Source organism: Watersipora subatra, chromosome 7, assembly GCF_963576615.1.
Source record: "Watersipora subatra chromosome 7, tzWatSuba1.1, whole genome shotgun sequence".
Taxonomy (NCBI): domain Eukaryota; kingdom Metazoa; phylum Bryozoa; class Gymnolaemata; order Cheilostomatida; family Watersiporidae; genus Watersipora; species Watersipora subatra.
In genome coordinates this window covers 2,839,543-2,975,866 of record NC_088714.1, presented here as the reverse complement: position 1 = coordinate 2,975,866, position 136,324 = coordinate 2,839,543, and the positions used below count along the sequence as shown (strand labels likewise).

At 36.9% G+C, this 136,324-nt stretch overlaps 6 protein-coding genes across 6 annotated transcripts; 5 read left to right on the top strand and 1 right to left on the bottom strand.

The window, feature by feature from the left end:
- The first annotated feature begins 5,725 nt into the window (after nt 1–5,725).
- LOC137399885 (tubulin alpha-1C chain-like) lies at nt 5,726–7,313 on the top strand. Its single transcript, XM_068086145.1, has 3 exons — nt 5,726–5,951; nt 6,050–6,247; nt 6,358–7,313. The coding sequence occupies exons 1-3, from the start codon at nt 5,771–5,773 to the stop codon at nt 7,284–7,286; spliced, it is 1,308 nt and encodes a 435-aa protein (XP_067942246.1). The 5' UTR covers nt 5,726–5,770; the 3' UTR covers nt 7,287–7,313.
- Nucleotides 7,314–14,973: 7,660 nt separating this feature from the next.
- On the top strand, nt 14,974–17,027 carry LOC137399884 (tubulin alpha-1C chain). The gene is made up of 4 exons (XM_068086143.1): nt 14,974–15,085; nt 15,395–15,617; nt 15,740–15,937; nt 16,025–17,027. The coding sequence occupies exons 1-4, from the start codon at nt 15,083–15,085 to the stop codon at nt 16,951–16,953; spliced, it is 1,353 nt and encodes a 450-aa protein (XP_067942244.1). The 5' UTR covers nt 14,974–15,082; the 3' UTR covers nt 16,954–17,027.
- Nucleotides 17,028–17,735: 708 nt separating this feature from the next.
- On the bottom strand, nt 17,736–54,541 carry LOC137399883 (T-complex protein 1 subunit delta-like). Its single transcript, XM_068086142.1, has 12 exons — nt 54,298–54,541; nt 39,611–39,753; nt 38,145–38,253; nt 37,787–37,929; nt 37,059–37,180; nt 36,787–36,922; nt 28,630–28,769; nt 26,704–26,908; nt 26,415–26,545; nt 25,338–25,572; nt 21,004–21,117; nt 17,736–17,990 (listed from the first exon to the last, which is right to left on the bottom strand). Exons 1-12 carry the CDS (start codon nt 54,413–54,415, stop codon nt 17,970–17,972), a joined length of 1,617 nt encoding a protein of 538 aa, XP_067942243.1. The 5' UTR covers nt 54,416–54,541; the 3' UTR covers nt 17,736–17,969.
- A 4,158-nt stretch (nt 54,542–58,699) lies between these two features.
- On the top strand, nt 58,700–72,019 carry LOC137399563 (exonuclease mut-7 homolog). The gene is made up of 13 exons (XM_068085741.1): nt 58,700–59,524; nt 59,650–59,862; nt 60,602–60,726; nt 62,741–62,876; nt 63,371–63,592; nt 64,502–64,703; nt 65,598–65,747; nt 67,069–67,303; nt 68,246–68,376; nt 68,631–68,758; nt 69,605–69,748; nt 70,088–70,255; nt 71,301–72,019. The coding sequence occupies exons 1-13, from the start codon at nt 58,709–58,711 to the stop codon at nt 71,454–71,456; spliced, it is 2,826 nt and encodes a 941-aa protein (XP_067941842.1). The 5' UTR covers nt 58,700–58,708; the 3' UTR covers nt 71,457–72,019.
- A 16,223-nt stretch (nt 72,020–88,242) lies between these two features.
- LOC137399773 (NACHT and WD repeat domain-containing protein 2-like) lies at nt 88,243–104,657 on the top strand. Its single transcript, XM_068085993.1, has 23 exons — nt 88,243–88,375; nt 88,486–88,574; nt 90,063–90,179; nt 90,376–90,548; nt 90,881–91,014; nt 91,102–91,272; nt 91,907–92,035; nt 92,399–92,598; nt 93,379–93,579; nt 93,710–93,884; nt 94,213–94,342; nt 94,462–94,645; nt 94,845–95,028; nt 95,130–95,248; nt 95,633–95,781; nt 96,143–96,295; nt 96,953–97,104; nt 99,866–99,948; nt 100,389–100,548; nt 102,635–102,816; nt 103,423–103,632; nt 104,026–104,083; nt 104,653–104,657. Exons 1-23 carry the CDS (start codon nt 88,243–88,245, stop codon nt 104,655–104,657), a joined length of 3,291 nt encoding a protein of 1,096 aa, XP_067942094.1.
- Nucleotides 104,658–121,531: 16,874 nt separating this feature from the next.
- On the top strand, nt 121,532–127,811 carry LOC137399772 (uncharacterized). The gene is made up of 7 exons (XM_068085992.1): nt 121,532–121,686; nt 122,046–122,209; nt 122,357–122,407; nt 122,711–122,851; nt 123,739–123,821; nt 124,169–124,298; nt 127,755–127,811. Exons 1-7 carry the CDS (start codon nt 121,566–121,568, stop codon nt 127,809–127,811), a joined length of 747 nt encoding a protein of 248 aa, XP_067942093.1. The 5' UTR covers nt 121,532–121,565.
- Nucleotides 127,812–136,324: the final 8,513 nt, after the last annotated feature.

Below are 136,324 nucleotides of genomic sequence, written 5' to 3'. Positions count from 1 at the left end.
ATGGGTTATTTTTAGGATATTGTCTACAAATTTCAAAGACTTGGTAACATATTTAAATAGGTTTATATGTGTTTTTATCATTATTATACTTAAACGACTCCATAGAAAAATGGTTAAATTTGTTGATGAGATTTGGACACAAGGGTTTGGGACCGCCACTCATGAATAATTTTCGTGAGTTGTGTGCACCTATGCATTTATCATAAAGCTCCCAAACAATAGCTTCGCTCGTGTTTGGTCATGGGATTAAACAAAAATAAAGATATAGTTATAATATTGATTAAGTTAAACAAAATAAATGAAAGCTTAGTTCCCACTCATTAAGGAATGATGAGGCCCACACGCTGCAGTAGCACTGCAGCTAGTCAAGGTGCTGGGCCCACGGGAGTTGGCAAACTCGAACAGCATGTCTGGATCAATCGAGGCTTAACAAAGGGCTTTTAACATTAATTCTAAAACTAGTAAGTGCAGAATCTTTGCGTAAGTCTATTGAAAGACTGTTCCATTGTGATGGTACTCTGTATTCGATTGTTTTTGACTTGAAGCAGTATAAAATAATGGTAAAGTTAGATTGGTCTCTGAAAATCTGGTGTTATAGTGTGAATCCTTCTTGGTTTCATCATCACTTGAATAAAACTTTGAATGAGCTATCGAGAGAATTTTATACTGATATAGTTTATCAACAGGCAACACAGACAGCTGAACAAACAGGGACCGAGATGAAGTTAGTGGTGGTTTGTTGAATATAATGCGCATTAGACCGTTTTTGTGATGTTAGTATTTTTTTAAATAACAAAATGGAGCATTTTTCTATGACTCCAAACAGTAACTAATTTTTGAGTTAATAAACGCGTTGTATATTAGTTTCATAATACTTCTGGGTAAAAATTTAGACCATCTACTAATCAGGCCTGACATAGATCCTACCTGCGTACATAAATAGATCCTATGTACTTATTTAGCTTATTGTTGTGTGTATCCCATAACAAGTGACTGTCCAAATGAATTCCTAAGAATTTGATCGAAGATGTCTTCTTCAGCTCTGAATCAAACAATTTTATTGATTTTTCAAGGTAAGTCACCCATAGATAGCATCATAGCTGTGACTAAGGTATGTCACCCATAAGTAGTGTCATAGCTGTGACTAGGGTAAGTTACCCATATGTAGTGTCATAGCTGCAACTAAAGTAAGTCACCCATAGGTAGTGGCGTAGCTGTGACTAAGGTAAGTCACCCATAAGTAGTGTCATAGCTGTGACTAAGGTAAGTCACCCATAAGTAGTGTCAAAGCTGTGACTAAGGTAAGTCGCACATAAGTAGTGTCATACTGCAGAGCAAACTAAGAGCCCAGGGGGTTCACTCTCAACATTCCCCTAAGGGCCCGATACAAAAAGCACGTTTTAGGGGTGTTTTTTGGTGGCCTGACACTCCGTATTTGCTCCGATACAGCGACATATATCGCTTAACGAATTCATCTAGTGTGGCTGAATTGGTAAGGCCTCAGACTGGTGAGCCGGAGTCTTCGATAACAAATCTTCAGTGATATGGATTTTTTATTCCAAGATTTTAATAGCTATAGCTGGAACTACACACATACCCACAAACTGAGAAATATATAGAATATAGGTTATTCTCTAGTTCTCAGCAAACCAGTTGGTTTGGTAGTTGATTATTTGACTGTTAATTTTTAAAAACTATACATTGCCTCGACCAATTGACGGGATTGGTTACTCCAGGAAAACCTGCTTGCTATTGTTAAGGGGAATAAATAATTAACAGGGCATATTACCTAAGATTGACATCGTTTGTACACATGAAATTATTTCTACTAGTTACTAGTACACTGACTGCTAGTGCTGCTGTTCTAGAGACAGAGTAAATACTATATGATTGTGAAGGGAGGCACTAATTTGATGCACTATGTAGATTGTTAAATTATTTTGCTTTATTATCATCAATGTTAAATATATTTTTAGATTTACAATAAGTTTAATACTTGAAAGTTTATTATACATATTATTAGATTATTGCCATGCTAGGCTTTTCATCATAACTTGTGGATGTAGAAGCGGCATTAGCATAATAGAATAAGACAGTAAGAAAAACTACAGCGAGTAAGAGATTGTCTTATCTCTAGACCAATATAAAAACCTCCTCAGTTGCATACCCAAGGAAGCCAAATTGGGCAACCAATTAAGCAAAATCTTTAGCGCTATGACCAATACTTTAACAAGGCTTGTAATGAGAGTAATGAAAGCAAATCATCGGAGGACTTGAACTCAATCTTTAGTATGACACACAATGAAACTCAAATTGGCAGAGCTGCCAATATTGAAATTCAAATGAAATGAAAAATTCCAATGAAAAATTCAAAGACTGACAGAATATGGTACATGGAGTAATGTAGCTCTACATTACTCCATGTACCATATTCTGTCAGTCTTTGAATTTTTCATTGATGATCTGTATCAAGATAGTTGATCACTCTTCTTTTTTTGTTGCAAAAATCATAGTTGGCGGTACTAAATTTCTGTTGAAAAACTCGCTACACCACTGATGAATCATTAGGTATTTGTGTTCTACTAGCTAACACTGTACAGCATCCACTGAAAATTATAAAATAAGAATGGCTAAAATAATAAACACCAGGTAAAATAGAACGCAAATTGGTAAGCGATATATTATATCGCGAAAATTATATGAGGAGCAATAAAACTGTAACATAATACTGAGTAAATGTAGTGTTACATCAAATTCTAGCAACCAACTTGTTAAGTTGATAGCAGTATGACTTATTCATCTATATATTTGTTAAAGCATGTCTGTCATCTGTCTGCATTCCGGCTACAGATATTGAATTCGTGATACAAAAGTTCTGCTTTTTGAAGGATTTGAACTCACGATGAAGGCATTGACCAGTTTCATCTGCGAACACTCCACCACTGAGCCATACCAGCCTACATTCTCCTATACACTGTAACGTATGTTATACCACGATAATTATGATGCCCCTGTAAAGAAATATTTTGGGATCTAAGTATACTCAACACGATGCTTTTTCATTTTTTTTTTGTTAGGGCAAGTTTGTTTAGTCCGACGGTAATAATTTATCTCGAACCTAAAATTTGGCGATTTGTGTAGTGATCATATAATGTACATTATTAAAAAATAGACGTCGCTGAACTTGCGATGGTGAGTTATCGGTCTCTGTTATCCGGTATATCCGGTATACGTTATAATAAAAACCATTTGAAAATGGATTAATAAAATTTTTGTTAAAAGTTTGCAGTTTACTAAAATCCATGCTAAAACTTTCTTTAAGTATGTGTTTAGTAAACTAAATTCATTTAAGTTAGATTCAGCGTTTATGTTACACGTCTGTTTCGAAGGTAAGAACTCTTCCCATACTCCATTGTGATGTTATATTATATTACCTTGCGGATGATAACCACAAAATGCACTAAAGTCATTGAAGGTACCTAGTATACTAGTAGTTGCTAAAGTTAACATAGTATTTTGGTACTATTTTTAATGATGATGATTTTTACCAGGAGGTGATTGCATTAGATAACGACTATGGGTTTCTATACCACGCTATGTACGTCTATAGCCTACGATATTTTCACATGCCAACACTGAGGCGAACTGAAATCAAAGTTGTATACCAAATAATCTTTTATTGAAATGGTAGCAAAATAGACTGTATTTGATTATTACTTGCAAATGATTTTACATTTAAACGCCTTTACATTTTTATTTTTCCTTCTAATTTATTTCAACGAAACACTTCTTTTAAGTTATGAAATTTTAAGCTTACAGTTGTTTAAAAACCTTTACAGTTGTTTTATTTATTTTTAATTTAGTCCTGCACAAAACCTTTTTCTCATGATATGAAGTTTTAAAGTTACAGTTGTTTGTCAGAATTTGAAAAATTTTACAGTTTTTTTTATTTTCTCTCTTAATTTATTTCAACTACACTTCTCTCATGATATGTAGTTTGAATGTTAGAATGACAAATTTTGTAATATGTTAAATACAAATCAATTTCTGTCCAAAGACTTTATTACCCGAGCAATGCCGGGTAGCACAGCTAGTTGTAATATATGAGACAGGTGAGAGATCAGGATGTGTTTTCGTTTGAATGTTTGACTGACTAAACAACAACTGAATTCAAGGTAGTAACAGCTATGCAGGATAATGACAGGATAATATCTAGCTATACATGATAATTATACAGGATAATGACTTTACCAGCATTGGTCACATGAATATGTAAAATATAGTTCCAGTATTACAATATGTGATGACTTTATAACACAACCCATTCTCAATTACCAGGTTCAAACCACAAAGAGAGTTGACTTTTTTACACAGTAAAAACTGTAAGTAGTCTTTACTGCTTATTGACATATATAAATATATATATATATAAATATATATATATATATTGTTTCTCTCCCTTATGTTGTTCTTACATCCCAGCATTTTTCAAGCTTTTCTCCAAGAGATTGAAAAATGCTATATAGAGATTGCTGTAAGAGATTAAAAAAAAATATATATACCTACCTATATACCTACCTATACAGAAATGGAAGTTTAAAACTTATGGTTAAAACACTTTTATTACTACTAGTTTCATGCTCTGAGTGAGCAATCATCAGATAAAATATGTTAATCAACTACAGGTGTTTATATAATAGAGGTGAAGTAGCTAACAGATTGAAATGTTTAACTACATAAAGTCCATGGTCTTACTACAGCTTATGTCTTATGGTTGCATAACAAGAATTTGTCTACATGTCTGCATGTAGATGACAGTTCGTTTCACCTGTTCAATGTAGCCAACTACATCATCCAAATGCCTGAGTGCCTTATAATATCGAGCACTCTGTGTGGAAATTTTACTTGAAGTATATATATATATATATATATATATATTGATATATTTTATTGATATATATCAATTGATATATATTGTTATATAGTGATATGATAAACGGTCACAAAATTACGTTAGGTATGGATCAGGTGTTTTGATACAGGAGTTGTTTGCTCATGGCAACAAGACTCCATGACATGTGGGTAGGGTTGAAGGGACACAGCCATATTCAAGGAGAATTATGGAGCAGCTTTGATAAATAGCTGTTACCAGCATTCCTAATATGTACCAATGAATGCTACAGCCAGTTTCAAACCTTTGGAATAGCTTTGTGATTAACAAATAGTAGCGAATAGAAACCATTCATGCCTGATCGATCACCACTCAGGCTGCTCTCTTAGCCAGCGGGTCAAAGATTATCCTCATGGCCTATAAATGCTGATATGATGAGTCAAGTTGGTTCATTGGGATTGCCGTGCCAGCTCCTCGTGAGTAGCTGTGGTAAGCCAGTCAGATTTCAACAGTATCATAATGGTAAGTTCATTTATTGCATAGTGCCTACACACTATCATGATAAGGCATATTACTGCAGACCTCATTTGATTTGGTTTGTATTATGGAAGAAGAAATAGATAGTTCGTTCCTAACAGATGATAGATTGCTAACTAATTAGTTAATTATTGCTTTATCTTCAGACTGTCCGATTTGTGTATTACAATGTGTTACATCTTCAAATACTAGCCATCCAAAAGCCTATCAAGGTTTTAGCTGGACTTTAATAACTACATTTTCCATAAAACTGTAGATATAATCGTAGAAGAGTGTATATCTGGTGTCTGTGTTTTTTAGAGGGAGTGTTTATCCATCCATGTGGGGCAAGCAGGAGTTCAGATGGGAAATGCGTGCTGGGAGCTGTACTGCTTGGAGCATGGCATTCAGCCAGATGGTCAGATGCCATCAGACAAGTCAGTAGGGAAGTGCGACGACTCCTTCAACACTTTCTTTAGTGAAACGGGAGCAGGCAAACATGTGCCCAGAGCTGTGTTTGTAGATCTTGAACCTACGGTTGTCGGTTAGTTGATGTTGGTTAATTATTTTATAATTCTGAATTGATTTTAGATATGTGTAATGAACCGGGTCTCCCTTTCAATTATGGAATCTAATTTATAGATGAAATCAGAACTGGTACCTACCGACAGCTGTTCCACCCAGAACAGATGATAACTGGCAAGGAAGATGCTGCAAACAACTACGCCAGAGGACATTACACTGTTGGCAAGGAGCAGGTCGACAATGTGCTAGATAGGATTAGACGTCTCTCTGACAATTGCAATGGTCTTCAAGGATTTTTGATTTTCCACTCTTTCGGTATGTAGCTGTTTAAAATTGGTGATGTAATTGTTATACTTATTTACGTTCATATATTTATCACATTTTTATTGTGTTTCACACCATTCAATGAAACTTTGGCTCATCAGGTGGTGGTACTGGATCCGGATTCACTTCTCTTCTGATGGAACGACTCAGCGTGGACTACGGCAAGAAAGCCAAGTTGGAATTCTCCGTCTACCCAGCCCCTCAGATTTCCACTGCTGTTGTGGAGCCATATAACTCGATCTTGACCACTCATACCACCTTGGAGCACTCGGATTGCGCCTTCATGGTTGACAACGAAGCAATCTATGACATATGCAAGCGGAATCTAGACATATCCAGACCGAGTTACACGAATCTTAATCGTCTCATTTCGCAAGTAGTGTCTTCTATCACTGCTTCTCTGCGATTCGATGGTGCATTGAACGTGGATTTGAATGAGTTCCAAACCAATTTAGTACCCTACCCTCGCATACACTTCCCCTTGGCCACTTACGCTCCAATAATCTCTGCTGAGAAAGCATTCCATGAGCAGCTCACTGTAGGAGAGATTACCAACTCGTGTTTCGAGCCTGTGAACCAGATGGTGAAATGCGATCCTAGGCATGGCAAGTACATGGCTTGCTGCCTCCTTTTCAGAGGTGATGTGGTACCCAAAGATGTCAATGCGGCCATCGCTACTATCAAGACGAGGAGAACTATCCAATTTGTCGACTGGTGTCCAACTGGCTTCAAGGTGGGCATCAACTACCAGCCTCCAACCGTTGTACCAGGAGGTGACCTTTCAAAGGTGCAGCGCGCTGTTTGTATGCTGAGCAATACAACTGCTATCGCTGAAGCTTGGGCTCGCTTGGACCACAAGTTTGACCTGATGTATGGTAAGCGTGCTTTTGTTCATTGGTATGTTGGTGAAGGCATGGAAGAGGGAGAATTCTCTGAAGCTCGAGAGGACATGGCTGCTCTTGAGAAGGACTACGAGGAAGTAGGTGTAGACTCCGCTGACTATGATGAAGCTGAGGACGAAGAGTATTAAGCTTGTACGTACTAGCTTGTACTAGCTTGTCATGTTGAATATGCTTGTTTTGTTTTTTCTGATTATAAAATAGTGTTTTAACTAATTTCGAAGTACTCAAGTTCAAGTCCTCAATAACATTTTAAGTTGGTTTGCATCATTGTTAATGAAAGAATTGATCATTGACAATGACATCACACAGATGGCAAATATACAGCAAAGAAAAAACATGAATAGGTTATTTGCAATCTACAGCATGTATTACCATGGCTATTGTGCTGGATAAAATAATTGATTATGAAAAGCTTATTCAACACGAAATGGTTAGCTTATGTAGCCATAAATATAATGGCAACACGACATCGCATATTTTAAACTATTTACATACTGAAATAAGAAAAACAATGTGTAAAGAGAGTTCCTGTAGCACTGCTACTCTGTTGAGCTCTTATCTGGCTGGCTTGGAAGAGACACTGGCATATGGTCAGCACCAAGTACTTTAGCAGGTCAGCAACAAATGTAAAAATACAGTCTGCATCAAAGAAGTTCTGGGTGCGTGTAAAGAATACTACCCTGCTACACACCTTTTGCCTTACAGCTATTTTACCAGGTTACTTACTACATACAATTAGCTCTTAGCCATATTCATGTGTAGTGAAGGTGTTTTGAATGAGGTAATGAATTTACAAAGCTCATCTCTAAAAGATACTTGCTATTTTTATTAAAATAAAACAAAAAACCTTTCAGTCAAGTTTCAAGAGTTGTTCTATCTTGTATTCGCTGACAGGCAATTAAGTTGCTAGTTATTCAAATCCTAGCAGTGATCTGTTAAAATTATTCATGAAGTTTTCAAGTCCTGCACTATATGATACGCGTGTTTGAATTGTAAATCCAGTGTATGTTACCACTTTCAGAAAAGGTAACAACTTACAAGCTGCTTTGTACAAGGACTTGTACAAAGCAGCCATTTATAAAATAGATTCAAGGCTACTCCATAGAAAACATAGTTAAACGGAAGACTCACTGATGCTCTCTGAAGCAAGCGTTCTACGTAAAAGCGCTGAGAAACTATTCTAGGCAGCTATCCTTGACAAGAATAGAATAGTGTTTAGATTGCATGTAAATGATAACGATGACCCTAGCAATAGGATATCATCACAGGAAGACTACCAGTTGAATGCTGCAATAACAAAAAAATAATACTTAGTAGCACAATACGTAGTTGTCCTCTATATTACTAAAGATAATACAATTGTTGAGTACGCGTGATGTTAATAATGGTTGGTGATAATGTCCCTGTAGTGTGTATACTTCATGTTAAATACAATCTGCGTATGAATCCAGGGAAAAACAAAAAACTAATATATAATACTGATAAAATATATATAACACCTTAATAAAAAATATATATAGACGTAATACTGATAGAAAAAATATAAAATACTTGAAGATACATATCGATATGTATACAGACAGTCTAAAACTTATCTGAATAGTTGGATTGTTCTTCACTACAAATTTGTTCAAACAAAGACACCTGAGGAGCCACGGCTCATCAGGTGTCTTCATTTGAAATTTACTTTATCTAATTTATGTTTAGTCAAATTATTTAAACAATTTGAAGCATAGCATAGAATAACTAACTACTTATACTGTATTTATACTGTATATCTATATGAATGCCCGGCGTTGCATAATGAGAAAGTTTTTTTGTACCGAAAATCAACATTTATTTCGCATTTAACTTTTAAGTGGTGTATGAACAAACATGAAAAACATCGCCATAGATGTGGACGTGAAATGGTGTATGAACCAACATCAGATACATAGCCATAGGAGTGGATGTGAAGCAGTATATGAACAAACCTTCAAACTAAATTTATACCTCTCACTTCAAGTTTCCATCACTTATCTATTTGTGTTACATAAAGTTCTGAAGCAGACAACGCAAACAAAAGACTACAAGCATCACATTTTCAAGTGAAATAATTATAGTGAAAGCTCACCTGATTGTGCAACTTCTATATCTCTATCTCCCTCTCACAGATCTGCTGTTGATACGCAGCAGTCTCGAGGGTAGCTAACTGCTCCTGTGTATATCGGAGCTCTTCATCTCTCTGTCACAGCTCTGCAAGTAAATTACTACACTACAACTGCTTCGACTAGCAAGCAGCATTGCAATCTCATGAGCAAAGTGGCTAAATATAGAGTAACCACACTATTACTGAATAGTATCATACAGTCAACTATGGACATGCACATGCACACCATGCACATGCACACAACATGCACACCACACTCACACTCTTCTAGTACTAACTTATCACACTCCTCTAGTAACAACTTATCACACTCCTCTAGTAACAACTTATCACACTCCTCTAGTAACAACTTATTACACTCCTCTAGTACCAACTTATCACACTCCTCTAGTAACAACTTATAACACTCCTGTAGTAACAACTTATCACACTCCTGTAGTAACAACTTATTACACTCCTCTAGTACCAACTTATCACACTCCTCTAGTACTAACTTATCACACTCCTCTAGTAACAACTTATAACACTCCTCTAGTACCAACTTATCACACTCCTCTAGTACTAACTTGCCACACTCCTCTAGCACTAACTTATCACACTCCTCTAGTACCAACTTATCACACTCCTCTAGTACTAACTTGCCACACTCCTCTAGTACCAACTTACCACACTCCTCTAGTAACAACTTATCACACTCCTCTAGTACCAACTTATCACATTCCTCTAGTATACTAACTTAAATTGCCACACTCCTCTAGTAACAACTTATCACACTCCTCTAGTAAAAACTTACCACATTCCTCTAGTAACAACTTACCACACTCCTCTAGTACCAACTTATCACACTCCTCTAGTACCAACTTATCACACTCCTCTAGTAACAACTTACCACACTCCTCTAGTAACAACTTATAACACTCCTGTAGTAACAACTTATCACACTCCTCTAGTAAAAATTTATCACACTCCTCTAGTACTAACTTTATAGTATAACTACGTAGTATAATAACTCTTTCATGGTTGCTGTTCGCATAGAAGTCTGTTTTCTAATTATAAAAATGCTTACAGTTTTTCATTACAATTTTGAAAACAACGACATAGAAATAATCAATAACTAATTAATAATAGTTCCTGGTTTAACCGGTCTTGATTTAACGTATGGGAAAAATGGTTTATAATTACGATGGAATCTGTATTAATATTTTTAGACTATAACTAGCGGACATGCGGCTGAAAGTTTATCATTCTTTTCTTGAAGTTTTTCAAATAGCAATGCGTAAGTTTTTTTTGATTGTAAATAAAATTGTAAATTATTAAAGATTGTAAATAAATTTCTTTGACGCTAATATCGAGTAAATCAGCAGTGCAGAAGAAGGGTTGAGGTCAGCATACACGGTGGAATGTATTGAACAGCCAGGCGAAGATGAAATGGTTCCATACAAAAGCAATAATCAGAATGCAACATGCCGAGCAAACGATGTAAATATTTTTGTCTCAAAAATTTTAATTTTTGTTGGTGTGTTGTGTTATAATTATGGTTTGTTTATGTCACTCGTTCTTTTATGCATATTTTTAGCATTTCATAGCTTATTGTTATTATTTAATTTATAAACTTGTAGATTTATAGCATAATGTTTGATAACATAATTGTGGTTATATAAACTCGGCTTACTATGAACCCGACGCTCCTAACTCCTCTTCAATTGCATATAAAAAGCCAATTTTGGAAATTAATAGGATATTATTTTATAGCATCGTTGCAGAAATATGAACTTGGCTTACAATTGATCGGTGCTCATAACTCCTTTTCTATCACACCTAAAAAGCCGGTATTTGCTGCAAACTGTAGCAAACATATCAATGAGTGCAATGAGCAAAGTTTTTCTGTTTGTTTACGCTTTCTCTCGTATTTACGTTTTTTATATCCTTGTCTGACATGTTATGCTTTTGGCGATATCTCTTTGAAGTTGCTGCTTGTGCTGATGATAATACTGTCTTAGTTTTGTTGTCAGCTTTCATTTTAGATTGATAGTCCTAGTTACGCTCATTATGAGTCTTGGTCATGTTGTTGCCGGGTAGACTTTACACCGAATACTGATATAGGTTGTTTCCAATTATAATTTATATTCGCTAACATTAGTGAGTGTAGTTGCTTTTCAACTCTTTGAAGTCTAAAGGCTTGTAGAAACACCTTTAAAGGTCTTTACTAAAAGTCATTGATTGTACTTTACACTTAATAACACTTCTCAAAATTTTATATAAGTCTAGACCAGTGGTTCTTAACCAGAGGGGAGATCCTCCCTGGGGAGAATTCTCCCTGGTTAAGAACCCAAAAGTTTAAGAACCACTAGTCTAGACAAAAGTTATAATCCTTTAACTTGAATTTTAATCTTTTTCTAGAACTAACATTCACATCCACAAATGAGCATTAATCTCAACAACATCCAAGAAATGGATAACAATGGAGTGCAATGCCTATAACTCAAAGTATGGGGTGTCCCATCATTCGAGGTGTCTCATCATTTACAACAGCTATCAACAATGACAACTGGTAGAAAGCTGTATTTTATGGTATATAAAGTGAATACTATTTCTACTTTGCATATAAATTTTTTTTAGCTGTATTCAAAATTGAGCTGAGTATGTAAACTTAAAGGTTGACTTGCAACAAAATTCACATTACAGTTATTTGGTATTAAAAGGTTCACCATGTCTTACTCTGCTGTGTTGTAGGTGCAAAATCTGTGGAAATGCGATTACAAGCCCTTAAAAGCTAAAAAACGAACAGTTAACAGTGATGGCAGTGATTAACTGTTTATTCGTTACGTTCTGTTCGTATCTCCAAAGGATGCTTTTTGAACATCCAAAAGTTTTTAAATCTTATGGGCTTACGACAAGTTGTTTCCTTTATAGGGACAATTTGGTCAAAAGTTTCTTTAGTTGTCTTTCGAAAGTTGTTATAAGCCAAATCTACACTTTCTATCTGGTAAACCAAAGTGCCCCAGTCAACCCAATTCAAAAGATATTTTAATTTGTCAGGATTAAAGTTTTTATAACTCCGTTTAAGAATCATTTCAGACTCGTTCATCAAAGACTTATTATAACAAGCAAATATAAGTTGGTGGTCAGGTGTGTTTTTTTCTACTCGGCCACAAACAATATATAAATGATGAAAACTTATTGATATACGATCTATACAAGTAGCCGAATAGGAAGTTAGAGTAGGAATGTCTATGATAGTTTGGAAATTATACTGGTGAATTAAATCAAGATAATCAGCTGATTTAGTAGACATAGTATTAATATTAAAATCACCAACCATCACATGGTTCCCCTCACACTGAAAGATGCCATGTACCGGTCTAAATCAATTAAGAATTTATTGGTGTCAGCAGATGGAGCACGATATAGAGATGTCACCAAGAGCGGCTTCCCATCGGCCCCGGCTAGCCGTGAGATAAACTCTGCTCCGTATAGTATCACAGTTGAAGAATCTAAAACAGCCAAGCCACTGCGCATATTGATTCCTGTGCCTCCGTAACAAAATGGATGGCTGTTAACTATAAACATGTAATTAGAAATCGGAAATAATGTGTGTTGGTTACAATACAACAAAGTTTCGCTTGAGCAAATAATGTCGAAAAAACTTTGAATGACACAAGCAACTCTGAAAGTTGATTAAAATTCTTTTTTAGACTGAATATTTACATACAAAATACTAAATCCATTACATTAGTGTTTAAAGAATTCAATCTAATTGGGTCATAACTCGGTCAGTCTATGTTACTTTCCAAATCTACGAAAATAAACTCAAGTTTATCAAAAACTTGAATACACTGTGTTATTTATTATATCCTAATTAATCTTTAATGTCCTTTTTAGATTTGACTAGAATTGTTGTTGAATTTTGATCTTTTCGAAGGTACACGTTGTGGTTCCTAGTCTAAATATACTTATAACCATGATTATTTTTAAAAGTTCTGGCTAAGTAAAACAGTTTAGGAGTAGGAAGAGAAAGAGGTCATTTACAAATACATGTATGTTACTATTAGTTCTGATGAGTCCAATATTTTTAGTTTTCATGGGCGAATCATGGCTAGAATTTCTAAAAGCCTGTACAAAGCTATCTCGCCTTTGAGATCAAAGAAAGCGCACTACTACAGACTTTTTAGATTTGTTTCTATATGCTATGTCGATCTGTTGGGAGTAATTGGAATGTTTCTCAACTCTGCCATTTTTATCTCCATATCGCTGAGCGATTCATTCGCGTGATGTGGTATACCTTGAACGTCTAGAGACTTATTTAAAAGAACAAGATCTTGTTCTTCTACTTTATCTTTGATAGCAGGCAGAGATTCCTTAATTAGATTAAATCAGGTTTGTCAACAGATCTAGAATTGTAAGCTGTTTCCTCTTTCATGCTGGTGAACTTTTCTTCAAGCTGAGTAATATGATTGGTTAGATCTTTAAGCTGAGTAGTATGATTGGTTAGATCTTTAAGCTGGGTAATATGATTGGTTAGATCTTTAAGCTGAGTTATATGATTGGTTAGATCTTTAAGCTGAGTAATATGATTGGTTAGATCTTTAAGCTGAGAAAGAACATCCTTCATTATAGTCGCAGTGCTTTCACTCTCAGAGTTACTTATTGTGCTCTTGCTCATTCCTCTCATATTTAAGCAAATGTTAGGGACTTACCCAGTTCGGGTGGGGGGGGGTGACTCATGTAGATATACCCCCCTTATGTTGACAAGACTTGATAAGTTGCTGCATCTCTGAAAGACTGTCATGAGTAAAAGACTTGAAGCTTGTAATAACAGCTAGTTATAAGCTCTTCATGTGATTGTGTAGAGAGCTCAAAAAGCTGAACTGCTCCCTAGGAAATCTCAGCTGCAGCTGAGATTTTGTAGAAACCATTTATCTGTGTTGAGGTAGTTACTCTCTCTTTTTTGCGAAGATTTTGGTTGGCGGTACTAAGTTTCTGTTGAAAAACTCGCTACACCACTGATGAATTATTACATATTTGTGTTCTACTAGCTAAAACTGTACAGCATCTACTGAAAATTACAGAATAACAATGGCTAAAATAATAAACACCAGGTAAAATAGAACTAAAATTTTCAACTATGCTATGAGTTATATGACAGCTTGATTCACTGGAGCAATAAAACTAAGTCAATACTGGGTAAATGTAGTGTTACATGCAGTTCTAGCAACCAATGCATCCTCAATTACCAGATTCAAGCCACAGAGACAGTTGACTTTTTTACATAGTAAAAGCTGTTGGTAGTTTTCACTGCTTGTTTGTAAAGTGATATGCTAAATGGTCACAAAACATTAGTGCGATCAAGGGGTTTGATACAGGAGTTGTTTGCTCTTGGCAACAAGACTCCATGACACGTGTGTAGGTTTGGAGTGAAGCAGCCATTTTTGAGAAGAAATATGACACAGCTTTGATAAACAGCTGCTACCAGCATTCCCAAACGGTGCCAATGAATGCTACAGCCAGCTCTAGACCTTTGGAATAGATTTGCAATTAACAAATAGCAGCGAATAGAAACCATTCATGCCTGATCGATCACCAATTGGGCTGTTCTCTTAGCCAGCGTGTCAAAGGTTATCTTCATGGCCTATAAATGCTGATATGATGAGTCATGTTGGTACTTAGCGATTGTCTTGCTAGCTCGTGGGTAGCTGTGGTAAGCAGACATTTTAGAGCTGACCTCATTTTGCTACTTCCTAAAACGGAGCCAGTCAGATTTCGAACAGTCTCATCATGGTAAGCTCATTTATTGCACAGCACCTGTGTACATGATCATGTAAATGCATATTACTGCAGACCTCTTTTGATTTGGTGTGCATTATTGAAGAGAAAATAGATTCAATTTGTTCCTAACAGATCACTAATTAGATGGCAATTCTTGCTTCATCTTCAGACTGTCCGATTTGCGTATTACAATGTGTTACATCTTCAAATACTAGCCATCCAAAAGCCTATCAAGGTTTTAGCTGGACTTTAATAACTACATTTTCCATAAAACTAGATATAATCGTAGAAGAGTGTATATCTGGTGTCTGTGTTTTTTAGAGGGAGTGTTTATCCATCCATGTGGGGCAAGCAGGAGTTCAGATGGGAAATGCGTGCTGGGAGCTGTACTGCTTGGAGCATGGCATTCAGCCAGATGGTCAGATGCCATCAGACAAGTCAGTAGGGAAGTGCGACGACTCCTTCAACACTTTCTTTAGTGAAACGGGAGCAGGCAAACATGTGCCCAGAGCTGTGTTTGTAGATCTTGAACCTACGGTTGTCGGTTAGTAGTTCTGTTGATTGTATATTCTGGTATTACAAGAATATGCTATAGATACACAACACTGACCCTCTCTCATGGCCTTTATCGCATTAGTAATGCCATATTACATACATTTGATTCAGATGAAATTCGAACTGGTACCTATCGACAGCTGTTTCACCCGGAGCAGATGATAACTGGCAAGGAAGATGCTGCAAACAACTATGCCAGAGGCCATTACACTGTTGGCAAGGAGCAAGTCGACAATGTGCTAGATAAAATAAGGCGTCTCTCTGACAATTGCAGTGGCCTTCAAGGATTTTTGATTTTCCACTCATTTGGTATGTTTCTGCAGCTGTTCAAGTAAATTTATAAGTCTTTGCGTGCTGATTGATCTATTTGCATCTTTTGTGCAATATTCTTATAAGGTGGTGGAACTGGATCTGGATTCACCTCCCTTCTGATGGAACGTCTCAGCGTTGACTATGGCAAAAAGGCTAAACTTGAGTTCTCAGTCTACCCGGCCCCTCAGATTTCCACTGCTGTTGTGGAGCCATATAACTCAATCTTGACCACTCATACCACCTTAGAGCACTCGGATTGCGCTTTCATGGTTGACAACGAAGCAATCTATGACATATGCAAGCGGAATCTAGACATATCAAGACCGAGTTACACGAATCTTAATCGTCTCATTTCGCAAGTAGTGTCTTCTATTACTGCTTCTCTGCGATTCGATGGTGCATTGAATGTGGATTTGAATGAGTTCCAAACCAATTTAGTACCCTACCCTCGCATACACTTCCCTTTGGCCACTTATGCTCCAGTCATCTCTGCTGAAAAGGCCTTCCACGAGCAGCTCACTGTAGGAGAGATTACCAACTCGTGCTTCGAGCCTGTCAACCAGATGGTAAAATGCGATCCTAGGCATGGCAAGTACATGGCTTGCTGCCTCCTTTTCAGAGGTGATGTGGTGCCCAAAGACGTCAATGCAGCCATCGCTACTATCAAGACGAAGCGAACTATCCAATTTGTCGACTGGTGTCCAACTGGCTTCAAGGTGGGCATCAACTACCAGCCTCCAACTGTTGTACCAGGAGGTGACCTTGCAAAGGTGCAGCGCGCTGTTTGTATGCTGAGCAATACAACTGCTATCGCTGAAGCTTGGGCTCGCTTGGACCACAAGTTTGACCTGATGTATGCCAAGCGTGCTTTCGTTCATTGGTATGTTGGTGAAGGCATGGAAGAGGGAGAATTCTCTGAAGCTCGAGAGGACATGGCTGCTCTTGAGAAGGACTACGAGGAAGTCGGTGTGGACTCCGCTGACTATGATGAAGCTGAGGACGAAGAGTATTAAGTTTGTACTAACTTGTCACGTTGAATATGTTCCTTTTGTCCGATCATAAAATAAAGTGTCTTAACTAATTTAAAGTTTGTTAGTGTAAGTTAAGTTGGTGTAGACTCAGCTGACTACGATGACGCTGAAGACGACGAGTACTAATCATGGACACTCTAGACAGCATTAAATTTGATGTCAATTTTTCCATTGAATTGTTTCGCAGCACCTATTATCCTTCATGGTTACTTTTTGTAAAATGATATAAGATAGTCTCTCTGATAAAAAAAATTTAGTTGCAGAATTTTATTAGCGCTTCTATAAGGACTCGAAGCAATTGAAAATTCAATTTGTCCAAGAAATGGAGAGACTACTAGTAGTCTCAAGACTTAGTACTATTAGTCTGAAACAATCGACATACCAATCTTGTTTGTACCAAAATAATCTCCATACAAACTTTTGAGCAAATTGCTGGGCAATAAACAAGTTGTTGTGTATGATAAATGACTCCCAACGTTGCTACATTCCATACACAAGTCATTACAAATGCAGAGAAATGCGCGGTTGAAAAGCTTCTTGTCTTTCCAGACTCTGGACAATGAACTGCTACATAATAAAGGCAATGCAACATGACAGTTATATGATTACTCGCTGCAAAAATTAATTAAATAATCAAATTCATTTAATACCCTAATGACAAAGTACTCTGCAACATATTGTTAAGGGTATGTCAGTTAAAGGATCTAGATATGTATTGCTTTGACTGGATGAAAAAAAAACAACCAGCAACGAGTGATAAGAGCTTACAGATTTCATTACGTTTTTATTTATATAGACGCGCTGTTGTGCCAACAATTGACGTACAAAAAGGTTGATTGTACAAATTTGTAATGCATTTGTTCGTAATGAAAAGGGAAAATAAAAGAACGCAACAGTTGAAGCTATTTTTTGCACTCAACAAACAATACACAAGCAGCCTTCCACGTTGAGAACACTGGCTTGATTGGAAAACGATGCGCTATCTACATCTAGCAGATTCATCTCCCGACCACATTGACCTAAAATATAAAGGTGAGAATGAAGCATGAGTTTCTCATATCTATTAAGAATCCTATAACACTGCTTGTAGAAGGATGATACACTAGAGAAATCATGAATATATATCAACTATTGAATAAAATGGACATGGCTGCTCTTGAGAAGGCCTACGAGGAAGTAGGTGTAGACAGCTGACTATGATGAAGCTGAGGAAGAAGAGTACTAAAGCTGTACTAAATAGTCACGTTAAATTTGATGTTCATTTTTCCAGTTAATTGTTTTGCAACATCCTAATTATTCTTTTCAGCTTTTTAGTTACATCTTGTAGAATAAAATTAATAAGGTGACCTTCCTGATAAATTAATTTAGTTGCAGCATTTTGATAGCACGAACTTGAAGCTAAATTTATCTGATGAAAATCTGTTGAGCAATCAAGCGAGTAAAAGTTGTTACAGAATTCAAACTCTGTTTCACTGTGATTATCGGCAAAGAATACCAGATGCCAAGCTGCTATATTTTTGCTAAAATGCCTTACAGTTCTATGATGACTGTTTGAAACTAATGCCCGAGAACAGTCTAACCAGTTACAACACAGAAAATAAAACATTGAGACAAAGAATCATTTTTTGCATAGGTTGTGGCCCTTGAAGAGTTGGTACTACACAACCCCACTAATATTGAAACTGTAGGTATCATTTTCGATTTCTTTGGTAAGACTTATCAACATGCAGTGAGTTTAGTTCTGTTTCAACTCTCTAAGGGGTTTATTGTTGTAGCCATGTTGTTCTATAGCTTTTAGCAAACAATGTAAAGTGTTAAGCTAGTAGAACCCACATATCTAATAATTCATTGGTGGTGTAGTGAGCTGCCCTACAAAAAATTAATACTGTCAACAAAAATTTTCCACACAAAAAGAATGAGCAACTACCTTGACACAGATCGGCGATGAGAAGTTGACATAATACGATATACGTGACAACCTGCTGGACAAGACTAAAGAAAGTACATAGCCTAAATAACTGATCTGAATGGCCTCTACAGGTGTGTTTAAAGGTTGACTTGCAACAAAATTCACATTACAGTTATTTGACATCATTCACCATGTCTTACTCTGCGGTGTTGTAGGTGCGAAATATGTGATTACAAGCTCTTAAAGCTAAAAAATGAACAGTTAATTGCAGCCATCTCAAAACCGCCGTAGATTAGAATCTCTTTCCAAAACAGCTCAAATGGGACGCAGTTGTACAAGATGGCCTCTGTTTACACTTTCTCGCAACCTCATTTGTCAAAATATTTTCACAAATATACTTCACACATTCAATAAAACCATGTATATTGTTCTTACGCGTCTATTTTATCGTCATTGTAATGCTATCTCTTTCATCACTGATATCTTATAACCTACCGTGGAAATTCATTTAATTTTTTAACCTTAGCTCAAAGGAGTAAATATCATTATCTGATAAACATGATAAACCTGTTGGTCACCTGTGATAATCGAAAAATGCTGCAGAAATTATTCGCGAAGTATGGATCACATGATCAGATTACGACTGGACGATTAGACCAAGCCAAAACAAAACTGTAAAGTAGCGAGCATCTATATTTGATATGGGGTCTTCGGTAAAACCTGAAGTGTTTGTCATAAACTAGTGCTACGAGAAGTTTTATATTGAGCCTTTTATTGGCCTTTCAATTTACGTGAGACCATCACGTGACAAAACAATAACCAAATGTAATGACTACGTCAGAGAAATAAACTGATTCCGATCTACGACGGTTTCATGATGGCTGCGTTCAACTGTTCGTTTTTGAGCTTTTAAGAGCTTGTAATCTCATTTCCACATATTTTGCACCTACAACACAGCAGAGTAAGACATGGTGAACCTTTTGATACCAAATAACTGTAATGTGAATTTTGTTGCAAGTCAACCTTTAAGCTTGCTTATGCCTCCATCTTCCAAAAGAGTAAAGACAATAAAACAGACTATTAATACGACTATTAGTATTGCACATTCTTCATGTTAATGCTGATCAGTAAATACTAAATAGGTAATAGGGTGAAGGGAAACTATTTGGTTGACACACCTGTTGAGACACCTGGGTGAGAGGATGGAGTAAAAATCCTAAAGACTATATTAAAACCACTAATACTGATGAGCTTCTTACCAAAACATCTGCTGGGCCAGACTAACTAGATTGACCATTTACTAACAAATATACTTAATTATAGCGATCTTTCGTTAACAAAAGTTTGTGAACTTTGATATTTATTTCAAACAGCCCAATTAGGGTTTAGTGCTTAGTGGCTTTATGTGGTATGAGGGAAAAGAACTTGCTGTGTGCATAATCAATGTTCTTAAAACTTAACACATTTAACATTCACATAAGCTCAACTTTAGAATGAGATGAAGACAAGAGCACCAGAGAGCCATGAGTCATTTTATGATGGTAGAATTAGCTCAACTAAACATAAGCCAATACAATATGAAACTATTGTACATATTAATACGAATTCCATACAACGAAGATAACACCGCCACCGGATCACAGCCTCAGTGAGCAACAGAGTGAATTAAGGATTAATATATATATACTCACAATATCACAACAGAGTGAATTAAGGATTAATATATATACTCACAATATCACAACAGAGTGAATTAAGGATTAATATATATACTTACAATATCACAACAGAGTGAATTAACGATTAATATATTTACTTACAATATCACAACAGAGTGAATTAAGGATTAATATATATACTTACAATATCACAACAGAGTGAATTAAGGATTAATATATATACTTACAATATCACAACAGAGTGAATTAAGGATTAATATATATACTTACAATATCACAACAGAGTGAATTAAGGATTAATATATATACTTACAATATCACAACAGAGTGAATTAAGGAGTAATATATATACTTACAATATCACAACAGAGTGAATTAAGGATTAACATATATATACTCACAATATCACACCAGAGTGAATTAAAGATTAATATATATACTCACAATATCATCTATTTTCATGATACTCCTCACTGTCTCGCTAGCTAGAGTTATGGCTGAAGTAGAAACCAACAATGGCTGCACAACGTTCTCCTCAAGGATATTTGTTATCATTCCCTGCAATATTACACCAATATTAATAGTTATCATTCCTTACAGTTCCTCTAGTATTGGTAGTTATCATTTCCTACCGACACACCGATATTGGCAGTTTTCATTCTCCACCAGTACACAAGTATTAATAGTGACTCTGGCACCACAAACAGCAGTATTAAATTATTAATACCACAAACCTGCATTAAAAATAAGAATGCAAGTAAAACTAAAACTATCATTCGGTGTTTCACGTTTCAATCACTAGTCTGTGAAATCACAATTCTATGGCAAGCATTAATTTCAGTAGTAGGCAATAAGCTCCAGTAATGTTGGCTATCATAACGTATCATAACGCTTGCTGTTCAATGAAAAGTGTCTGAAAGTCAGAGCTTTTCTCCCTCTCCCTTGAAGTTGGCTAAGTGATACTCTACAGTACCAGTTACCGTACAACCTCTACTTAAATGCTACCATTATTTGAATGCCAGCTTTATGGAAGGGTTGAAACCATCATCAAACTATTTAAATACTAATTCTATTTGACCGCCACTATTTGACGTTCTTAATTTTTACGAACCCATAATAGCAAGTAATCAGTAGAAAAGTGTCCACAATACCGTACTAATAATGACTCGATTACATCAATAATAATTCATTCGTTCGTTGTTTCTGTTTGTACCGAAGTCCGTTTTCCAACTGCAAGTCTTTAGGCTTTTACGTGAAGACTTTGATTGCAACATCAAATAATTAATTGGAAACTGTATCAGGCTAATGGCAGATCCTTTTTAACGCGATCTTGATACTTCAATGTATATTGAAACAGTTTTGCATTGACGATGGAATCTGTGCCACTACATATTTTGAGCCTAACATTTGAAGCTATTTTGACTACATGCAGTTTCTCTCTATTTGCGCTAGAAGTGTCTACTGAAAATGGCATGGCGTAAGTTTCAGTCTGCTAAATAATTGTTTTGGACACTAACATCAACTAGATTAGTTGTGCAGAAAACGGTTTTGAAGTCAGAAGACACTGTGGACGGTATCGAACAGTCATAAGAATATGAAATGGTTCCACACAGAAGCAACAATCAGAACGCAACTGGCCAAGCAAACGGTGTTAATATTTTTGCTTTAAAAATGTAAATATTTGTTTTAAAATGTTAATATTTGTTTCTGCATGCATTATAATTTGTTCACTTGTTTATTTTATTTATTTATATGCCTTATAATTATGCCACTTGTTCTTGAATATATATTTGTAGCAGTTGATAGATTATAACTATTATATAACTTATACATTTGCAGATTTATAGCATATTATTTGATGGCATGATTGTGGTAATTCGAACTCAGCTCAAGGCTCATAACTCTTGTTCTACTGCGCATGAAAAGCCAGTTTTGGCTGCAAACGGTAGCAAACATCAATGAGTGCAATGAAATTTTATGCAACCTTGTTACATCTACAGTAGACGCTCCTTTAACGTAAACTCCAGATAATGTAAAAAATTCATGTGAAGTTTTTGCTTCCTACTACGTAAAAAACTCCATATAACGTAAAGTGTCAAGTTGGGCGAGTTCTCAAATTCAATTTGAATGTTACTCAATCTCGCCGCACTTGCGAGAGAAAATGACGTACGTTTAAAGCTATATCTACACAACTTTCGCGGCATTCTAGTTCGTCGTGATAGATCATCATATGTGTCGACAAAACAAAGAATGTTCATAGATACAAAGGCAATCGATTGGTGTAAGTGTTACAGCGTTGATATACCATTCTGAATGTGACGAGTTGGAGCATCATCAAAAGTTTTCTTTTATCCTAACCTTGCCCCCTGGATACAGATAATCAGCGAACAGATAGTACCACATTTTTATAGTAAAAATATTTTGTTGTTTTGCTTCATTGAAGAAATATAAAATATTTGTTATTAGTTTTACTTTGCAGAATATACTTTGCTGTTTAGAAAAAAATAAGCAAGTTGCTGTAAATAAACATCGAAGATGTGCGCTCCCCATCAACTTATTGTAAAAATTAACACAACCCTGGTTTAAAAAACCTGTACGATTGATCAGAAAAAGGAAAAAAGTTGACGGTGCGAGCCAATAATGCTGCAGTTTCGGTATGGCCCACAAGTTAGAGGTGTTAAATCAAATTTTTTTCATTTTGCATGGCCAAAGGGGTGAGTTTGTACAGATCTTGGAATGGATTAGGCAATTTACATGCACTACTGTTTTTATGACGTAAATTCCCTATAACGTAAACATTCCTGGAACCGATTATTTACGTTGTAGGAGCGTCTACTGTAGTTAGAAAATAAAAATATGCCATCAAATTTAAAATGAAATAAAAGCTTGAAAGCTCTAACAAATTGCACAGCAAACAGGCTTATCAAAAGTTAATTGCAGGCAATAGATATCAACTGGTAAAGACATGTATTAGCTTCCCCGTGCATATTTATTTGAAGATCTACGACCGGTTTAAATTAAGTTAACAAATTTCATGCATCCAAATGGGTGAATGTCGCACCGCCGTAAGGAGAACGCAATATGTAGGCGACATTTGATTCACCCATGAAAGGGTTAAATTTATCTTCTCAACATTCTGATGACACAAGCTAATAGACCTCGTGACGGAAAACCAATGGAAGTTACATCCACTGAATGTGACTACTAAATTATTTACTATTGTCCCGAAAATATTCTTGGGCAAACTTTTTAATGGGCAATTAGATTAGCACTAATTATTCCTGGTAGATATTTCAAAAACATTTGTTTTAGATACTAAGGTATTTGTGAACAGCAGTCAAACATATCACTGCTCTATAAATAACCATGAAAGCAATGCTCAAGGAAACTTGATATTTACATAACATCTGGCTAAAAATGCTCAACTCGTACACCACAACAAGAATAATAGGGCTTATTTTTTTCAGACATTTACTCTAAAAAGGGGTGAATAATAGTTCAATTGAATGAATAACTCCAAAATTTTAATGATATATCACCTTGCCCTTTAACACTGGCAAGCAGTGTTGTCTATAAAATTGTGCAACTCCGATCTCATGATTTCTGACCAATAACTGATCTGATCCTTGAGCGCCTAACTAAGCCTGATAACACATACTTATTCGAAATGGAACTGGTCCAAAACACTTTCAAGCCGAGTAAAGCTTATTGCCTTTGATATATTTGATTGTTATTTGATTTATTATTGTTTTTATATTTGATATCTTGAACACTTTTTAATAATCACGCCTCTTCACTTTTTTCCTTTAGATAGCTATTGGACAGCTTTCGATATTGTCTAAAGGATTTACACGAAGATGTTTGATCACATTGTTTTTATAGTTTTTGCTTGTTTTAAAGAATGCACAGCTTTCTTTTTTATCACCACTACTAACACCAGCACTAGTATTACAGAAATCAATGATTTTAAAAATAGAAAAGGACGATACAAGAAGCTGGTTACTATTATTAGTATACTATCTTATTATCATCATCAATATATTATAGAATCAGACTATGTGAAAAACTGCATAAATGTGTACTAATTCAAATAAATTAAATTACTTTGGATGTCAATATATATACAAATATATACTCAAATTTTATATTGTATGTAAATCACAAAACTTAAATGTTAAGGTGATCCCACTTGTAAAAAGAAGAGAAATAATGAGCAAAAACTATGAACGGTATGTTTGTTTACCTTTGGCCTTCTAGATGAACCTAGGAAAAGACCACAGAATGTTGATAGACGGCAGTAAAAAGAGGTGGATTGTATTGGTCAGAATAAACGTTTTTGAAAACGATTTATTTATATCGGAACAAACTGAAAAAACTGCTATCCTACAGAAAACACTGAGCCTGAATTGCTAGAAACAAAAAGTTTTTCTACTCTGTATGCGATGTATGATAACTCCAAATCAACGAACACGAACAAATATAACGAACACGAACAACACACTTGTCATTAATTGGGTTTCTCTTGCAAAGGAAACTGAGTGAGATGCATTCTAAGTCGTACCCATGGACAGCAAATGAGCCTAGAGACAAAACTAACAAACAAGACAAAGTACGAAAAGCCTTTCGTTCTGTCGTATCATGAAATATCGTTCATAAATCAATGCAAAATTTTCACCAAAATATATTTCGTAACTTTAAAGTTTTGTATGTAGTCTTTCGTAAGTAGAGGTTCCACTGCGTTTGCTAATCATGGGTAATTAGCTGAATGACTGACATACCTTCCTGACGTTGATCCCGGTGTGTATCTCCCCATTGGCATGACGATTCCTAAGCTCCGTGACTGTAGCGATTGGATTCAAACCAGCATTCTCTGATAGTGTGAAAGGCACCACCTCAAGGGCATCTGCATAAGCCCTGAAGCAGTATTGCTGCATGCCCAGCAAAGTGTCAGCATGTTCTCTCAACCTGATTGACAGCTCTGTCTCAGGGGCCCCTCCTCCAGCTATCAGAGCTCTATCAAAACCATATAGACAGGTGAAAATAATTGTTTGAACATAAATACAAATAATATCCAATAATTTATAAGCGTAAGCAAATGTATTGATGGCCATCAACATATAGAATTGCTGTACTTTATACGTGAGAGCAACTTTGGCAAGTGTTTCATCAAAAGAAAAACTCAGACATCTAATTATTTGACACCCCCAAATGTAATTTGGGGGTGTCAGACATCTAATTATTTGACACCCCCTAAATGTAATTTGCCTTTTTATGAGGCTTCGAGCTCAGCTTTTATGTTTAATTTCTTTGTATCTTCTGTTGCTGCGTTTTCTACGATCTCAAATGTGCTCAAACCTCACTGATCTACTGCTTTAAAAGTTCTATTAATAGAAAGCATCATGTTTGTAACGAGTAATAGCTTGAGAATTCTCATGTGTGAATCAATATTTCAGAAGATCCAATGTAAAACAAACAAAATAAGTCAGTTTACTCTTCCTTTTCATCTATCATTAATATTGAGAGGGCTTTCAAACCTCTAATCCAGGCCATTTCTTTAAAAATTGAACATTTACTGCAGTCACTGCAAGTGTATAGGCTGTGTACGTCTTGTATTTGGTGAAGCTCTAGTATACTCTAATAGTTCTAACAACTATTGTTTTGTACACGAACTACAGGAGCAATAAAATATTCCAATTCTTAATGATATCCATAAAAGGTATCTTGTTTGTAATGGCTGACATAGTTATTAAAGGGGTGCATGATCAGTGATCAAACATTTTTTTATGGGTGAACATGTTTGTAGCTGAATGTTTATGAAACGAGGGAGCGCCTGTTATTTTTAATCGTTCACAAACCTCTTTTTCACCAGACATCTGATGACGCAGAGAGCATCATGGATTGACCTATCCGCTTCCTCCAACACCAACTTGTTAGAGCCTCTCACTATGACAGATACGACTTTTCCTGGGTTTTGGACACCAGTAACCTGCACGATGTTACCAAACCATTATTCAATGTAATTCGACCGCATAACTTTAATTTTATATAAATTAATCTCCAAAAAATACAAGAATAATTTAGACCAAATTATGCTTATCACTTATAGTTAGCACCAATCTGTATATATTAGGTCTCAGTACACACCTTTACAATCTTAGTGGAACCGGCATGCATCTCCTCTGCAAGCTCCGCGCTGCCGAGCATGTCAGCAGTGAAGTGGTCAAGAGAAGCGATTGGCTTGCAGCCAAGACCTTTGCAGATGAACTCTATGTCCTCTCTTTCTACGTCCTTCACAACCATAATCTTCATCTTCGCGAGAAAGTGCAATGCCAGATCATTCACAGCATCCCTGCCAGCAGCAGTCGTAAATAACATGAGTAGTATTCAAACAGAAGTACATCTGTTAACACGCATCTTTGACGCAGATATGTGGTGGTCTTCACCACCTCACACAAGTCAGATTAGCTTGTACCAGTGAGGCTGACTTATTAAAAACTCTAACAGAAAACAAATGCAAACTGCGATGCAAAAAAGCAACAAAAATTTCTCACCAAATACCATCACCAGTCTTTATGGTGAGAAACGCAGAATGTTTAGCAACATTTTAATAAAAACTACAAATTATTTCTAAATATCATGTGGTTTATTTAGACTTTTTAACCCACTTGAGAACATAATACTTAATTGGTTCAAGTACAGTGAAACTCGGATAAATCGCCCTCGGATATATCGAACACATGGTTAACTCGAATGGATTTGCTTGGTTCGTTCTCACGCAATGATAAATGGCTTTAGATAACTCGACTGAAACTCCGTTAACTCGAACAGTTTTTTGTCAAACGGCTACCGAGACGGTTGTTACTATGGCTTTAGAATATCACTTTATTCCAAGCCATAGAGACAAACATCGCCTTTTAGTAGTTCTTAGGCCTCGTTATTACCAACATCGGCAAATATTTTCATTAACGACTTTTCTAAAGGTTTGCAAAAATCAAATTTTACCAAACATCCGCTTAGCGATAAGCCCTCCGAATGCAAGAAAAGCGAAGTAAAATTTGGATAACTTTAAAGTAATATCGGCAAAATTGATAATGGGTTTTTAATAGTAAAGCAGTTTTGTAATAACTGACTTACTGCAAAATTGATCTTGGTTAAAACGCTGGGTAGAAAAATATGTATGTATTTTTTCTGAGCGTTTTAACCGTGATCAAGTTTTGCCAATTTTAATCTGAGAATGTCCTGGCAGTCACATCACCTAAAGGAACAAACAAATCTCAAGTGATAGAAAAATATCTTACTTTCTGATTAAAAATATTTAAAACTTCACACGAGAGACCCTCTAACTTGCAACAAGCAATCTATGCTTTTGATTGATATATAGTTTGTATATGTACATGTATCTACTGATAAATACGTGCACTTATGACTGTCCTGATAATTTGAACGCTCTAATAACTCGAACACTTTTGCTCGGTCCCTTGAAGTTTGAGTTATCCGTGTTTCACTGTACTTGCACCTGATATCAGAAACACGTCTTATTGTTCGCAGGTTATACACAGAAATTCACTATGCGATTCATTCATGTAAAATTGTTCCATTTCTCTACAAGTCATTGCTAGCCTATAGGTACACCCAAACTATCAGCAATATATTTTTTACAAATTCTATATGGCTGTCAATCTGATATTTTGTGAAGATGCATCTGCCATTTCTATATTGTTAAACTTCTTTACAGCAAACATCCGAGTTTAAAGTATGTGATGATACTGTAAAAGTACTGCATAAAGTACTGCTTTCATGCATTACAACATGTACAAGATACAATGCTAGCGAGCCTGTAGACCATCCACATCTGGTGATAGCAAAATAAAATCTAATCCAAGGTGGGCACACGTAGAGGTTGTTTGGTTAATATGGATAATATTCAAGTACACCTTGACAACAAAATTATCATCATATTGTCAGTATATGAACAAAAAATATATCACCATATTGTGATTATATGAACAAAACAATTATCAATATATTGTCAGTAACATGAGGTGACTGACAGGAAGAATCAGAGCCTACCTGAGAATCGACTTCTGAATGAGAAGCATGTTGCAACCAGCTTTCTTAATAGTCTTAACAATGTTCAGGATGTACTGCCTTTCCTCTTTCATGATCCTATCCATCTGCGTGTAGTCGGAGATAATGACATTATTCTCCATCTAAAAAGCAAATAGCGGTTAAAAATACAACAGAGACAAACATTCATCAGGTTAAGCATTGGGAAAGGAAAAACATACAACTAATATATCACTGAGGGCAACATAAACACGATAAGTAGAACTAGCATAGTCTACTTTAAGGTACAGTAGACAAGTCAGTGGACACCCAAATGTCACTGTGTACAGTATTGACAGTGTTGATGTCTTCATGATTATTCATGAAGACATCAATATATGTAAATAGTCTTCAATAAAATAGTATAAAGTAAATATTCACCATTACTAGGATTGAGGTTAGCAAGAAAATGACAAAGGTGTAGATGAAAGTTACTATTATTGATAGATATAATATACTGCCAACTAATCTGATTTTAGTTGAACGTGCCGAGTAAGCATTCGTGTAAAAAAATATACTTCTTTTAATGTAGAGACATTTGCATACATATTTGTTTCTCTTGCATACATATAAATATACCTCGATTACATTAGTCAATTGTGATTAGAATGCTTAAAGATGTGATTGCGTCAAATTTAAGTTGATCTTAAAAGAAAGCATTTTTTTTCTCTATCAGTTGATATGTTGTTTGTTGTGTTACGCGATCGCATTGCCAAGATATTTGAAGATTAAAACCGAAAAAATCTGATCGCTGTAAAAACGATCAGGCCACAAAAACGTGCCCAGACTTGCCCAAAATGATCACGCATTAGACAACCTGTCTCTATCTCTCATATTCACATCGGCTATTTGCGATGAAAGTCTAGTCTTACGCGGCTCTATTGGCATATATCTTATTTTGTATTTGCTCATGTTGGCTAGAATAAAATTTTAAATCCTGCTACAGATGCATTATTATGAATGTTTCAAAGGCCTCAAATAACGAAAATTGAAAATTTGTTCTACTCACTTTCTCCAAATGTTGTGTAAACATTTGGGTACCGACTACCAATTCTACCGGTCTACAGTAATTCTGTCCAGTCAACTATGTAGAACGCGGTCTTTGTATCAGCACAGTTCTGCAGCTACCCATACTAACGATATACAGCCTCCCATAAGCCCCGCCCACATTATGTCTGTCGCCTATCCTTGGGACGGGGCTGTATATCATTGCCTACACCGTCTACATACTAGTTTCTTACTAGTAGTATTCTTACCGAATACTACCGAAGTGAAATAAGCAAGCCACGTCTTTGAAAAGAATATAGATAGGGATAGAGTTTTAAAGATGTAGTTGCGTCAAAAATGAAATTAGGACCCATAAAAGGCTAAAACATCAGCTACAATTTGATGCCATTTTTGTCTTTGTAGACCAACCCTGTCCAGATATATATGCGTTTGAATGAGGCCCTCTTTTAAAAAGCTCACGTTCCAGCGTGTGCCAATTTCGTGACGTCACTAGCTTGTTTTCTGAAACGAAACCACGAGCGATAAATATGAGGTCGCTTCGTTAGCCAATCACGATCGCGAAATTTTTATATAGACCGTAATAAATGTTATCACTCGTAAAACGCTTTGTCTGTGATCTCGAAGATTCTCATCGCTAGAGAATTCATGCTCATCGTTACTGATTCAACGCGTTTCAACAATTACTAAGTTATACATAGTTTTAAAATGGCTTCAAGTTCGAGCGACCGCTACTCAGAGTTATCTGAGCAACGTTTAGTAAAAGATTAGAGTAGACAGCCTATGGCCAAAGCTGACAGGCGTCAGCAGCGTTTTGCTGCAGAAGAAGACAGAATGGAGGTAAATTAACTTAAGAGTCTTCTATACTTTAGTAAATGTAATATTTTTTTATAGTCATAAATACATATACTAATTAATAAAATGATAATTCTTTGCTATCTCCAATCATCGTTTCATAGCTTATCTGCCGTTTTACCTAGCTATAATATTTTTTTCGAATTTTCTTTGGTAAATTAGAGTCATGATTACAAATTATTTTCACACGTAGGAAGTGGGTAAAATCGATTGATCATTGCAAATCTTTAATTTCCAGAACCAAAGCTTCGAATCGTTGGCTTGGCGTACTTGTGCCTTTATTAAATGTTTATTCGTTTTTAAAATTACACTCGCAATCTATTTAACTCCCAATTTGGAAGCTGTCAATAGATACTCTTTAGAATGACATATCTATGAATGACATATTTATTGCATCTACTTTGTTTACATTTACTTGTTTTACTGATTACAGAACGTTTATGTCGTCCCACCAGCCGAAGAAGCTTTGTCAGTGTGGAAACTGCTATGAAGGAGAAAGCAAGACTTGAATGCGTGCTGGATGATGTTTTGTTTGAGTTTGTTGCAGTAGATGAATTTGTCTTATTGTATCAGCTAATACTATGTGAGCGGCCACGACTTGATGAATATTTTTAATAGAAGCTTTATGCCGAGATGAAAATATTTTTGCTTGTAAAAATTATATAATAAAATAATATTGTTGAAGATAATGCAAAACATGATTTGCAGAATATTGTAGTGAATCGGATATGGTATATGGGTGTCCGCAGAACTGGAGAATGTGAGTTCAAATCCAGTTTGCAGCAGACTTCTCATCCTTAAAACTCTATCCCTGTCTATATTCTTTTCAAAGAGGTGGCTTGCTAGTAGTAAGAAACTAGTAAGAAACTAGTACGTAGGCAATAGGTAATAGGCGACATAATGTGGGCGGGGCTTATGGGAGGCTGTATATCGTTTATATGGGTAGCTGCAGAACTGTGCTGATACAAAGACCGCGTTTTACATAAAGTGACTAGACAGAATTACCGTACACCGGTAGAATTGGTAGTCGGTACCCAAATGTTTACACAACATTTGGAGAAAGTGAGTAGAACAAACTTTCAATTTTCGTTATTTGAGGCCTTTTAAACATTCATAATAATGCATCTGTAGCAGGATTTAAAATTTTATTCTAGCCAACACGAGCAAATACAAAATAAGATATATGCCAATAGAGCCGCGTAAGACTAGACTTTTATCGCAAATAGCCGATGTGAATACGAGAGATAGAGAGAGGTTGCCAAACGCGTGACATCATTTTTGGCGAGGCTGGGCACGTTTTTGTGGCCTGAGCGTTTTTACGGTGATCAGATTTTTTCGGTTTTAATCTTCAAATATCTTGGCAATGCGATCGCGTAACACAACAAACAACTTATCAACTGATAGAGAAAAAAAAATGCTTTCTTTTAAGATCACCTTAAATTTTGACGCAACTACAGTGGTGTGCATAAACTTGGAATCACACTGTTTTGTTCACTCTATTTCGAATGGATCTTCCATTTGCTTTCTATTTTCCCGCCAATTATGATGCCATGCCAGATATTATATATCAATCTGATCAGCAGAAGATGTGCCTTCAAACAATGCATTGATTGATTTAACACAATCATTTCTGAGTGATTTATATTAATCCGTGGAGATGCTGAGATGCTATTAAAGAGCTCAGAAAGTTGGTAAACAGCATGCCTCGACAGTGTCAGATGGTGATCAAGAACAAGGGCTGGCCAATAAAATACTAATGCTCAGCTCAAGACACCTTACCAGTCCTTCTGAAGACCAACAATAACCCAACGGCCCTTTTCAAGGCCACCAATTTGTATAAAAGAGTTTGTTTGTATCCTATTTTATCAATTTTCACTAACAACATTCATAGCCTGCAATAAGTCTGCCTTTCGGTAGATCCACCCCCAGCGATAAAAATCTGAGAATATTTTCGAATATTTGGCATCATCTTGCTCTTCAGAACTTTCCCTTTCAAATGATATATATATTGATGGGGTTGAGGCACTTAACTCCAAAGAATTTCTTAGACAACAGCATATAAACATACATATTTGAAGATTTAACTGGTGATTCCAAGTTTATGCACACCACTGTACATCTTTAAGGATGAGAAGTCTGCTGCAACTGGATTTGAACTCACATTCTCCAGTTCTGCGGACATCCATATACCATATCCAATTCACTACAATATTCTGCAAATCATGTTTTGCATTATCTTCAACAATATTATTTTATTATATAATTTTTACAAGCAAAAATATTTTCATCTCGGCATAAAGCTTTTATTAAAAATATTCATCAAGTCGTGGCCACTCACATAGTATTAGCTGATACAATAAGACAAATTCATCTACTGCAACAAACTCAAACAAAACATCATGGCTTATGCAGCACACATTCAAGTCTCTCTTTCCCCTTTATGGCAGTTTTCACACTGACAAAGCTTCTTCGGCTGGTGGGACGACATAAACATTCTGTAATCAGTAAAACAAATGCAATAAATATATGTCATTTATAGATATGTCATTCTAAAGCGTATCTATTGACAGCTTCCAAATTGGGAGTTAAATAGATTGCGAGTGTAATTTTAAAAACGAATAAACATTTAATAAAGGCACAAGTACGCCAAGCCAACGATTCGAAGCTTTGGTTCTGGAAATTAAAGATTTGCAATGATCAATCGATTTTACCCACTTCCTACGAGTGAAAATAATTTGTAATTATGACTCTAATTTACCAAAGAAAATTTGAAAAAAATATTAAAGCTAAGTAAAACGGCAGATAAGCTATGAAACGATGATTGGAGATGGCAAAGAATTATCATTTTATTAATTATTATATGTATTTATGACTATAAAAATATTACATTTGCTTAAGTATAGAAGACTCTAAGTTAATTTACCTCCATTCTGTCTTCCTCTGCAGCAAAACGCTGCTGACGCCTGTCAGCTTTGACCATAGGCTGTCTACTCCAATCTTTTACTAAAAGTTGCTCAGATAACTCTGAGTCGCAGTCGCTCGAACTTGAAGCCATTTTAAAACTATGTATAACTTAGTAATTGTTGAAACGCGTTGAATCAGTAACGATGAGAATTCTCTAACGAATGAGAATGAATTCTCTAACGATGAGTATCTTCGAGATCACAGACAACGCGTTTTACGAGTGATAACATTTATTACGGCCTATATAAAAATTTCGCGCTCATGATTGGCTAACAAATAGAGCTCATATTTATCGCTCGCGGTTTCGTTTCAGATATCTTGCTTGTGACGTCACGAAAGAAGCACCCGCTGGAACGTGAGCGTTTAAAAGAGGGCCTCATTCAAACGCATATATCTCTGGACAGGGTTGGTCTACAAAGACAAAAATGGCATCAAATTGTAGCCGATGTTTTAGCCTTTTATGGGTCTTAATTTCGTTAAATTGAATTTTTTGACGCAACCACATCTTTAAACAGGGAAATGCTTATAGTTTTAGACTTCATAAGGCCCAGTTACTGTTTAAACATAAAACCAAAAGTTATCCACAATTTCATATTCTTTGTACAATGAAGGATATTACATAACTTACACTATATTATTAGGCCTACATTATTTACCTTGATTTGCTAAAAAGATTGCATATTTCAACCTTTTATGAATTATTCTGATATAACACATTCGCAACCATCATGAGTTAACTCGTGAATTTATATCGTAGCTAGGCTACCAACATGAGTTATCTCGCCTTGGAAATTTATCCATTCCATTGACAGTCATTTCTAAGTTGTAGAAGAAGATTTCTGATTAGTTAGGAAGAGAAATTTCTGGCCAATCAGAAAAACTTATCAAATGCTTCAATGATATCTCTGGCAAAAGTTATAACCAAAATACTAAACCCATAAAATAGACGTCAACTTAAAAACTGGAAACCATCATGGTGACTTAAAATTTTATCGTTCACGATCAATTTTTTTTTCAATTCCAGAAGTAAATATGCAGATTCAGAAGTGATAAGACAGTGAAAGACTGCATAAATCAAATTGAAACATAATTGATGTTTCAAAGTTTTTATTAACTTTTAATTTTGCCAATTTGAATCGTTATGCTCAAATAAAAATGCACTTTTTAGGCAGTCAGCCGCGTTCAGACTAAAGTTATTATTCACTTTCGATAGGATCATATTGATTCTTAGAGCTGTCTATGAAGCCTGAAAAGTCAAGAACAGAGTTATTGAACATATTTTTTTATTATTTAAAACAAGTTGATGACAGTTTATTTGAGTTATGTTGGCATGAATGTTTTGGTTTGAAGGATGATCCTCGCGAGCAAATGTTCGAAATTAAAGCTTCATGATTTTTACGTTCATGACTAACTGTTATTTATAAAAGATATTAGTTATAACTGTGTATAGTATGTAGCAAAACAATAATTTTAGCTAAACTACTTATATTTTCAACATTTTTATTGTGAAATTTCAACTTTGTTTCAGCGAGCAAAGGTTTTTAAAAATCAGAAACTTTCTAAAACTACCTTCTTTGAAACACATTTCTACATGTAAGTAATATGAAATCTCTATCTGAATTTTATACCATTTGAAAGAGAAGACTAAAGGTCCGGCCACACGTAACGAATTATTCGTTCAATCTGACCGAATCCACGAATTTCACAGAATTCACAGATCTATTCTGCCGAATATGCTAGATTCGTCTGAGCTGTGCATGCACACCGAATTCGTTACCGAAACGCGTTTAATTGGCTAACCAATTTTTTTAGCGAGCACGATTCTATTAGCTTTGACAAGTAATATAGTCCAAGACACGTACGACGACCCACAATAAAAGTTTTACCGCGATATGACTTGATACATACGATGCAACTGCCTATATGCGCTATTGTTGGTTCTCTCTCGTTGGTTCACCATGACAGGAACTTCTCATCGTGTATCTAGAATTTTTTTTAGATATTTTAGAAGTTATGAATTATTTCTTTTTCAATAATAATAATTTCTTTTTATGCAGCAAAAGCTCCGTCGCAAAAACAGTCGCTATCTCTAGCGCATATAGGCAGTTGCATCGTATGTATCAAGTCATATCGCGGTGATACTTTTATTGTGTGTCGTCGTACGTGTCTTGGACTATATCACTTGTCAAAGCTAATAGAATCGTGCTCGCTAAAAAAATTGGTTAGCCAATTAAACGCGTTTCGGTAACGAATTCGGTGTGCATGCACAGCTCAGACGAATCTAGCATATTCGGCAGAATAGATCTGTGAATTCTGTGAAATTCGTGGATTCGGTCAGATTGAACGAATAATTCGTTACGTGTGGCCGGACCTTTAGCTGGTTATTTTAAAAAGTGAATGGGTAACCTACCCTACAGGATTAAATTATTAGCGGAGCTAAATTTCGTGAAAATTGTTTTTTCATGCATATTCGCGGATGAACACATTCGCAAATAAATTAATCCATGCAAGCAGCTAGCAATAGAGTAAAACCTTCTCGTGCATATACCACGTGTTTAGGTTTCGATTTAGCTGATAAATATATGTCGATCATGCTAAGCTATAAATCTTTGGCTGCATCCGGAGGTTTTCATGAATATTCATCGATTTGGAGGCTTTTGGTGAACCAACAGTTTGTGGTAATTTATGAGTTTTTTAACGTAAAGAACTGCAGGAAACATTTTTTCGATGATGGTGCCGTGACGAATAATTTGTGACAACCTTGAATAATTTTGTAAAGAAGTGTGATGCATTGGTAATGGTCTTAACTCAAAGCCCCGGCGGCGATTTTAAGAGTTTGGAACTCAGCTACGTTTACTAACACTGCCTAAAGGCTAGTTTTTAATTTGAGGCAGTAGTTATTCTCCCTTGTGTTAAAAACAAAACTGATTATTCGCGGATTTTAATAATTCGCGGAATAGACTGTACGCGAACTCGCGGATTATTAAATCCATCGAATAATTTCATCCTGTAGGGTATCTCAATTCAGTTTCTTGTAGCAGTAAGTTAAATTATAGCATTTTTCTGAGAAATGACTGGTGTTTGAGGTAGATCGCATGAAAGTTAGTCGGTTGCGAATGAGTTAACTGAATTCCTCATTTGTCCCTTTAAAATCAATTTTTAATCGTTCAATTTAATTATTTTTAAAGAAAAAAGCCTACTACATGTAATTGTCATCAAGCTAGAAAAAGTAAATCGTTTTGAAAAAAACAAACAAAAACCAACTACAATGTATAATTTCAAGTCATATAGGCTTACATCAGTTTTAGGAGGAGAAATGCAGAATTGAATTAATCCAATCTTTGCCCGCTCCACCTTGTTTGGCCCTCCAGCACCAGAGGTCTTCTGATCAAATACAAAGCCATCCACCAGCTCGGTGTCCTCCACGGTGCCCCTAAATTGTATAAATCCATATTAACTTACCCACATCCAACAAACACAAATATCACCGCTAAATAAACATCTACTAGCATACCTTTGACAATCACTGAGCTTGTTCAACAATAGAATACAAGAACTATTATGCTTACCCAAGCTTTTGCATGACACGAATATCTCTGAGATCCACATTGGTAGCGACAGCTGGGTCAATTACTTTCAGTACTGCATCAACAACAATAGGAGATAGCACCGATGAGCATTGTGAGACAACCTACGTGAGATGTGAGAGAAAGTTGATTAGTAAAGACAGTTAGGAGTCACATTTTTCAGTAAGCAAGTGTTACACCTGCTCAGTAGCCATGGATTAACATCATTCGAATATTCAACATCTCTCTGGCAAAGCAGGTTTTTTCAAATATAAATCATTGAGGTAAATTTTACTCCTAATATCTCAACTCGAAGGAATACATCAGGGAAAGGCAATTTTTGATGAAATTAACATTGTATGAATGTTTGATTATGATACAGAATTGGTGGGAAAGAACTGGGCTAAATAGTTGACATTTGATGAATGATTTGGTTGCATAGTAATGTGACATTCACTTAATCTTCGAAAGATGAGTGGAACTATATATTCTTTGGTAACACTAAAGTGTCATGTTGTTAATGTTGTTATCCTGCTTACTAATATTCAACGCTGACTGGACTTATATATTAATGTTGCCGGGAGCACAACTATCACTAATAGTAGTGTTAGTTAGTCTATCAACTATTCACAAATTTAGTGATGAAATTAAATTCATGCTAAGTCAGAAAAATGCAGTTTCGGTTGGCTGGTAATCAGCCAGATGATAATATGTGCGCTGGTGTCACATACTTTACTGTTAAGAGAAGTAGAAGCAGATTTGAGCAAGCTTTCCCTATCATTCAGTTCAACAGGTGTGCTCATGTTCTCCAGTATTTCACAACCTTTGATAGCTGCTTCTTGGAAGGCATCAGAGATGGTGGTTGGATGAATGCCTACATAAAAAGCAGCACATGGTGAATAGGGAATAACCGTGGTCAATTAATCTGTTATACAATGATTTTAGGAGATGTTGTTAGACAATAGACATCTGGACTACTTCATTTACTAAGTTGTTGTGCCAGCTATAGTTTAGTATGCCTACATGTGAAATAATTATATTAATGCTGTAGCGTAATAACCAATAACAGGGCTAACCATGATGACGTACCTCGTGCAAGAAGCTTAGCACTGGCATCTAACAAAGCACCGGCGATGACTACTACAGATGTCGTTCCATCTCCTGCTTCAATATCTTGGGCCTTTGACAGCTCCACCAACTGTGACAGTGGACACATTACTGAGGGTTATTACTATCAGAGTTCAAGAACTGGCTACTTTATTACGATCAAGCATTAGCAAAAGTAAGCTGATAACTAACACACAACCCAATAAAGAATAATAAAAACAGATATTTGACAATTACATGCATGTATATACATGCATTTACATATTATATGCATATAAGTATGTATATACACACACTTTTGTCTAATACAGTCACTAACATTAGTGCTGGTACTCCCTATCAATTATGTCTAATACAGTCACTAACATTAGTGCTGGTCCCTATCAATTATGTCTAATACAGTCACTAACATTAGTGCTGGTCCCTATCAATTATGTCTAATACAGTCACTAACATTAGTGCTGGTACTCCCTATCAATTATGTCTAATACAGTCACTAACATTAGTGCTGGTACTCCCTATCAATTATGTCTAATACAGTCACTAACATTAGTGCTGGTACTCCCTATCAATTATGTCTAATACAGTCACTAACATTAGTGCTGGTACTCCCTATCAATTATGTCTAATACAGTCACTAACATTAGTGCTGGTACTCCCTATCAATTATGTCTAATACAGTCACTAACATTAGTGCTGGTACTCCCTATCAATTATGTCTAATACAGTCACTAACATTAGTGCTGGTACTCCCTATCAATTATGTCTAATACAGTCACTAACATTAGTGCTGGTACTCCCTATCAATTATGTCTAATACAGTCACTAACATTAGTGCTGGTACTCCCTATCAATTATGTCTAATACAGTCACTAACATTAGTGCTGGTACTCCCTATCAATTATGTCTAATACAGTCACTAACATTAGTGCTGGTACTCCCTATCAATTATGTCTAATACAGTCACTAACATTAGTGCTGGTCCCTATCAATTATGTCTAATACAGTCACTAACATTAGTGCTGGTCCCTATCAATTATGTCTAATACAGTCACTAACATTAGTGCTGGTCCCTATCAATTATGTCTAATACAGTCACTAACATTAGTGCGGTACTCCCTATCAATTATGAAGTTTTCTCACAGTAACTAGTGTGAGTTGGCCAACATTTGTCTATCACTATGGAAACCGTTCAACGCATGTAATTCACTATGTGACTGACTAAATGAACGCAACCCGACAACAATTTTTATCAAACCAAAGAGCTTTACGGGTGTTGCTAGCGACAGATCAACAATCTCAACAAATAGAAACAATATTTCTATTGTCACTATACAGACATCACCAATTTTTTCAAAGGTGTTCACTCGCGTGATAAATATTGAAAATATGTGTTGTGATCATGAGATGGAAAATTTTTTCATAGCGCAACAGTGCCTGTAATTTACCATTCTAGCAGCAGGATGAAGAAGTTTCATCTGTTTTAAAATGGTGGCTCCATCATTTGTAATTGTCACATCTCCATTACTAGCTTGAATCATTTTGTCCATCCCTTTAGGACCGAGACTTGTTCTGATAGCGTCAGCAACGGCTGAAATGTCAATTTACGAGCTATAGCAAATCAGCCAGCAACTTTCATAACAGGTACATTAATACTTCGAGTGATGATTCTTTGAAAATGGATCAAGTGACACATTACACCATACATTTGGGAGACCTGTGCATTGTTGCTGTCGGATTTTTCAAAAGCATTCGTACAACCAAACCCTGAAGTTTGCTATTATAAATATTACCAAAACATTGGATTTTTTAAGCAGCCACACTTTTTTCGAAATGAACAATATTTACACCTTGCTGCCACAAACTGACAAAAGCTTTTTCCGATCACTTAGAGCAAAAACTAGAAAAGCTTTAAAGTTAATCCTATAGAAACAGAAACTTTTTAACATGCAAAATAAAATGCTAGTAGAAATTTATTCTACATTGAAAGTAAGTTCCAATATACATGTATAACTCTTATAGTTTCTTGAAACATTGAAGAGTGTTGTAGCCTAAGTAAAAGTGAGAGGCTGATGAAAATTAAATGAACAAAACATTTAGAACAAAGATGTAGACACCAAGTTAGTTGAAAAATTTTCGCCAAACCCACGCAATGCTTAGCTTCCACTTCCGTTTATGTGTCGGTTCAGTGAAGCAAGACTAAAATCCTTTATTTATTGATTGTGACTTTTTCTAGTAAGACAGTTTTTTACACCTAGTTTAGCTTTTATATATAACATGGTTTTTGCACTGATCATTATAATGAACTTTTTTAATAGCATGGATAATTTACACAATAAGGTTTATGCCTATTATGGTGTTTGTGTGATGTAAAACAAACTAAACGATTTACAGTGTATTTATAAATGCATTTTGTCCCAAAATATGTCAGTTTTGACATAACAAAGCAAACCTCACAAAGAATGAACTTTGTAGGAAAAGGTTGGACTGCATAAACGAATAATGATACAACATCTGAATAGTTTCAAACTAATCGATTAACATGTGAAGAATTCATGGGTCATTTTGCTCATAACTAGTGAATAGTTCATTTTATAGTAAAAAGCTACTCTATATTAAAGAAAAAGAATGTTAACAATGTTATTAGACTCACTCTATTGAGTTTGGAACTGTTTTAAAAATAATTTCTTCAGAAAATTAATAATTGTCACAAGTAGTGCGACTTATGATGAACGATCACGCCTTCTTGTGCTAAATAATTTTTAGAATAGCGCTCTAGCAACTTGCAGCTTTTATAAGATAAATTTACGGGAACGAGGTGGAAAAGGTTAAATTTAAGTGTTGAGAGCGCTGTATCAGTGCACCAAACCTGTGTATGCCCGTCGGATCTGAGTCTTCGATAGGTATTTTTTGAATTCATTTATTTATTTTAAAAATGGCACTAAAATTTTTAATTATTAATTTGACGAGTTTTAAAAGATATCATACTACTATTTTGAGGCTATAATTGGTCCCTTATACGCATGTGCAAAAAGAACACGTTGCTAGAAGTTAAACATTCTTTATGGAAAGCTTATCATCATGAACAGACGTGATATTTCAAGCGCTGCTAAAAAGATTCGTTTACAGGAAGATCTTGACTGGTTTGAAAGTGAAGCAGAGGATTTTAGTGCCGAAGAATGTGAAGAAGACAATGAAAGTGAAAAAGATCAACAGAGTGAATCGGAGTGTGAAAGTGAGAGTGAAACGACCGGCGTTGAAAGAGAGAGTCATGACGGATTTCAAAGAGGAGCCGATTTAAAACCCAAAGAATTTCCTTTTGATGACAGCTTGGCAGGCGTGAGAAGCCGAATTCCTAGACAGATAAGTATTTTGGGCAATTTAAAGTTTATTACATCGGCCATAGTGAATGTTATAGTTAATGAAACAAATAGATATGGCCTTCAAAAACATGGCAATGCCTGGCAGCTTGTCGATGAAAAAGATATTTGGCGAGTTTTTGGTTTAATTTTGCTTATGGGTATTGTCAGGAAGCCTACTCTGTCGTCTTACTGGTCTACTGATCATTAGTTATCTACACCAGTGTTTAGTAAAATTATTTCAAGAAACAGATTTTCAATGGTTTTAAACAGTTTACATTTCACTGACAACTTGGAAAACCCTGCTGGCAATAAATTGTTCAAACTAGGAAATGTTTTTGCCATGATATGTGACCGGTTATCTTCTGTTTTGCTGCCTGGTAAATTTATATCTATAAATGAAAGCTTGCTGGCTTGGAAAGGACGACTCCGCTTCAGACAGTATATTCCATCTAAAAGATCTAGATTTGGAATAAAGCTATTTGCTCTCTGCGATGCTGTCTCTGGCTATGTGCACAAGCTGTCTGTGTACATTGGTGATGAGCGAGAGCAAGCCGAAGGAACTGGTAGAGGAATCACTCAAAACATAGTCATGAAATTAATGTGGCTTACTAAATTTAGGTCATTGTTTATTTATGGATAATTTTTATAATTCGCCAGAGTTAACAGCTGAACTTATATCATGTTTGTGGAACTTTGCGTCCAAACAGAAAAAGTGTCCCCAAAGGTTTGAAAATGTGTAATGGAAAAGTAATTAAAAAAGGTGAGACAACAAGCTTTTCTAATGGAGAAAGTATGGTTGGCTGTTGGAGAGATAAAAAATATATTTCTGTAATTTCAACTATGCATAAAAACATGGAAGTCGCAAATACAGGCTAAGTAAATTATGAAGGGGATAAAGTTTGCAAACCAGCTGTTATTTAGGATTACAACAAATACATGGGGGAGTTGACAAATCTGATCAAAATTTGCATTATTATAACGCTGCGCGTAAAACCATGAAATGGTACAAAAAACTATTTTTTCATTTATTAGATGTTTGTGTATACAATGCGGCCATAGTTTATAGAATCCATACCAGCTGTAAAATAACTTACGGTTTCGACAGAAATTAATTCATTAGATATTTGAATATACTGGTTCTTGTCGCAAAAACAGTATTCCCGCGCTTCAACTTCTTCTATTCATCGAATAGTGACAAATAGTCCAGGGAAAGGTAGACCAGCAAAATACAGAATTTGTAGGCACTGCAAAAGGCGCACTGATGACAACACCCCTAAGCGATGCGAAACTAAATTCAAATGTCTAACATGTGGAGTACCTTTGTGCGAGTCATGTTTTGATGCTCACCACGCTAAATAAATTCATTACAAACTTTATTTAGCATCTGCAAATGCTTCATTGCTTTGTATCACTTGCTTTTGTACATACACTTGCTAAGATGTCATTGTCTATGTATTGTATTTGTTGTGCATTTACAGGTTGTATTTGTTGTGCATTTACAGGTTGTATTTGTTGCAAACCACCCTTTTTAGGGCACCCATATTATCAAATAGTTCAGTTCTCATGCATTCTAGCAGTCCATGATTTGCTGTTTGTGCTCGTAATAAATGTTGCCTCCTGTCTTGTGCTGCTTCACCAAATGTGCCAATGCAGGTTCACAACTTAATTCTTTTAATGCACAATAATTTTTGCTGCAGCACACATGAATTTGTGCAATGTGCAAAATTGTTTCATAAATCTAGTTTCAAGAAATGCATAAGATCATAACTAAAATCTGCAAAAAATCATAACTATTAATATATAGATATCAGGTTGTAAAGGCTTCGCAAGCTGTCCGGAGGAAAAAATCAGTCTAGAAACTATCTCAGCTTTCAAATGCATATTCATTTGCAGCTAAATGCCAATTTGCACGAAAGTTATAGCAGAGTTTGAACAGCCATATCAGGTCTTGTCAGCCATCTCGTGCACTGCTTATCGACATGGCGTCATGAGCATTTCTAAGATCTGCACCCGCAATGCACAGGAGCGCCTAACTCTGCTTTTGATGCACTTGGACTACCTCTTTTTTGCTACGTCTTGCAAACAAATATTACACCATGCAGATGCTCATCATAAACCATTTTCTTAGAGCTATTGCTTCTAAACAATGTACAGTCAAACATGGATAACTCGAACTTCAAGGGACCGAGCAAAAGTGTTCGAATTATCAGAGCATTCAAGTTATCAGAGCACTGTCACAAGTCCATATATTTACTTATTTATTAGTAGATACATGTACATATACAAACTATAATATAAATCAAAAGCACAAATGGCTTGTTTCAAATTAAATGCTTCTAATGTAAAGTTTAAAACGTTTTCATGAAAAAGTATAGAGATTTTTCTATCACTTGAGATTGGTTTGTTGTTTGAGGTGATGTTATTGCCAGGACGTTTTTCAGATTGACATTGGCAAAACTTGATCGTTGTTGAAATGCTCAAAGGAAAAGACATTTTTTTCTTTTGGGGTTTTACCCACGATCAATTTTGCCGTTTTTTCTTGAAGTTTATGCAGATTACTTTACTTTACCTGGGATTCGTTAAGAGCAACACTCCGAGGCAGTTCAATTAGAAGTTTTACGAGGTTTTACGGTACATTCTATATCACTCACGCTTTTTCAATAGATACTTATTGAATGTACACACGTATTCTGTGTTTAGGTCAAACGATGAATAGTTTTTTGTAGCTCAGACAACGTATACGTTTAATTACAACATTTTTAAGACGTTTTAAACATTCAACATTCCGACGTTGATTCAACACGGAATCAACGTCGGAAAACTATTCATCACGGGCTAGCCGAGTCACGCACTCAAGGATTTTCGCCACGCACATACAAAACAACATGCGATTTTTGTTTTGTATGTGCGTGGCGAAAATTCTTGCGCGCGTGACCCGGTTAGCCCGTGCTATTCATCGTATCGCAGTATAAATCCAATTTCACCAAACTTTTAGAAAAGTCGTTGACAAAAATATTTTGCCGATGGTGGTAATAACGACGCTTATGAATTACGAAAAGATGAAGTTTACCTCTATGGCTTTGAATAAAGTGATTTTCTAAAGCGAAAACAACCGTTTCGGTAGCTGTTGGGCAAAAAAACAGTTCGAATTAACAGTGTTGAATTCGAGTTATCTATAGCAATTTATCATTACGTGGGAATGGACCAAAGGAAATGTTCGAATTAACCATTTTTTCGAGCTATCCGTGGACGAGTTATCCATGTTTGACTGTATTTATTATCTAAATTTTATGGTAAAAAGCTGACAGCTTCGTCAAATCAGAATGTTGACCAAAATGTTTACAGCCGATTTGCAGGGAATAAATGGCTGCCTGTTGAGAAATTTCTAAGCTTTCTAATACATATTCATTTGTAGCTGTATGCCAGTTTGCATGCAAGTTATAGCCAAGTGTAGGTGACCATGTCAAGCCTCCATTTTCCGCTGGTCATTAGGGCCACGCGCTGAGAATTTTGAGCGGCGCTACTGCATTGCATCGGAGATCATAACTCCACTTTCAATGCTCTTGGACGACCAATTTCTTTTGCAAATTGTTGTGAAAATATGAATCCATGTAAGTATTATTTATACAACATTGTCAATTGATTTTATTAATTATAAAATACAGTTGAAAATGACGTACAAAAATAAAACAAACTGTTAGCTTCAACGAATTGAGACTTTTGCAGGAAAGCAATTGCAAGAAATCTACATAAAAAAGTATCAGCTTGTAGAAAAATTTCTCAGCACTCCTATGCATGTTAATTTATGTATCTACCTCAATTTTGATGAAAGTTGATGCAGTTTTTACGCGGTCGTGTCGAAAGCTCAAATCGCCCTAGTAAATGCTCTGGTGTGCTAGAGATTTTCCAGCCGTAAACGCGCTGTGGCAAAAGGGTTAAAAACTGCTGAATAGCTATAGCGATTAAAATCAAGGAACCAAAAATGCGCTTCATACTGGATTTGAACTCACGTAGATTGCATTTGCAAGTTGGTAGACAAGCGTACCTAACCACAAGGCTACCGCATTCTTAACATTCTCCTTGCTATTACCATATACTGACATGCTGTATAATCTTTTCGCGAATGCACGCGCTAATTTATTAATAATACCGTGCCCCCACTGGTTATGATGCCCCTGTTATAAGATTTTTTGCCTTACTCTATGAAACGCGACGCTTTTCGGCCTGGCCATACTAGGGCGAATTTGTTTTCCGCCATACGATATCAATCAAAATTTTTTCTCGAAATAGAAATTTGTGATCGGTCTACTGATTACGATGAAAACGCTGATATGCTATTTGCCGAAATCCCTCCCACAACGCCTGAAAGAGATACGGCGCTCACTCAATCAATTCAGCGCTATTCGCTATAAGTTATAGTAACAACGAATTTGAAAACAGATAAATCATAAAATTTTAGCCTATGGCAAAGTTCACGTTTAGTAAAATACATACCAAAACTTGGCTTCAAGTATGTGTTTAGCTATTGCAGTTCAGCATTATTCGTTGTAAGTTATAGTAAAAACGAAATCGAAAACAGATGTGATAAAATTTTAGTCTATGATGAAGTTGAATATTAGTTTAGTAAAATACATACTAAAACCTAGCTTCAAGTAGGTGTTTAACGAGCTAAATTCATTTAAATTCAACATTATGATAATCGAAAACAAATATTCATTTTTGGCGTTATACTCACTTTTACTTCAAACATTTATTCAGCATACGTCTATAATTACAAGTATCTATATTTAATTCGTTAGCTATGGAATCTGAGACCGATACAAACTTAACATGAAGGAAAAAATGATTTACATGACAACAAAGTTAGAGATCATAAATAAATAGGAAGAAGGCGCCCGTATTTTTAATATTGCCAAGGAATATGGTTGCAACCCATCAACAATTTCGATTATTATTAAAAACAAGAAATCCATTGAAGCGAGTGCAAGGGGAGCTTACGACTGACAACTTGAAGAAGTTACAGGCCATGCGCAAGATCAGCATTCAAGAGGAGCAACAATTTGGTGGCGAAAAAAGTGACGAGGAAGTAGAAGAGACAGAAAAGCCTACATGGGCAGAAATCAAGGAAGTTATAAGTTGATATGAAAACCTTACAAAGTTCATTGAAAATAAATATCCAAAAAAGGTTTTTACAGACCGTGTTATAGACAATGTTAATGAAAGGTGCATGAGCTATTTTAGAGAAATTTTGAGGAGATTTCAGCAACAGACTTCATTAGCTAGATTTTTATTCAAAAGAAGTGTCGAAAAGCACAGATGATAAATAAATCTGACAAAAAAGCTAGAGATGAAAGCACACCTGAAGAAGTGCTATTAGATTGAGTTTTTTAAAAAGAATTTTTAATTTTAAGTGTTTATTTTACTAATTTGGACTGGAACCTAAAAAAAACTGTACAATACATGTATAACGTATATAATTATTTATCTTCTTTGTGTGGCATGTTTTTTTCATTTTGTTTTATTGTCATGTTTAATCGTGTTTTACTTATTTCATTTTGATTTTATGTTCTATTTTCTTGTTTAATCATGTCTTTGCAGACGAACCTGTTTTCTACTACGTAAATACAAATCATTGTATGTAACTCATATATAAGTTTATGAGTTATATACATACGAGTATGTATAAAACTCATCAAGGTGGCTTGATGGATGCTTGATGCATCCATCAAGCTACCTTGAGTAGCTTGATGGATGCATCAAGCTACTCATGGTAGTTGTAATACCCCTGCCCTCTAGGGTATAAATACGTGCAAATTTCTGTATGTATGGTTACATTGATTCTTGTGCACATTTCATACAAGACTAACTACAACATTCTCTAGATCCTTTTACAAGCATTGGCTAGCTAGCAATTTGCATAAGCATTTACAGCGCACCAGCAAGCAGCATCCTCAATAACTGATCAGGTAGCTATCTTCTACATTGCACCAATTTAGCTTGTTTTCTTAAAGCAATCTTTGCACCAGCAAGAAAGCTGTGTTTTCCTGGCCATTTCTGCTTTTCAGCACCCAAAAGTGGTAAACTATTTCATTAAAAACCAGTAGAAAAACTGGAGTTGCGATCCCTTTGACAGAATTAGACAGCTTCTTTTAGTTTGCAGTTTTGCTTCTTTTCTGTTTAGTTTCCACTTGTACAGTAACATAATTAGCAATGATCCGTCTTTGCCTTACTCGCTACATGTACAAGCTCAAGTCACGTTAATCTAAAGGTATGTACATCCTGTATAGGAAACAAAATTTCTTTTTTCCGATGGCCATTAAATGGTCAAGTGTTCTTTCGATAACCACATCGCTTGGCCTTTCTTGTTGAATTAGGTTGAAAAAGGTTTTAACCAGACAGGCTAAATGTTATAGTGAAAGTGAAGACAGAAACTGATGAGGGATAAAATTTTAGTGATAAAAAGTTGAAATTCAGTAAAGTAGTTAAAAATACATGCTAAAACATGGTTTCAAGTGTGAGTTTAGTAAGCTAAACCTATTTGAAGTGAATTCATAGTTTATGTTACATGTAGGTCTTGAAGGTAAGAACTCCTTACCGTACATACTGCATTTGGTTTATTGCAGATCATAACCATTAAAATACACTAAATACAATACAGTTACTGTAAGTAACTATAGTTACTTAAGTTAACATACTATTTTGTTACTAACTTTCAATATGCATATTTTTATAAAATTTTGAAGATTTTTACCAGGGGATATTTGCATTGTATAATTACAGTGGTCTCTATCTCTCTACATACGATTTTTTCACCATACGATGAAAACCCTGGAACGTATCAACATCAAATCCTGAGAACGCACTGTATTCATGAACAGGTGACATGAGCGAACCATATTTATATCACATGCAGAAACAAAAATTAATGTTTTGAAAACAAAAATATTTGCATCGTTTGCTCGGATAGCCGTGTTCTGATTGCTGCTTTCGATAGAACGAACATCTTCTGGTTGTTCAGTATCTTCCACAATGTTTTCTGTCCTCAACTCGTTTTCTGCACTGCTGAACTAATTGATATTAGCGTCAAACAATTTTTTGGCAGAGCAAAACTTTTACGCGTTGCATTTAGCACAAATGCAATGCATAAAGGTTTTGCTCGCTAAACGTAACCTTTGTACCATCCCATCGTAAATGTACACTGTTTTTTATATACATGTACTCGATTTATTAAGACTGCGTTAAGTAAGGAATTAATATTACCCTGAGGCAGTTATTACTCATTTCTATGGTGTTGCTTTCAAAGGTTTAACAAAAATAAAATGAGAAGCTTTAGAATAGGACAACGAAAGAGTTTATTGTTATTGATGTAAATTTTTATAATTATTAATACGATTTTGTGGACACTTTTCTACTGATCAATTGATATTATGGGTTTGTAAAGATCAAATAATGTCAAAGTGGCGGTCAAATGGAGGTGGCATTCAATTAGACAATGGTGTTCTACTTTTCAAACCTTCTTTCGGGGTGGCGGTCAATTGGAGGTGGCATTCAATTAGAGGCTTTAGGGTATATCACAATTATAACAGGTTTGTACTACCTGTGTTACATATGATTTAGTGAGTTATGAAACAGGAATTCTAATCATTTTCTGATTACTGATGAATATCAAGTGTTATATTTTCGGGGTGGTCAGAATTTTGACTACATTTACATCTGGGGCAAAAGTAATATTAATGGGTCTGAATGTACTTCTAATTTAAGTTTCTTCCCTCGTGCTGTCATTTAACTGTTCTGACATAAAATAATTCTTAAAGCATTTAAAAATAATCCATAAATTCCGGCGTATTAGTCAAGAATTTGACACAAAACTTCAAGTTTAAAAGTCCATCCTTGACTTATGCGACGGTCACATTTTTCATGTCACGATTTCTAGTTAAATTCAACTTCAAAAACCGTAGCAAATTGGCGAATTAGTTATAAAATAGCAAAATACTAGTAATCCTACTCAACATGAGACGGAACAAACACAAAGCCCCATTATTCACCATTAAAATTGTCATTGTTAGGATTCTCTTTTGGAATAGGCTAATGTGTTTTTTTTCTCCAAATTTAATGCTTTTTTTCTTAGCATTTGCTCGCAAGCCCACACTCTGGTAATCCATTTGACACGTCGAATATCATCCATCCATCCTTTTTTGGTACATGAATCATGATTCCTGACAAAAATCTGTCTTGTGGCATGAATTTTCTGTCGAAAATGCACATATCAAAGGTGGCAGTTTTGTTTTATTGGGAAGGCGGGCCAATACGATGATGAAGTATTGTTTTGTGTCTTGTGGTCTTCACTAGAACTTTCACCTCTCGTGATTTTGTTAATTGTTGTACCTAATGCCATCGGCTTAAAAATATGGGCGTTTTTGCTGATGGTGTTTTTAAATGCCATTAACTGAGATACACATTGCCAGTCTCTGATGATGAGTGAACTAATAGTGATCAAATGATTTCAACAAAAGAAGAGGGGTTGACTTATACGGCAGGTACATGTCAAAAACATGATTTTAAATCAAACTTTAGAACTCGACTTCTACATAAACAATCGCAATTGGAGTTTATTACAGAAGTGTTCTGTTATTGTACTAATTACTTATGATGACGCTTAGAGTCTATCGTAACCGCGTATAACTTATTCGCAGCAAGCATAAGTTGTTTAAAGAATTTTCTTATTTTATCACTAGGTCTAGGTCTAGGTCTAGGTAAAACTCGAGCCTTTAGACCCCGCTCGCGGGTAAAAGAAGGCCTTCAAAATGTCTGTCAAAAATTCGATAAAATTTCATGGCTTTCCTCGCAGGTTGCGGGAAGTCCTGGGCATAAAACTATATTGATAAAAACTCGAATTTGACTCAATGGCGGGGGGTTCCCCGTTAGTTGTTGACCTTGTATTATGATCATGAATTGTATCTTGTAAATGCTTAAAACTATCAACAAAAGAACTGTGCTTGCTATTTGTTAAAATTTCTAGCATCAATGTCATGCGAGCATTCTTACGCCTTGCCTCCAACAGCTCTAGATCTAAAAACTGCCTTGCTTCCGTAACACTCTGTTTTCCCCTCAAATCTGAAATAAAACGCACAGCCCTTCGCTGCACATTCTCCAACGATGTTATCTGCCTAACTAAATGAGGGTCCCATACCTCACCTGCATATTCCATTATAGGTCTACACAAGGTGAGGTATGCAACCCTCTTCACCTTTCTGGGGGCCTTAAAAAGCACATGCCTCATCATACCCAACCTCTGAGAAGCCTTTGCCGTCACCGAATCAATCTGCAAGTCCCAACTAAAATCACTAGTAATTTCAACTCCAAGATATTTAAAAGCTGATACATTCTCTAACGCTATTCCTCCTAAAAAATAATCCACAGAACTATCAAGACCGTTCTTACCAAACCTGACTATTTGACACTTACCAGTGTTAAACACCATACCCCAATGCTCAGCCCACCTTTCCAACAAAAACAAATCTTCCTGGAATTTTTGGGAACTATCTAAGCTGTTAACCGGGCAATAAAGAAGGGCATCGTCCGCAAAAAGTCTTATTGTCGATGTCTTTATAATGCTACAAATGTCATTAATGTAAACTAGAAAAAGAGAGGGCCCCAGCACGGAACCCTGAGGAACACCAGAAGTTACTGCAAGAGAACCAGACGCCGCTCCCTCTACAACCACTCTCTGCATTCGGTCTGCCAAAAAATGTGCTATCCATCTAACTACTGCTGAGTCAATACCAATAAATAACAGCTTTTCAATTAAGAGACCGTGAGGTACTCGATCGAAAGCTTTCGAAAAATCCAACACTGCAGCGTGTACCGAGTCATTTCCATCCACCATTCTCATAATGTCATCTACTGTTGTGACAAGTTGGGTAGTGCATGAGAGACCCTGTCTAAATCCATGTTGGTTTGGGTTGAGCGTTACATTAAGATGCTGATTAATATTGCTTAGTACTATATGTTCTAAAAGTTTGCATGCAATACATGTAAGTGAAACTGGTCTAAAATTACTGGGGCTGTCTCTCGAGCCTTTTTTAAAAATTGGTACTACGTTTGCCGCCTTCCAGATATCAGGCAGCTGGCCAGTATTAAGAGAATGTTGAAAGATAAGAGCTAAAATCTGACTAGTGACCACCACATCAAGACTGAGGTCCTCTTTCCTCAGCTGGTCAGGGCCTGGGGCCTTTCCGGTCTTCAGACCAATTAACAATTTCCTCACCCCCTCACTAGTAATTGTAATCGGACAGTTCCCTTCAGCCCAAAGCGGCTCTGAGTATGAACTGCTCCCAGAAAAAACACTCTGAAAATACTTGTTAAAAATCTCTGAAGTCTCAAAAGCTGATTTACCCTTAAAAATAACAGAGCCATGGCAGCTCTTCCCACTTTTCCTTCTATAAAATGAATAGAAAGGCTTGCTATCTCCCAAACTCAGTGGTTTGAATAATATTCTATCATAGTGGTCATATTCCATTTTCCTAAAGAGCTTTTTGTTTTGGCGCCTAGCCTGTTTGTACTGTTGTAGGTCTGTGTCCAGGCCACTTTTCTTGAATTTGTCATACAATTTTCTTTGCGATCTTACACATTTCCTGGCAGAATCATTAAACCATACGGGCTCGTCTTTGTTTCTGATCTTTTTTGTGCATTTAGGTACATAGTTACTGACTGCTTCTTTCAAGTCCGTTTCAAAGATTTGCCATGTTGTGTTTATGTTTTCTTCATTTTGAATAGCGTTTGACACTTTAGAAAGTGTTTTCTCTAGAGCCAGAGTGATAGCTTCAAAATTTGCCTTAGCGTATATTTTAAAAGAATCATTATGCTTACTATTTGGCCTAAATTCCCTGATTTTTATATTTATGCCTACCATGTAATGGTCACTTAGTCCAGGATTGATCACATTCAAATCTGTAAAAAGGCTGTCATTATTAGTAAGGATTAGGTCGAGTGTATTGCCAAGTTGGTGTGTAGGCTCAGTCACGAGTTGGGTCAGGTGATGGGATAGCAGACTGCTCAAAAAAGATTTGTGAAGTGTTTTGTTGTGAGATCCAGAACGAACTTGACCTATAATCCAGTCTATGTCAGGCAAGTTAAAATCACCTGAAACAAATATAGTAGATTTAGGAAATCTTGACACTACTTGTCCCAGTAGATCGTCAAGTGGATCAATTGTTTGTCTGATAAAAGACGGTGGGATGTAAAGGCACAAAATTATCAAATCTAGGCCACTATCAACGCATTCTATTTTTACACAAACTACTTCTATTGGAAAATATGTACCCTCTAGGTGGATCTGGTGGTGATTAATACATGGTGAAAGGGCAATCATAACTCCTCCGCCATGGCAATCTCGATCACATCTATAAATACACTTTTGCGATGAGCTCAAAATCATTTCATTATTGAAAGACGAATCAATATGTGTCTCTGTAATGCATAGTATATCATATTCCGATGCTAAAACTTCTATTTCATTCAGTTTACCCTTCACTGACCTTGCGTTTGCTAAAAGAAGGCTTATTGGTCTACTTTCACTATTTTTTTTTTGATTATTTTGTAACGATTTGTAGAATTTTCTGCTCTGATTTTCTTTAACGTCTGGTATAACTGAAAATCCTCCTCTCTTTCCTCTTTCGACATATCTAGCTTTGCAAAAATACCCCCCTTCTTAAAGCTGTTGATTCTTCTCACTATTTCCCATTTGTCTTCCTTAGACTCTGTGCATATTTTGATAGGTCTTGGTTTCTTATCTTTCAAGTCAGATTCTTCACTTATCCTACCTAGCCTATACATGTTCTTCTTTTCAATTACTTTTGAGAGATGACATTCTGAAAAGAGCTTGTTTATTTCTTCAACAGTTTCCTGTTTGGTGTTGAACTCTTGGAGTCCAAAAAGAATCAGGTTTTTGTCTCTAGCTTCTTTTTGTTCGTTTTCATTTTTCACAAGTGTTTGTTTTGCAGCACTAACAAGAACTTTTGTGTTCCTTTCGATATCTTGTACTGCTGCTGCATATGTTTTTTTTATAGCCTCAACTTGAGGTTCAAGACTACCAATAACCAAGGACTTGATTTCATCCAAACTTTTCTCGATATTATCTAGCTGGGGATTACTTTGAACAAAAACTTCTCCCTTGCTGCATACCTTACAGGCCCACTTGGCACCTTTAGGCTCCAGCCTCGACAGCAGCTCAGCTTCCTCTTTGCTCAAACTAGCACATCTATAGTGAAACCAAAACTGACAAAAATCGCATTGAATTAAATTATCTACTTCATCTTTCAGTTTGTTTTTACATTTACCACACTGACTATCCAACTGAATCAAACCACTGCCTCTGGAAGTCTTAGCCTTAACCATTCTATCACTGAGATTTAATAAAACAAAATTAAAAATCAGGACTTTAAAATAAAACAAAGAGCTGTCCCACTCAGTGTCTACCACTAGTCACAGCAGTGCCTGAAGCGGCCAAGCTGCCTTCCTGCTAACTTCAAAACAATATAAAAGTGATATGGTAGTATAAAATATGTACAAAAAGGGGTAAGAAAGTAATAAAAGGGATAAATATTCATAAAAGTTGAAGAAAAATTTGTAAAATCTGAGAAGCTCTCAATAGCACTAATCTGCATCAAGCCTCGGCAGCGGACATGTAGCTATGCACCACGTTTTGAGCTCTTACGATAGTAGTATATTAGATAATTGATTATTTTGGTAGTAATCAAAATATCATGAATTACCTTTCGCAGCACTAACATTGCTTGATCTGATTGCAGCAGGTTTTTCTTTATCTTGGTATTCCGACCTTTTTCCAGTAGGTTTAGCAGGAGCATGTGTTTTTGCTACTTTTGATGACATCTTCAGCTAATTTTGAAGATTTACGTTGGTCCAGGAGTTATGGATGGCAAAGCTCGGGTTAAAACAATCGTCGATAGATTCGAAGAAGAAAAACTTGAAATAAAGCTTCCAGAACAATCAATGAATTATGCTTTGTTAGTACCAGCGACTCCAATCAACAATCTAATAGACTTTTAGCTTCGATTAACCATGTGCACGTCTCGAACAGTTTGAAAAAACACACATTTCCGTTTCCCTTCGAGTAAAAATTTGTAGCGTCTACAACAAATACTTACAATGGGTTTAACGGGCTCTGAACGCGAAGTAGAATAATTTAATTACTGTACAATAAAAATGAACAGAATTAAAGTTTTAGGCTAAAAATGGGTGTCAGACACGAGATTCTACTCTTAAAAAATCCAAAATCAACTTCTCAGATTTATTTTCAACATCAAAAAGATTGTTAACTGCTCAAAACATATCAGTTACAGGTATTTATTCACTACAGGAAAGGAGAAAATTTATCAGGCATGATCTTTTTTCTCGAGAGTACAGCAATCTGTCTAGATTTTATTTGGTATTGATAAAGTTGATTGTTTTAATACTATATCTGCAATAAAAAGCTCTGAATGTTACAACTCATTATTGCCAAAAACTAAGAGAATTGAGTGAAACCATATCATAAATGCTCTTAGAGAAAAACTGAAGTGTAACGTCTGTTTTTTTCATACTCTAGCATACTCATGTTGGTAAAACCAAGTACAGTATCATATTCCATCACACTCATGTTGGTAAAACCAAGTACTATATCATATTCTAGCATATTCATGATGATAAAACCAAGTACCGTATCATATTCTAACATGCACACGTTGATGAGACCAGGTACTGCATCCCATTCTAGCATACATATGTTAGTAAAACCAAGTACTGTATCATATTCTAGCATACACACGTTGATGAAACCAGGCACTGCATCATATTCTAGCATATTCATGTTGGTGAAACCAGTTACTGTATCATATTATAACATACACATGCAAATGTGTATGTTAGAATATGATACAGAAAAATGTAATGATAAAATTGAAAAGATGAATCGTAAATCAAGGGATTTCGAATATTAAAGCGTTCCCATAATAATAACTGACTTATACTGTTATGCAGAAAGAAGGAAAAAAGGAAGGAGAAATTGTTTTCCTAATAATATAGGAATTCCCTCGCCATTTTATTCTTTCTGGGAGTCTCCGAGGGAAAATCAACAATTAAAATTAGACTAAAACATATTACAGCGAAACTTAAATAATTTAAATGGGAATGATCTGCGTAAGCTAGTTTGAAGGGTTTGTATTCAGAATAACATGAACGCAACCTTTCTGAACTTTCAATTGGATGAATGTACATACGCAACGCATGTGTCTGCATTTAGAAGTTAAAACTGTGTAGTGTACACATAGCCAGATGGCTGGTTATAGTTGCTAAGACAGTCAAGCAGATTTTTGGAATTTGACTGTGCACATATTGTTGTACATTTTATATAGTTTTAAAAGGTGATACGGTAACTTTGATAGTAATAATTTGGAAAGGGTGTTTAGTTGTCATGCATTTTTAATACACTCCTATTATCTCTGCTATAGCTGGTAAAAGATATACAATCATTAGTTTTAGGGAATCATTAAACTTCTTACACTGCTAGTTAAAAGTTAAGCAAAGATTTTACTGCCAACAAAGACTAATTACCAATGAATTCACAGCATGCAAATATTGCAATCATTCCCCACGATTAACTTGGTTTAAGGTTTCACATGAACATACCTTAATCAGTCATAAACTGTTTAGATATTATTTTTTATGCAAACAAAATCTTCAGTTATTGTTTTCACATTCAATGCGCTAGCACATCGATTCAACAAAAGTTGATTTTATTTGTATCCATCTTATTTCGAAACCAAATAACTATACATCATTTAAAACAAAGATATCATGCATTTTTACTATTTCAAAATCTGGAAACATTTTGTGACTCGAGTCTCTCATTTTTTCAGCCATGAAGACGACTAATCTTTGTGGGAATGCTTATTATTTGTGCGGAAGCTTGAAGTTTTGATTTATCTTTTATTGCAAAGCACTGGTCGTATTGAAAAGGATGAACTCTCAGTGCTAGCTTACTACTTTATGATAGAATAATTTGTCAATGATCTACAAACATCACTATTTTTTCCTATCATTCCATCTTCATGTCAATATTACAAACCATATTCAAAAGTGCTGCTCACAATTAGCCTTTGAGTTTTACTCATTGGCTTAAATATTTTTATTCAATAATCTGTGTGGAAAGGTTGTTTATAATTATTGGTTTTATTATAATTGTTTACAATTATAATAAAATATCATCGACGTATAAATTGACACTTGAATAACTCATGCTTTTGAGTTATTTAAATGTACAGTCAAACCTTGACTTACAATCACCTTTGCAAATGAGTTTTTTGGGTCATGAGACTTGAAACAACATGTTGGTTTTATGTGCATAGTACTTTCCAATATATTAATTCTGACAGTTTTTGAAGCGTTACAGTTCTGTAAATTGATACATATGTACGCATTTCTTCTTGACATGGCTTGGTTCTACGCTGCTTGAATAATATTATACAGAGCTTCTTTCCTTTCCTGTTAGTTCAAAAATCGTCGACCTGAAGAATACTGCAAGTGGTAGTAGATATGACAAAAAGAAGGGGATTTCTTTACAACAAGTAATAGAAAGGCATGAGCAAACATCTCAAATCAAGTTTTAAAATAATCTCAAAAACCACCTAGGAGTTATTGGGAGGAGAAAACTGAGAGTGATGCAAATTGTTGAAAGTTTACCGGTAAAAAATATGTTGATTAAGATAAATTGTAAAAATATTGAATATAAAAACAAAAGGAATATAATTAAGGTAAATTATTTGAAAGTTGATACTCTTGAAGTTATAAAAGCTTCATATATTTATTACCACCTTTACCTACACATTGTCCATCTCTGGTATCACCAAGGCTACATCTCTATTAGCCTATTTATGTCAATAAAAATTTTTTATTGAATACTGCTTTATCTAGTTTGTTAATTACAGTTTAGTGTTTTATGTTTAGCCCTTCGGGTAGTTTTACATAATGCACCAGTAGTTTAACTTTAGTTGATGCTCTAAAAAATTTAAAGTTGCAACCTATTTGCAGTATATGATCTATTTGCAATATATCACCTATATGCAGTGTATGACCTATTTGCAGTATATGACCTATTTGCAGTATATGATCTATTTGCAGTATATGACCTGTTTGCAGTATACGACCTATTTGCAGTATACGACCTATTTGCAGTATATGACCTATATGCAGTATGTGACCGATTTGCAGTATGAACTATATGCCTCCTTGATGTGTTATGGCCTAAATTATAAAGATATTTAAGAACAAGATTTTGTTGGCACCTATAGTAGCTGTTTTCCTTTTTTTCGGTTAGCAAATATATTGCTCTCTTCAAATTAAAATCAGTGACAGTAAATTTCCTGAAATCATGTTTTAGTGATACTTGAGTGTTTTGCGAAAAATTGACATGTATAAAGACTTACACACAGCTTGCTTTTAGTTACTGTTTTGTTTTAGGTGTAACTGCTTTTTCTTTCCTTTTTGAAGTTAATGCTGCAATGTCAGCAATCAGAAACAAACAATAATTTGTTCTCTGATTTTATCAATAAATTTAGGTATACTACAACAACAAAATTAGGTATCAATAACAAGCCCTAGAAGGCGAGAAAGGTCGTGGCCGCTGGAATTAAACTGATTGTCATTTGAAAATGGTATGTCAAGAAAGGCCATTCATATGGTAAAGCACTGCTGACTTCATAAACCCGAGTAATACTTCATCCTTGTGCAATGATATGTATGACAATATGGGTAACCACTGCTGCGGGGAGTTGCATTATTTTATTGAGCTGTTTGGAAATTCCCTCCCGACGCTGGAAGGTAGCTGATCAGTTTGCATGATTAATCGTGAAGTTTGTGTAAACTTTGAAAATATATTGCATTTAGTAGTTCGTTTAGGAGGCTCTCGTTAGCCTCTAATAGCAGAATTCATTTTAGTAATGACGATAAGTGCCACTGCATGCCACCTCACAAAAAGTACATTTTATTACACCCACAGCTACTAGTTTGAATGCTGGTATACTAGAGAAACTGTAAAAGCAAAAATATTGTCTGCTCATCCTTCTACTTTAATTTGGATGAAACAATGGTCTGTTGTATTTTGTAGGCATCAATGGAGGTGATAGCAGCATGATCATTGTTGCACACGCGTTATTTCAGTTATTATCATCTTTATATGCCAAAGTATTTAGCGTGGGCACTCAAGAACTGGAGGAAGAAGATACACTGCTTGAGAATATCACTAGAAAACCATCAAGTGACGGGCAACTCTTTAGTGGGTCTAGTGGATCAGACGCTGAGTGTGTATCAATGGCAAGCAGGGATAATGACAATTTTAGCTCAAGGGGAAATAAGAGCTCACGAGCTAGGGGTCGAGGGCGTGGTCGTGGCAGATTCATGCAGCAGTATCAGCAGCACCAACCGCCTCCCCATTTTAACCAATCGAGAGACTACGGCAGAGGTGGTGTAACTGGCTATAGAAGTCATGGACCAGCTGAATATCAGACGATCGGCAGCACGGCAAGGGCTGATTTACAGCCCACAAGTGCTATTGCTAATGAACTTCAGGAAATTGAAAAACTGTGGAAAAGTAGGAATAATCAAGCGGCAGTCACACGGTTTAAGCAGTTTCTTACAAAATCATCCACACCGTTTTCTGATACGCTCTCTATGCTCCAGAGCTGTTCTGATGCGCATGAAGTAAGGTCGACAACTCTGACATGTTCTATGGCAAGAGAGTTTTCTCATTGGATCAAAACCCAAACATCTGTGTGTGAACAACTTACGGAGGACTTGCAGTCGAGAGCTCTTACTCTCGCCACTAGAAATGAGCGAGTTGTGTTTGCGCAGCTCTTGGATTACATAGCAACAGCATTTCAGCTCCGCTCTGCCAGCCATCTCGGTCTCCCCTTTGCCAATAAACTGCTGAGCAATGGGCAACTTAAAGTAAGGTCACATAAGAGTGTTTCAGCATTTTTTCATTTCCTACTCTGGCTAAATTAACTGTCTGAAGTAAATCGTTTTATCTATTTGAAGTTATCTTATCTCTGCAGGCTTGCCTTGTTTTGTAGGAAGCAGCCACTTTTATTAATTGCCTACGGTTGCACCGTGAGTATGATCTGAACAGCCTCCTGGTGGTACCACTCTTGCTTGAGGATAAACTGAATGTTGTTGAGACATTGGTGAGAGACTCAGCAGAAGAGCAAGTTAAGCTAGTTCAGTTCTTCGACCAGATATGCGCTCCTAATTTTGATCTTGCTTCCATTATTCCTTCCCATATCAAGGTACATCTACATAAGCTGCTCATCCATTATGTTTATTGTTACCGAAGGCAGACGAATCTCACTTAGTTTGAGGTTGAAATTATCATCGTTGACTTTCCTCACCTCTCCTCAAAGGAGTAGGCATATTATAAAGTCGACCGTTTAAGCTCCTTTTTTATAAATATATTTTTGATTTGCAGGAATCTTTAAGAATTCAAAGAAAGTTGGTCATTATATTATACATTGTCTAACAGCTAATGAGATGTAGAAATAGTAAATAGGCATTGTGTATTTCACTGAGCTCTTCTTCAAATATCTATTGAATATTTCTAACCGTATTGTGGGATGGGATCATAGGATAAGATCATAGCAGAGCATGTAGGGAGCTTGCTACTCTCAATGAAAAGACTTGCCTTTTCTTGAACTAGGATCAGCTAAATTGTTGGCATTGTAATAACAAGTATATGAATATACAGTCTATTGCTTCTTCAATTTATCGAGTGTTTTTGGTATTATGAATTGAATAAGTCATTGTGAATGTCTAGATTTTTGTCAAATCGTTTTTGAAATACCTCATTTCCTTTTTCTTTGAGAGATTAGCGGAAGTGTTGGTAAAACTTCTGTCATGATCGCTAAAGTTTTACGTACCTGTTGTTATTTAGGGTACTATTCTATTTGTTTGGTCTCATTGAGGAAGGAGGTGTGGTTATGTAACTCCTTTATTGTTTTGCACGGTTGCTAATTGTTGGTATTTTTACAGAATATAGTAATCCGCTTCAACCATAAAACTATGAACAAACATGGTACACGTTTGATGAAGAAATATGGCATTTCTTCGGACGACTGCCCTAATCTCTCTAGATCGCAAGGGATGGCATTCATTGGGTAACTTATTTTTTTAGCTGTTTTAGTTGTAGCGATTGAAGCATGTATTTGCATCTCAAGGGCCTTTTATGCTTGTTGCATTTGCTCCCTGTTCAAGTATTCACTGCAGGTACTCCTAGTTCATGTACCCTCTGCTTGTGCCTCTAGTTCAAGTATTCACTGCAGGTACTCCTAGTTCATGTACCCTCTGCTTGTGCCTCTAGTTCAAGTATTCACTGCAGGTACTCCTAGTTCATGTACCCTCTGCTTGTGCCTCTAGTTCAAGTATTCACTGCAGGTACTCCTAGTCCATGTACCCTCTGCTTGTGCCTCTAGTTCAAGTATTCACTGCAGGTACTCCTAGTTCATGTACTCTCTGCTTGTGCCTCTAGTTCAAGTATTCACTGCAGGTGCTCCTAGTTCATGTACCCTCTGCTTGTGCCTCTAGTTCAAGTATTCACTGCAGGTGCTCCTAGTTCATGTACCCTCTGCTTGTGCCTCTAGTTCAAGCATTCACTGCAGGTGCTCCTAGTTCATGTACCCTCTGCTTGTGCCTCTAGTTCAAGTATTCACTGCAGGTACTCCTAGTTCATGTACCCTCTGCTTGTGCCTCTAGTTCAAGTATTCACTGCAGGTACTCCTAGTTCATGTACCCTCTGCTTGTGCCTCTAGTTCAAGTATTCACTGCAGGTACTCCTAGTTCATGTACCCTCTGCTTGTGCCTCTAGTTCAAGTATTCACTGCAGGTGCTCCTAGTTCATGTACCCTCTGCTTGTGTCTCTAGTTCAAGTATTCACTGCAGGTGCTCCTAGTTCATGTACCCTCTGCTTGTGCCTCTAGTTCAAGTATTCACTGCAGGTGCTCCTAGTTCATGTACCCTCTGCTTGTGCCTCTAGTTCAAGCATTCACTGCAGGTGCTCCTAGTTCATATACCCTCTGCTTGTGCCTCTAGTTCAAGCATTCACTGCAGGTGCTCCTAGTTCATGTACCCTCTGCTTGTGCCTCTAGTTCAAGCATTCACTGCAGGTACTCCTAGTTCATGTACCCTCTGCTTGTGCCTCTAGTTCAAGTATTCACTGCAGGTGCTCCTAGTTCATGTACCCTCTGCTTGTGCCTCTAGTTCAAGTATTCACTGCAGGTGCTCCTAGTTCATGTACCCTCTGCTTGTGCCTCTAGTTCAAGTATTCACTGCAGGTGCTCCTAGTCCATGTACCCTCTGCTTGTGCCTCTAGTTCAAGTATTCACTGCAGGTACTCCTAGTTCATATACCCTCTGCTTGTGCCTCTAGTTCAAGTATTCACTGCAGGTACTCCTAGTTCATGTACCCTCTGCTTGTGTCTCTAGTTCAAGCATTCACTGCAGGTACTCCTAGTCCATGTACCCTCTGCTTGTGCCTCTAGTTCAAGTATTCACTGCAGGTACTCCTAGTTCATGTACCCTCTGCTTGTGCCTCTAGTTCAAGCATTCACTGCAGGTGCTTCTAGTTCATGTACCCTCTGCTTGTGCCTCTAGTTCAAGTATTCACTGCAGGTACTCCTAGTTCATATACCCTCTGCTTGTGCCTCTAGTTCAAGCATTCACTGCAGGTACTCCTAGTTCATGTACCCTCTGCTTGTGCCTCTAGTTCAAGCATTCACTGCAGGTACTCCTAGTCCATGTACCCTCTGCTTGTGCCTCTAGTTCAAGTATTCACTGCAGGTACTCCTAGTTCATGTACCCTCTGCTTGTGCCTCTAGTTCAAGCATTCACTGCAGGTGCTCCTAGTTCATGTACCCTCTGCTTGTGCCTCTAGTTCAAGTATTCACTGCAGGTACTCCTAGTTCATATACCCTCTGCTTGTGCCTCTAGTTCAAGCATTCACTGCAGGTACTCCTAGTTCATGTACCCTCTGCTTGTGCCTCTAGTTCAAGCATTCACTGCAGGTGCTCCTAGTTCATGCGCTTTCTGAATGATTACTTGTAGTTTGTGAGCTTGATGCAGGCTCTAAAATCTATTTGACAATAACTAATTGGCTAGCAAGACTTGAATATTGCAGACATCTACTGTTCAAACACTACCACGATCGCACGATGGCCTATGATAACTGGGCTGAGCTGACCCGAGGAGCCATGCCTGAAGATGTGATCTCACAGGCAGAGTTCTTGAACAAGCTCGCTTCCTATGACCTTGAGGTGAGCAACTAGCAAATTCAACTTTCTACCAAGTACAGTCAAACCTCAACTTTCGCATTTACCTCACTACCTCTGCGTCCTTGACCTAGTCTACAATTTATTGCCTATATCACTAACTTTACACTTTTGCTTGCGTCTCTTAAGGTAACGTAAAGTAACAATAAAAACTCATTCTATACTTGTCTTCATTAACTTGCTTTTAATTTGTTACATAATACATTCGTTTTATTGTTGTGTGTAACTATCTGCATTATAAATCAAGAAATTATTGCGGAATAACGAAATTAAATGCACTCTGTTCTTATGAGAACATCTTTTTTAAGATACTACTAGTTGTAACATACGAAGCCTGCTCCAAAATGGATTATATTTGAGTGCAAAGGTGTGACTGTATATTAGTGCGTTACATGATTTAGCAGTAAATCTTTGCACTTGTCCAACATGACTGATCCGCTAACTGCTGTCATATATTCATTACTTGCGGTACACGGCAGGAGGCCCACAAGTGGTTCAAAGACATGCATGTGCCAGAGAACATGCTGGGACACGATATAGTTCACTATACGCCAATGGCCACATCACCTGTCTCTGAAAACTGGGATAACGAAGTCACTACTCCGGCTGTGGAGTATTACAAGCTGAAGTTATCTTCCCATACCATCCATACTGTGGCTACAAGTGAAGACTTCCACAGCTCTGTCAAATGCCTTGTTAAGGTATGTGTTAGCCTGTTTTAGGTTGGTACACAACTTCTTGTGTTTCTCAATGCTTTTTTATTCGTATTTGTAATGGAGAACCCGTTAGAGGCCCTCGCTTTAATGAAAGTTTATACACATGCATAAACTTTCAATAAAGTTACAATTATACACCTATTAAGATTATACGTTGCTAGCAATAAGCCTGCTGCTGGTGCTGCTCGGGATTTGTTTCATTTGTAATCAAATAGCCTGCAGGTCGGTCTTAAATAGACTGGTTCTCAGGAGCCAAGGAGAGTATTGAAACGAAATATTTTCAGTGATCCGCCGAAGGCACGGAGCATACGCGTGTGTCATTTGCTTGAAATCAGCCAAAAAATGTGAAAATGCATAGCGTTGACACAGACTAATAGATGCACACACAGATGTACATGCAATGAAAAAGTGGTATTTATTATTATGGATTATATAATACTGGGAAGTTATGATCTTCGGTGTAAGATATTTTTTGATAGTAAAGTTTTTGATGGTAGTGCTGAGTACCTGTAGCTTGCTACTGATAGATTCAGCTTCTGTATCAATGCTGGTTCATTGTCAATTTTAGCTCTCGGGTTTGTCGACTATTTCAGGCTAACCAAGATGCCTTGTCTATGCTCTGGGTCATCACTGAGTTTTTACTCAACACTATAATCTTATTAAAATCATTATATTATTAGTGGACAGAGGAATAAGCCATTAAAGTTATTCAAATAATTAGTGAATTATTATTAATTTTATATTTTTCTCTTGACTAGGTCTATCTAGCTGAGTGGAAGGAAGAGTTAGGGGTTTTTGTCTGAGTTTGTCATTAATCTAGAGATCTGTAGAAAATGCTTCTCGTGTTCATTATTGGCAAATTAGATCGCCAGCAATGTGTTTTCTTCTATGCAGGCAGAATCTGGCTGGATAGGGGTAGATGCTGAGTGGAAGCCCGTGTTCGCCGCAGGAGTTAGCTCCCGTCTCTCTATACTTCAGCTGGCCACATGGACGGATGTTTATATTTTTGATGTTCTTTCACTCGCCGCTATTGAGGGACTCGATTGGTCTCCACTCATCGATGAGGTATTCATGAACGGGGACCTCCTAAAGCTAGGTGAGTATATAAGCTGCACTAAGTAATCGTGAAGCTCTAATCCATGAGAGGATAATCCGGAAGCTCTAATCCATGAAAGGATAATTCTCAAGGTCTAAGCCATGAAAGGATAATCCTCAATGTCTAAGCCATGAGAGGATAGTCCTATAGGTCTAAACCATGAGAGGATAATCCTAAAGGTCTAAACCATGGGAGGATAATCCTAAAGGTCTAAGCCATGAGAGGATAATCCTAAAGGTCTAAGCCATGAGAGGATAATCCTAAACGTCTAAACTATTAGAGGATAAAAGAGTTGGAAATTCTTGCTTATTAGTTTTGGCGCACAATTGGATTCCTTTCCATTTCGTTGGAGAGCTCAGTGTGAATCCTAATCGCGTACATCTAACAGTTTTAGATTCATGGTAGTTTTTCATTAGTTTATTTTATGATAATCAAGTCACATAGGGTCTGTTGATAGCGGATAAGTACATAATTGAAACCATCTATATACCTTAGCTGCCTAATAAAAGGAACTATAGTCTGCATCATGCATGTGGATGATGCAGACTATGGTTTTGCGGATTATTGGATTCATTCGTGGGCCATCAATAAAGTAATTACTGTGTTGGTGACTTATCGCTGAAAGTAGTATGGAGAAAGTAGCTTTAAGTTTATCGTCATATTAAGGACTAAACGTATGTTATCTCATATCCCATTCTACAATGAGTGTTTTTTATGTATAGTAATGTGTAGGCCTCTATGGCATCCTTTGGAAATCTTACAGCATCCCTTTATTTAATAGCTAGTTCATTTGGAGTTGTCTCTCCATGTTTTTTCCCGTCTTTTTTCGATCAGCCTACCGGTATGTTATTATTTTTAGCCCTGTTTCTATAGTCACTTATGAACTGTTGGTAGGTTACGGTTTCTCGGCAGACATCAAGATACTACGTAAAGCAATAGATGCTTGGGGTGATCGGAATATAGTTAACATGCTGGATTTATGCAATGTGCAGTCGGCAGTCTGTGATAACAAAGGCATTCTTCCTTGTCAGCAATCAGAGAAAGGTAATCATTAGTTTATTAGTTCGCTCTGTTACTTGGTGTTAATAGTTGTTCTCTCTCTGGCTAGGATAGTATTTAACAATTTCTTGTTACCATTTAGATAAGTGGGAGGCTTCAGAATTTGAGTCAAAAGTGGTATTTTGTCAATAAAAAACACCTGGGCACTCATATAATTCGATATTTTATTATTCGGTATTTTATTAATTTGTTGAAAAGTGAGTATATTTACAGCTCTATAGAATTATTAAGTGCTGGACAAGAGACCGCCGAATGTAAGATGGTTCCTGATCGCTCATTGAACAATGCCATTCACCTATCTTTGAAATATGTTATGAAGGAGGTGGGCTAGACTGTACTGGTTGCCAAGTACATGCATATCTTATAGATTAAAAAACTATGCTTGTCTACTATCATTTCTAATGTATTTAGGGACAATTTACAGAGAGGCAGCTGCATACTTCAAAAACTTAGCTGTTAATTCCTTCACAAAACTCATGCAGATAAATCGTTGTAAATTATGTCAGCAACAGTTACACTTGCAAAAACACAAATTCGAAGACACTAATAATGTAAGTGGGTATTTTATACCAGCAGTTTTAACAAAACTTTGGCTAGCAACAGTTGGCATTTATATTAGCGACTTTATGTGCTTTGACTTTGCTTATGGCTTTGTGGGTATTAGATTAGTAGTGTGTCTATGAGCACTTGTATCACTATCTCTAGACATTTTATTCCTTTACGGTAATGTATAGCAGATGGGAAGAAGGCATTGGCTGTTCCAAAGGATGCATAAAATGTGTCCAAGGCAGGATTTGCAATTGCATTCTAATACAAAGGCGGGCGCGTTTTTATGTTTATTTGCCTGAAAAAATGCTCTTTCACTTTAGCCCGTAGAGCTGCTGATCGATGGTACTGTGCCAATCGACACTAGAGTTCAATGGCCATTATTTTCATTTGATTAAATGTTCCTCGCAGCACAAGAGATAAAACCTGTTCTTTGCTGTTTCCATCCAAGCGTTATATCATCTTGATCGCTCTTACTGAATGAACACTATGCAGACTTTGACAGGCTAATGGCTGGCATCTGGTGATCCTAGAAGTTCATAAATAACCTCATTCTTCAAAGTTTTAACGGGAATTAATAAAATAGATTATACCCTCTAGGTGTTTTAAATATAAGCGCGCTTACTGGGAGTTTTTATTCCTAGAAAGATTAATCGGTACTACAGCCTGAACTAGTAAAGTAGCCTGATCCTGAGAATACGTTGAAGTCCTGAGTGGTATCCGCTTATATCTCGCTATACAATATCATCCTTTACACTAGGGTTAAGTGAAGCCGTGCGCCTATTTCTTGGTGGTCAGATCCTGGATAAGCAGGAGCAAATGTCTGACTGGGAGCGACGACCCCTGCGCGACTCTCAGCTCACCTACGCCGCTCTTGATGCCTTTTGTCTCCTCGAACTTTGGAAAGTCTTCGAGAAGCTTGTTGATGAACTAAACATATATGTTTGCCCTGAGACATACAAGAACAAGAAGGCCCCTAGTTCGTCCAAGAAAAGGTAATCGTTGATATTTAGTTAGTATTGTTGACAGACAATAGCTATCATTGGACTCCCAGCTTTAGATTAGGTTAGACATTTTACTTTTGCATCAATTCTAAAGCTTGTTGGAAAAATTTGGTTTGCTTTTTATAAAGTTTACTTGCACTAAAACAAAATAGGCTTTAAATTGTTAACTAATAGTGTGTAACCATGGCCACGCTGTTCGCTGTTATTTGCATGCATCTAAGACTTCATTAAGCATCAACATCTGAATATGTCTGATCAGAGGCTTCACAGTGTGTGTATCTAAGGGTGGGAGATCTAAGGCTTCTCAAAGGAAAAGTATTAAAAAAGTCAAGTTTAGGATACACTAAGGGTGGATGCCAAGTACATAAGATCTGAGGCTTCACTAAGGGTGGATGTCAAGTACGTAAGATCTAAGGCTTCACTAAAGGTGGATGTCAAGTACGTATGAGCTAAGGCTTCACTAAGGGTGGACGTCAAGTACGTAAGATCTAAGGCTTCACTAAGGATGGATGTCAAGTACATAAGGGCTAAGGGTTCACTAAGGGTGGATGTCAAGTACGTAAGATCTAAGGCTTCACTAAGGGTAGATGTCAAGTACATAAGATCTAAGGCTTCACTAAGGGTGGATGTCAAGTACGTAAGATCTAAGGCTTCACTAAGGGTGTATGTCAAGTATGTAAGATCTAAGGCTTCACTAAGGGTGGATGTCAAGTACGTAAGATCTAAGGCTTCACTAAGAGTGGATGTCAAGTATGTAAGATCTAGGGCTTCACTAAGAGTGGATGTCAAGTACATAAGGTCTAAGAGTGGATGTCAAGTAGGGAATATTTAAGAATTTACTAAAGGCGGGTATCATGTAGGTAAGATCTAAGGCTTCACTAATGGAGGATATCGAGTACTGTTACGTGTGAGGTTGCTATGATGTGTGTTTAGCAAGAGTAAAGGAAAAAAGAAGAGTGAAAAGAAAGTTCCAACTGGAGAGGAAGTATTTGGTGAAGTGTCACAGGTTGCTTTGGAGAACAGCGTAAAATCGATAAAGTTTGTCGTGAGCAACATGCTGCAGGGTGCGTGTTATTCACAGTAGATATATGATATCCCAAGTACATGTATGTGCTCTTCGTGTGCTCTGATTATCATCGTTGTTGTTCTATTCATTTTACATCATTTCATTCTTATACTGACTAGAACTGTTGGCTCATTGCTCACCTAAAGAAAAGTCTGAACAGCCTTGGTCAGTAAACTTTCCGCAGATCTTGGTGTACACTCGAGAATTTATTTTAATCTGTAGTTATCTAGCAGTCATTGCGAACTTTGCCAGGTCTGGGGAAGCAACTACGGCTACTCGGAGTTGATGTACACATCATGAATGATGAAAGGGGAGATGATCATGACGATGCAGCCAGAATATCTCTTACCGAGAATAGGATAATACTGACAGCGGGGAAGGTAAACAGTGATGAACCCATGAACTCTTTTAATCAGGTTGTTTTACTCAGTCAGGGTGGCCTAGTGGTAGCGCCTTTGACTGTCAACCATGGGGTTAGTGGTTCGAGTCCTCTTAGTGGTAGCGCCTTTGACTGTCAACCATGGGTTGGTGGTTTGACTCCTCCTAGTGGTAGCGCCTTTGACTATCAACCATGGGGTTGGTGGTTCGAGTCCTCCTAGTGGTAGCACCTTTCACTGTCAACTATGGGGTTGGTGGTTCGACTCCTAGTGGTAGCGCCTTTGACTGTCAACCATGGGGGTTGGTGGTTCGAGTCCTCCTAGTGGTAGCACCTTTGACTGTCAACCATGGGGTTGGTGGTTCGACTCCTCCTAGTGGTAGCGCCTTTGACTGTCAACCATGGGGTTGGTGGTTCGAGTTCTCCTAGTGGTAGCACCTTTGACTGTCAACTATGGGGTTGGTGGTTCGAGTTCTCCTAGTGGTAGCACCTTTGACTGTCAACTATGGGGTTGGTGGTTCGACTCCTCCTAGTGGTAGCGCCTTTGACTGTCAACCATGGGGTTGGTGGTTCGAGTTCTCCTAGTGGTAGCACCTTTGACTGTCAACTATGGGGTTGGTGGTTCGAGTTCTCCTAGTGGTAGCACCTTTGACTGTCAACTATGGGGTTGGTGGTTCGAGTCCTCCTAGTGGTAGCGCCTTTGACTGTCAACCATATCATTATATTGTTACTCAGCCAAGAGTAAAACAATTTTTGAACTAAATTTCAGACCACTATTTTTTGTTAGTTTAACTTTGCTGCCTTCGCTCACCTGAAGTCAAGGTCAAATATTTTTTTCCTTTCTATGTAGCCATTCGCAAGATTGTCATCCATCACAGATGCTGGCAGGTGTTTTGGTGTAGATACGGAGTTGTCTGCTCGTCAGCAAGCCCTCGCAGTACTTAAACATTTCAAAATAGAGATAGTAGCTGAGAACATATTCAGCCGGTGTCAGGTTAGTGTCACTTATAAGCATGTTAATAAGGTATTACTTTGGTGGCTTGACACATTCAGCAGGTGTCTCTCGCTATAGTCACACAGCTTCACTACACATGAGGTGGTAGCCTTGTTATTCGATTGCTTTGAAGATCTGCTTGCAACCTTTTGATAGTCGGGCATATTTTTATCTTACAACTTGAATAAGAATGAGCCCAGGAAATGCAGCTACTGTTTCAGAACCTGTTCCTAGATAGAATTTCTCTATAATTGTGCTAGTTAATCTGCCTTGTATGCATTACTTACAAGTACACGTATATCTATGAGCACTGTATGTAGTGTAGTATATATGTTGTAGATATGCAACAATGACATCTACATCATAATAGACAAGTTTATCATGGCAGAAATGTATAGGAGGTATGTGTCTAGGCCTCCTCCTTCCCCTGATGCTTGGGCCTTACTAAAGCCATCAGAAGGATACAGCCAGGCAAACATAACACTCACCAATGGCATGCATCTGCAGGTGAGATTATACCTTGATAATTCTGTGTTTACCAGCCAATCGATCAATTAGTTCAGCTATGAACTGTTTAAGAAAATTATATAGTTGAAGCTATGCACAATGGTGATGGAACTGCCATGTTTGTTCACTATTACTTGTTATTATACTGTAGGGATAAAGTCACCTAATTAGCTATCATTGCAACGCAATTATATGGTAGTGTTTGGAGTTGTCGTTGTATGGCAGAGACTAGTAATAACTCTATGACAAACGGTAGTAAGTACTTCCTTACGGCCTAATAGACATAAAAATGCCAGAATTTTTATTTTCGTTATGCCTGGTTCAGACCAATGTCGCATGTATGGCGTGCAAGCTATCCTGCGTGTACTCCGCAATCACACAATCACACAACTATTAAATCCTACAGAAAGAAATGTTGTTACCGGTTCAATCGATTGCTACACAATTTTTGTTCGCTCGCTACTGGTGGGACACATGAGTCTGAGATTATGCTGCCCACTCGATTTACATTATTCCTTGCGTAGCGTACTGAGCCCACGACCATGCAGGACAATACTCTTGTCGAGTGCGTGCAGGAGTTAGTTGGATCATTCTGTGATTTCATAGCTATTTGGTTCACATCAATCGCACACCTGCATAAGTTTGCATAGCAGGGTGCAGCACCTCACACCCCCTGCATACTACATTGGTCTGAACCAGGCATTAATGTGAACATATGGTAACTATTATGGTAACCATTAAGGTTACCATTAACATATGGTTAATTCTGCATATGGTTACAGCAAGTTGAAGTAAAACTACATGTACTACTACTATTACATGAGCTGTTGCTTTATCTCAGCTGTGATTCAGTCTTTCTTTTACTCTTTCTTACTTACTCTCACGACTAAACCTTGTTTCACAAACAGTCTATTCACCTGGAGCTATCTTTCCGTGTATAAATCATGAAAACTCATGCAGTTTCACAGGAGGCCCGCTCTAACCTATAAGTCTAGTATGTAACTACGGTATGTAACCTACAGTATGTAACCTTTGTTTCCTACAGCTGGAACCCATCTCGGAGAAGATTTTATCCAATATTGACGCGTTCTTCTGCTGCGCTCGTTGTGGCAAAGTCTTCTGGGAAGGTTCACACTTTGACAGAGTGCACAAGAACTTTGAGCACATTCTGACATTGAAGCCCGTGGCTCTGCCTGTTTAGAAGTGTATTCTAGAGTTTTTGTATAAAGATATCTGTATAATCTGAGTGTAAAAGTTATTTCTTCTTATTCTCTGTCAAAAGGAGCATATATTTTAGTCTTTACATTGTATGTAATCATCCATATGCTTCCGTTCATATCTGCAAGTTGTGTTATGTATTTTAAAACTAAACACTGTATACTTGTTGGTGGAATGTTTCATATATTCCATAGAATTTGTATGAACTTGCCAAAAAATAAGGATTTGGCAGTTTCAAATTAAACAAAATTGAAATTAATTAAACATTGATATTGCTATGGTATATAGTTTTCAATTGATAATGGTATATCATCTGTCCAGGCTCTGGTTTATTTTTATAACATGAAGACTATACCTACTGCCATCATGTGCCACCTGCCATCACGTGCCACCTGCCATCACGTGCCACCTGCCATCACGTGCCACCTTCTTTTGGCGTTTCCTGACATTTGTTGCTATTTTAAAATGTAGCTCGATTCGAAATATTTTATAAACACAATGTGTTTTGTAATTTATAAATAAGAGAAATACACAGTATATCCAGGCTCTTGCGCATGGCAGCAGTTCAGTCTCATTAACACATAGGTAAGACATGCATTTACATTTTGATATAAAAAACATATATTTCAGATTTGCCCGCTCATGTCTGTGACTACTTGGAGACATGTGCAGCAACCACTCCCCAAAAATGTTGGTTGGCTCGTAGAAATTTTCGATTGTTTTTCTCTCAACTGTTTAAAGTAAGAAAATACATGTACTTATGCTTTGCAGTGCCAATGCACGAGAGTAGACTGCACTAACACCAGTAGAGTCGGGTGTAATAACAACATACCAATAAAGTGCTATGGTATATCTTCTCATATTAGACCAGTTATAGTTTAGTCCTGTGTTTCTTAATATCAGAATCTAAGTTGGAAGAAAATGTGATGAACGTCTCCTGGATTTAAACGAAGGGAAACAGTATTTTATACTTCTGGCTAGTTTAGATTGGTTGCCTTAAGTTAGTCAAAGCATTGTTTGTTGACGTTTAACTCCATAGCAAGGAGGTTATTTCCAAATGTCAACAAAAGCCAGGGAAGACAATTGCAGGTGCGTTCCACTGTTTACATGTGGCTCACTGTAGGAATTTCAACTGAAGTATAAAAAAAAATTTATTGTGACGATGACAAAATTTTTCTTTGCATATCAATGGAACCCATAAAATATATGTAATGTATAACAAACTAACTATGTATATGAATCTAAGTGTTGGGTTGTTGGTCTGTCACATGTACAGTTATAGCGATTAAAATATGCACACTTGAACTGCCAGGAACAAACAAACCATTTCGCACTGGAATTGAACTCAGAAACACTGGTTGTGCAAACAAGTATGCTAATCACTATGCCACACGACCAACTTGTCATACTATGGAATATTTGTTAATATACATATTAAATCCGCCAAGCTTTAATGGCGATTGGTTAAATTAAAAATGTTTCAGCTGGTTCACTTGAACTACTAAAAGCGAAGTGCCTATATGCCCAAGCTTTCCCAAAATGTTATAAATATATGCGTGTATATATGGCATAAACTTATTTTAACTCCTAGCACACACAGAAATAAACAAGTGCTTTCATTTAAATTTTAGAGTAGAAAATGTTGTATTTATTGATTAAAAATGACTTTTCTGTGCAAAAGCTTCAACGGTGACCAAGTCTTCTCCGGTGATTGGAATGTTTGGCCTGGTAACTGGGGTAACCTAGTAATGAGGGCTTCAGGCTCCTTTGTCTCGAGCCCATACCTAGCCAAGTGGTCTCTCAACTTTTGACCACTCCGTACGGACTCGGGAACCACTATGTCATCAATATAGTGATCAGTACCACGATGAACACGTTTGTCCAATGACAGAACTTTTTAAAGGATTGAGGGTATGATTCTTGGTGCACATGACAGGCCAAAACCCAATCGAGTTAAGGCATAGTGCACACCCTTGTACTTCACGACCTGATATTTTCACTGGTCCTTGGAAATGTGGATCTGCAAGCATGCGGACTTAAGGTCGACCACCTTCAGCTCGCCCCGCAGCTGCTGCCATTTCCTAATCTTATCAGCGCACACCGCCATCAAGTCATCACCAGTATGACACTCGACAAATGCATTCAGCTCACGATAATCCATGACTGGACGCACTTTGCCTTTCGTCGACTTAACCACTGCCAGCAGTGAAACAATGCCTTCTACATGCCCGTGCCACTGCTTCAGCTAGCCTTTCAAGATCTAGCTCTCAAGTTTGGCGTAATAGTGCTCTCGCACCTGAGGTGTCTGAGTACATTTATACTCAGAGATCCTGGTCTGGAGCTCCAGAGATCCTGGTCTGGAGCTCCAGAGATCTTGGTCTGGAGGTAGCTCCCCAGATCACCGCCAACTAACAGTCCAGTGGCCTTTGGCAAACTCGCGACAAAATCTGGGTCCTCAACCCACAGAAGGCCCGTACTGCCGCAGGTTGATGGCTCAGAGTCATCCACAGCCTTGCTGGCTGCACTAACAGTGCGCTCTCTTTGAAAAACCTTGCAGCATCCTACTCCATGAGGTTTTTCCCACAGGACACTGTATTTCGAATCTAAACCTTTCAAACAGTGACAATGGTTATATAATATGATGATCATATAATATGATCCAACATATGATCAATGACATTACCGTCAAGAAGGCAGGCGACCTCGAGATTCCTCAACTCACTCATTACTGGCGCAGTAACATGAAAGCAGTGTCCATGCAAACCGATGATGACTCGACATCAGCTTCCCATGCGAGAAACTTTGCCATCGGCTGTTAAAAAAAGCTGGCATGGCCTAATAGGAAACTCCACCACCACCTGCAGACTTACCAATGTTCGCTCACTTTATGTGTCTACATGACACTTGATACAACAACTGTTGAGAATGGCCCGAACAACTCGCATGTGACTACTCTACATAGCCCTACCAGTTGTCCCAGACAGTACCAAACTGTCTGACCGCACGCAAGTACCAGTTCATGCTACTCTGTTTCCATTGGAGAGGACATGCCGCTTCTGTCTGCGCCCTCTTCGTGAAAACTCGATCCACCACTGGTAGACCTGGCAGCCAAGTCATCATGTAGTCGCTGTCTAAGACAGCTAGCAATGAGGTGCTCAGTGCTACAACACCTGAAGCAGCCCCTTCTGGAAGAAGCCTCTGTTGACTTTCTTTCTGTGGAGCTCTTACACCCAAATCTGTTCTGTTGGTGGGAGGTAATGTAGTTGCCTGCCACTTGCTATTAGCCTGGCACATTGCCAATGGATAATTTGAGAAAGCTTACTAATAAGAGCTACCCTTCTCCATGACGTTATGCCATCACGCTGTGTTATAACAGAGAGCGGTAGCGTATTTGCTCCCATATAGTGACATATATCGCCTAATGAATCCATCAAGTTTGTTTGACTGAATTGGTGAAGCGTTGGACTGGTGAAAGGGAGAGCCTGAGATCAAACCTTCTGCGGTATGGATTATTTATTCCAAGATTTTAATAGCTATAGATGAACATACACAACGACGAATACACAGAAACACAGACAAAGTTTGAGATATATATATACATGTATATACATATAGATACACCGTTGGTCTCAACTGTTAAAGTATTTTGATTACTTTTTCCTTCTTACTGAGCAAAATGGAAGAAATTTGTAGAAGCTTATAGTAGCAAAATCTAACAAGTACTACGGGTGTACACATGCAAGGATTGGAGTTCTGCAACCACAGTCCAAACTGCATTTAAGGGAAAGTTCAACAGTGGAGTGATGAAGGGCAGTTAATGGACTGTGTCTAAACAAGGGTTTGGTAAAAGCCCCAAACAAAGTATCTTACTTTAATAAAAATGCAAAACATCCAAAGCTATCTAGTAAATGTCAGCTCAAGCCATGTATGTTCATAGAATACCAAATTTATTGACTTGTCAACAAAAAATTACACGACTCTCGGACGTTTTTTGGAGACTTTTACCCAGTGAAAGGGGTAACTGAATTTCATATGTGTGATGACATATATAATCCCTCATTATGCTTTACTGCCTGAAATCTTTGCAAATGTTTACTAACATGTACTTGCAAATACCCTTACCCAAGTTTACCATACATATGTTACATCCTAACTTGTGCCCTTTTTTGCTAGTTTTGACATACTAAAGTGTCAACTTCTAGATTACCTTTAACATATACCTTTAGCTCTCGATAATCCGTTACTCAGCATACCTTTCATGATTTGTCGGGTTGTTTCATGGCCTTAGGAAGAATAATGCCTGATACTGTTCCATGAATTTGGTACTCACAATCTATTAACCAGCCATCAATCCATTAGCTCAGTTTATTTTCAAAGTTTTCCTCACCGTTAGCAGGTTCAGAATACATCGCACACTTGTTGCTCAAATTTGGCTCACCATTTCGCTACACCTCACAATCCATTTCTTCTCATCAAAATGAGCTTCAAAATCCTTATATTTGATTTCTGTTGTTTTTGCGTTTATGACACCCCTTGTCACACAGAATCTTTTGATTGTCCCAAATTTAACTCCCCATGGTAGGCTCACACAGATTCTACACAAAGGTTTTATCAAATTTTCTTTAACAATAACTTAAACTTAACCAGCTTGTTGTTGGGCAACTAAACGCTTTGTTGCGAGGCTTTTGTAATTAATTTCAATACTTGTAAAAGTTTGTCCATACCAGCTTGTGTGTTTTTCATACTACATTTCAACTAATTTTGTACTATTTCTCCCAGCGAAGTAAAAATCCTTTTTACATACGTTTTCACCACAAGAGCTTTAAAACTATAGTTACTCCGCTTCACTGATACAGTTGAAAGCGCTGGTGTTATTGCTGTAAAGAGGTGGTGTTCAGTGCTGACGGTTTATTCTTTTTGCTCATCTCCCTGCTTGTTTTGACACTGTTGAGATATACATGGCCTTCATCACTACAAAAATGAATTGATCTGGTTTCTTTTGATAAGCAGCATACTTTTGTTTCTGAGCTGTACAGGCTTTTGCATGATGCTCATGATCCTGCAGGAATAACAAATTTGGTTGCTTTATCAACCTGATGCACACAAAGCCTGTCACAGACAAGAAAACATGCTGTTAGCTCTGGCCATTTGTAGTTTCAACAGATGGCATCATTGGTAATAAAACTCGCTCTATTGAAGCTCGCTATATTTTTTTTTGTTTAAAAAACCTTTACAAGAAGCCATTTTCTAATCAATGCGTCTCTAAGAAAATAATTAGCTTACATCAAGCAAAATATATTTTAACATTTGCAAATAAAAACTAGGTATATTTTATAAAACTCGGCTATAGCTTATAAGTATGGTATGCAAACGGTGTAGGCAAAGTTTGCTGTTATCAGGATTTGTCCCATTCCTTATACAGAAAAAAAACGTCAGCATTCCTCTTGTCAGGTTTTTTTTCATCCTCTTATTTTTTGTCCTTTCTCTCAATTCTCAGATTTTGTGATATATTTACGTTGGTGATATCAGCTTTATCCTTGACAAATTCAACAAAATCTTTAAAGGTCGGTCATCTCTGTGAAACTTTTTTAGAAGAAAATTCTCGTCATCATAACTTTACCCAGTCAGAGAGTTTGGCTACTATTGTTTCATTTTTCAGTGGGCTGTCTAGGACTGATTGTCATCCTATAGAGCTCATGGCTCTACGTATGTATCCAAGTAAATCACTGTCTTCTCATAGACCTTATAGCTGACCAGTCACTGGAGCCTTCAAGAAAGTTCCTGGTAATAGTGAATTAGTTTCCATACTGCTCTATGCCTCCAAGTGACATGCCTCATTGTATGATGGTGCTTGTGTGTTTATGCTACAGCGGCTCATTGCGCATTTTTAACTTCACCACCAACATATTTCATAAGGTAATGAAGTTTGTGATGCCTAGTAATTTTTTCTGCTTCCAAGTGTGCATATTTTAGTGCATCTCTGTAGAAAACCTCTAACTCAAGTGATTTTGTGGTTGGCTCTGGGCGCTGATTTTGATAGTTGATGAAAGCACAGCATCTGCATTTTTTAGCCATCGACAAAATTCTCCTCATCAAATTGTCTCGCCCTTTTTTTGACCTTTTGTTTTGCAGGTTTTTTATCAGTTCCTGCTCAGTGATATTTACGCGAATTAATATTTTACATTCTTCTGACTTTGAAACAAGTGTTGTACACATGTGTTTAGTACTTTCACTTACCTGATATTCATCATTGCTATAAAGAGCACACAAGTTATTATACAGCTTGTAACTTGTTTATAACTTGCCTACTTTACTATTTAGATTGCCACATGGTTGCTACAGATAGCCTAGATTCATTTTTTCAGATAATGCCTTTTGCATATGAGCTAGTGACCTAGGTTCAAAACTACCGGTAGCTGCTTTACTAATTTTGAGGGTTAGTTCTGAAATTTTGCTTTTTTTGACATATTTAGACAAATTTTTATTTGTAACAGGCCTTAATCTAGTGAATTTAATTGAGCTGTCACTAGTTTTTTTTTCATCAAGGTTGCTATCATGACCTTAAGAAGTTATCTCCTCAGTTTCCAGTGTCTCTCCCTGTGCTGCTCTGTATCCAGTGATGGCACACCAGTCAAGCGCTGACCGTCAAATACATCAGCCATCATGCCACACGCATGCCCAGTATGTCCAACCAAGAATTGACCAAGACCAGCAGGAATTGCAACAAAATAAAGATATTACTTCAAAACTTATACATCAACAAGTGATATGTAGTATAATTTAATAATACTCTTTTTGTGGTACAATCAGACGAATTGAAATCTATCACAATAAAAGGCATGAATACCAATTAACAAGCGTTTGCAGCAAATAAAATAGAGTTGAAGTGAATCGATTTAATCAGTTTCTCTCAAACAGTACGCTTCTGGTCGAACGTAATAGATATAAAGGATACAGCTAAAGTAAATGGTTGGTATAGCTTCCAGTGATTTCTGATTACTTCAGTTTGGCAACTATCTTGGTAAGTTTCTAGTTTTAGTGCGGCTACTGCCGCTGCTAAGTTCCGATTGTTTCAATGCAGCTACTGCCTATGCTAAGTTCCGATTGTTTCAATGTAGCTACTGCCTATGCTAAGTTCTAGTTGTTTCAATGTAGCTACTGTCTATGCTAAGTTCTAGTTGTTTCAATGTAGCTACTGCCTATGCTAAGTTCTGATTGGTTCAATCTAGCTACTGTCTATGCTAAGTTCCGATTGTTTCAATGTAGCTATTGCCTATGCTAAGTTCCGATTGTTTCAATGTAGCTACTGCCTATGCTAAGTTCCGATTGTTTCAATGTAGCTACTGCCTATGCTAAGTTATGATCGTTTCAATGTAGCTACTGCCTATGCTAAGTTACAATCGTTTCAATGTAGCTACTGCCTATGCTAAGTTCTGATTGTTTCAATGTAGCTACTGCCTATGCTAAGTTCCGATTGTTTCAATGTAGCTATTGCCTATGCTAAGTTATGATCGTTTCAATGTAGCTACTGCCTATGCTAAGTTACAATCGTTTCAATGTAGCTACTGCCTATGCTAAGTTATGATCGTTTCAATGTAGCTACTGTCTATGCTAAGTTCCGATTGTTTCAATGTAGCTATTGCTTATGCTAAGTTATGATCGTTTCAATGTAGCTACTGCATATGCTAAGTTCCGATTGTTTCAATAAAGCTACTGCCTATGCTAAGTTTCGATTGTTTCAATGTAGCTACTGTCTATGCTAAGTTTTGATTGTTTCAATGTAGCTACTGCATATGCTAAGTTCCGATTGTTTCAATGTAGCTACTGTCTATGCTAAATTCCGATTGTTTCAATGTAGCTACTGCCTATGCTAAGTTCCGATTGTTTCAATGTAGCTACTGCATATGCTAAGTTCCGATTGTTTCAATGTAGCTACTGTCTATGCTAAGTTCCGATTGTTTCATTGTAGCTACTGCCTATGCTAAGTTCCGATTGTTTCAACGAAGCTACTGCTTCTATTAAGTTCCAATTGTTTTGATGCGGCTACTGCCTCTGTTAAGTTTCCATAATTTTAATGAACCTACTATCAAAATCTATTTTTATTTGAGTGGGATGATGCCCTCTGCTAGTTTCTGGTTGTTTCAGTGTTTATGACTGCTTTGGTTAGTTTCTGGTTTCAATGCGGCTACTGCCTCTGCTAAGTTCTGATTGCAAGTGTATTATTTGAGTTTAAAATTGTATTTTTGGGTCTGTTGAAAAGCATTGCTCAGCATCTGGATGTCAGTCCAAAAATCGGGTTTGATGGCCATGGCCTCACAAATATATACCAGTATTCCATTTGAGTTCCCTCAACACTTATTCCATGCCACATTTCCTGATGAACAGCTGATAGTTTTTTTGGGCAGCAGAGCTAGCGGACACATGTCAGTATCTACTGTGCTGATATTACTTACTACTTACACTAGAACCGCTGAAGAGTTTCAGTCGCTGTGGACTGGACTGGCGAGCTAAAAATTTTCGCGCCTATTTGCTGACTTCTTTTTTAGGCCTCAATCTTCATGTGAATACCAATTAAACACAGTTTGCTTTTTGAATAGATGCCATGTTCTACCATTTGAGCCAAAGCCAAATCATTCTCCCTCTTCCTTTTATTAAGCGCATACTCATAGTCATTGAGTAGGAAAAGAACTTTCTCTTTCTCTAGTGCTATGCTGTGCTGCATTTCTGCACCATTAACGTAAGAAAAGTTTTTAACGCTTTGTAGTGAAAGTCCATTGGTATACTGCTTTGCATTGGTTTGTTGTGGAGGTCTATAACAACACCATGTCCATAAAATAGTGCTGTTATGGACCTCCCTGTTATGGAGTTGTCGTTCAACTCCATAAAAGGGAGGTCATTTTCAGGTGTCAACACAAGCAAGGGAAAACAATTTCCCGTGTTGTAAAGCAACCATTGCTCACATGTAGCCCACTAGGAATTTCAATCAGAGAATGTAAAAATATTTATTATGATGATGACTGACATTCCTCTTTGTATGTCTATGAGCCCATAGAAATATGTGTAACGGCTAACAACTATGAATACAATATAAGAGAAAAACTTCTTAACTCTCAAGCATCGTCATAACTTGGTAAAAAATAAAATGAAACTGAATCATTATTGAAAAAAGGTGAAAAATATTTGACTATGAATAAGATTTTTAACTAAATCGAACATTATGTGAAATAAAAAGGTGAACAAGATGAAATAAAGCGTTCTGTTGTTGCGGCAGCCCATGGAATAGACTTTATTTGGTTCACTGGATGCTGCATTCAGCTGTGTTTAGCTGACTCAAACCGGCATGAGCAGAATCCAGACGCTTCTCCTTCTCATCCGTCGGGAGATCCACGTAAAGTTTCAAGTTTTTAGGAATCACCTCTTCTGGTGCTTCCTAATGTAAAATGGCTAAATTATCACTAATGTGAAGGGCATACAAAAACTATATGACTCTATAAACATAGTCGAGACTTACATTTTTTAAATGTGAGTTTATGAAACATCAGTAACGCTAATTAGAGGGTCATACACATATCTATGGGCTCCAAGTATTAGATCTATTGATAATACACACGGTAGAATGATGAGTTTAGATTCAAACATTCGATACTCATAACATCAAATAAAAAAATGTATATGATGACCAGTACCTTTTTACTTAGCGATTTTATCTCATCGAGTAGTTCTGCCGGAACACCTTGAGGAGCAGCCTGAGCGTTTGGATTAGTGTCAGGCATTATGGAAAGCTGCAGAATAACTGTGTGGCGTCAATAATTATGAGATGTTAGCATATAACTAGAGAGTTGAGTGGAAATACACTACATGAATGCATCAGAGATAATAATAATTATGAGAAAGTAGGATTGACTCGCCGCCGTTTGGAAAAATCATGAAAACCGACCTTGGGAGATTATGGACTTTACTATTGTGTCCTAGTTAGTGGTGAACACTTGATGTGCAAGCAACAGGTTGAGGTTCAATTCCCAAAAAAAGACCCATGGTGTCGACAGGAATGACATCCAATGACGTCAGGTTTCTTTGTCACTGGACTCAAGACATGTCAATCCAAGATCACAGAACCATTGTTTCTGCAGATATGCTCTTAAAAAGCATGCACAGTCTCTGCTTGCAGTAAGGTAAGCGGATATCATACTCAATCTACGAGGAATTGCACAGACACGTATAGTCTATATACGTATATAACTATATATATATATATTACTTACTACATGAAAAGACTGCCTGATAACAACGTCTTTGAAGAGCAGATAATTAGTTTGCATATAACATAAAAGCCTCAAAAGGTACTGATGGAGTTACATACATAGTTAAAGATGGCACCTGTCATACAGTACTTTGTAAACTACTTAATATTTTAGTTGGTCAAGTATTTCAAATCAATCATCTCATCTTTCTGATTATTGTTGTGTTTCAGTTTCCCATGCAGAGCAGATGTCCATGTTTATTCCCTTTCCATGCTCCCATGGAGAGGAAATAAATATGACACATATATTAATAATTGACTACTGCAATGAGAACCACACAAATATTGAACATAACAATGCAATTGCTGGATGAGAAGCAGTACAGCCAGATTAGATGCTAATGGATCTCACACATATACAGCTCCTGAGAGTGTTTTACTGACAGTAGTAAGGCCATATCATGAGGGTCTAGTATTAGTTTGTTTTGTCTTGTATGAATTGTTCAGCTACTGATATGTTTGCCAGAAATTTTGAACCTTCGGCACCGAGTAAAGCTACTGACCATAAAGATATTTAAGATGCTATTTGTCCTCATTTTCATGTTTGATGGGTATTTTTTGCATCAGCAATAACTTTTCTTTGATGAAATACTTTGTTCACTCAATGATGCCAAATGGAATGTCTTATTGTAAGCATGGTACTTGAGCTGACGGTCTGTGTTCAGGACTTGAGTTATCCTCTCAGCATTCATTTTTATACAAATCATATGAGGGCTTACATTCGGTTTATTGTGAATTATTATTTTAGTAATCATGGGCAGATAATCATCATATTTGAGTAGTAAGCACAATCACCTTCAACTCTCTGGTTTAAAGTGAGCAACAGAAGATAACAAATAAACTTACAGTCCCCACTAATTATTAAATCTATCAAGTTCCATACTTCGTGAACCTAATACAAACAGTCTGGGCTTGATTTGTGGCATTGAGTTAGCTCTTCGATAAATATACATCTAAGATCATGGCAATATGGATACTTTTGCTATAAAAAATACCTGATATTGCCACCAATATCTGGCAAATTATGCTGCAACATTAGCAAAAAATTAAAGATTTTAAAAATTTTCAGTGTTGATATATGATTCGATTAAATAAGGTAGACATATTTACTTGAACACAACGGTTTTAATTGAGATTGTTGTTCTTGTTCAGGCTAGTCATAGTAGTGTTGTGAAAACCTGCACTGACTAGCCACTTGCAAGTGGGTCTGCATACAAGTTGTTTTACAACTTGTATGCAGACTTGTACAAATAAGTAATGGCTCTCATGCGCAACTGTTGCAAGCAATGTGGCTGTTTGATCAGTATGGTGCTTTATTATCCCAGCTTTGTTAGCATAAAAAGGCAGAGAACATTTAAGTACAGTTTGGTGCAATTGCGTAATGCTACAATGAGTTTTATACTAACTACTCAAGCAGATATACTTGTAAATGCAAGAATGTAAATTATGTATATATGCACAGAGCTGTGCAGTGGTTAAAATCAATGTTACCGCCCTGTTGTGGTAACACAGTTACCAAATAACGAAATAACTGTATAACAATAATAACAATAACCGAATAACTGTGTTACCACAACAGTTACAGTTTACAGTTATTTACTTTGTTATTTGCTTGGCTTTTTTCTAAGCTCTCTTTCTAGCATTCCTTCTCTCATTGTATTTCTCCCTCCTTCAGGAATGGTGCAGTACAGCTACTTATGTAGTGAGTTGTGCGATAGTCCAGAGGCTTTCCATAAAAGCTGGCGCTAAGCTAATTCGAGGATGGCTAGGTGCATAAGTTTGTATTAAGTTTATGGAGTATAAAAAGTTGATAGAATTAATAATTAGCAGAACTGTTTATTCCTTAATTTCTGTCGTACACTTTAAGCCAGAGAGTTAAAAGTGATCGTGCTTACTATTCAAATACAACGATTATCTGCGTATGATAACTAAATAATAATTTACAAAACACAGAATGTGAGCTCACATATGATTTGTATAAACACTAATGCTGAAAGGATAACTCAAGTTCTGAACATATATTGCTATTACAAAAGCTGGGCTTAGCAAATCCAGCACAATAGTGAAGTTGAATACACATTCAATAATTTAAAAGACGATTATAGCTCGATTATGGTAGCAGTCCAGCCCGAGATATATGCGCACATCATGTTTGAGTACAATTTATTTATATTATAGAGCAAAAGCATGTTGTAACTAACGCTGTATTTTAAAATAGCCGTTTTGAATGAAAATATTTTGCGTTATTCTCCATCACACGCCGATTTCAAGCCGCTTTCCAAATGAGATTCAAATGACTGCGCAATTATCAATCATGTATACGTTTGCAAAAAAATTACGCTTTGTTACCTGTCACAATCTAACACAGTTCATGAAGACCAATTTTTTTAAATTCCTATGACAGTCGTTCACACCATAGAAACAGCACAACACTGATAATAGCCGCAATACTTACCATCCATTTGCAATTTTTCATAAAATGACTTACTTATTAGTAATTCGACTTCATACATGTACGGAGAGAAAGGCCAATAAATAGCCCGTCGATAAAGACGTGTTACCAGGCATGAGTTACGATATTCACGCATCTATTTATTTTTGGTCTATGGCATCAAGGTAAACCATAGAAGTCTACCTGTATGGTCTATGGTTAAGTAGCGCAATATTTGTTCTTGGTACTAAGGAGATACGGACTGCCGTAGCTACGGACAATCAAAGTTAGCAATCTAGTTTTTCAAAATGTCATTAATCACACTTTTACTTGACACGTTTTCAAAGTGTAAAACTTGCATAGGTTTAAGGCTGGTAAAATGTTTGTAATTTTCTAGTTGCAGCTATTACCTTTGTTAGCAGCAATTTGCATTTCAAAGAATCTTATCTAAGCGTTCTTGATTTAGACTAAAAAACTAGTTTATGTTTTGGCTATTCCATCGTATGGAACCGTGAATCCATGCTAATCCATTGCATGGGCGATGGAATAGCCAAAACATAAACTATGTTGCATATTAGATATGTAATATTAGATCAATATTAACATATTAGATCAATGTTGCAGGCTTACGATCACATGTGATGAAACAATGTTCTTAATAGAACATAGTAATTTTAAATTCAACAGAATAAAAAATTACTATTTACCATAATTTCATACTGTATTTTCTATATTCACAAAACTGAGAGTCTGTAACCTGCAAGCTATCATCAATTTTTTCATTTAAAACGTGTAGATGCATATTAAAGCAACTAAATATATTAAGTTAAGGACAAAAATAGAAGCACAGTCAGTAGCCATGCTTTTAAAAAAGGCAAATGTTAGAATGTTGTAGTGATTTTTCTATGATCTGCAGAAGCTTGATTTAGGCTTTGGTTCATAGGCTCCAAATGGTTTCTTATTGACCGGCATGATAGAAATCCCTTTTTTTATCTTAGATCTCTTTGTTTTCTTTACAGTGTGTTACATGCTGACAACTCAAAATGTCAGGTAGTTATTCTAGTTTATCTCATGCAGCTCTTCTGGGAAGTGATTTCATTTCTTATGCTTAGAAAACTGTCAGGAATGTAAATATGCTTTATGACTAGGAAAAAAGTTTAAGACTGGGTGCGTGTACTCTTAAACGTTAGGAGATTGGTAACACTCTACCACATAATGCTAAGTGCTTTGTTCATGAATCTGTTAACTCAACTTTCTGTATAATATATTGCCTGCATCATTATCCACCCACAATTGCAGGGTACTGGAAGCAATTGAGACTGGTACTCATGTAGTAAATTGTCATGAAAGTTACGAAAATGACTTTCTGCCACTAAAGCGAAGGAACAACTCGTTATCCGATAGTGGTGGCCCTGAAAAGGGCCCAGGGAGTGTGAGCCCAGGCTCTATGTGCACTGGTGAGTCCAGCGGCCCTAGAGGCTCAGTGTCACTGAAACACGGGAAAGCTTCCGGAGGTGGCATTTTCGGGCGAGTCACAACGGACTCCATGAATCGGCGAGGTGTGGGAGCCTGGTCCTATGATGGTCGCCATCTTGGTCTCTTGGACTCCTTGGAGTAAGGTCTGTAGTCTTGTACTGGGCGAGGCTCGGGTCGCCGTTTGTAAAGACGCGGAGCCCAGCTATCCCTCCCTTCGGTCTGAGTGCCAACAGACCTCCGATGGAAGGAGTCTTTGTGTGCGGCCATTTTCTCACGCTAGTCAAAGTAACAGTCACAGAGAGTGCACCTATGTACATGCATGCGTTCATGTCGGCGGAGTGCGCGTTGCTTGTCGGTAAAGAAGTTGCAATGCTTGCAATTGAGTGCCATGTTGGATGTTGCCTAACAGTGATTAACCCGGGCTTATATATACATGTATAATCAAATAATTTAGATTGTGACGTAAGCCAACGATTACCAGCGCCTAAGGCGCTTGCTAGGATGAGAACAGGCTAGAATACGCCCGCTAGATGGATTATAAGGCAACCGCTTTCTTCGATTCCCAAGCAAAAAATTTCTCAAAAGAAGGAAAAGAAAATTTGTTGATTGTTTCTTGTATTACTAACTCTTTTTCTATATTAACTAAGGCATTACAAAAATATTGCCAAATTTTTATACCTTGTATTACTTGTAAATAGCGTTTGTTCTTGTAAAAATTTGCTGCCTTTTTGACCTAAAAATTTCAACTGTCTGTATCCACCAATGATATGTTGTGTTTGGATCTGCTAGCTTATATAAACAGTTGTTTGCGCATTTGAAGGGCGGTGGAGAATTGGCTAGCATGGTGAGGCATACTACAACATTATAATAAAATTATTCAAGCACAACACGTTTTCTTTTGTATCTTAGACAGCTTGGCTTAATAGTTGCGTTGGTATATATACAGTCTGCTATCGGCTGTACTATATAGAGTCTGTATTATCGGCTCTTTTCTGGATGTGCGCTGGTATATACATAGTCTGTTATCGGCTATAGTATATAGAGTCTGCATTATTGGCTCTTATTGGAGTTGCGCTGGTATATACATAGTCTGCTATCGGCTATAGTGTATAGTGTTTGTGTTATCGGCTCTTTTCTGGAGTTGCGCTGATATATATACACAGTCTGCTATCGGCTATAGTGTATAGAGTCTGCATTATCGGCTCTTATTGGAGTTGCGCTGGTATATACATAGTCTGTTATCGGCTATAGCATATAGAGTCTGCATTATTGGCTCTTATTGGAGTTGCGCTGGTATATACATAGTCTGCTATCGGCTATAGTGTATAGTGTTTGTGTTATCGGCTCTTTTCTGGAGTTGCGCTGATATATATACACAGTCTGCTATCGGCTATAGTGTATAGAGTCTGTATTATCGGCTCTTTTCTGGATGTGCGCTGGTATATACATAGTCTGTTATCGGCTATAGTATATAGAGTCTGCATTATTGGCTCTTATTGGAGTTGCGCTGGTATATACACAGTCTGCTATCGGCTATAGTGTATAGAGTCTGCATTATCGGCTCTTATTGGAGTTGCGCTGGTATATACATAGTCTGCTATCGGCTGTAATATATAGAGTCAGACTGACCGGCTCTTGTTAGGGGTTGTGTTGTAATATTTACAGTCTGCTATCGGCTGTGTGATAGCGAGTCGGTATTGACGGCTTTTACGCTGGTAGTGCCGGTAATATAGTTAAACTGACGGGGCCTAAGCTACCATACCCAAGCCTCGGCTTCTGTTAGGCCTGGTTCGGGGGTTGCTCTGACTTTACTTTGCTCATCGTCAGCAAACCCGTTTTTTTTCGTGCTGGTTTTGAGGAAGAATAATATTTTTATGAGCACTATTAGCACATGTGTCAATAAAGACTTACTTGAGCGATAACAAGGTGGCATCTCCGTGCATAAACATGATGTTATTTAGTCCAAAAAATAGCTAGTTTAGATTTTTAAGGTAAAGAGCAGTCTGCCTCACTATTGCTTCATAGTCAGTTTCTTTTTTACCTGCAGTCATACCAGTAGGACTGACTTTGGTAGAAAGCAAGATCTTAAGTATTAGGATAAGGAATTATTGACTTACTTAGCGATGATTTCAGGTTTATTGAACATTTGATTTGTGAGCTTGGAATTTAAAAAAATTCCATGCTCTCATATTTCTAAGCATTTGAATTTATAAATTATATTTACATTTCATCTGTATTTGTGTGTTGCTATATCTGTTTTTTTACTAGATTTCATTGTTCAGTTTGTAAAGACTATCTTTATATTATCTAGGACATCTTTATGGTTATTCAAGCCTTGGATCCTATGTATTGCACTACTTTATGGTTATTCAAGCCTTGGAGCCTATGTATTGCACTACTTTATGGTTATTCAAGCCTTGGATCCTATGTATTGCACTACTTTATGGTTATTCAAGCCTTGGATCCTATGTATTGCACTACTTTCTTCTTGACTCACTCCTGCAAGACCCTGAGTGATATTATTGATTATATCAGATTTGAACATATGTATTAAATGTGATGATGGGCGACTCCTCTAAAAATGCTGCTCCAGAAGAAGGAAGCTTGCAGCTCTCTGTAACAAAAGGCTCCGTGTCCAACTTACCTCAAGAAAGAAAAAATGTGATCAAGATATTTTTGAGTTCAACCTTCACAGGTAGGTTTTTCGGAGCAAATATTTTACGCTAGAGGTTGGATAACGAGCCCATCAGTTTTGTGCTAATTTTGTACTAAAGTTACTTCATCTATATTTTCTATGTCATGCAGACATGAAAGCTGAGAGGAACATGCTGATGAGTGCAATATTTCCCAGACTGAAAAAATATTGTCAGGAAAACTACAAACTAGAATTTCAGGTAAAATACATTTACAATATCCATTGTTTGATAGTCACTACAAAAAGTCAAACTGAACATTTATCAGCTTATATTGATTGAGATAGTCTACTAGTCTAGTCTCTAGTTTATCTTGACTGTAAAGTATTCTACCTCAACATTTGGAAATCCTGTATCTTAACGTGGGAAAAGGTATTTTGTAGGCATTTCATAAGAACAGTTGACTTGTGTATCAGCAGTATCTGAAATAAACAATGAAGCCATAACTAGCTGTTGTGAAATATTATATTCCTTTTGTAATCGTACTGTTATCATAAAAAACTATAATAGGTTAATTTTCTCTTGGCTTTACTCCCGCCTAGCTCTTTTTTCTGCTGTACTATCCTTTCTATATCAAATTTGACAAACCATATATAGTGGCTCAGTTTTGTAAAAAGCTTGCAAAAAGGAAGTCTCCCATGTCACATCAAACTTACACCATTTGGTAATTGTTTTTATATATGAACGATTTCTATATATATGTTATATATTATATATAACATTTCTGTTATATATCACATTCGTAATAACTAAAGATGTGTTTTGAATGATTTCCTATTAGCTGAGAGATTCAAAATTGTTCATTATAACAAAGTTATTTATACTAAATTGACATTTGCCTAGCCAACACATGGTTAATAGAAGACTGACTCTTTCCAACAAGTGGTTACTAAACAACTGACACTTTCCAGTAGGTGGTTAATAGAATACTGACACTTTGAAACAGTTAGTTAATTGAAGACTGACAATTTCCAGTAGGTGGTTAATAGAAGACTGACACTTTGTTTGTTGTCAAGGAGCCAGCATGAGATTAGGGTACTGCTACTTTGAGTCAGTTGGCATTTATTTATGCATAATTATACTGATGGACTTAATTACTGTGGCAACAGACAATTAAAAAGTGATGGAAATGCTACAATGCTAGTACATTGTAATGCTGGCAGGTGACTGGCATGATGGTAATGCTGACAATCAGCTGATTAGAGGTTGACAAGTTTTTGTGCAAGTCGTTGGTTAACATGAAATTCCCAAATGCTTATTACCTTGAAAAGTGAGAGTTTGTCATGAGACGAACACATTGTTGTGCTCGCAGGTAGTTGACATGTGACTGACACATTACTGTACTGGCAGGTAGTTGACACATGACTGACACATTGTTGTGTTTGCGGGTAGCTGACATGTGACTGACACATTGTTGTACTGGCAGGTAATTGAATGTGATTGCCTTATCGTCATGTTGGCAGGGGGTTGACATGTGACTGACACATTGTTGTGCTCGCAGATAGTTGACATGTCACTTACATATTGTTGTGCTTGCAGGTTGTTGACATGTGACTGACACATTGTTGTACTGGCAGGTAGTTGAATGTGATTGTCTTATTGTCATGTTGGCAGGTGGTTGACATGTGGCTGACATTTGTTGTGCTGACAGGTAGTTGACATGAGTTTGGCATATTGTTATATTGACAGGTGGTTGACATGAGATGGGGTGTCCAAGACCAAGCGTCTGATGATCACTCTACATCAGAGTTGTGCATGAGAGAAGTATTGAACTGTCAGAGAGAATCTGCTGGACCCAACTTTGTTGTGAGCTGAAATACTTTGTCTTTTATCATTATTAAGGGTTAATGGTGGGCTCATATCGTAACTTGTATAGGTGAATAGTGTACTATGCCTACTAGCTTATATTTGTACAGTGTTTTCTAGAAGATAGATATCGTACCTAAAAAGGTACATAACAGAACAACACTAGACAGCCCTATTAACTAGTTTATATTTGTAGTGTTTGCTTGGAGATAGATATGGTACCACATATCTGAAGAGGTACATATCAGAAGAACACTGGACAATCTTGTTATCTCGTATTAGATCCACAGAAGTTAAGCAACTGCTGGAGGTTTGGTACAAACTGGACACAAACTCTGCCTCTCCTCAACGAGTCTTGCAGCCTATCAGGTTTTAGATAGCAATACTATGATTAGTCAAAGCCAGATCACAATTTCTGATTATCTACTAACTAAATTACTGTTGGTGCTTCTTCTGTTGAACTAGTCAGATTGCCATTATTTTTATCTTTTGGAGTTATTCACTCTTTCTCTTGTATAACAGTGTTTCAGTAAATTAGTTTCAGTAAAGAAATGTTTTCTCAACTTTGTCAGTCTTTAGGACTATTTTCATAGAATTGCCTAGTATCAGAGAAGCGTGTACTTCCTTACTACTGATTTAGGTCACAGGAAACTAGACAACATTTATTGTTTTCAAGCCTTTAAAATAAGTTTGTTTTGCAGTTCTGTGGAGAATGGGTCTGCGCAATGGGAGAAGTCATCGACCATCATGCACTCCGCGCTCAGAGACGCCGCCGCGCAAGCAAAGAACGATGGCGAATTGTCAAAAGAGATTGCTCAGTCGCTGATATGTTCAGGTAGTTCTTTTTCTAGATTTCACTCGCGCGTCTGCAGACTTGAGAGTCTTGTGAGACAAAGTAATCGCTACCATAAACATGTTACAGTTACGGAAGAAGAAATCACTTGCACCAAAGTCTTATCACACATTGAAGCTGGGGATAAAACAAAATGTCTTGCCTTCTTTCGCCATATCAATGATATCAATCTGCAGCATGAAAGGGCGAGAAAATATCTTGACTTGGATGATTCCAATGAGAGAGACAGTACAAAACAAGGTAAGTTTATTGCATTGCATCACGTTGCTGCACACTCTATTTTATAATCGTTACCATAATATGAGCCATGTTTGCCTATCTAAAGCTACTCTAAGAGTCTTGGGAATAGTGATTGCACCAAACGGTAATTGAACCAAGATATTCAGCTCCCCGTCAAACCCGCTACCATCTGCACCCCACAACCACCTTTCCTTGTTTAGGAGTTATTGTCCACATTATTACGCATGACGATTTCTCACAGCGACGGAACTGCTAACGTACTCGTGATTATAAAAACAGTTTGTCTCTTTTAAAGAGAAAAGTCGTTGGCACAATTGTAATAAATGGCAACCCTATTCGACACTTTTGCCTTAGCAACCTAATGATTATGTAACAGTTGGATTCGGTAGGTTAAGTTAAGGACATCGTGTAAACATTGGGACATGTTTGATACTGCAAATATTTTATGATACGCTGTGTACTTTTTGCACAGTGTTTGCACGCTTTTTTCTGTTTTCCATAATGTATAATGTTATACTGACGTAACAGCCAGCAGTGCAGTCTAAGCTCTCCTGTACTCTAGTCCTCTGGACATGGAACATAATGTTAGCCGTGCTACTCTGTCTCTCTGTCGAGTTTATTGGTCATTATCTAGCTATCAGATTTGGAGAGAAAGCAAAGTATAGTCATGCTCTGCAGCTAGATCCTAGCAAGTATCAGTCAGCGTTCATGTCTCCGGCTTTCCTACATTATAGTAAGCTCTGCAGTTTAGTAGGCAGTGATGGTAGGTGACCCTCTGTGCTAAGATGCATTCTATGGTGTTTTCGATGAGTAGCCTTAAGTACAAGCTATCCCTAGTAAAAGTTGTCTCTCCATATTGTTGTGGTGTATCTTTTAAAAGTCACAATGCTATAGCTCACTGTCATTAAAGATTAGGAGTTACTCCTTCTCCGAGGCAACGCGCAGTTAAATCCAGGCATCTACAGATAGTCCATAGTTTCCATTTAGTAAAAAAGCTACTACTCAACAAACTAAATCATGCAAGCTACTGGTTCGCTCACATAAGTCAAGTATTCATATCACACACACATGAGGATTGTTGAAGACTATTGTTGGGAGGCCTGATACTCTTTCATATTTCTTTCAGAGTTGCTATCAAAGCTAAAGGAAAAAGTTAAAGAAGCTCTACCACCGGACAACATCAGAGAGTATGAAGTGAGCTGGTCAGACGCAGGGATCAATACAGAGGCTCACAAGGAGTACCTCAAAAACTTTGGTGAAGATTTCTATGAACAAGTGAGGAGACTCATAGACTCTGCTGTCAAGAACCAAGACGAGAGTCTAAAGGTTTGTTTTCTCTTATACTAAATAACTAGAATGAAATATTTTTTTTAGGGAAGCTTATTGTTCTAACTTTTATTGTTAAAGAATTGCCTATAATTTTGTATTGATTTCTGCAGCCAGAAGCAAATCACAAACCTTATGAAAGGACATGTGACAGCAGCAAAGTTTAGGTATTTTGAGAAAGTAGTAATAGAGAAGACAACTTTTAATTTAAGCAAAAGTAATTTCTTGCAACAATTAGTAGTTGTTTGGCTGGTATGTGAGCAGCAATAGAGGTCACTAAATAAGGAGTCTCGTTGTAATAGCTATGTCATCGACTACCTTTTCAACTAAATAAAATTACAAGTTTCTACACAGTGTATTATCACCAAGCTATTTTTTTGGTCCAAGTCTATTGAAGAACTTAGTTGAAGTTAGCCTAATATTCATGGTGAAAGCAAATATTATTATTAAAATAATCACGGGGAGGGGGTGTTGTCATTTGCCTAATTCTTTGGATGCTCATTGCTAAGGTAAATAAGTCTTTTTTATGCTGATGTTCATCAGTGTGATCAATAATTTTCTTTTTTGCTATTATACATTTATATGAAGAATTATATTAAAATGCACAGTCATAGTTATTTTAGCAGACTATCAGCCTATCACACGATGGGCAGGCCAAGAGAGGCCAAGACATAGTATACATAAGCCTAACTGTGAAGTTAGAAATTTCACGCTACACCTTTTTTATGTCAGTCTCCAAGTTCCTGAGTTCCTAATTTATACTGATAAACTTTGTGACAGGAGGTCTTTGAAAATGATGTCACCCGTGAAGTCCTTAGTCACTCTAGACAAGCTCTTGATAAACTCTCCAAAGTCGTTCCAAGGTCGGATATCTTAGACCAAGTTAAAACTTATGTTATCGGAGATTCTAATTATCCACTGGTAGTCCACGGACACTCTGGGTGTGGGAAGACAAGCATCATGGCCTCCGTGGCTAAAGAGGTGAGATGCTTGTTTTTAAGAACTTTTCTGGTGAGCAATATGCGCTGAATTATAAGAGTGAAGAAACTAAATGACACATTTGTCATCAGTCACTTGGTAGATAGCAGCTTACTGAAGATGCCTTTTATAGGCGAGAGAGTGGTTGAAGGCTGAGAAGAGAAACGTTGAGGCGGTAGTGCTGAGGTTCCTAGGCACGACTCCATCTAGCTCTGACATAGAGCACTTGCTACAGAGTGTCATAGCTCAGCTACGAATGATCAACTCCAGCAGCTGCAGCGCTGACTTCAGCAAACTCTCATCAGAGCGTGAGTCACCGCATTCCTTCATTAGCTTTTTCACTTCATTTAGTTTGACAAACCTTAGCTCTATTTTCTAATTACATTACAGGGATGTAGCTAAGACTCTTTAGGGCTGACAATGCTGTCTGATTTGATAAAATCAAAGAACCCTCAGTCGTTGGCTGAAATCATTAGTCAACTAATGCTAAAATGTTATGTAACTGTTTGCATTAGTTGTAACTAATGCAAACAGGTTGTCTCATAATTATTAAAAATGTTACATATTTATCTAGAGGTTTTATTGCTCAGTTCACTCTAATGTTGTGCTGACAGCTTGCTATACATGATATTCTAGCTCTGAAGAGTCTGATTGAACAGTTCCGTGGGGAGATAACTGCTTATGCAGAGGATTGGGGTACTTTGATAATAGTCATAGACTCTGTCGACCAATTGAGGGAGAGTGATGCTGCCTTCAGCCTCTCATGGTTAGTAACTCTGAAGACTAGTACAGTCTGTCTGCATCTACTCTCAACTATGCACAGAAACAGTCAAAAGTATCAAAATGGCTGCTAGAAGTTCTCGAGAAAATCCTCTTATCTCTTAGGCTTCCTCTGACGCTGCCAAAAAATGTCAAGTTCATCATCTCTACCCTCCCTGACATCTACGGAATTCTCAAATCTGCCCAGTCATTAGATGTTCCTAAAGATAACTTTGTAGAGGTCAAGGCTTTGGATGAGGAGTCCGCTTGGACTATTATAGACAAGTGGCTTGAGCTCTACAAGAGAAAGGTATTATTAATTATTAATCACTTATTAATCTATTGCCTCTATTTGTTATATTTGGGGAGTGTTCTTTTGTAAAAAAAGTTTCAATTAATAAAATTGATTATATGTGTGGCATCATTGAATAAAATTGAATTTTTAAAAGATATCTTCCACTTTAGTTATGTAACTAACCACAAGAGCTATAGGACATTCTGTTTCATAGATTTCTAATGACCAGCGACAAGCCCTCTCTCTTGCCTTCAAAGGCAAGTCTCTTCCTCCCCTCTACATCAAACTTGTGTTTGATATTCTGATAAAATGGAAGTCTTACAGTCAGGCTGACTCAATTCCTACTGATGTGACGGCCTGCATGGACCAGCTCTTTACTAATTTGGAAAATGCCCATGGTTTGTGCTTAGTATTCAGAGTTGTGTTACCTAAATTACTGCATGAATTGATTTCTGCACCAACAAAATCACAAGAGAGTTTTTATCCCTGATATTTACAGGTAAACGACAAGTTCAACTGGCTCTGGCATATCTCACCTGCTGTCCAGGAGGAATCTCAGAGTCTGAACTAGAGGACACTTTGTCTATTGATGATGAGTTCCTCTCCGCTGTCTATCAAGTAAGCTGTACTGTTGCCGGTATTGCTTTTGTTATTGCTAGTTGCTACCATTGTCATGGGCTTCAGATTCAGACAGTTAGTAGACAAAGCACGGTGGGACTGCTTGCACTGGTCTAGAATCCTTGATTCATCACTTGTTTAGACTCTTTTATTTTCTGTCATTCCATCTTTTTCCTTCTGTTTTTGTTATTCTCTCTGTTATTATCATTGTCTGCAGGTTTTTTGTTTTGCTTTTGCCTATTTTAGCTACACTCTATTGTTTTCTTTTTTTCTATTAAATATTTCCATTATACTTGAAGTATAACAGAATATTTTTAGTTTTTGAGAGCTTCTTTTATAAGTCTCATGTTGATATACTGTTTTATAATTAATAATTTGCTACAGTACCACATACCGCCTGTTCGGAGAATCCCGCCTGATCTTTGGGTGAGAATAAAAAATGATATCAGAGAGTACTTGGTGGAGAAAGAGTCACACGGAGTTGCTGCACTATTTTGGTACCATAGACAATTCATAGAGTACGCTACTAGAAGGTAAGTACATGTACATAGATGTTATGTAACTTGATAAAGCAAGTTACTAATGTGTGAATTCTATAAATTAAACAATTTGAATGACATAAAATGGTAAACGGCATAAAGCACTCATAGATTAGGGCACTGAAATATTTGTATCGTACTATTATTGGGGAGTGTCTGTGGTGCGCTACTAGCGTGTAGAAATAGAACTAGAGTGCTCTGTAATTTTCCACAATTCACCTGTTTGCTTAATGCTGACTAAATGCAAGTTTCTCCATTTGTATTTAGTCAGATGTTCTTATGAAAAGAAGCCTTTGGCAGCCTAAGGAAGTTGCCTGTAGCGATGCATTGCTTAGAGGAGAATGTCTGTATGCAGGTACACCCGAGAGGAAGAGAGCACCCAGCACAGTGTGAAGACTTTGTGTGACTATTTCAACGGTAGATGGAGTGACTCGGCTAAACCTTTCACTTACACAACTCAGCAAATGGAGAAACTTAAGCTTTCAAACTCTTCTGGAGAAGGTTTCAGGTAGGTTTCTGACGTTAACGTTAAGTTTTGTATTGTAAAGCAACCTGTAGAAGCTGTATTTATTGCTCTTACTGACTATAGCACAGCTTGGTGTTTATTTTTCAAACTATAGTACAAAGGTAACTAGATTAATTGAAAGAAGGGAGACAACTTCCTAGATTGTTTGTCTCACTTGCCTGCATCTGCAAGTATTAACTTTACAGTCTCAACCAGCGTAAGTGAGGATGATGTGAAGCTGAATTCTTATCTAAAACAATTTGATTACTGTGCACAATAAGTTGTCTGTACTTCTTTTGATCCCTAAATGGCTTTGTTGAAAAAATGGCTAGGGATTGTCCTCTTGGCTGTTTGATCAGCCAATGATTTAGAGTTGCGCTTTCATTAACATCTGGCTGATGAGGAGATCATGTCAGTCAAATGCTGACAGTTTGATGTCAGCTAAAATTCGGTCTTAAAAAGATTCGCAAGAAGTATTTGACCATAAGTAACACAGGGTCCTTTACACATTTATGCTGAAGCCCTGGGAAGTTTTTTTGAATTTTTTTTATTTAAATTGAACTACTGCCGCCGAAAATGCATCAGGTCGCTGTTGTTTTGTGTTTTAGATAGTTCTTTTTGCCAATCTTCAATATCATTTTATTATAATGTTTTTTGTAGATATGTCGCCTCACAACCTACCAAATATGGTCAACACCAATTTAACAGCCGTAAGATAAGTGTGCTCAGTCAGCTGTGGTCTAGCAGCGCCATGAGGAGTCAAGTTTACCGTAACAGCGCTGCGTATATCATGGACATTGAGTTTCTTACCGGTAAGTCAGCAAGTCAAAACTGCCAACATTATAGACTAGTTGAGTCGACTATGACCTGCATGATGACTAGTTGAGTTGAATGTGACCTGCATGATGACTAGTGTATAAACTAGTTGAGTTGAATGGGACCTGCATGATGACTAGTGTATAAACTAGTTGAGTTGAATGTGACCTGCATGATGACTAGTGTATAAACTAGTTGAGTTGAATATGACCCACATGATGACTAGTTGAGTTGAATGTGACTTGCATGATGACTAGTGTATAAACTAGTTGAGTTGAATGTGACCTGCATGATGACTAGTGTATAAACTAGTTGAGTTGAATGTGACCCACATGATGACTAGTTGAGTTGAATGTGACTTGCATGATGACTAGTGTATAAACTAGTTGAGTTGAATGTGACCTGCGTGACGACTAGTGTATAGACTAGTTGAGTTGAATGTGACTTGCATGATGACTAGTGTATAAACTAGTTGAGTTGAATGTGACCTGCATGATGACTAGTGTATAAACTAGTTGAGTTGAATGTGACCCACATGATGACTAGTTGAGTTGAATGTGACTTGCATGATGACTAGTGTATAAACTAGTTGAGTTGAATGTGACCTGCGTGACGACTAGTGTATAGACTAGTTGAGTTGAATGTGACCTGCATGATGACTAGTGTATAGACTAGTTGAGTTGACTGTGACCTGCATGTAAGGACATTCTTGAAAACCTTTTGCGATTTACAGTTTTCTCTCTCTTGCAGTCGACCATTTTGACTGTCTTATGGTTTAGGACTTTAGGCTTTATACACTGACTTCCATGCAGCTCTGCCTTTTGTCTTCTCTTACCACCTGTTTGAGTTCAGTTTCCTAAACTTGATGGTATGCTCAGTTACTTCTTTGTACCTCAGTCTTGGTCGGCTCTGATTCCTATTTCCTTCATAGAGTTGTATATATAATAGTTGTCTTGGCAATCACTCATCACCCATCCTGTGCATATGTCTCAGCCATGGCCTTTTTCATCAGAATATCCACCATGGATGAGAGATTTATGGTTTATAGTTAAAATCCTATTACCATTGTCTCACTAATCAGTACTATCTGATGTAATGTTTTGCAATTATGTAAATTGTTTAGTTTATGTGATCTCAATCTTGCAGCCTTTTCATCTCGGGATCAGAGAAGTTTTACTTTCAATTCAGACTTAGATTTAGATAGCTGATGTTTCTTACTCAAGAACTCTCAAAGTGCAGATATAGTGGTATTTACAAGTGTTTTTTGTATCTGGTAGTCTTGGCTTCACTTTGTGATGTTTTTCTTTCATGTGTTTATACTGAATAGCTTAACTATCTGTACTTGTACTTGATACACTGATATGCAAAGGCCAGCACATACCATATTTTATATTTAACCGTAGGCAATCTTATCTGCTGGATAATCAATAAACAGTATTGAGTATTTTATTGCTGACATTCTCTGAGTTGATATCAATTCACACTTATTAGGATCTGGTAAGTAAAAAAAGTGGTGACATGATTTATACACTGATACATTACTCATCGGTTCACATCACTCCTTAAAGGCATTGTTAATGAAAAGCCAAAGCACCAGATAGCATTTCATAGCAATGTTGGGCCAATGTTATATGCATATGTCATTTCAATGGAGTGTTTTTAAATTGAAAAGTAAGCATTCTTTAAATATTTCAAGAGGATAATGCATGTATTATACATAATATGTAGCAACAATAGTATCATTTAATTTGTTTTTGTTATTTAGTTTGCTACCATGTTTTAAGGTTGACAGCTTGTACTTTTATGCCTAGCAGGGTTGATCTGAATTATTGAGTTGATCTGAAACTGAGTTTGGATAAAGTTTAGTCACTTAATAAGATATGCTCAATTTTGTTTATGCATTTTAGTATTCATGCGACCAGAAAAGATAATTGTTATAGCTCTTCTAGATTCTAGTTACTTGTAACTTGTTTTTACTAATGCTTTCAGAGATTAGTAAGACAACTCTCATTCTCTATCAAAAGCACTAAGTTTGACTGAAAAATGGAGAATTACCGTTTTTTAAGCCTAGCTTATTTATCTTTAAAAAAAATACTGCTCATACCCCTCCCAATAGTAGGATTGCGGCTAAATCAGCTATGCCAACACCTTGATGAGAAAGTTACCAATGTTTTGGGCAATTACAGGGCAAGATTTCATCTAAAGTTCTTTAAGCTAAGGTTGTTATACTGTTGTGCGATCGGTGGCTTTGCTTAAAGAAGCAATAAAAAATTGCATTTCCTGTGATGGCTGTGTAGATTGTGTATGTATTGTACATGCACTCTGCATGTATGTATTGTACAACTACCCTCTCCATATCATTAACTCGGTTAACAATGACATATTTTGGTAAGTGAAACCATGGACCAGCCTTTCGGTTAGCAAAGAGTTTAGTGACTAGAAAATGTCTAACAAAGCAAAGAAAGTAATATACAAAAAATTTTCCTTTTTTTTCAACAAATTAAACAGACTAGCTATTTGGGCAGCATTCAGTCAATTCTCATTGAATACTGTATTGGCGGGTTTTTATTGGCTAACAACTAATGCCCTGATAGGCCAATCAGCTAATGCTTCCAAGCTTTTAAGCTTGAGAGACAGCCTATCGCTGTGCCTGTGGAGCAGCACTACTGATATGTGATCCTGCACGTACAGCTGCTACAGACCTTCTAGATATTTTTGCTTGCTGTGTTGCATTCCTTACTGCCTTTGTCTTTCTAGGAAAGTTCCTTGTGGATTCTTGGATCAGTATAGACAGAGAGCTGAGCAGCATGCGTGAGTTCATGAAAGAACAGACAGCTTTAGTAAGTGTTCTGTCTCTGTCTTAGCTTATGGTTGTATGTGACAGACTTACAATACACTCTCTAGTTATGTAGTTATGACAGTCAAGAGCAGGTAGGTATTCTTGGGTAGCATATAGAAGCTGTCACAGGTTTGATAAGTTTGCACAGTTGTCTAACCGATGTATTGTTTTCAGTTAGAAATGTGATATGTCAAGAGGATCGCATCATCTAAGTGCATGGCAGAATGCTTTAACTCAAAGTGGATAATTATAGAAACACATTTAAACAATAATATAACTATAATATTATAATATAGCTTATATAATTGGTCTTGATCAGTTAACTTTTAATGATAGGCGAAAGAAGATTCATTATTATTTCCTTTATAGCTTTCTATCAAGCACCTGCTCTTTGTTGCCATCAAGGAAATAACATGATCGGATAATGACACTTTCTGACAGGGTGGTGATCAAGAAAGGTACAGAATAGAGTACAGTTATGTACATGAAGTATTGAAGATGTACAGCGGACTAATAGCCAGGGCACCTTTAGCTCTCTCTGCTCAACTCTTTGCTTGCCTCCAGGATAAATACAACCTTTCTCAGCCAATTCCTCCTTCAGGTTGGTTTTTTCAGACGGCAATGTTATTGCTGGAGTGATAGCTTACTCACCATGTAGTTGAGTTTTCAAGTGTTTTAATCAACTATGAAAGCACTTGTTTTAAGGAGAACAGAATCATATGTAGGCCTACTATACTGTGCACCCTTAGGTTACGTTCTCCCTGCTTTATGGTTTTTCCGTCTTACGATGTCGAACACAATGTTTTTCATCCTCCCGTCACGGAATTTTTTTTGCCATATGACATCAACAAAAATGTTTCTCGAAAATCAAATTTGGCAGTCGGTGTGCTGAATACATCAGAATCATGAAAATGCCGGTATGCTATTCGCCAAAATCCCTCCCACAATGTCTGAATGAGATAAGATGCTTGCGCTCTCTCAGTTCAGCATTCTTCGTGTCTTCAGCATTCTTTAGCATTAGTCGTGTTTCGTAAATGCTTGATATTGCGTGAGCGAGACAAAAATTAGTAAAAAGTGAAGACTAAGTGAACACGAGCGAAAGTAAAAATTTATTGTGTATTTCAGCTTTTAATTTAATATTTACTATAAATGTAATTCATTATACATATATAACTATTTATATAATTTTAATTCGGTAACCATGGGTCCCTTAGCCCAGGGTCATAAGATTGATAACGTCATTAAAGGGAAAAGGAGAAAAAGGATTTTATAGCAATAAAAATTTCATTGCATCAACTAACAAACTAAAGCCACTGAATACACTGAAGTGACTGTAGGCAACTTTAGTTATTGTAGGTAACTACAGTTATTAAGGTCAAAAGACTATGTTGTTACTAAATTTTAATATGTACAGTACGTATATAAAGTTTTGATGTTTATTACCAGGAGGGGTTTGTATTAGATAATTACTATAGGTTTCTAGTAGAGATGCCCCGATTCTAATTTCACCAGCCGATTCAGATACTGATCCGATACACCGATTCTTGTGTTGCATAGATAGTTGTTCATTTTATTATGCAAATATAAATATAATGCAAAGAAAATAGAAATATTCATGTATTTATTTGTATTTATGGAAAAAAGATATATTTTTATTCGCATACTGACATACCGTCCATCCAGTAACAAAACAGTGCATGTTTCTTGTAATTTGTAATTAATAAAAATAATTACTGTTAGTGGTACAGCTCTCTCTGTGATAATGAAGTGTCTCTTCTATTGCTGAACAAACTGCTGTGCCTGTGCCAGTTCAGAGCAAATCAATATTTCTTTTAATTACCATTAGAGATTAAATTCTCTCAGTGAGAAGTCTGTCTTCTATCACTATCAATGTAGCCAGTTGTACTGAAGAGGGACTCACTTGCCACAGGTGCTGGAGGACAGACTAAATACCGATAAGCCACTGAGGTTATTTTATGTGATACAAACGATACATCGTATCGTCAGGATCAAGAGAGAGAGAGAGAGAGAGAGATAGACAACTTTATGCATCGACTGCTCAAATTACTTTTGTAATGCTAGTAAAATATAAATATTACACTACATTCTTGTTTTCCACCTTTGTTATCTTGTTTGTGATTGGCTGCAATAAATCCTATAGCTGTAATTGGGAAATACCGAACTTTTTGTTTATTTCCTGACTAAAGCAGAAAGATTCCTCAGCTGTGTGGATGTTGATCAGGCTATAGACATGAAATAAATTGTGTGGCAGACCCGGAATTCATTAGGTAAAAGTAAGGAACTTGCAGCTGATGATTTCTATTAGTGTAGCAGGCTAAAATACTGTTTTCTGTTATATAGGTGATCTGTAAAAAATAACTGAAGTTTCTGATTTTTAAGAAAAGATCGGGACAACTCTAGTTTTAGACCTCTCTATATGACATTTTTGCCTTACGATACCAACATTGAAATGAATTTAATTTGTGTCCTATGGCGGGAGTCCACTGTAATTGCTTGTGGCAGCTTTACATATATATGTTAAGCATTCGATTGGCTAATAATTCTTAGGTGCGTTTCTATTGGACGAGCTATATGCAACATATTGGGCATGTCATGTGCGACCAACATAGAAATGACTTACAAAGTCTACATAGGATACATCACAAAACTGTTGCCTTTATTTTCAGAAAGTGATCTCCCTAACATAGCTTGGTTTCTTACTCAACTTCTTGGTACAAGAGGTGTAGAACTGAGCCCATTACTACCTGTCTCAAAGATTCTAGCTTCACCTGGAGGAATGCAGCTCGTCTCTCGTTTGCACTCAAGTCCATGCAAGATTCTTCCTCTAAGATACCAAGACAAATCACTCGTAGGTCCAACAGAACTATTGTTTAACTATGTTTGCTGCCAAAGGTAAAACAAATCCAATATCCTATGTTTGAGTATTTTGCTAATGTGTCAGATTCCTTATAGGAATTATTTTATCAGATCAGCAACTGATTATAATGTGTGCATAACTCTAATTATCACATATCATGATTAGCAAGGTATGCGAGACAGTCCCTTCTCTGTCTGCCTCTCTAGTCAAGTGCAACCTAGTTGGACAGCTATCTGTGGCTGACTTCTATTTACCGTAAAACCTTTATTTGAACGCCATCATGCTCTATTTTTTAACTCTTTCTCTATAGTGACGTTTTATTAAAGGTAATGCTCTAATAATTGGCGTTGTTATAATTTTCAAATATCTTGTCAAAACTTTGGAAAGTTAAATTTAACCCTTTCACGGGCGAAGCAAATGTCGCCTATAATTTGCACTCTCCTTCGAGAGGAGCGACATTAACCCTTTTGAATGCAATAAATTTACACTAACTTACTTCCAAATAGACTAAAGTCTAACGTCTTTTAATATTCAAAGTGGTCTGAAGATAGCGTCTTGAAATATATGATTAAATACTTTTATACTTGCGACTTTAAGGTTGCCATACTCTCTGACGAGCTCGTGCTTTATGTGCTCGAGAACAATGGAAGCATTTCAGAGCTCTATTCTATTAGCCTTCCATGTGCTCCAGAGAACGGTACATTTGTCTCATTTGGAAGTGAAGAAAACTATATATTTGTGGGCCACAAAGAGAGGTTCTCTCTTGTCTCTCTTGAGAACAAGAGAATCGAGTTCCACAGTGACAAGGTAAGTCTTCATGGGCTATGTCACATCTGCTAGCATTGAGTCTGTTGTCATCATGTCACACCTCCTAGCGTCAAGTCTCTTGAATTTATTCACCTTCTCTTCAGCGTAAAAAAACTCTAGCAAGTGCTAAAAAGGTCTTAATGTGACTAAACAGTTTCTTAAAATTATTGGGGTTGGAGTTATCTGCCCTCTCTAATATACTACAAGATGCATTCTATAAGTTGTCATCCATACTCTATGTCGATGACTTGAAAGCTCTGATCGTAGGTAAAGTAACTTGAGTTCAAAAGACTAAAGCAGCAAAAATGCTTTATTAGTTATAACTATAAAATTGGCGAAAAATATACTGATTGCCTTTTGATAGATTTTTTACATCTTTTTCTCCTTTTATAGCTCGTCCTAGTTAGTCTACTTAAAGATGGATTTAGACAAATTATAGTTGATTTCGTCAGTAGGTATCGGTATTTATCATTTGTGATTATTTTTTATGTTTGAGGTGACCCGACTGCCACATTGTTTCAAGATTAAAATTGACAAAACTTGATCGTGGTTGAAATGCTCAAACCTACTAATATCTTGCACAAGTTTATCTTCATGTCCTCATTAATCATTGTTTATTAAGATTATTAAAGTAATGCTGTTAGAGTGTATTTAATATACTGGCTGAATTGTCTTAAGAGAGTAAAGTAACTATCTCTTCAGTTTGTGTAGTTAAACTGGAACTCTACAATGTAATAAAATGTATAACATTTCTTCTTTCCTTCTAGAAGCATCCACTAATCGTTCATAGATTAATATTAGCAACAAATATGTGAGTTGGTTAAAGAGACACACAGTTTTATTTCTTATCTCTAGTTCAATTGTTGAACATGGAATAGTCTATCGCTGAGATAAGCAAACAAGATTTTGTAATAAGAATTTTTTAGAAAGTCCACTTTAAACCGTTGTTCTCCATGTTTGTATGACCTCATTGATACCTAGCCAAACATTTTTTAACATTAAGTTTGTGTTGCTTTGCAGATTGATGTTGAACCGGAAAATGAGAGCTTGAAAAACCATGCCAACAGACATAACGTCTTTTATCACCCTCTTCTCTCCGGTAAAGACTCACTCATGTTTTACACGATGGAAAGTGATCTTCTCCTAATCTACTCCTTCAAGGTAGGAAACACAATTGCACTTCCTGTCTTTTGCGCTCTTGGTTTCAAAGATGCCAAACAGGTTTTCCAAGCTTGTATTTCTAAACAGTTGTTTTTATTTGAATGCAACAGCTGAATTATTGTGTCCAAGTTAGCAGCTTCTAACTTTATAATCTCAACCTTGCTATAAGAGCTGCGTACTAAATAGTAGATATTTATGTAGATACGACTTGTATATCTCTTGTGGTAGCGGTGATCATAAACACTTTCTGCTTACCAAATTTAAAATGAACGAGTAAATGTTGCAGGCGTGTAATCCGTGTGAGTCACACGAAAAGTGCAGAAAGTGCTAATATCTTAAGTCAAATCTAAATTATTTTACTAGTCATCATGTTTAGTTAACTGTTTTAAGAATGTTGTAGCTGCGCAGGGTTGTTTGGTACCGTTTCCTTGAGTACGACCTCGGGCCATTCCAGAGGTCGCTTAAGATGTACCACTGCTCTCTCCATGACACGCTTGAGGCAAACTGCAAAAGACTTGTTCTGGTTCTGACTCGCCACACAGAGTTCTACAGAGTGAAGTTCTTGCCAGATGGTGGGGTGGAGGTGACAAAGGAGAATGTAAGTGATTAGAGCTTAGTTCACAGCCAGACATCAAGTTACAGAGACTTCTTCTTTATGCTTAGGTATTAGTTGGTACTAGTTACAGAGACTTCTTCTTTATGGTTAGGTATTAGTCGGTACTAGTTGCAGAGAGTTCTTCTTTATGGTTAGGTATTAGTTGGTGCTAGTTACAGAGACTTCTTCTTTATGCTTAGGTATTAGTTGGTACTAGTTACAGAGACCTCTTCTTTATGGTTAGGTATTAGTTGATACTAGTTACAGAGACTTCTTCTTTATGGTTAGGTATTAGTTGGTACTAGTTACAGAGACCTCTTCTTTACAGCTAGATATTAGTTGGTACTAGTGTAATAAAAAAAGTGGACGATAAGTACGACACCGAGTTTCCACCATTGTCGTCGCATAACAAAACCCTTAAAATAGAAATGATAGCCCTGAAAAGGGCTGAGGCGGTTGGTGAGACTACTGGCACTCAGAAATCGATTTTGACTGGTGAGTCCAGTAGCCCGAGAGGGTCACTGTCGTCCTCGATAGGGTCTACCGATGGGCGAATGGTCTTGGACCCCACTTCATGCTTGTAAAAGCGAATGAGCTGTCAATCAGTGTGTACCCGTATTTGTAGACGTCAGCATGCGTAGAAAAGTTGATGACGTCTTTTCTAAGCCTATAATCCGGCAGCTTCAAATTGCTAACTCAACGGATCTATATTACGTTCATCGCAATTCAGACAAATTTGAATAGTCATTTATAAGACGCACGCTTAACACTTGTCCAATGTAGAGTGTATGTATGTGTGATACTAGCAATTTTTTTCTATGTTAACCATTTATTACCATATTGTTCTAAGATTTGCATGTTACTATAAAAACACTAAAAAAATTATTAATACTCGTATTGCGTGATTAGTTAGTGACAAATGTTATCGTTTTTGTATTCGAAATATGTTATTGTGGAATTGGTTGACCTGATTACTGTGCAGCCAATCAATTGTAGATTTTTTCTTGGGATTGCTATATAACCTGCCGGTTTTATCATTGTTGGTGTGTTACTGCTTGGTACTGAGAGATATAACACCAATAAAGATACTGCGTTCTTTACAAATAAGCTCTGCTTGAGTTTGAAAAGCAAATAGTGTATAACATTCTTGTCACTGTTTCTAACTTTAGCATTGTGATATTAGCCAGCGTATCATCGCTGCATTCACTATAAGTGCTATTGACCGAACATCAAGAATTATTGCGCTTGGCTTGCTAGGGTGTAATAGTTGAGAAAAGACACCATCGAGTCTGTTTATCAGCTCACCCACGAGTCTGTTTATCGGCTCACCCACGAGTCTGTTTATGGGCTCACTCTCGAGTTTGTTTATCGGCTCACCATCGAGTCTGTTTATCGGCTCACCTGCGAGTCTGTTTATCGGCTCACCATCGAGTCTGTTTATCGGCTCACCATCGAGTCTGTTTATCGGCTCACCATCGAGTCTGTTTATCGGCTCACCATCGAGTCTGTTTATCGGCTCACCATCGAGTCTGTTTATCGGCTCACTCTCGAGTCTGTTTATCGGCTCACCCGCGAGTCTGTTTATCGGCTCACCCAAGTCTGTTTATCGGCTCACTCTCGAGTCTGTTTATCGGCTCTTTCTCGAGTCTGTTTATCTGCTCACTCTCGAGTCTGTTTATCGGCTCACCCACAAGTCTGTTTATTGACTCATCGAGTTTTCGTGAACTCGCTCTTGAGTTGGGAGTTGTCTATCTTTGTCGAGTAGAATTTACTTCACTAGCAGTAAACTCGGCATTGCCTAGATTTATTTTATTTCAATCAGACAGCCTCTGGCACGTGTAGATTTTCAACACACATTGCTACACTGTTTTCATGACAACAATCGATGAATGTATTCATTGAAGGCGATTGTCCTTCATGCTTACGAAGGTGAAGGCCATATCTGAGTTTGAATTAAGTCTGTGTTTCTTGGAGCAGGCCATTAGATAACCTATAGAGGTAATGCATAAAGCTGTGGTAGTCTCCTTATATAACCCTTCTTTTAAATGAACTAACGGAACATCCTTTTTATTATAGTAAAGAATATTCTGCCATTCTTTAAAGCTCTCATACCAATGCCATTTCCTGTTTGTATTTAACAATAAATTTGATTGGAGAACTAGAGTTGTTTATTTAACCAGCATCTTGCAATTTAAAAGCATTTATCCTGTTTTGTGGCTTCAAAGGTGTCAGGCAATGCCTACTTCAATGCAACCTCTCTCGATGTTGATATACGGCCATTTGGTGGGGAGCTATATGGCTCTCATGGAAAGTCTCAGATGGATGTGCTGCATCCTCAGATGGTACCATACCATAGGTTCATCATGTTCTCTGACAGCTCCTCCATAGGAGAAGGGTAAGTGATACACACAGCCACAACCTTTTCTGATACAAAAGCAGAAAGATAATGGTAGAAGTAAACTAGACCTCATTGCAATGAACTCTCTGAACTAACTCTGGCATTTGCAGACATCTGCATTGTTAGTGTTCCGACTGACATTTAGTGGTAGATATGCAGAAAAACATTATTCTTAAGCCCGTGATACCGATATTCAGTAGAAAATTTAGTTTTTTAAAATTAACATTCAGCGGGCAGACATCTAAATGCGTAGATTCTGCTAAGGAAATGTTTGTAGTTATGTTTAGTTGGAACTGAAGGTTCTATTTAGTAAACCTGAATTCTGCAATTAACTCTTATTATAAACTGTTATTCTGTTCGTAATAATCAGGCTCAAATCAGTTGTTTTGTCTACACTCTAAGTGACTAGCATTTCTTTTAAAATTCTAGCTGTCAATCGTCTTCTCATACAAAGACTGAGAACTATTCATCCATTATACAGGGCAACAACATTTTGGATCATTTTATTCTAGAGCTAATGCTAACAGCCATTTATCACAATTAGCAGCTTATTTTTTGATAACCCGGTTTCTACAGATAGTCAGTAATGTAGGTCAGTAATGTAGGTTAGTAATGTAGGTCAGTAATGTAGGTTAGTAATGTAGGTTAGTAATGTAGGTCAGTAGTGTAGGTCAGTAATATAGGTCAGTAATGTAGGTCAGTAATGTAGGTCAGCCACGATGTAGGTCAGCTACGATGTACAGCAGGTCAGTCATGATGTAGGTCAGTCTCGATGTAAGTCAGCCACGATGTAGGTCACCCCTGATGTAGGTCAACCATGATGTAGGTCAGTCCCGATGTAGGTCAGCCACGATGTAGGTCAGCCACGATGTAGGTCAGCCACGATGTAGGTCAGCCACGATGTAGGTCAGCCACGATGTAGGTCAGCCATCATGTTAAACAAAATAAAAAGGGTATAATCAACCATATTTATAAAACTTATTACATAAAAGTGAAGGCGCTATTCTGAATGGCAACCACTTCTAAATGTGATGTTTGTATGTTTTGCACTATTTTTTGTTTGTATTCATTGTTTAGTTCATCAGCCATCTACATTATGGCAGGTAATTGCTATATTTTAATAATGGTTAAAGTGCAAAAAAATTATTAGCTATCCTTTTATTTACCTACTCCAGTAGTGGACTACTATGTAAGTCATATCATTATAGCGGAGCGATGTACATGTAGAGACATTGATTGTTTTTTTTGGTAGTTATTTTATCTAGAAATGTAAATACAGGTAACCTCCCATTTTTGCTTTCATAAGTTTGTGTTCTCAAAGGTTAGGAATTTCGCCGTAAACTATAGAGCTAGTAACCATTTTCTTACTTCAAGCGGGGGACAAATCTAAAAAGGCGAGTCAAAGTTTGACATATAATCAGACAAAATAGTAAGTAAGTTCTGATATCACTTCTTGTGACTCTGCTAGTTTTACAGAATAAATGGTCGAGCAGATTTGTATGAACAATTCATGCACTCTAGAGTAATTGCACAAACTGACATAGAAACTTTTATGCCACTGTCTTTACTTTAGAGTTGTCTACCCACTATCTTTAATCAGACACTAGCCATTGAGCTGGTGGCATTGAGCTGAGCATTGCGCACAGCACAACGCTCAAGTCTAACGATGCTTGTAGCATTTGGAGCTACTATAAGCTGAATAGAAGCTGTAACATGTTTGAGTGCGGACGACTCACAACTGGAGAGGACATCATGGGTGTCTACAGCAAAGTGAAGAACGAGCACATAGTATGTCTGTACTTGGCAAAAAGTCGTGATTGCCTGAATCTTGGCGCTTGCTTCTACATCAAGGATACAGGTGATATTGAGATTATGTTGTGTAACCTGGTTCTCTATCGGTAGATTATTTCTTTACTATATGTCTTGACAACAGCAGAGGCTAAGCATCTCTATCGTTAGATTGTTTTAGAGTAAGATAGCCTGTTACCATAGATGTTCATAAGGCTTTACAAAATAATTTAATTCAATTATCATCAGAAGATTAATAATTCAATTCCCAATTTTTTTGCATTAATCATAGATCGGGTAAGAATTGATTCAATTCATAATTCACTGCAAAACACCACAATTCAATTCTCAACTTTTCAGCTATCCTAATTTTAATGATTTGATTCAATTCATTTCTCCCAAACAAACAAAATCAATTCTCTATCAACTCTTACCTAAAATTATGACAATATTTCAATGTAACAATAAACCAATGAACAGTAATCAATCACTAACTTATCTACACATACATGTATTAGCTCAGTCTCTTGACTGTTTGTAAAGCAAATACTAACTATTTCACTACATAATTCATTGTTTGTTCAGATGGCTTGTTACCGCAGACAGACTTTTGCAAAAATTGAAAACTAAAAGTCTTTAATTTAAAGTTTTTTAGAATCAGCAAAAAATTCTGCACAAGAATCGATGAATCGATGCATTTCAAAATCAAAAGGAATGTTTAATACTTTTTTGTAGTTTAGTAAAACAGGATGAAGTAGGAAAAAGCTATCATCATTGAAGTTTGACCAAAACACAGACACACACCCTCTAATATAAAATATAGTGGTCAGGAATATATTAGGTACAGTGTTGAGGAATTTCACTAGCAAAAATAGCTTAGGCGCTGTTTACAATTTCTACGCTCTTAAAATCCCGAGTTATAGGATCCTTTCTATCCCAGAATACTGTGAGCATTACTTTCCGTGTCGTTCTCTGAGATTTGAACTTCTTTGCAGGAGAGGTTGTCTTCTCGCCCATTCTTGAATTCATCAACCCACCAATAGCAGCTTGTTTGTGACATACAGTTTTCCCCATATTGTTGTTTCATTTTTCTGTGTATGACCCTTGTTTTTACACCTTCAGATCTCAAAAATCTTATAACAGCTCTTTGCTCTATAAGTGCGTACGTTTCCTGCTTGGTTTCCATTTTGAATATAAATAATATCAAATAGTTGAATCACTAAAATGATGAATTTTTGGGTAAGTGATGAGAACTCCCATTTATAAAAGTCTAGAAAATATTAAATTGCTAAATAAAATAGAACAAAAGTTATGACCAAATTCCCACTACTTATTGACTGACCCTCGTATTATCCATCCTAGACCAGAAAAAAAGTTTGGAGTTCGCTATTTTATGCAGTGATTTCTGAGTAAAGGAAAAACTGACTGGTTCATTTTTGTTTGGCAAAATGATCATCCAACATCCTGAATTTATTGTGTAAAAGTTTTGGGTAGATCTATTAAATCTGTGGTTTGTGATCTATGTTTTTGTATAGGGGCTAAGGCTAGCCGTTATAACGACTCTTCGTATGGAATGAGTTGAGGCGAGTCAATATTCATGAAGATAAAACAATAAATATAAGCATGACATTATAAGCCTAAAATAAACATAACTTTCTGGATGACTAGCGTGTATACATGCATAACAAAATTACTACACCGCAATAAAAATGGCATCAATAAGCTTATTGTCAGCGCAGAGACAAACCATAGAGTTATAATATATTACCGCATAGAACATATTATCGACCAATAAAATATACGCAGCAAAGTTGAGGTCTTGTGAAAACGTGTGCTGCTCGCCACATTGGACTGCACTGACATCTTTGCTGAGGCACATATCAAATAACAGATTGGGTTACGTAAGATATCACTGTCCGTGATGGATTTTTGTCAACGCAGTAATAATCATAGAGATAAAAGTAATAAAGGGAAACATTGGTGCATTTTGATTCGAGTCGTTTTGCTTGTGAAAATAGAGAATCAAGTCCACTCGTCAAAAGTGGCAGTAAAGACTCAATGCAATTTTTACTGGAAGGATGAAAGGATGTGCTGAGTCAATTCGATCCTACAGTAAAGGCTCAGACACACTGGGTGATTTTATCGCCTGCGTCATGTAGATTGTGGAGATATCACTGGCGTGTGCCTAAACACACTTGAGCGATTCATCAGCAAATGATGACGTGGGGACCTCCACAAACTGCCAATAAAATTCCGTACCATTAGTTTCTTTGGAGTTATTAATAAATTTAGGTAAATCAATATGGTGCTCTCTTGGCAACGACGTAAACAACTTCCGTTTTTGTTAATAGGCCTATCTCTCTTTCACGGATTGTAAACTACTAAAAGACATAAGAAAAAACGATTTCTGTATTTTTAACTGAAATATTTTACAATTTTTTAAATAAATAGTTCACTTAATAGTAGTTTTTCATGTTTAATATATTAAATGTTTACCATTCTCAAGATGGTCAGCCTGTGCAACTATCAACTCCAAGTGTTGGTTTTCAAATCAACTTCAAGTGTTGGTCTTTTTGCAATTTTTGTGTGTTATGTCACACAGGACTGAAAGTGCTTCTATTAAATTAATGAACAATTCATTGTTCGTTCTGATGATGTTTCAATTGTAACAAAATAGCAAATTATCGCTGCTATATGTTGGGAACATCAATAAGAAATAATTACTCGCCATAAAATTGCATTCTGGAGAAAAATCAACCAATCTAAATGCATCTCACGAACGATAAAGTTGTGCTAGAAATGTCTAACGTTTTCGCTCTGCATGAGCTCGCTGAGCGAGTTCTAGCGCAGATTAGCGCCACGCAGCACGATATAGCTCTAAATATCATCCAGTGTGTTTGTAACTTTAGTAAAAGGTACCTTTAGTAAAAGGTACCAGAGAATCAATTCAATTAAATTCATCTGTGAGATGAGCCTTAAGGCTTACTCCAGCAAGCGTGTTAACTTGAGTGCCCGTCTCTGCCTGTTACTCATTTTAAATTTTTTGTATTTTATGCAGCATGCTTCATAACAGTTGTGGAGGACTCGGATGTCTTGATAGTGGCCACAGCTAAAATGGCTTCCGTGTACTTCCTATCTCTTCAAAAAGGCCCAATCATTGATGTGATTCTTGCATTTGAGTTTCCAGTTGCAGTGGAAGGTCTTGATAATCTCTACGCAGGTATCTCTGACATCATCAGTATTGATAATCTCTACGCAGGTATCTCTGACATCATCAGAATAGGATATTTTTCGTAAAATGCCAAAAGAAAAAAATGAACGGATAGAAATGAAGAATTATTGAGTGAGTTGAACATACATGTACATGTAGGTGTTTTAATGTTGGCAATCTAATAGTATTGCGGAGTCAGGAGTAAACTAAAGATTGTAGTAACAGAAAGTTCATAAACTGAAACATATGATGGTAGATGTAATATGTTGGCGTCACTACATAGAAAACAATGTTGGTCATATGTGTACATGGAGGGATAAATATAAATATTCTGGGCATAGTTTACGGAGGATTTTGAATTCTGTAACGCAAATGCAGCAATGAGTAGGTCTGTGATAAGGTAATATATTCAAATATTTTGTGATACGATTGGTGGAAGTGTGGCGAGCTGGAATACATGATCGGTAGTACATGTCTTTGTATAGATTTCTGTAAGAGGAACGAATAATAAGATTATATTATATAGGAATATTATATATATATATATATTATATACTAGGAATGTATACTAAGATGTCCTCCAACATGTTTCCTATTGCCACAAAGGCAGATTTCAACAATTTTGCCTCGCCTATGACCTTGGGTGTGTATGACAACTGACAGACGTGCCAGTGAACTTACTAGCAATCTATTTGTCAACCTTGCAACACCCAAAACATGCCAATGCTTGTCTGGTAAGATTAGGTGATAATATATTCATTACCATAGATCCAAGAGGATTTATGGTAACGGCGGCCTATAGAGAAGGTTGCAGCAGGATTTGGGATCTGACGCGATACAACGAAAGCCTCAAGACAGCCAGCGACTCTCGCAAACACTCGGATGATTATTGCCTGTCTATCATTGGCTTTCATTCGCCAGACTCATATGCCCTGGTCCTGCAGGATAAGGGGTTAGTAGCACACTTAGTTGATTGTGTACTATCTCTATATCTTCTTCCTTGCACTGAAAACAGCTAAGGTTTTCCATACATGCTATGTGGCTAATGACAGTTTAGCATCAGCTACTCTGATAACATATATAAAACAGAATAAAGAACGAATTTTGAACTTTATTTATAGAACTTATAGACTCCACAGAATTTAACTTTATAAATATGCAGAAAAGAGTTGATAAGTTTTCTTACGTAAGTTGGCTGCTATAACTAGAAAATTTTAAGTGAAATCTGGAACTTCAGTGGTACATGTTTGATGCCTTCTGTTTGTTCTATTGATTATTTCGCTGTAAGCGCATGCTATTTTACAGCTACAGCCTTATCTCACTGATGAAACCTTAACCAGGCAAAGTGATGGAAATGTTCTCATGGTTTTAATACGCTTAATATTGTTTCCTTCTTATTTGTTAACTCGCAGTTACATCTGGGATCTGGAAACAAACACAGTTTTACACCCAACGCTTGCTGATTATGGAGATGGAAACAAACCATTTGCAGCAATATGCACTCCTGGCAATGGCACATGGAGGCATATTGTCTACATAGTGAGCACTTCATGCTTGCAGGTCCTTGGGATCAACCCATCACATGGCATGGTAGGTTGGTACTTTTTGCAGCAGGATTTGTATGCTCTATGACTATATACAATTTACTATTTAACAGATCTATTCATTTCTGTTTCCATTTCTTACGGTATAATAACAAGCATGGTAGGTATGTGTTTTCATTGAGTTCTGTAGTAGGATTTGTCTGCTCTATGGGTACAATAACACGACACGTTATTGTAGGAGACTGAGACACTGAGTGAGATAATGGAAGAACATACACTGGAGTATGCTACAGATTTTCTGACATTTGACAAGGGAGTGAGTAGATGATTTATAAAATATTCACTTTCCTTTTAGTTTAGGACAAAACAGTGGTGAGTAGATAACTTCCAAATTATTTTCTCTTTGAACGGCAAGTGAGTGGGCAACTTTCAAAATACTAACTAGTTCAATTTTAATAATCTGTTATCTTTTCTGTACAGTTGGTAAGTTCCAACCACAGCTAAGTACTGTATATAAGTACATCAAGATTCCGAACCAGAAGCTCAGCAACACCAACCATCAGTTCACCTTAATAAGCAAAATTAAGTTCGCCTAACGGCTGATGCTTTTAGCACCTGCATTATGTGGTACTTGTTACTGTATTTTGTATGTTGTATATTTTATATATTCAAAATTCATTATAGTTTTATACTAATTTACCAATCATTTGGTTGCAAGCTTTTCTCAAGTAAAGAACAGTATTGCAGTCTTCGACACCACACTTACTGTAAATGATAATGCATTGCACATAGCCAAACTTCTCACTCCTTTGTTAAACATCAATTAAAAGTTGTGATGACAAAACTTTGTACATGTATGGGCTATTGAAACATAAAGATAAAAATTACACTGACCAACAATCAATGCTACTTGTGCAATAGATTCTCCTGAACAAGTTATGTGCATACCGAATTATAGGGAAACATATAGATAATCAAGTCTGACAAATGGTATGTGTTCCAGATACCGTCCATTGTGATGCAACATGTGACAAAGTTATATACATTCTCATTAACAGCTATTCAAGTCAGCGTATTCACCCATATCTTGACTTGATTATTAACTTGATGTTCACCAACTTTAGATTCTCCATACTATAAATTCATATAGTACACAGAATCATATGATCACAGCGTATCAGAAATATGCGCAGTCTAGTGCTTGTATTCTGTAACTAAATCATTCTACAACTAACCAGAGTTCGGTAGAACAACCTCTTTATTTCAATACTTATAATAGAAGTACCTTTTGTCCGGGAAAAGAAGGCGAGTTATGGAAGGCGTGTTGGTTGATTGCAGATGATAGCGATCAATGATGATATTGGCATGCTATACCACATCAGAGTAGACACACTTGGCACAGCAGGAGTTACTAGATTCAAGCTGTCCATTTCTGAAGAACCAGGGGCTGACGACTACTCATGGAGAGCTCAAGGATTTCACTCCAACCAGTATCTCTTTGCAGATCATTTTTTCATTATGTAAGTTAATTTAAGGCAACTCTGATCATAATTCTTTGAATAATGCATTTTTGAACATGACATGAGTAGGCAACTCCAGTAAAGCATATAATCGAAATGTATAAATAGTTCCATATTACATGTATTTGCTTGCCTCTTAATCAATAAAACCTCGATGCGGTACATGGTGTAACTCTATGCTTCTTACAGAGACATCAGGGAGAATAAGTACCGATAACAAGTCAATGTGAGCAAATCTAGTTGCCGGTTGACTTCAAGAATGAACAGTCACTCATGTCAGAGAGACAGTTTGCTAGCAAGCTAGCAGAGATATATTAACATTTAAACATGCTTGTTCTTTGTAAGTTTTTAAGTATAAAAGTAACGATCAGAATTAAATAAAATTACAAGTGATAATCAAATTACTTGCTTGTTATGTTCATCATGAGACATGAATGAGAGGAGTGTCAGAAGGGAAGAGTAATGTGGGAGATAAACTGATAACCTTTGTTCATCAAAAATCATTTTACTAGTTAAAATTGTTTTAGGGTGGGGTGGATACGAGACCCCGCAGACTCAAGTGCTGAGCAGAAGCACTGTCTCTTAGTCTACAACACCGAACAATATCAGCTCATCAAGAACATCCCGGAAAAGAAATTTGTGTCTGCTGTTTACTTCCAGGTAGACTTCTTCATTAGATACTGTTCTACAGTAGTGGAGTCTCTGTAGTATTACGCCGGTGTCATGCGTATAGCTTGTTTACATGTATGTTATATGCATAGTAATTAAGGCTTTTAGATATTAAGCAAATCAGATCATTCTAGCGATTTTCATCAACTAATGAACAGAGGTTTAACCGATCATAATAGGCAACCTTTAAAGCAGTTTTTAACCCGAGTTAGGTTGTACCCTAGGGGTTTGGTGAGTCAGTCTCTCAAAGCCTACAGTAGAAGTCACACTGTTTTACAGGGTCATGCCTTCATAAAAGGATATGTAAATTGTTTTTGGTTGTTCTTTGAACACAAGGATGTTAATGCACAGTTCGTTTTGTACTGACAAAACATACACCTGTCATAATACGTTTTGCCAGTACAAAACATAACACGTTTTGTACTGGCAAAACGTATACCTGTCATAATTGTGGAAAAAATAATATTTTATTTTTCAATAAAGAAAAGTTTGGTGAAAACACGTTATAAAACCGGCGAAGTTCAGTATGTCTAACAGGGCTAAGAACCACTGCATTGGAGGTAGATTTACAAGCTTAATTCCTTCATGAAAATGCACAAGGAAACTTGCTAGGCTGCAATAAACTAAATCAGAATTGATTTTATAGAAAACATTTACAACATCTCTGAAAAGAATGTAAACGATTTCATTTTAGATCGCTTGGGCACATACAACTTGCTAGGTATTATGGGGTTGGTTGAGCTGAAGGAGTTGAGCTGGTAGTCTGTGTGGCTTAAAGCGGGTGCATATAACTCTAGAAGCATTTTACAGACATTATTATGAGCTTTCTATCTTTAGGTTAATAAATAGCAATTTTCCCAGTAAACCAATTGTTTTCTTGGAGGAAAGGGGTCGCGGGTCGAGAAAAAACTTATGGAGTATGAATGTTACAGTTATCTAGTTGATTATCTATTTAACTAAAACAGTTGATCTGTTTAAAATATTATTGCTGCATCATTATCTGTTGGCAGAGGAGTTGGTTTGAGATAGCCTAATATTCATCATGAAAACAACTATTATCGCTAATCCCACGACCAAACAAGAACGGAGCGATTGTTTGAGAGCTTTATGATAAATGCATATGTGCACACAACTCATGAAAATTATTCATCAACACCGTCGCAAACTCGTGCACCGAAATCTCATCGACAAATTTAACCATTTTGCAATGGAGTCATTTAAGTATAATAACAATACAAAACACATATAAACCTATTTAAACATGTTACCAAGTCTTTGAAAATTGTCGACAATATCCTAAAACGTACCCATCTGATCGGATTATACACAAATAGACAGATTAATTCGGCCTGAAATTGTTATTAAAACTTGACAAGCCTTATTTTTATCAAAATTAAGACCGGCAAACGAAAAGCCAAGTGACAGAGAATAGAACGATTAAGACGTACGCATTTTACAAAAAAAACTGTGCGCATTTCACCAGTCTATAGCATTGTCAAATTGCCAAAGGTTTCTAATATTTTTCTGTTTTTAATATCTTGCAAAAATATTTAATTATAAGAATAATTATTTGATTTTATAAAATTATCATAAGAATAATTATTCAAATTTATTTGTCCGAAGGTTTCTGTAATAAACGTAGACCGTTTGAGGCGTAGACCGATTTACAGGTACGAAATTGTGGTACACTGTCTAGCAGCCTATGTTTTTTCCCAATTATCAAAGGTTTCATTCAATTATTTAAAACGTTAGCTAAAATTCTTTACATCTTATGTACACGCTAGGGCCGAACTACAATGCCCCTTTATGACGAAAACATTTTTTTATTTTGCTCCAGTTTGCAAAAAATTTCCAGATGTGTGAACGCTCATACTTGCTTTCTGCTAGATCGCTATCAAAACCATTCTACATTCAACACAACCAACTTTCAAACTGTGTATATTACACAGCAGCTTGCCATTTTACTTCTAATATTGCATTTCAGAGATATAATAAACATTTCCTTATTGCTGTTGTTAAATTACATACATCACAGTAGGTTAGGCCTACAGCTTTAATTAATATTCATTTTATTGTGGTAAAACATAGGTTTGAGATAGTAGTAGATTAGGTGTGAATTTTTTACAACCTTCTGTTTTGCATAATTGACTTTTTGAATTTAATTTCAAAACAACTTGACAACTACCATGGACATACAACTTCCCAGAACACCACATCATGGCCGACGCATTGGCCGTCCACGTGTCTCTCAATTATTACAGCTCAATAGGAGGATAAATAGAAGGTCCTCACAGCAACCAGCAACATAAAATGCTAATGTTCAACAACACGCTACTCAAATTAATAACAACAACTCATCTGATTCAGACAATTCTTTAGTAGATGTTGTAGGCGATGTAAATGATATGGACTTGGCAGCCCCTTTGTTTCCAGATGATGATCATGATTTTATGGACATCATTGATCATGAAAATATTGCACAAAATAATATTGCTCCTCCCAATGCTGCCCCCCTTCATCACATTCTTCATTTTCAATCTTTAGATTGTCCTGATTTTCAAGAACTGCGTAACAACTTTTTAGGCAGACTTGACAACAACATATCACAGCTCACGTTTACTGGATGTAATGAGAAATATTTCATTACATACAATGCTCAAATACAACTATGTCATACGTGCCAACAAGTTCCCCTGTCAAATTCCTAGATTACTAGAATTTCCTTTTTGAAGTCGTGCTCCCTCAAATTTATTTTATATCATCTCGAACAACTCTTATTTACACTATACTCTGTCAATTTCTGCTGACAACTAACTTTTCAACAACCAGCACTACCCTTTCTTTTCTCCATTATCACTTATTCCATTATCAGGTCATGGGCTGTATATCAGGGGAATTTCTAGTATAATTACGGGGGCGTAATAGCTCTAATTCTTTGGATACACATTGTTAGGAGTTTAACTATAAGCATACAATAGTCTATCAATACGAGTAATATTATAATTCTATTACAAAAGCTTGAGAATCAGTAAAATTTAATATTCGTTAAATTTTTGTTTTTTAATTCAAATTATTTAGGTGTACATGCAAAACTTCCTTTTTGCTGCACTAAAAATATGGATACAGCCAAATTTTCTAATTTTCACTATAAACTTTGGAGTAGGTAAATAAAATAAGTAGACTTCAGCATTTCAACACCTCATCACACAAAGAGAGTTTAAACAAGGCTATGCCAGTTGATAACTGTACCCTTTTCCGTTCTCTAACCTTTTACATGCAGCAGGTGTGTATGGCCATGTTTGCATCTGCATTGTTTCACTAGGCATGCAGGCTGGCAATTATATCTACAGTGTTGTATTGTTTCACCAGGCGTGCAGGCTGGCAGTTATATCTACAGTGGTGTATTGTTTTACCAGGTGTGCAGGCAATTATAGCTACAGTGATATATTGTTTTACCACGTGTGCAGGCTGGCAGTTACATCTACAGCACTGCGTTGTTTCACCAGGCGTGCAGGCTGGCAGTTATATCTACAGTGATATATTGTTTTACCAGGTGTGCAGGCTGGCGGTCATGTTGAGTGAGGACAGCACGTTTCATCTGTTAGATGTTGGTACCTCCGAGTCAGCTGATTTGGAGAGCCTCTCTCTACCTGATGGATACGGCCAGCTGACCTGTAAGTATAATAGCTATGTTACAGCTGACAATATATTTATGGTTGTTATTCAGCTAAAATTATGGAATGCCGCTAATAGTTTGAGACGCTTCAAGATATGTTTGAAAACTGATTGAGATTTTTTCCCTGGTTCATATTTTTGCAAGATGAATCTGTCTGAATGTTTCTATTGTACTTGTTTAATCACTTTATAAAGAGAGCAGCCTAATTGCCTAGTGGTCTAGACTGCTTGACCTACAAACCTAATTGCCTAGTGGTCTAGACTGCTTGACCTACAAACCTAATTGCCTAGTGGTCTAGACTGCTTGACCTACAAACCTAGTTACCTAGTGGTCTAGACTGCTTGACCTACAAACAACAGGCTGGGGTTCAATTCCCACAAAAGGCCACAGATGTTCAACTCTAAGTGGCAAGAGGTAGCGGGTATTTTAGAAACCCTGTAAAACAGGGAAACAGCCTGTAACAACATGTTTTCTCCTGTTTTGTCTCAACCTATAAAATTCAAAAATAGTTCCAATTTTAATACATTTTTTAGCTTAAAATATAAACTATCAAATAAATGTGGCGATTAGAGTCTTTTTCCTCAACAGCCATAATGCTATTTATAAAAGACAAAGGAATCAGTTTTAGTCGCCTAGTGATGTAGACTGCCTGAACTGCAAACAACAGGTTGGGTTCAATTTCCAAGAAAAGCCACTATTGGTGACAAGAATGATATCCAATCATACATAAATTGATCTCTGCAACTGGGCATGTCTCTAATCGTGGAGGCCCCTTTGTTACCGGACTCTGACATGCCCAGTCAAATTTGCCAAGACATTGTGCGACAATGCTTTTAATAAACACCCACAGCTTATGAAGCTAAGTAACCTTCATACTTGATCTTGGAGAGATTGGTCACACATATAAAGAAAGGGAACACTATAAAGAGTGTATTTTATAAGACTTCATATAGTGTTTCCTTTCATAGCTAATGCTGATGTCAGCCATTTACATGTTATAGTGTTGGAAAGTTATGGGCGCGCAGAAGGAATGTATAACACAGACCCTGATCCATATCTTTATGTGTACTCCCAAAACAGGGGCTTGTTGAAGCTTGATGTTAGGTAAGCACTGAACCAGTATGGCGTGTGCCCATTTTAATATCTTTACTACAATATCTCTATGTGTTCTTTTAGCCATCTTGTATACTGAGACAGACAGATTGTCTGTCTGTTTGTGTACCTCTGATGAAACTTGATAGAGCAATGCGAGGTGTAGAGAAGTGTGAATGATGCTGCTCTTTTATCCGTGTAACTGTTTCTAGGCAGCACAAGTTGTGGTCTCAAGGGGAAGGCATGACATGCCTGGGTCCTTACCCCAGCCATTATACAATGTGTCGGCTATCTCACAATTCAGAGTACATCGCTGGTGCTACAACTGATGGCCTGAGGCTACAGCTCAGCAAAGTGACAGAAAAAAGACTGACTTTTATGGGAGAATTTCTTTTTCAAGGTGAATCTGATAGTTTGATAGTGAATCAGCCCTGGTCATTGGATCTGGTCAATCTGATGACCAGGGCTGTGTCAGCCGTAATTGGCAGCCTTGGTCATCATATCTCGAGAGCTTTTTGTGGTTAAAATCACCTCAAATTGAAGTCATTCTTGCTATTCCATTATTGCTAAATTAAGCCCTCGCTTCATGACTAAAACAGTAATTTTGATTTTTAATTCATTTTAGTCAAACTGTCTATGTAGCCTACTAGCTTTACTGCAAGTGTATAGTAAGTACTCATCCATCACATTCAACGACATCCCTCTTGTCTCTCCACCTGCCCTCCATGTCGTCACACTGGTCATGCTCTTATTTTATAGGGGACATTGATATCTACTCCTTCAGCAGAGATGACAAGTACATCACTGTCGGACTTGAAACCGGAGAGGTTGTGATTGTCAAGATTCTGGATGCAACAAATTCTGATATGTCCTCAGAAGTCAGAAAGCTGGCCTGCTTTAAAAATCATCAATGTAAAACTGAGGTCAGCCATTGATATATGTAAATAGACTATTTGCAAACAGTCTATTTGTTTACAGCTGCGTATTTGCTGCTGGGATTGTAGTAGAGGAGATATGCATGGCAGTTAAATTGCTACTGGCGCTAACAGCTCTGTTGGTGTATATTACAGGATGAGTATAAAAAAGATTTTCGCTGGACAAGCATAACGGCTGCTGTTGGCGTAAGTTCAATCTACTCGAGTCAAGGAATTGTTTAGTAGATGCTAGCTAATAGCCATCGTGTTGCCTGTGGTTAGATGCTATATACCTGGCATGCTGAAGTTAGGGCTTCTGAGCAGACTATCTCTACAGCTAGGTGAACTTACTTTAAACTTTCGGCTGAATATACATATTAAATCTATGTCAACAAAGAGTGTATACTGTTTAACATCTCTGCAACATTCATATGGTTTGTACGCACATCGTTTTTCTGCAGCCGATATGTTTTTGAAATGTCAACTAAAAGGCATGCATTTGTTACAAAGGAACGGGGAGAGAAGAGAGGTGCAAAGACACTACGTAGACTTGTGGAAGAGTATGTCATGCCTGAAGGAAAGCAAGCTGAATGGAAAGCTGGAGAGCCAGTGGTTGGCAGTAGAGAGTTTGAGAAGTTCATGATTAGCAAGGTATGTGAGACAGTCCCTTCTCTGTCTGCCTTTCTAGTCAAGTGCAACCTACTTGGACAGCTATCTATGGCTGACTCCTACTTACCGTAAAACCTTTATTTGAGCGCCATCACACTCTATTTTTAACTCCATCTCTATAGTGGTGTTTTATTAGAGGTGACGCTCAAATAGAGGGTGGTGTTGTATTGCACTCTCCTTCGAGCGGATGACATTAACTCTTTTGGATGCAATAAGTCTGCTAACTTACCTCTTGTCCAAGAACTCTTAATAAATATGCATGGATAAACTGAGAACTCTACCAGTTGATATCTATTGCTTGCAATTAACCTACAATTATCTTATAGCCTGCATTGTAATTTGTTGGAATTTTCAATTTTTCATTTCATTTTAAATTTGGTGGAATATTTTTATTTAATAACTGTATTTAACAATGTTGCATAAAAGCTCATTGCACTCATACATATGTTTGCTATAGTTTGCAGCCAAAACTGGCTTTTCATGTGCAACAGAAAAGGAGTTGGTAGCAGTATGTACAGTAGATATGTACAGTATGTACAGTAGATATGAGTACGGTATATACAGTGAATACAAGTACAGTATGTACAGTAGATATGAGTACGGTATGTACAGTAGATACGAGTACGGTATATACAGTGAATACTAGTACAGTATGTACAGTAGATACGAGTACAGTATGTACAGTAGATATGAGTACAGTATATACAGTAGATACGAGTACAGTATATACAGTAGATACGAGTACGGTATGTACAGTAGATACGAGTATGGTATGTACAGTAGATACGAGTACGGTATGTACAGTAGATACGAGTAGATACTTAATCCACTAGTTGAGAAAGTTCAGATACTCTGTTACTCTTTTATAGAATCTTGGAGATCTGTTTGATGAGGACAGAGAATTCATTCCCACAATTATCAACATTCCACTGGATGTTCAGACTGTAGATCAGTATGTCTTTCATCATATACTCACTCTTTAGCTCAATGCAATCTTTACTAGTTTGTCGAGTATCTAGTGCTCAGGCTATCTGGCTATCAGCTGTTCTGGTTTTGAAGCTATCAAACAGAGTAGTTTTCAAGGATTTTCATTTTATTGCATATTTTTGGTTTTACATTAAGATAGAATTTATCTTTTTTTTTTGCTTGCTACGCAAACTGGTCCTTATTTTACTTTATGGTATAGGTATGATAATACTATCTTCTAATACAAAATACTATGTTCCAAGAAATCTGTGCATCACAGAACAATAATTTGTGGGTTCATGTAATCACACTCTTATCTCTACCTGATTTTAGACCACCCTCGTTGGCCACCCTCACACGCCTCAAGTCTCCTTCTTTAAGACAGCCAAGGCAACCATCACCATTAGCAGCCAAGCAACTGGAGACCAAACTATCAGAAGATATGTCACTAGAGATGGTGCAGGTGAAATTTTATAAAAAAAATTTCAGAGGTTTACACTGACTAAATCACAATGACTACTGGCGAGAAAGAGAAAGAAAAAAGCAAAAACTGACCCAAGGCTTCCTTACATACATGTATATTATTCCTTTGTTACTGCTGAATGCTTCCTAGTAAATACTAACTATTAATACCGAGTATGTTTTACTTGTGGCCAGATTGTGACCAGAGTGGATGAAGTCACCGTTGAATATCAGGTAGATATGAAAAAACTCCAGGTGTTGACAATAATCAAAGGCATTTCAGATGTCTATTCACTTTTTGACAGTTATTCACTTGGCTCTGTGCTGTTAAATTGCTATGAAGGCACAACACTTAGGAAAATATATTTCCATTGTCTCTATTTAAAGAACCAAAAGTTGTGACATCCTTATCTATGTTTATGTTTACCATTATTATATATATTATTATAAACTATTATTGTTATCAAACTATGAAAGTCAGCGAGTTATATAGGTTGCAATATCACTTTCAATTGAAATTCTGACATGCTCAGACAATTAGCCATACAAGACCCAAAGCTCTGCTGTTGGCATAATGCCTGTTCAAAATATTAATCATGCTGCTCATAAGGCTAGCGTTTCTAGCCTAGCATTTCAACTTTTTGGCAATTTGACAAATGGCTTATTTTACATCTCTTTATAATTCTGAGTGTTTTTGCTCAGTCTTTGAGACTCTTATCTCACAGTTAGGGTTTGATTTGCAATTCGTGAATAATATTTAGTGTAAACTTATATTTCAGGGCAGCTCCAAGCAAAATGACGCAGAGATTGCAGAAGAAGTGTTAGTAAGGTTGGTATGTATGTCCATCTGCCGCTGCAGTAACACGTTTATCTCTCTTTACTTTGTGTCTCCTCTTTCATGACCCCGTGGCATTGTAGAGCTTCTACTACATAGTAAGGGTAAAGAGATACAAAGGGTTGAGGTTAACACAGATTTAGCAAGATGTTTAGGTTAGACATTCTTAAATTAACAACATTGTTCCAGAAACGAGCATTGCTAGACTAGCTTGTCAACTATCCAAGACCGCAGAAGTTAATCGCTACAACTGTAAGATCTTTTTGCAACACTCTCTTTACTCTCTTTACATTCTCCTTACTCTTTTTACTCTCCTTACTCTCTTTACATTCTCCTTACTCTCCTTACCAACAAAAATGTAAACGAGCAAATCCAGTCTGGACTGTGGTTTTGAGGTGAAGCAAGTATGAATCAAACATTCTAATGATAGGTTACATCTATTTTACATAAACTGATTCACAGCATATAGACTATGGCTAATCTTATGTACAAAATGGAGGGTTGACACTACTTCTTGGTTTATCACTTTTAATGGTCAGGCCTGGTTCTAGTTACATACAACTGTGATAAGTGAGGCATCATTGTATAATTATATCAGGTTAGCAGATTCCTTCTTATTAGCTAGCTTTTGATAAATGAGGGTTCACTGTAGCTAATGCTGGGCAGTTTAAAATAGTAAACTACAGTTGATATTTGATAAATGAGGGTTCGCTGTAACTAATGCTGGGCAGTTTAAAATAGTAAACTACAGTTGATATTTGATAAATGAGGGTTCGCTGTAGCTAATGCTGGGCAGTTTAAAATAGTAAACTACAGTTGATATTTGATAAATGAGGATTCGCTGTAGCTAATGCTGGGCAGTGTAAAATAGTAAACTACAGTTGATATTTGATAAATGAGGGTTCGCTGTAGCTAATGCTGGGCAGTGTAAAATAGTAAACTACAGTTGATATTTGATAAATGAGGGTTCGCTGTAGCTAATGCTGGGCAGTGTAAAATAGTAAACTACAGTTGATATTTGATAAATGAGGGTTCGCTGTAGCTAATGCTGGGCTGTTTAAAATAGTAAACTACAGTTGATATTTGATAAATGAGGGTTCGCTGTAGCTAATGCTGGGCAGTTTAAAATAGTAAACTACAGTTGATATTTGATAAATGAGGGTTCGCTGTAGCTAATGCTGGGCAGTGTAAAATAGTAAACTACAGTTGATATTTGATAAATGAGGGTTCGCTGTAGCTAATGCTGGGCAGTTTAAAATAGTAAACTACAGTTGATATTTGATAAATGAGGGTTCACTGTAACTAATGCTGGGCAGTTTAAAATAGTAAACTACAGTTGATATTTGATAAATGAGGGTTCGCTGTAGCTAATGCTGGGCAGTTTAAAATAGTTAACTACAGTTGATATTGTGACACTGGACTAGTTAGCTCTATCCTAGACACTCTTAACCAGACTCGTGATATTTATAACCATAGTTACAAAGGGTATGTCATAACAATCCAGCTCATACCGCTGAAACAACAGGAATATGTTTTGGAATACATGCCTTACCTTAAAGGTTGACTCGCAACAAAATTCGCATTACAGTTATTTGGTATCAAAAGATTCACCATGTCTTACTCTGTTGTGTTGTAGGTGCCAAATGTGTGGAAAAGTGATTACAAGCTCTTAAAAGCTCAAAAACGAAAAGCCGCCGTAGACTGGAATCTCTTTATTTCTCTGACGTAGCTATGAAATTTATTTATTGTCTTGTCACGGATGTTCTCACGAGAATTGAAAAGCCAATAAAAAGCTCAATATAAAGCTTATTGTAGCACTAGTTTATGACAAACACTTCGGGTTTTACCAAAGACCCCGTATCAAATATAGATGCTCGCTACTTTACAGTTTTGTTTCGGCCTGGTCTAATTGGTAAGTCGTAATCTGATCATGTGACCCAATACATTGCAAATAATTTTTGCAGCACTTTTCGATTATCACGGGTGACCAACAGGCTCGTCATGATTATCACACAATGATATGTACTCCTTTGAGGTAAGGCTAAAAAATTAAATGAATTTTTATGGCAAGTTATAAGATATCACTGCTAAAAGTGACAGCATTTACAATGATGATAAAATAGACGCGTAAGAGCAATAGACATGGTTTTATCGAATGCGTGAAGTATATTTGTGAAAACATTTTGACAAATAAGGTTGCATGAAAGTGTAAACAGAAACCATTTTTCACAATTACGTCACATTTGAGCCGTTTTGGAAAGAGAATCCAAACTACGGCGGTCTCGCGTGGCTGCGATTTTCTGTTCGTTTTTTAGCTTTTAAGAGCTTGTAATCGCATTCCCACATATTTGGCACCTACAACACAACAGAGTAAGACATGGTGAATCTTTTGATATCAAATAACTGTAATGTGAATTTTGTTGCAAGTCAACCTTTAAATTTATCTTAGAGCAACAATCATTTCTTGGATCAACTTGGCACACTCTCTGCTAGGGATTTTCAACAAGCTATTCCGCTAAGAGTATTACTGAGACAAAAAGATAGACATCTGAAATCTACATATCTCAACTTATGAAAGATGTTAATGTGGAACTTTTCAAAGCTTAAATCTCTTTGTTTCAGAATATTGGGCAAATTCACCCGAGTATCCCACACTCTATGTTAGCAGTAACCACATAGTGAAGGCATACATACACTTGTTACACTGTCTTTTCATTAAAACTTTATTAATAAACATCTTCCAGGGTGAGCTTTTGACACCTATATTTTCAATGTATGTCTGCATAGAGCACCTGATGATAATAATACCATATCGGAAGATGAGCTTTCAACAGAACAAACCAGTAATATCCTACTAGAGCATGAACTCTCTAATAAAAGTAATAGTGTTGGCTCTCCAGTACAGTCTTTAGCTCGACTCCCTGAAGATCTCAAGCAGGAAATACAATCCTTCTCTCAGCAGGTTTGTATGAGCATTATTTTAATCTGAAAGAGTTGGTCTCAGACTGTTATCTCTATGACTACAATAGAACTACCATATATTACAGCTATCCATGTAAACAGGCAGGAATGAGTGAACTGTAAACTGAAGAAAGTTGTTATTATATTGTTATTGTATGTTTGTATGAAATGCTATACACAAGGATTACTAACTCTGTGTAATGCACTGGTGTAGTTGCACACTTAGTCAGTAGAGAAGACAACTCTCTACACTCCAAGTAGTTTTATCACTGTAGTGAGTCTATTTTTGCATAATGTGTTTTGCAAACTTAATCTAGTGTTTAGATGATGTGTACCAAGTACATTTAACTCATATATCTAATATAGGAAGCTCAAGAGGAGGTGATTCCTCAGAACCTAAAACTCTACTTGGATCTTCCGACGGATGAGAAGGAAAAGCGACTAGATGCTGCTTACGCTGAGCTTAGTCAGCAGAGAGCTACTAGCTGCTGCCTGCAGTAAAGGGTGGAACTTGTAGGCTTTACCGTGATATAATACCAACTGCTGCCTGCAGTAAAGTGTGGACATTGTATGCTCTACTGTGATATAATACCAGCTGCTGCCTGCAGTAAAGTGTGGACCTTGTAGGCTCTACTGTGATATAATACCAGCTGCTGTCTGCAGTAAAGTATGGACATTGTATGCTCTACTGTGATATAATACCAGCTGCTGCCTGCAGTAAAGTGTGGACATTGTATGGTCGGTCTACTGTGATATAATACCAGCTGCTACCTGCAGTAAAGGGTGGACCTTGTAGGCTTCACTGTAATATAATACCAGCTACGGTCTGCAGTAAAGGATGGACCTTCTAGTCTACTGTGATATAAAGTTTCACCTATGGTCCAGTAGATTAGCAGTTCATCATAGCCTGTGTTTGAGCTTTCAACTACCTACACAGTTCTTTTTTAGTAACCGTGGACCATAGGCTACTAAGTATCACATGACAGCTGTCTTTCAAATCTCCTTGTTATGATCTCCGACACAATAGTCTAATAAAGTATCCAATAGACACAGGAAACGCTAACTGTATTAACATGCTTTCTTTTCATACAGTTTTTATCTAACTTTCGATAGACGTTTTAAGTATTTGTTTCTTTTTAAACTTTTACAATTATCAGCTATATATTATACAAAGTTGTATATGATATTTTTGCTTACAATCAAATAAACTGTGATTTTTATGGTGTCTGCTGATCTTGTAGTTTTTTTTATTCAAAAAAGACTTATTTAATTTGAATGTAAAGGAACTAAGTAATTTACTGATGCTTCAGATAAAATTTGATAAACTAATTACAAAGCCATAAAGAAGGGTAGAAAAGACCAACAGCAGACATTAGTGTTCACAGCTAGTGGATAACACGCCATAAATGCAAAATGTTTAAGAAAAAGAAAATATAAATAAATGAAAACATTGTTTCGATGGTGGACCACACACGAGTGCACACCCTTAGACTCTGGACACATGTATGCGCTAGCACAAATATTTACTAATACAATATATGGAAGAAAAATTGAAGTATTTGTTGTGTATCCATTGCAAAGATAGCTGATATGTGACTCACCCTGTACACAACAGATGGTTATAATCTATGTAAGCTTTACAAGACAAGATCTCAGGACATTCTAGAACTAATGCATTGCGGTATGCATGACTTAAAGGAATGCTTGAAGCCTCTATGCACACCTACCACTATTCACACCATACATGTATCACCATCGTTATTCTTAACAATGGTGTAAAAGTGCAAACACAACCTTGCTAATAGTGTTGTCTTCTTTTGTGTTTGACCATAATGGTTTGCTATGTTATGTAGCTACAACAAAAAGACTTCAGCAGTTAACAGACTATATTTTAGCTATGCCTTGAGAGAGGGCAACTTTGTTGGAATAAGATTGTTATTTAGATTAAAAGCAAAGTTGTCTTTATCTTGTACAATATAGGGTTCACGCAATGTAGCACCCACAAAATCATCAGAGTGAATCAATTCTTCTTTTCAACAATTGAAGGTCACTCACTTCCTTTCCTGCCAAATTTTACAAATGCCAGCCCTAGCAACTTACAAGTACTCAGAATGGTTGAGACCACCTCCATTTTTACCATCACATTTATGAGCATGTTAGCCACTCTTAAAAAAAATTCCACCTATGCTAATGTATTAAATGCTCTGTAGCTATCTACCAATTAAAAGTACATGTATTGCAGTAAAAAACATGTAGGCTACGTTACTTTTACTAGTAGTTATATAAACTAGAAATTCCCCTGTCATACAGCCCACGACCTGATAATGGAATAAGTGATGATGGAAACAAAAAAGGATAGTGCTGGTTGTTGAAAAAGTAGTTGTCAGCAGGAATTGACAGAGTATAGTGTAAATGAGAGTTGTTCGAGATGATATAAAATAAATTTGTGGGAGCACGACTTCAAAAAGGAAATTCTAGTAATCTAGGAATTTGACAGGGGAACTTGTTGGCACGTATGACATAATTGTATTTGAGCATTGTATGTAATGAAATGTTTCTCAATACATCCAGTACACTTGAGCTGTGATATGTTGTTGTCAAGTCTGCCTAGAAAGTTGTTACGCAGTTCTTGAAAATCAGGACAATCTAAAGATTGAAAATGAGGAATGTGGTGAAGGGGGGCAGCATTGGGAGGAGCAATACTGTTTTGTGGAATATTTTCATAGTCGATGATGTCCATAAAATCATGATCATCATCTGGAAATAAAGGGGCTGCCAAGTCAATGTCATTTACATCGCCTACAACATCTACTAAAGAATTCTCTGAATCAGATGAGTTGTTGTTATTAATTTAAGTAGCGTGTTGTTGAACATTAGCATTTGATGTTGCTGGTTGCTGTGAGGACCTTCTATTTATCCTCCTATTGAGCTGTAATAATTGAGAGACACGTGGACGGCCAATGCGTCGGCCACGACGTGGTGTTCTGGGAAGTTGTATGTCCATGGTAGTTGTCAAGTTGTTTTGAAATTAAATTCAAAAGTCAATTATGCAAAACAGAAGGTTGTAAAAAATTCACACTTAATCTACTGCTATCTCAAACCTACATTTTACAACAATAAAATGAATATTAATTAAAGCTGTAGGCCTAACCTACTGTGATGTATGTAATTTAACAACAGCAATAAGGAAATATGTTTATTATATCTCTGAAATGCAATATTAGAAGTAAAATGGCAAGCTGCTGTGTAATATACACAGTTTGAAAGTTGGTTGTGTTGAATGTAGAATGGTTTTGATAGCGATCTAGCAGAAAGCAAGTATGAGCGTTCACACATCTGGAAGTTTTCTGCAAACTGGAGCAAAATAAAAACAATGTTTTCGTCATAAAAGGGCGTTGTAGTTCGACCCTAGCTTGCACATAAGATGTAAAGAATTTTGGCTAACGTTTTAAATAATTTAATGAAACCTTTGATAATTGGGGAAAAACATAGGCTGATAGACTGTGTACCACAATTTCATACCTGTAAATCGGTTTGCGCCTCAAACGGTCTACGTTTATTACAGAAACCTTCGGACAAATAAATTCAAATAATTATCCTTATGATAATTTTATAAAATCAAATAGTTATTCTTATAATTAAATATTTTTGCAAGATATTAAAAATGGAAAAATATTAGAAACCTTTTGCAATTTGACAATGATATAGACTGGTGAAATGCGCACGGTTTCGCGCAATCGTTCTATTCTCTGTCGCTCGGCGTTTTGTTTGCCGGTCTTAATTTTGATAAAAATAAGGCTTGTCAAGTTTTAATAACGATTTCAGGCCGAATTAATCTGTCTATTTGTGTATAATCCGATCAGATGGGTAAGTTTTAGGATACTGTCGACCATTTTCAAAGACTTGGTAACATATTTAAATAGGTTTATATGTGTTTTGTATCATTATTATACTTAAATGACTCCATTGAAAAATGCTTAAATTTGTTGAGGAGATTTCGCTGCAAGGGTTTGCGACGGTGTTGATGAATAATTTTCCTGAGATGTGTGCACATGCATTTATCATAAATCTCTCAAACAATCGCTCCGCTCGTGTTTGGTCGTGGGATTATGCTTATTGACGGGTGAGGTAGCTAAAGTAGGGGAGGTAGGGTAGGGTAGAAAAGCTAAAGTAGGTTTACTGTAGTTCCAGCAAAATAAGATGCAAGTTAACAAAAGCGAGGCACATTAGGTACTTTGATATACTGCAATGCTTTAGGAAGTCAACGATTCCATGTAATAAACAGATGCAATTTAGCTCATGATTCTAGCATCTAATCTTTTGTTCAGCTACAGATAAAGATATGATTACAAAATATTTGAAAGAGTGATTTTGGCATGAGAGCCTCTAAGTTTAGTTGTCCTTTTCAGTGTTGCCCATGACCTTTTATACAGGTCAAACCTTAACCACTCGAATAGCGAGGGCTGAACTCCAACTTCTAACCTATGACTATCCTAACTTAGAATTAGAACTCTCCAAACTGCCACAGCGTAATTTTTGAAGGGGTTAATATTGTTAAACACAAACAAAGCTGGTTTCTGATGTATAAAGAGATGTACTCACATGTTTTGTGGCTAAGAAGGCTATTTCTTCTCTTCTAGTCGCTTTTATACTACTTTTCTAATCATTTTTCTTGCATAGCCTACTAAGTAGTCTCTGGCTTTATCCCCTTATCATGACTCCATCACTACCCGCACCTACCATGGTCCCTGGCTTTATCCCCTTATCATGACTTCATCACTACCCGCACCTACCATAGTCCCTGGCTTTATCCCCTTATCATGACTCCATCACTACCCGCACCTACCATGGGCCCTGGCTTTATCCCCTTATCATGACTCCATCACTACCCGCACCTACCATGGGCCCTGGCTTTATCCCCTTATCATGACTCCATCACTACCCGCAGCTACCATGGGCCCTGGTTTTATCCCCTTATCATGACTCCATCACTACCCGCACCTACCATAGTCCTTGGCTTTATCCCCTTATCATGACTCCATCACTACCTGCAGCTACCATGGGCCCTGGTTTTATCCCCTTATCATGACTCCATCACTACCCGCACCTACCATGGTCCCTGGCTTTATCCCCTTATCATGACTCCATCACTACCTGCAGCTACCATGGGCCCTGGCTTTATCCCCTTATCATGACTCCATCACTACCTGCAGCTACCATGGGCCCTGGTTTTATCCCCTTATCATGACTCCATCACTACCTGCAGCTACCATGGGCCCTGGCTTTATCCCCTTATCATGACTCCATCACTACCTGCAGCTACCATGGGCCCTGGCTTTATCCCCTTATCATGACTCCATCACTACCTGCAGCTACCATGGGCCCTGGTTTTATCCCCTTATCATGACTCCATCACTACCTGCAGCTACCATAGTCCCTGGCTTTATCCCCTTATCATGACTCCATCACTACCTGCAGCTACCATAATCTCTGGCTTTATCCCCTTATCATGACTCATCACTACCTGCAGCTACCATAGTCCCTGGCTTTATCCCCTTATCACGACTCCATCACTACCTGCACCTACCATGGGTAGTCATAGTCAAGACGTCAACAATGTTTTTTGCCAAAACCACCGCCGTCAACGAAAGACGACCACGTACCAAAGACGTCAATGTAGTCTGAGCTCCACAAACCCCATCATACAGCACTTCTTATCTATGATATTCTTAAACTTTTAAAATTATAAACATGTGCATGTATGCAACTACTTATATAAATTGCGGACATTTTATTTTCTGACTTCTGTCTGCGTCAGGACAACTTTCTAAGCTGTAGTTATTCTGGTAGTAGAGATTAAAATAGGGACTTGTCCTACCTTGTCATGTCAAGCTCGCTATGAGCATAACTAAAATCTCTAATTGGTCAGTTTATAATATACATTAAAATAGCTGATGAGAATAGACAAACTTGTACTATAGCACATAACTGTACACATTGAATAATACACACTGTTTGGCCTGGTCAAGGAATACATTTTCCAAAATACAAAATCTTTTTTATGTAAAAGCATTACAGCAATAGTTAAAGAGTACAAACTATAACAAAATAGGAAAGACCTGGAAAAATAGAAGCTGTTAGAACTGCCAGTCTGTTTGAAGAGGGAGTAGTTTAGAAGTATCACAATATAAACTCACAATAAAACGCGTGTAGATGACTTTTTAGAGCTATTATCTGTTTGTTTTGCTGGTTGACTCTTCTCTTTGGTAGCTGTTGGTGAAGGCTGTCATGGAGGCTGAAAGCAGGTCAGTAAACAATAAAATACAAAGCTGAGTCAAGCGATGATCATTGGATTAGAAACAAGTCTAGCATTTTGAGAAACCTCAGGGTATATAACATCCAGAATGTTATGTTGATCAGAATGAATATAGAGAAAAGGTTCAGAGCATTCATATTAAGCTGCAACACTGAGGTGTTAAAGACGGTCACACTTTCAGTTTCTATATTCTCATAAAAATTTCAGAGAGCCTGTCCGGTCTGAATCAGAAGTCTGTGTAACTTGTATCAATAGATTTCTTTTAGATTTATAGTTGGCTAACTAGGTGAAGACTGAGGTGTCTTGTGTATGCACTTTGTCAGCTTGATAAATGTGCGTTTTAATGACCTATGAGAAACAAGATAACATAAAGCATGACATTATGGGAATAGGGTGAAAATGAGAATAGATATTCTTTTGCAAAGAAATGGATAGCAAAAGTAAGGAATTCCTTACTTTTGCTATCCTCACTCAAACTCCTGTATATTGAATGAATAGTACAAAAATATATATGGTTTGTAATCAGTCAAAATTGGCAATGCGCTCAGGTGAGGATAAGCTAGCATATACCTACAGTATATCACGTTGATACTAGCTAACACTAGTTGATATTAGTTGATACTAGTTGTACCAATACTCTGACAGGAAGCCTGGGATAGCTACATGCCTGAAGTTGAAATATATTTTTTATATAAACCGAGGTTGGTCCTTTTATGTGCAAAATAAAAAATACCAGTGTATCCGCTGGAGCGGCTGCAACCTCGGTCCTGATTTTAACAGCTTTAATAAGAGGTCCAAATAGATGTTTATGATAAGATTTTATTGACAAGTTTTAATGGCCATAAACATAGTCGTACAACTTTTAGACAGCTCAATCTCTTAGCAATGTATAACAATCTGCACAAAACTGAGAATAAGTGACAAGTGTTACACGACAAGCGACAATAAGTGACAGGAGGTGTGACTAATGAACGATTCCATGGTCAGAGTGTTGAGCCGAGATACCCAAAAGTGAAACCGCACAAAGGAATAGTTCTGCAGCAACACTTACCCCATCCTTCTGTACATCGGGAGAGCTGTCAGTTGCCAACTGATCAGTCACAGATGAGTCTAAAGAAGGCTGAGATAAAAGCACTTTCTGTTTGGGCTGTATTTGAGAAGGAAACCCTAAATCTGATAAGTCTGTCTGCTTTGGAGTGATGACAGCGTCTACCATCACACTGCAAGCATTCCTACAATCACATGCTACTTTATAGATAAACACTGGCAGCATTGGAGCTCCTACAACCAGTTGCTATCCTATAGATAAACACTGGCAGCATTGGGACTCCTACAACCAGTTGCTATCCTATAGTAGATAAACACTGGCAGCATTGGAACTCCTACAACTACACATGTAGTTGCTACCCTATAAATAAACACTGGCAGCATTGGGACTCCTACAACCAGTTGCTACTTTATAGATAAACACTGGCAGCATTGGGGCTCCTACAACCAGTTGCTATCCTATAGATAAACACTGGCAGCATTGGGATTCCTACAACCAGTTGCTATCCTATAATAGATAAACACTGGCAGCATTGGAGCTCCTACAACTAGTTGCTACCCTATAAATAAACACTGGTAGCATTGGAGCTCCTACAACTAGTTGCTACCCTATAAATAAACACTGGCAGCATTGGGGCTCCTACAACTAGTTGCTACCCTATAAATAAACACTGGCAGTATTGGGGCTCCTACAACTAGTTGCTACCCTATAAATAAACACTGGCAGTATTGGGGCTCCTACAACTAGTTGCTACCCTATAAATAAACACTGGCACCATTGGGACTCCTACAACCACTTGCTACTTTATAGATAAACACTGGCGACATTCTATTGCAATGTGGTAAATGGTCAAAGGTAAATTTATAG

What these genes read in the sequence shown, in the direction of transcription:
- LOC137399885 (XM_068086145.1), top strand. Translation starts at nt 5,771, where the DNA reads ATGGGAAATGCGTGCTGGGAGCTGTACTGCTTGGAGCATGGCATTCAG. An exon ending in TCTTGAACCTACGGTTGTCG is followed by an intron (nt 5,952 to 6,049) that starts GTTAGTTGATGT and finishes TCTAATTTATAG; the next exon opens with ATGAAATCAGAACTGGTACC. An exon ending in TTTGATTTTCCACTCTTTCG is followed by an intron (nt 6,248 to 6,357) that starts GTATGTAGCTGT and finishes TTGGCTCATCAG; the next exon opens with GTGGTGGTACTGGATCCGGA.
- LOC137399884 (XM_068086143.1), top strand. An exon ending in TCTTGAACCTACGGTTGTCG is followed by an intron (nt 15,618 to 15,739) that starts GTTAGTAGTTCT and finishes CATTTGATTCAG; the next exon opens with ATGAAATTCGAACTGGTACC. An exon ending in TTTGATTTTCCACTCATTTG is followed by an intron (nt 15,938 to 16,024) that starts GTATGTTTCTGC and finishes TATTCTTATAAG; the next exon opens with GTGGTGGAACTGGATCTGGA.
- LOC137399773 (XM_068085993.1), top strand. Translation starts at nt 88,243, where the DNA reads ATGGGCGACTCCTCTAAAAATGCTGCTCCAGAAGAAGGAAGCTTGCAG. An exon ending in TAATTTGGAAAATGCCCATG is followed by an intron (nt 95,029 to 95,129) that starts GTTTGTGCTTAG and finishes TGATATTTACAG; the next exon opens with GTAAACGACAAGTTCAACTG. An exon ending in TCGAGTTCCACAGTGACAAG is followed by an intron (nt 103,633 to 104,025) that starts GTAAGTCTTCAT and finishes CTCCTTTTATAG; the next exon opens with CTCGTCCTAGTTAGTCTACT.
- LOC137399563 (XM_068085741.1), top strand. Translation starts at nt 58,709, where the DNA reads ATGATCATTGTTGCACACGCGTTATTTCAGTTATTATCATCTTTATAT. An exon ending in TAATACTGACAGCGGGGAAG is followed by an intron (nt 68,759 to 69,604) that starts GTAAACAGTGAT and finishes CTTTCTATGTAG; the next exon opens with CCATTCGCAAGATTGTCATC. An exon ending in CCAATGGCATGCATCTGCAG is followed by an intron (nt 70,256 to 71,300) that starts GTGAGATTATAC and finishes TGTTTCCTACAG; the next exon opens with CTGGAACCCATCTCGGAGAA.
- LOC137399883 (XM_068086142.1), bottom strand. Translation starts at nt 54,415, where the DNA reads ATGTCATCAAAAGTAGCAAAAACACATGCTCCTGCTAAACCTACTGGA. An exon ending in GTTCCACTAAGATTGTAAAG is followed by an intron (nt 26,546 to 26,703) that starts GTGTGTACTGAG and finishes AACATCGTGCAG; the next exon opens with GTTACTGGTGTCCAAAACCC. An exon ending in CCGGGATCAACGTCAGGAAG is followed by an intron (nt 21,118 to 25,337) that starts GTATGTCAGTCA and finishes GTAATATTGCAG; the next exon opens with GGAATGATAACAAATATCCT.
- LOC137399772 (XM_068085992.1), top strand. Translation starts at nt 121,566, where the DNA reads ATGTGTCGGCTATCTCACAATTCAGAGTACATCGCTGGTGCTACAACT. An exon ending in AGAAGTTCATGATTAGCAAG is followed by an intron (nt 122,852 to 123,738) that starts GTATGTGAGACA and finishes ACTCTTTTATAG; the next exon opens with AATCTTGGAGATCTGTTTGA. An exon ending in TGTCACTAGAGATGGTGCAG is followed by an intron (nt 124,299 to 127,754) that starts GTGAAATTTTAT and finishes TCTTTGTTTCAG; the next exon opens with AATATTGGGCAAATTCACCC.